General features: G+C 39.2%; 3 protein-coding genes and 4 non-coding genes across 7 annotated transcripts; 1 reads left to right on the top strand and 6 right to left on the bottom strand.

Moving 5' to 3' along the window:
* Positions 1-375: 375 nt before the first annotated feature.
* On the bottom strand, positions 376-22,893 carry NOP58 (NOP58 ribonucleoprotein). The gene is made up of 15 exons (XM_045847641.1): positions 22,635-22,893; positions 20,019-20,095; positions 17,389-17,441; positions 13,059-13,180; positions 11,516-11,652; positions 9,988-10,052; positions 8,741-8,875; positions 7,848-7,993; positions 7,114-7,240; positions 5,721-5,884; positions 4,784-4,918; positions 4,485-4,546; positions 3,107-3,240; positions 963-1,126; positions 376-664 (listed from the first exon to the last, which is right to left on the bottom strand). Exons 1-15 carry the CDS (start codon positions 22,677-22,679, stop codon positions 614-616), a joined length of 1,617 nt encoding a protein of 538 aa, XP_045703597.1. The 5' UTR covers positions 22,680-22,893; the 3' UTR covers positions 376-613.
* On the bottom strand, positions 6,884-6,967 carry LOC123824506. The gene has a single exon (XR_006786711.1). It is a non-coding gene; the product is annotated as a small nucleolar RNA SNORD11 (small nucleolar RNA).
* On the bottom strand, positions 7,706-7,790 carry LOC123824507. Its single transcript, XR_006786712.1, has one exon. It is a non-coding gene; the product is annotated as a small nucleolar RNA SNORD11B (small nucleolar RNA).
* LOC123824504 lies at positions 17,197-17,282 on the bottom strand. Its single transcript, XR_006786709.1, has one exon. It is a non-coding gene; the product is annotated as a small nucleolar RNA SNORD70 (small nucleolar RNA).
* LOC123824503 lies at positions 17,985-18,073 on the bottom strand. Its single transcript, XR_006786708.1, has one exon. It is a non-coding gene; the product is annotated as a small nucleolar RNA SNORD70 (small nucleolar RNA).
* A 9,603-nt stretch (positions 22,894-32,496) lies between the features above and the next one.
* On the bottom strand, positions 32,497-33,789 carry LOC123824452 (60S ribosomal protein L4-like). Its single transcript, XM_045847593.1, is given in 1 exon segment — positions 32,497-33,789. A coding segment is annotated over 1 exon segment (1,260 nt). The 5' UTR covers positions 33,757-33,789.
* An 11,845-nt stretch (positions 33,790-45,634) lies between these two features.
* On the top strand, positions 45,635-72,237 carry SUMO1 (small ubiquitin like modifier 1). Its single transcript, XM_045847612.1, has 5 exons — positions 45,635-45,772; positions 61,123-61,197; positions 63,733-63,810; positions 67,304-67,375; positions 71,390-72,237. Exons 1-5 carry the CDS (start codon positions 45,761-45,763, stop codon positions 71,456-71,458), a joined length of 306 nt encoding a protein of 101 aa, XP_045703568.1. The 5' UTR covers positions 45,635-45,760; the 3' UTR covers positions 71,459-72,237.
* Positions 72,238-121,896: the final 49,659 nt, after the last annotated feature.

Here is a 121,896-nt window from a genome sequence, read left to right as displayed (position 1 = left end):
AGAAACAAATCAGGGTCTAGATTAGTAATAACTTTTTTGTTGTACTTTTTGAAACTGCAAACCAAGTGAATAAAACTAGGGACACAATTTTTATTCTTTCTAAAGAGATGCCCAAAATGTCTGCTCACTTAATTTTAAAATTTTGAACACAAAACACAGCTTTATTTAAATAAAGAGGGAGAAAGAGAGGAGAAAAGGGAAAAAAAAAGTCTAGAGGGACAACAGAAACATATTAGATTCTTAAATTGGTCCGTCTAATCCCTGCCTCACCAAAGGGTAAGTTTCAAATTAATGATTCACAATTCTCTTTTCAGATACAATAATCGAAACAGTAATTCAGATACAATTAAATAAAATAGAGATCACAGAACTGCCTTAAAATACAAAGAAAATATTTTTATTTATATAACAAAGACTAAGAAATAATGACATTAATAAAGTTAACAGCTGATGTCAGGACACAAACAGGCTTGAAAAGCTATAGATGAATAATCCCTGTTTCATCCATCCAATCTTTGTTCATCCTTGCTTATTTTAGAAAGCATCTGTGGTATATTCCTGACTGAATCGTAAGCACGATGTATCCAGGTTATTCAATTATGATTCCTTTCCATTAGTCCTCATTATTTTTCTTTTTTTTCTTTTTCTTCTTTTTCTCTGGACTCTGAAAATAACCAAGAATGCTTTTGAGAGAGTTGTTAATGTATGGGTAATAACTTTACCTCAAAAAAGGAAAGTAGATTTATTTCTTAGATTTTATTCTCTTCCTTATTGATAGCAAGCCCATTTTATAATAAAAGAAATAGCCTTTCATAATAAATACAATAATGCCATTTTATTTTTACCTCGCCATGAAGAAAATTATTTTTTAACTGCTTGGTCATTTCTGATATACAGAGTAGAATAAAATATGGAAACACTGCCCATGCCAATAAAGTAGTGGACATTAAAAACAAACATACAGGAATTGCTGTGCTGGTGCATGGTTCTTCCTCAGAAAGTGGTTCTTCCTTAATGTGTTTCTTCTTGTCCTTTTTCTTCTTCTTCTTCACAGATATCTCCTGCTCTTCCACCACTAGCACTGCTTCTGCTTGTTCTTCTTCTTCTTCTTCTACTACTTCTTCAACTGAATAGGGTAAATGTAAAGGTAAAACAATTAATATGGTGAAATAATTAACAATTAACAGACCTCAGTCCCCCCCAAATGATTTGAATCTTAGTTTTTTCCTGTCACTCTGGTCAATCATCCAGTGTTTTATATAATTTTTAACTGAAAAGGTCCTTTCAACACTTACTTACTGTAGTACCACTAACTTTACAAATGATATAAAGCTCAGAGAGAAGTACATTTCTCATAATCATGTAGTTATGCATAGGTATTAGAATTAAAACAGATCATCTCATCCACACACCCAGTTTTTTGGAAGATAGTCAATTATATTAGAAATTTAAGAGTTTGTGCTATAGAGTCAAGACATGCATTAATTCAACCTAAGCAATGGCCCTGAGTAAGTCATTTAACCTCCATAAAGTCAATTTCCTGAGTAAGCAATGGCCCTGAGTAAGCCATTTAACCTCCATAAAGTCAATTTTAACATAAAGTTAAAATTTAGTAATGTGTATCTCATTGGATTACTAAGATTTAGTGAGATAACACATACAAAATACTTTGCACCATGCCTGGCACATTAGAACAAAGAGTAATAGGTAGCTATCATCAGAAATTCATTCACCATAGCATCTACTATATACTAGGCTCTATTCTTATCACTCGAAGATAGAGCAAGGCACAAAACAGACCAAAAATCTCTGTCCTTATGAATCTTTTATTTTAGTAGAAGGGGAGCGACACGGCACACTCACTATACAGTCTTTTACACAGAATCAGTGCCATGGATAAAAATAAAGCAGGAAAAGGAACTCCTCTGTGTAAAATGTCCAAATTTTACACAGAAGTGACATTTTACACAGAAGTCAGGCAAACACCTAGAAGATGTAAGTGAATAATGCAAAAATCTTGAGGAAAACATTCTAGGCAGAGATAACAAATGCTAAGGACAATCTGGAAGAAAAGGATGGATAGCAGGTTCAATGAATACTAAGAAGAGCAGTGTGGCTGTTACATTAGGAAGTGGTAGGTATTACAGGTGGTTAGGTTCTGGATACTTTCAAAGTAGAATTAAAGAGGACTTTCTGCAAGAACAGATTTGGGTTATAGGAGAAATGATCCAAGAATTAAAGGTCAAAGTAATGAGAACTGCCATTTGTTAAGATGGGGGAAACTGTGGAGCAACAGCCTGGGAGTGGCAAGGATCCATGAATGTTAAGTTTGAAAAGCTTATTGGATTTATAAGTGAACATATAAATCTGGAGTTTGATGTTTTCAAATATTACCAATGGGTTTAGAGAGCTCCTTACTGTTCAATAAGAAAATAAAAGCACAGTAGTTGAAGAAATGTTTGCTTCATCTAGGGCAGGAGTCCACATTTGCTGATAACACATTTTTGACCACTGAGCTATTTAGAAACCAAAAATTAAGTCAGTCATTGCTTTAATGCCTGTCTCACAAGACTATCTGGTAGCCACTCAACATAGGTCCAGCTAATAAATGGATGGGGTTACTTGCTTACCAATTCTGTAAGACAGCCTAGTTTACTGGAGAGCACCTTTTAAATACTACTATAATGGCAGGCTACCTAATATGTTATCACTCTCTCTAGTCCACTCTATAGAACAGGAACACCGAAGAAAACCACTGCTGCATCAATTCTATACTTAACTGTGTAACAAAAATATCTCAATAACTTATTTAGAAAACACGTATTTTTTTCTTCTAATTAAAGCTGATTCTGAAAATAGCTCATTAGTATACTTAGTAAAATATGCAATTCCAATATTCATAGAAATGCTTCTCACATTCTTCTATGAAATCTGATAAATTTAACAATATCCTATCTATTCTGAGAGAACACAATGCTTATCAAAATACTACTAGCTTTCAACATGAGTGATTTCATAATCAAGTCCAATGACATACACTTTCAGACTCATCAAGCCTGAACTCAAGGAGTAAGAGAATAAATGACATTTAAAAATTCAAACTAACCTTTAACTTTAACCTTAGATTTTTTGGCCTTCTTTTCAATTACTTCATCCTCTTGATCCACCTGTTCTATCTTGCGTTTTTTAGAAAAGGTTGGCAGTGTGGAGTCACCAGAAGGATCATAAGTCTTCACCTCACTGAAAGAGCAAAAGAGTTTTAAAAAATCTCTACAAATATTTGCAACTGCAATAACTCCAAAGAGATTTAAACAAAATGCCATTAGATTAATACTTACATGAGCTTTATAAACTGCTGTTTCATTTTAGTGGCTTTGGGGCACTTTATAAAAACTAAGTTTCCAAAAGGAAAAGACGTATTAATATATTCCAGGTAGGTCAATTACACTTTGAGAGAAGTGCTGAGCTAAATGAATTCTGAGTAACCAATGTGACTCTGGTGTAGAAAAATAGTCAATCGCCAAAGAGGAAAAATGGGAGAAAATCGCTTTACACCATATGATTACATACCAGAAAAGCAAAAACTGAACCAATTTAAGTTTTTAAGTTAAATTGGTGATTTACCTTACCAATTTAAGGTAAACTCAGTGAAAACCAACCAAACCAAAAGACCTCAATCAGGTTTACTCTCATAACTGGTGTTTTAAATACACGTGTTTGAAGTTACAAGCATAATGACAAGAAAGTATTAAAAATTATACAAAACAAGCTAAGGAGCATTCTATTTCTTAAGCTGACTTATAGGCTCATGACTTTCACTTTTACAGATTAAAACCACCTATAATTTAAAAAACAAAGACCGACATTTGTCAGCTAAGGACTACAAATCAGACTTGGAAAATACACGAACTATAAAAGAAAACATTTTTTTCTGAATGTTTGCATTTAAACATATTTTTAAGGCTTTTGATGCATAGTCTGTTCCCAGAAAAGCTGTCCCACATTCCACCTCCACCATAACAACCTCATCAGTATTAAGCATCACCTCAAATAATAACCAAAACACCTCTTCCCACAAATATCTTCTTGTTAATTTTATGGTGAGGTCTAAAAACTTTACCATGCCTCTTAGTTATTTTTAGACTTTTCTTTTTGCCTTTTGTCTCTTAAAAAACTAGGCTAGATTAATTCTGAATGAATATTCTTTTTGATACATGGCATACTATACAGGAACTATGAATGACAAATATTTACTATCAACACTTGGAAATGAGTAAGGTAAATATTAAGAAAAAAGCCAAAACAAATATATGCGCTGATTACAGTGTAAATATGTGTTTTTGATTAAAAACCAGAACTAAATAGGAAAAACGGTAAATGGCAAAAAGGGGGAAGGAACAGAAGGAATTGCTTCTGTTTACAATACAAAACATTTAACACTTAAATAAGCAGGAACTGTCCATCCATCCTCCCCATGTACTCACCTTTTATGTTCATACTTTTCTGCTTTTGCTAATGCTTTTCCTGTTCCACTTATTTTCCTTATCTAAGAAAAGAAAAATCATTAATATTCTAAGGCATAATCCCTTTACAGTATATACTCTAATATATATATCAATTATTGGTAAATATAAGGAAAACTGTTAACACTGGGCACAAAAATATATTAGACACATTAAAATATATTATAAAACTGTTTAGCAGGTAGAGTAAGTACATAAACTACTTATAGTTGATTAATTTTCGACAGGTAACACTTCAATAGGCATGGTGCATTTCTTACCCCTCTATCTTCCAAGGCCCTCAACCTGGCCTCTAATTTGGCTCTGTTCTCAACTCCCATTGCAGAACTGGAATCTTCACCAAAAGCATCATACCGGATAGCCAAAACAGTTTTGGCTGCCAACATTCGAGAAATCTAATAGAGAACTTGAAGTCAGAAACATTCACACTAGGATTTTATTCAAACCAGGAATTACAAAAGTATTCTGAATCATACAACTCAAGCCATCTATCTTATATCTGAAATCTTTGCCGCAATATAATGGCTAACATGTTATATATTACCACCGTCATTTTAGTAAATGAAAAGATCTTTTAGTGGTTCACATCTAAAATGAGCACAAACTATTTTTCCAAAGCCCCCTTTTAGTTTCTATCCAGGGACATTAGTTCTACACCATGAGATCAACAAGAAAAAGTGTAGTCCCCTTTTCAAGCTAATTAAGATTTTATTGTATTAAACCCTTTTTTTCTCCTCTCTGCTCTGAATTTCATAGAGAGAGAAAGGGACAGATGAAGAGACGGAAAGAAACACCCATCGGTTGCCTCTCATATGCGCCCAGAGGGGGACCCTACCCTGTAACCCAGGCCTGTGCTGTGACCAACAACTGAAATAGTGACCTTTCAGTTTGTGGGATGACACCCAACCCACTGAGCCACACCAGTCAGGACTTTTGATGTGCCACCCACTCCTTCCTTACCAACAGGTAAACTCTAGGAAAACACTAACACAGTGAACGAAAATAGCTTTAACAGGTCCAATATACTTTCTTTAAACTTTTTCTTTCCGTATACAAAGTGCTTTTTACTTAAAGAATTCACCGTTCTCTAGTCAATGAGAAAAAAATAGATTTATTGCATACTATAGAGTAAGAGGAAAATGGGTTATTTGGAGGGGAAAAAAGAGAAAAAGGCCTACCTCAGAACAACTAACTTACCTTTCCTTTGTGTTTGGGACTTGTCTGGCCTACAAGTGAAGCATGATAAATGAGACCATACTTAGGGGTATCTCGTCTAGACTTCAGAGCTCTGAAAAGGGCCTTTTCCGCTCCAAGAATCTGAACTGTAGAAGCTGCATGTTTGGCCAAATTCAAGAGAGAACCTTCAAAATAAAAGAAGTAGTTACAAGAAATCAATTTTTAATTATTTCAAAGTTCCATACACCAAACACAAGACCTACAGCCTAAGTGATACCATTCTTGCAGCTGAGGATATCTGAATGACGTATGTGATCAACGAAGGGTCTATTCTAATTTAAATACTTTGCTATGGGTGACACATTAAGATCTTCTGTGATGGCCAGTAATATAAAATAATGAACTAGTATCTCACTGTATCACGAGTATTCAATTATACCATTTGTGTAGCATCCATCTTTATAATATCACCATACACATGCATTAAAGTTTTATTATATATAACTCCCTCATTTAAAATATATTTTATGCCAAATACATTAAAATATAAAACAGCATATTCAATTGTGAAACATTCTCAATGATGTTTCAGTTAATGATGGACTCCATATATGACAATGGTATGCCATATAGCCTAGGTTTGTAGTAGGCTATACTATCTAAATAGATTTGTGCATTTCATGATGACCACACAATGATGAAATGGCCTAACAATGATACATTCCTCAGAACATATCCCTGTCACATAGCAGTGCATAGCTGTATCATCACCACCTATTGTGAATTCTTAAAACTATTCAAATTTTAATCCAGTGAGTTTTTTTAATTTAATTTTTCAATGAAAGTTGACCTTCAACCATTATTTTATATTAGTTTCAGGTGTACAGCATTATGGTTAGCCAGTCATGCATTTGATACCCCGACATTTCAGGTACTCACCTGGCACCTTAGCAGTTATTACAATAGTATTGACTATATTCTGTGTTGTACTTTTACATCCTTGTGACTATTCTTTAATTACCAATTTGTACTTCTTAATTCCTTTAACTTTTTCACCCAACCCCCTAAACCCCTGGCAAATATCAGTTGATGACGCTGTAATATTATGAAGTATTAACTAATTTATCTTCTTGCGTTCATATGACTATTCTACTTAACCACAACAAACTTCTGACAATGGACAAGTGTCTCAGAAGAGGTAGTGACTAAAGATGCCTTCATTATCCAAAAAGAATTCAGGCATACAAATAAAAATCATCATTGAACACTGGTCCTTAGTCCTCGCCCATATACTACCTACTACTTCTATTATTTAAAATTTCTTTAACAACTGTAATTTAAAGATTAAAAACAAATCCTTGTTAGAACACTAAATTCTAAATACCCATGTTTACAAATTAATTAAAATCATCACCTGCATGAGCAATAAGTCGTGCTCCAACCAATTCCCCAACCATGACGGTAACATTGGGTGCAATGGCCATCATTCGGTTTTGTAGGTATTCATAGAGCTGGGTTCTATATTCTGAGATTTCAATCACCTAATATAAGGAACAAAAATGAGTAACTAATAAATGATTAAGAGCAAAAACAGGATAAAATTCACATGTCTAAAGCACTGGAGTTCTACACCTATCATTAGGGCAGCTGTGCAATCCTGGGAAAACTAAGCTCTCCTTACCTCAGTTTCCTTTAAAATGGCTGCTGTGAAGATTTTTTTGGTAGATAATGTATTTAAACAACTTAGTATACTACTAAAAATGTTAGCCAATATTACTATTACTTTAAAAACCTCCAAGGACATTTGTGTCACCCTCTGATTCTTATACAGCTATCTCCAAAGGAGAAAGAAAAAGTCACTACAGGCTATAAACATAAAAGTTAGAATTAAATAACTCAAGTTATCTTCTGCCTTCTTAATGAATTTATTCTGACAATGTAACAATACAAATATATTAGTACTCTTAAATTTATTTTAGTATACATTTCTCTAAGTATATAAATCAAGATGGCATCAGATGAGGTAGTGACTGAACACCCTCACATTTTTCATCAGGTGAACAATAAGTTTAAAAATCATCATTGCCATCAGAAAATTATTATTACAGTGCTGGTATCACAACTAGTTTCTCTATGTGCATAGTTTACCTGAGTGCAGAGATGCAGAATGTTGCAAATATCTTCTTCTGAAACCTCTGTTCCCATAGATATCTCTGCAGCTGCTTTCACTTCTGCTTCAACTTCCTCTGGCAGTAATTCAGCAAGTTGAGCCGAGGCATAATTCTTCCTATCGCCTATGAAATGTTTGCAGAGGATGAAGGAGAATCACTCTTCAACAAATTATACAAAATCCACCAAAGTCAAAAGAAAAAGTAGAGATAAACCAATGAAAAGGGTGCCTAAACAAAACAAAAAGCGAACAAGTTTGACCTAGTAATTTTCCCGGTGTAAAGGCTTGATTTTAGAGATTGTAATCTCTCCCCATCATCTCCCTCAAAAGAGAAAGCAACCAACCACCACCATCAAAAACCCCCCAAAATACCCCATTCAATAGGACTAATGACATTGTGACAATTTGTAGTTAAGATTATACTGAAGCTAGGACCATGAATTCTTGGAGTAATATTGTAAAATGTAGTATAACTCGTTTATTAATACCCCGCATCCTCTAATATTACTATTTTATTAGTACAGAACATATTGCTACAGATAGCAATATTACCATTAATGTTAATTATTAATATGCTTCAGGATACCCCCCCACCTACAATTGTCCCTATTAATGGCAAATTATGAGACACATTCACCAGAAAAACCCATTTTAAGAAAAACCGAATTAGAGACCAACATTCTGTAGTACAGGCTCTCAAAATCAAAGTTAAAGTTAATTTTGTTTTTAAAATCTAAGAGATATTAATATGGCTACACTCCTAAAACATAAGTTATTAAAAACTCTGGGAAGTTTGTTAAGGAAAAAGATTGTAACTCATGTTTTCGGATGCAAATAATTTTCAATGTCTTAAGACATAAAGTTAACTCACCAACTTTCTGCAAACACTTGCAGTATGTTAAGTTATCTGAAATAATTTTTCCTAATTCGGGAAAATGCCAGCCATACCATTCTCTACACCGCATAATGTAGTTGTTTAGTTCTTTATCTAAGTCATCCAACAAGGCTGCAGGAGATTAAAATGAAAAAACAAACAAACAAAAAAACACACAAAAAACCCATGAAGTTAAATGGTTTAATTGTAGCAAAACATCTATAAAATCTACCACTTTAATGATTTTCAAGTATAAATTTCAGTGGCATCAAGTACATTCACAATGTTATACAACCATTACCACCACTATCCATTGCCAGAACTGTCTTCATCCCAAACTGAAACTTTGTACTCATTAACCCTCCACCCACACTTTCCCCTAGGCCCTAGTAATCTCTTCTACCGTCTCTATGAATTTCCTATTCTAGGTACCACACAGCCCTTGTCTGTGTGTGTAACTTATGTCACTTAGCATAATGTTCTCAAAATTCATCCATGTTGTATGTAGCATGTATTAGAATGTCATTCCTTTTAAAGAATATTTTATTATACATATATACCATATTTTGTTTATCCATTCATCTCTCAGTGGGTTACTTCTACCTTGTGGCTATTGTAAATAATGCTGCTATAAACAGGGGTATCTTGTAATTTGTTTGAGTACCTGCTTTCAATTCTTTTGGGTATATACCCAGAAATGCAATCACTGTTTAAATGGATTTTTTAAATTGAGAATTAAGACTCTGACATTTCAAAAATTCATTTAATGATACGGGAGAATAAACTAATAAAGCCAGGCCAAAAAAACCAAAACACAACACAATACAGATCCCACTATGGTTTTAGAATTTTTCATGGAAAAAGACAAATGAATTGGTTTACATTAACGGTGTAATTCACAATTATCTCCTAGTAGCCAAATTATGGGTAGTTCTTCCTTTTTCTAATGTGGATCAATTTCTTATTAAGAATTCTGGTTATTCCCCTTGACAGGTATGGCTCTATTGGTTGGGCGCTGTCCCACCAAGCTAGTGGTTTATATTCCCGGTCAGGGAATATGCCTGGGTTGCAGGTTTGGTCCCTTTTCTCCTTCCCTCCCCCTCTCTTTAAAAATAAATTTTAAAAGTCTGGAAAAATTCTAGTTAACCTGGCTTTCTCTAGAGAATTATAAAAGATCCAGTTTTAATAGTAGGAAAAACACCATGCAGAACAGACAGAATAGATCTCATATGCACTATACTTACAAATTGCCTGGACAATCATTGTGTCCACTTTGTCAGCACTAAATTTCAATCTGTAACGGGACAAGCTGGGGAGAAGGAAGAAAATAACAAATTGCTAAATAGCATTGATGAAAAGCATTTAACTAACATCTTAAAAGTTTTTAAAATCCCTCCCTCCCTCAGAGCTATACCATTTTTTAATTTTTCAACATGGGAAAATCAGCTGCAGCATCAGAAAGTACACATTTAATAAAAAAATAATACATCTGTCCTGCTGTAACCTATAGTTCTGAAATACTAACTTATGAATGACATCTCGGATAATGCTGTGTAGTGCCGGTCATAGTGATTAATAAATTACTTTTGCAGCATATTAATGCTCTAATCAGCAGATAGGGAAAAAATGCAGCACTCCAACACCTAAAAACAGAAAGCCATGGAGGAATAATACTGTACATAAGGCTTTCTTAATCTTGGCACTATTAACATCATAAGCCCCATAGTCTTTGTTGGGGGACAGGGGTGGCATTCTGTGCATTGTAGGATGTTTAGCAATATACCTGGCCTCTACCCATTCATTATGTTAATGACAAATCCCACTTGAAGTTCTAACCACCAAACATGTCTCTACACATTGCCAAATGTCTTCTAAGGAATATGTTCACACTGGTGTAATCAATGCCAATTTAATCCCAAACTTGAATCGGCCCAGTTTAGTTTTTTGTGCTCTTAGAAATGCTTATTACAAAGTTCTTCCTGCCTATCTCTGTAACTAAGCAGAGCTTTAACCCTCCATCAATCTATGTTCAGTATTTTCTATTCGAAGGTACAGACCTTTGTTTACTATATTATGCCTTTTTTCTCTGTGTTAATGTTTTTCAGAGCCATTGCTTCTGATAGTGCTCTGCTCACAGAGTTGCTAAGTTTTGAGTAGTCTACCCTTAATCTCACTGTTTCTTCACAAACCCTGTCATTTCAATGCAACTTCACAGAATGTCAAGCTTTTCAGGAACACATATATTACAGTACAGCACTAATGGACTTCTGGTTAAATGATAGGTTAATGTACTTTTCTTAGCCTTATTATAATAATAAAACTCAGAGTAAAACAAGCAACACAGACAGACACATACACAAAAAGGAGATCACAGCAGATGAGAAAATTAAGTGGACAACAGAGTAGGAAATGATGTAGCAGACATAAGGGGGGGAGAGAGGGGGGGAGAGAGGGAGAGGAGAGAGAGGGAGAGCGAGAGAGAGCGTGCGCACGAACGAGCCCCCTGAAAGTTGTGGGATCCAACACCAGAGGGGGTGGAGAATGCCTACAGTGAGGTTTAGAGTCCAAGCAATGAAGCCAGAATGCTTGGGTTCAAATCCTGGCCTCCTCACGTACCAGCTGCATTGATCTCGGGCATCCATTTCATCTGTTAAATGAGGGTACTACTACTGATTGTTATGAGAATTAAATTAGTATGTGTAACATGCTTGTAACACTACTACACAATTGTTTATTAAATGAAAGCCAACTTTATTTTCCAGTAAATCTCACCTGTGGGCCAATCCAAGACACATAGCTGTCATTTCACGTGGTTCTACCCCAGGGATTAATCCATCCATCTGTGAACGAATTCCTCTCATGAGTTCATTGACAACAGGACTATGGATGCAACTGAGATTCAGCTTTTCCTATGAAAACAAGAACATTTGTATTAAATAAATATAAGCTGTAAAACAATAAATACAGTTTAACTTAGTTTTGTTCTTTTTGTTGGTTTGAGAAATCTTTTACTTACATTATTTAACTTCTTTTAAAAATTAAAGGTAAAACACACAGAAGAGTTTAATAAACAGTATTATAGAGAAGAGCACTGAATAGAAAGCAAAATTCTGAGTCTTAGGCCTTTCCCCTACAGATAAGTAACTGTAAGCATCCCTTAAGTACTTCCAAATATGTGCAAATGTTAATCGACACCAGCATTTTAGGCCATACCACCCTGAACTTGCCTGATCTCCAAACATACATGTGTTAATATGTATGTGTACACACATATACACATTTTCATAATACAGTTTAAGGTTTTACACACCCCACATGGACAGGATAAATTTTTTCTCCATACCTTCATTTTGTCACATTATAGTGTATTTGCTTCTCCTTCATACAAATCTACAGTTCTAGCCCATCAAATACAAATATACAAAATTTCATATATTACATCATGTTTAAGAAACAAAATATTTAGAACGTATGAGTAATAGTTTGTATTTTTAAATGGATAAACTGAAAATATTAAAGATGCCCACAATCCCTTTATTCAACGATCTATCATTTTGCATGCCTTTGTGGGTATATATTTATTATTCTGAAAGTTAACATTTAACAGTAAATATAAACTAAGACTTAGGGGCACTTCAAAGGATGAAAATGAAAATACCATCACAGAAAACTTTATGACTTGACTGTATTAGAAATAATGTTAACACAAACCTCTTAAATTCAGAATCCTAGCTTAAAAAACCCTCAAACCTCTTTAGTGCTTTTCTACAAACACATATACTAAGAAAGAAATGTCATGACTCCATTAATGTTGCGGGGGTGGGAAATAGCTAAATCAAAGTATGGCAGGATATACACAAAGTATTAACAGACTATCTCTGGGTGGTAGGGTTAAAACTATTTTTTTAGAATCAATTTTTGGTATATTTGTACTTTCTTTTACTTTTTAAAAAAATGTATTAATGAGAGAGAGGGAGAGAGAGAAACACTGATTTGTTTTTACACTGATTTATGTGTTCACTGGTCAATTCTTGTATGTGCCCTGACCAGGGATTGAAGCAACAACCTTGGAATATTGGAATGATGCTGTAACCAACTGAGCTACCCAGGTAGGGCGGTGTATTTGTATTTTCTACAATGAATGTATATGTTTAGTCTTGATAATCATATTGAAAATAATTATTATGTAGCCCAGGGAAAAAAGGTAAAGTATGAGAACTCATGACAAACAACTCACTGCAAAGACTGGGCTTTGTAGTCACTATGCTTATGGTGAGTTCTGATCAGCAAGCATGAAAGAAAATCATAACTTTACCTTTATGACCCCTCCTAGTTTGGCATCAGCTACAGCCAAGGGTTCATGGGCTTCTTTAACTATTTTCTTCAGAACTTTCTTCAGTTGCTTGTTGATTTTGCCCTCCATCAGGGCTGTGAATGCTTTTCAGGAAAAAGAAAAACAAGAGCTCTCTCTCAATTTTTTAATTTTAAGAGCTTAATATCTTATTCAAGTTAAAAAAAAAGGCAAAATAAATACTCCCGTTCAAAAGGGCTAAATTTAACATTACTTTTAAAATGAAATGATAGACATAAAAATATTTACAAGTTACACATTTCACAATATCATCTGATCTTGCCTCTCTCATTTCTACTCCAGGACCAGGAGTTACACCAGATCCAGCCTTCCTTTGCCTATACCACATGAATCTTCTTTTGAACTCAGACTCAGAATCATGTCAGAAACATTGTACTTTGGAATGACAAATAGATTCTCTATTCTATATTATGACAGATTGGCCTGATGCTCTGGATTGTGAAATACCCTAAAATGTTGTCAAGACACTCTGGTTTAAAAAAAAAAAAAAAAAAAAAAAAAAAGTATTCATTTTGAAGGTTCTGTTGCTATTAAGTATATTTGAGTGGGATCTAACCTTTTCTAATACCCAATCCATAGGTGTCATCAGGCCAATGCTTATAAACCTTCAATGATGGAGAACTTACTACGAAGGCAGCCTGTTCAATTTTAGGACAGCTTTCATTTTAGGTTAACCTCTAAACCTGCAACTTCTATAACTCTCACCCTTCCTTACACCTATGCTTTCTTCTTCTGGACCCACATGAACACCTCTCCTGTTATTTGTCTGGATTGTAGCTGGATTTCAAGTAAGCCTGTCAGAAAGGAAGTGTGTCATAATGTCTAAGGCCAAGTATTCAGTCAGCCAGGTACCTGGCTCTTCCCCTCCTGACCATCTCTCTTGTAGAAATTGAATTACAAGTCAATTTCATCTGTTATCTGGGAAAACTAAAGATGAAGATAACATCTGGCTACCACACAGCTCTTTCAGAGTTCTCTACATTCTAAGAAAATAAGATTCCATTTATTTTTGTCGAGATCTAGCCTTTTACATTTTGTACAACATTGACTCCTCAATTACCTTCCTTTCTAATTGAGTTGTATTCTTTCCTTAAAAATTTATCTTTCATAACTAAGAACTTTTACTGAAATTCCTGCTCCTAGTTCTCAATTTTCCATATCTACATTTGCACTTTACAATTTCTTTCAAGTAAAACTTTTGCCATGACCAGTGTGGTAAGTTGGCTGAGCATCATCTGTTGTCCCATTCCATCCCGTCAGGGCTCATGCCTGGGTAGTGGTTTGGTCTCTGATGGGGTGTGAAGGAGAAGCAACTGATCAATTTCTCTCCCTCTCTTCCCCCATCTAAAAATACAATTTTTAAAAAGTAAACTTTCTACTCTAGATCTACTGTAACATTTACATTTATCTTCCCTTTATCAAAAAGTGTGTTCACTACTGTCTATAACATGTACTTTTAAAAAGTGATATATAGATGGTGACAGAGAAGGGAAGCTGAGTCTTTCTTCTACTTCTCTTTCCTACTGGCCACTGTTCCTCATCCCGTAGCAGTTTTCTCACTTCATGGGAACGTGCACTGGCCCAAAGTTTACTGTGACTATTCAGAAGACTTGCATCTTGAAAATTTGACCAATAGTAAAAGTGAACTTCTTCATGCAGGTGGAGTATCTGAACTTCTAGGACCAATATAAAATCAACATTGCACCCCATCAGATTCTTTCTTAGGCTACAGGTTTTTTTTTAGTCCATATTGACATCTACAACCACTGAATTCTGGTCTGTCACACAAAACTGTCTTGTAATAGGCAGTTGGAAGTTGAATTCTCAGGAAGGACTCTGTTCTCTTAGTAAGAAGCCAATTTTCAAATTTCTGATAAAAATAGATGGGAAAAGGCATTGACTGTAGAAGTTTCTACAACCAGATTCCTGACAGAGCTCTACTTTCATTCATCCACCCCAAAATATTTATGTGCCAAAATCTAGGGGGTTGACAGTAAACAACATAGTCTACACTCATGGAACTTAGATTAGGAAGGGTCAGAGGGTTCTCACCTAGTATGGCATTTCCCCTACCTATTTTATAACATTATACACTTAGTAGGGCAATGTGATACCTTTTCTCGTCTCAGTTTTATATGTAAAATAGTAATATTACCTACCTCACAGGATTGTTTTAAGATTTTGAAACAATAAACACAAATTTTGACAATCGCTATATAATCATCTTATTAGCTATAGCAAAAACTTGCTTCATGTTTAGGGAGAGGTTAGACTTCTCCACTTAATAGTTTAATAAGGACTGGTCAGAAATATCCTGAAAAGATTAAAGAAGTTTATACACAAAAAGAAATGCTGAACAGGCTACTTGGGATCAGGACTAGAATACTTTACAAACTGTAGAAGGTGCTGTACATATCAGTCAATGTGAATAATGCACTCCCGCCAAACTGGGAATAGCTAACACAACCTTGCTTGGGATTTTACCAAAATTCTACCCATATTTAATTTTAAAGCTGTGATAACAGAAGTATCTTTAAAGAAACTCTCCAGGCAAAAATTACCACAGGTATGCTTTACATTGCTATGAAACTTTTATTACCAAAACAGCAGCCCTAGAACTATTTTTAAAAATTTAAAAATTGACTGCTGGGTAGGGGAGGGGGACAAGACAGATGGAGTTATAAGGGAACTAAGTGGTACCGGGAAAATGAACAATAAAATCGGCCCCATTGTTGGGTCTTCCTTTGGCATACCCTACTGCCAAGATTGGGATGGCCCATTAATATCCAGCATATTTAGTTGGATTCCTAATTTTCACAAGAGAACTACACCCTTCTCTTGTGGCTAATGAACAAAATTATTTGGGTCTATCAAATAATGCCTAATTTTAAGCCATATTCTTCCTTATGGCTCTTCATTTTCAAATTCTATCACCGAGTAGTTGGCTGACTTGAGAATTTAAGCAACTGAAAAATTTATGACTAGGGTTTTATAACTGGTCTTCTTTTCCTAATATTAAAAAATCTTTAAAAAAAGCCCTGGCTGGTATAGCTCAGTGGATTCAGTTCTGGCTTGTGAACCAAAGGGTCGCCAGTTCGATTCCCAGTTAGGGCACATGCCTGGGTTGGACCAGGTCCCCAGTAGGGGGCATGCGGGAGGCAACCACACACTGATGCTTCCCTCTCTCAAAGTACATTTAACACACACGCAGACACCAAAATCCCTCAAAAGCTCTGGCCAGGTGGTTCAGTTGGTTGGAGCAGTGTCCCATAAGCCAAAAAGCTGTGGGTTTGATTCCTGGTCAGGGCACATACAGAAAACAACCAATCGATATTTTTCTCTCATCTCTCTCATTCCCCACCCTCCCTCCCTCCCTCTGCACTGTCTAAAAATCAATAAACACATCCTTCAATAAAGATTAAAAAAACAAACAAAAAAAACTATTGAAGCCAAGCCAAATTAATAAACCCTATTACTGTATGTCTGCTGTCCTATCATGAGGGCTAATTGAAGGATTAGTCATCCATTCTTCTAAATCATGTGAAACCGCACCCTTCTTAGATAACTCTCATGCCTTAGTTTTCATATTAAAATGCACACAAACCTAGAAGTACTAGTTTTCCTAAAACTTTCATTTTTTAAGTTTATTTATTTATGCTAGAGAGATGAGAAGGGAGGGAGAGAAATATTGATCAGTTGCCTGCCACACACCTGCACCCAGGGATATAGCCCACAACTGGGGACATTTCTGTTTGCAGGATGATGCCCATCCCACTGAGCCACACCAGTCATGGCCCTAAAACTTTTAATAATGTGCTTTTTCAAACTAAAAATGTATATCCCTAGAGAACTGTTTTATTATTTCTTCAACAGTGATCCCTGGCTATTCTCAACTTTTTCCTTGTATTAAAATGATCTGAGCTCTGTGCTTGATCACATTACCTGGGTCCCTTGTAGAACAGCTTTTACTGAATTGTGCTTTAGCATTATGCTGTTGGTTTCCACAGGGAGATCAATTTAACCACTTCTCAGCTCTCTTCACATGGGGGGGGGGAACCAGCCCTATGGTGAAAAAAGCTAACTCAATGTTGTCTCAGTGGTAGTGATGAATTTGTTAGATCACTTAAATTCAATTCCAAAAAACAATGCATCATTGACAACATTGAGTAAGGTTAACTTAGGCAAGTGAAGCAAACAACTTTTTAAATAAGGACGACAAACTGTCAAGATTAAAAACAAAAACAAAAACAAAAAAGCTACTCTTTGACTTTACCTGCCAATGCTTCTGCTGTATCCTGAAATTTCTCAAAATGTTTTAGCTTAACTCTAGAATTAAGAAAGAAAAAAATGTTATGGAGGCACACTGATTTCTGCAAAAGCCATATACTTAGAAAATGAGTGTCAGATTGTTTCCAAAGCATACACTAATAGAAGAAATTTTCCTATCAATGGATATCAGGGTACAAAGTTAGATATTCTTCACAAAAGGACCAGTTCTCTAAATGTACACTAGCAATGTTTGGGCTATTATAGAGAAAGCTGTAGGCTTTGGAGGTAACATAGAACAGCCAAAAGGTTTGTTCTATGAATCTAAACCACAGGAAATATGCAGAAGCTTCAATATAATCTCTGCTACTTAAAGCTAGACACAGATGCCTTTTACTATAAAGCATACAAGTGGCCTAAGAAAAGGTCTAAGTGTCTGTCTTAGGTCAGCAATCTCATGGCACTGATTTGTCCATCCAGTAAAAATGCCATGAAGCAAGTTTATTCTCAGGTTAGATTCCTATTACTCTTATTTTACCCTCTTCTTCCCCATACACTTATGTGCAGAGTAACATAATTTTATATGGAAATACATACATTTAATTCATTGTTGTCTCAGTGGTAGTGACGAATACTTGAGTGAGATCACTTAGATTCAGTCCAAACAAGAATACATCATTGACAACAATGAATCAAGTTAACCCAGTCAATTAAAGCATACATCCCTTTAAAAAGAGAAAACTAGCCTGCCATCGTGTCTAAAACAGTATGATCTTAATCAAGGTTTTCTTACCTGGTCAGAGAATATCCTGGTGGTCCCTTACACACTCAACAACACAAAGATTTAAGGAAAAAAAAATAATAATTTCCTCTCTTCTGCCTCCCCACACCCCCTACTTGCACCCTTCTGAAGTGTCATTTGTCCATATCTCTTTGTATGCGCATAACTGCAGGATGCACAAGAACATGGCGAAAATGGGAAGACATTATACAAAATCTGAAGCACGATTTTCTCAGTATATCACGAACCTCCTTCCAGATCTGTAAGAGATCTAGACATACTAAAATTTGTTTAACAATTACACTACTGATGGACATTTATTCCAAATTTTGGGTTTTTACCATGAATGTTCAAACTATGTATTTTGTTTCTCTAACTATTTAGTATGACATTTCTTGGAGTTCATTACTCTTCAGCAAGCTTTAATAGTTTCCTTCTATTCTTGTAAGTTTTTCTTAGCACTAGCAGAAGAATTATTAAATGCCCCATAGCACCCAAGGACATACATAATTCAAATCCACATATGTCAAGAGATCAGTTAAGTCCTTGCTAGGATCACATTCACCAAACGGGCTATTTCGAAAGGTGATCCACAGCTGGTGAAATAGCTGCCCAGACTACTCTGAAAAGCCAGCTCACTCTCCTACCACTCATTTCTTAAGCTGGGCATCAACGTTATACTCTATTTTCTACTTCAGAGAACTTGGGAAACTGAGGTATTCCTTTTTCCAGGATTTACTAGCTACTTATTATTCCAGAGGGAGCTAGGAAGTAGAAGTCATAAAGAATAAATAAAACTATAAATTACATTAAAAAACATTTGAATACCACTAACTTAAGAGAAACTAAAAGTTAAATCAATCAGTAGTCTATACTTTTGACAAGTATTACTTTTAATAGAAATTTATACTTACAATCAATTTTTCTTTTTTTAATTTTTGTTAAGTTTATTTTTTATACTTACATTTTACTGATCATGACATTACAGCTATCCTCATTTTTTTCCCTTTGCCCCCCTCCACCCAGCAATCCCCCACCATTGTTCATATCCATGGGTCATGCATATAAGTTTTTTGGCTACTCCATCTCCTATACTGTACTTTACATACCCCTGGCTATTCTGTACCTACCTATTTGAGTTTCTAAATCCCCTTACCTCTTTACCCATTCCCCACACATCCCCATCTGGCAACCATCACTCTTCATATTCACAATTCTATCTGTTCTTGCTTGGTTTGTTTTTTAAATTCAGTTGTTGATAAATATGTACTTATTGCCATTTCATTGTTCATAGTTTTGATCTTTTTCTTTTAAATAAATCCCTTTAATATTTCATATAATAACTGTTTGTTATTTGTTACCCTTTAGGGTTCTTTTTTTGTCTGGGAAGCTCTTTATCTACCTGTTTTCAAATTATCTTACGAAACAGTAATTTTGTGTTGCTGCTCAATCTAGTCTGCAACTAATACCAATTAATACTGATGACCTATGCTCCAAATAAGGAAATCTAATGATTAGACTAATTCTAACATTATTACAGAAATACATTTTCAAACAAAAGTTATAAATATAGCCCTGGCCAGGTGGCTCAGTTAGCTGGAACATCATCCTATACACCAAAAGACTGCAGGTTTGATTCCCAATCAGGGCACACACCTAGATTGTGGACTCAATCCCTCAGTTAGGGCACAACAGGAGGCAACAAATTGATGTTTCTCTCTCTAAATCAGTAAACATTTCCTTGGATGAGGATTAAAAAAAGTGTTATGAATGTAACACATATGAAGGGGAGTGGGAAGAAATGTAAGAACACCTAAATGTGAACTGCTAAATTCTTAGTTTTAAAGATGACTTACATTTTATTTGCTTTTTCTGGAGTTTCAAATTCTTTCCACAAACTATCAACCTCTTGAAGTTTCTTCTCATTCAAAACCTGTAATAAATAGTAATAGTTGAATAATTTTCTTTAAACAGCACAGCCTAGACAAGCATATATGGTTTACACTCTTCAAGGACAACTGTACATGTAAAATGAGGGTAGTGGAAGCTATTTTTCTCTCTGAAACAATGAACCAGTTGTTTCACAAGCATAAATTTTAAGTCAAATTAGTAGCTCAAATAGCACATTTAATAACTAGATGGAATTCAGATCTTATTATTTTCTGTGTATGTGGGGGGTATCATTACTGAAAACTTTCTATTTTAAGGACCCCTTAACCCCTCCAAAAGGCATTATATTCAGACTTTCTTTAGAATACATTATATATGCCATTATTTTATACTGTCAATTAAAGTAATCTACCATCAATTTGTAAGACATCCCAATTTCAGGGATGCTAAACATGGGGAAAAATGCATATTAGGATTGATCCTTTCCTATCTTGTACTTGAGCAGTTGACTTATCACAGAGTATTGGTGAAGGTATACAGAAATAACTTTTATTCACTCTTGATTTAATTAAGATTAAGAGACTCTCTTGAAGGCAATTTGGTAGCATCTGTCAACATGAAGTATGCATATCCTGTATGATCAATTAACTACTTTCTATAGAATAAATTGTTATTTACTGCTATAATCAACCTAACAAGAAAGTACTGATTTCTCTAAAACTAAGACACCATCAATTCCAAGTCACATCCTGACGTAAGGTAATTTAAAATGCAAAGGAAAAAAGGGGTACTTTAAATCTACAAAAGTCATTAACATTTAGCGATATATTCTTCAAGACTTTTTAATTGTGACATTTTATTTGGTATAATTTTAGTAATCCTACTGCATACTTAGCATATTATGGATGTACCATAATTCCAGGTTTTGACAACCTAGAATTTTGGTGTATCAATACATCATCATTTATGTTTTTCTTGATAAATAGGTTATTTCCAAATTTTCCTTATCCTTCAGAAAACACTTTTTTGTATGCACACGTGTTGCACTTCTATATAACAAACTACTGGAAGTGGACTTAATTGATCACATAGGATATGCATATTTTATGTTGACAGATGTTACCAATTTGCCTTCAAAACATTGTTAAAGTTTCACTTAAATCAAAAGTGAGTAATGCTGCAATTACAGACAACTCCAATGAGAAAAAATGAGCAAAGGCAGCTTTTGGTTTTTAATTGCTGTTTTATTGATTTTCTTAAAAATAACATGTATTTAATGTAGTAAGTGCAAACAGAAGTATACTTTCAAATATCAGAAGAGAAATTTGGGCCCTGGCTGGTGTAGCTCAGTGGACCGAGAGCCCGGACTGGGAACGAAAGGGTCGCAGGTTCAATTCCCAGGCAGGGCACATGCTTGGGTTGCGGGCCAGGTCCCCAGTTGTGGGTGCGTGAAAGGCAACCACACACTGATGTTTCTCTCCCTCTCTTTCCCTCTCTCTAAAAATAAATAAATAAAACCTTTAAAAATTATGAAAAGCATAAAAAAAAAGAGAGAAACTTGGACAGTGAAGATCTCTCCCAAATCAATACTTCGGTATGTGTCCTTTCAGACTTTCTACACCCATATCACATACAGTTTTTTGACTTACAACTAGAATCACACTATACATCTTACCTAACTTTTGGGGGGGCCTTATATCAGCATGTGCGAAAATTTGCTTTTTATTGCTGTATTCCTAGAACTCAGAACAGTGCCTGGCATGCCGGCGGCACTCAATTTACCTCCTTCTTCCTAACATCTCAGAAGCATCCCACTATATGAATGTCACACTGTTCAATCATTTCTGTAAGTCTTAACTTCAAACTTTCCCTATTAAACCAACCTGATCTCAACTCGATTACCACTAGCCCAGATTTCTCCCCTAGGCTTCAAATTTTAAATGACTACTGCATTTCCACGTGTAATAGATACTGCAAGGTTCACAGGGCCAACCTGTTAACTCTTTAGTTTCCCCCGTTCAAAAACCCAACAACCTGTTTCTCTTCTCTTCCTTATCATCACTCACCCACTTATGAAACCAAAACCCCACATTCAACCCATCAGCCAATCCTGTCAGTTCCACCTTTAAAACTTTACCGATGTTTTACCTTCACATCAACCTTAAAGTATATTCATCTTGTCTAGATTAACGCAAAAAGAAAAAATCCTTGCTTCTTTTCCTGTCCCTTGTAATCATTAAAACACAAAGTACATCATTCCTCTCCTTAAAACCTTGAAGTCATCCTTCAAAATACTCAGAATAAAATCCCTTCATAACTTGTAAAATCCCAATACGGCTTCTGTCCACCTCTAATTGCGCCAAATCCTCCAACCCAGAACCCAGCATCCCAAAAGGCAAGGCCACGTGTTCGCCGACACGTGCGCCTCCGAGGCCCAAAGCCTTCCTCTTCCTTTTGGAACAAGGGAACATGAAAAGGTACCCGTGCTACCCCCAACAGTGCCACCCTCTCTTCAAGTCTCTCCGTTTCTTCGCCTGCCCAACACCCGCCTTCCCCCTCCAACGGCTCAATATTCCACCTACCTTAAAGATGGCGTAGCCCACGGACGTTTCAAACAGCACCAACATGGTTAAGCAGGGTAGGAGCGCTGCGCAGCCCGCCTTGAGCTCTTTCCCCAATAGAAAAAGACCAGGTTTGCGGCGCGAGGCCGCGGCTGGCCAAGCACAAACGCGCACGCTTCCCTGCAAAGAACACGACCAAGTTGCGTAAATGTTCCACACTAAACTACGAGCACACCGCGAGAACGCACTCCTCCTCCAAGGATTCTGGGATGCGACACACTTGCGACGAGTGACGTGACGCACAGAGGGCCGTCACTTCCGCAATATTCCCGCCACGGAGGACGACGAAAATATCGCGAGATTTGTTAAGACAACGCGTCTTTGTGATCTTGAGTGCACAGAAACCTGAAGAAAATTTTGCTTGTTATGTTTAACTCCGTTTTATGGTATATTTTCCTTTGCGACACATGCAGAATTATCTCGATGACTGCTTCAGGCATACGTAATTAGGGAAATGCCAGCCGCTAGACTTTCTCCTACCTTGAAATAAAATCCTCAGAATGAAACTACGGTTGTGACTGTTCTATCCAGCCAAACTTATTTTTTTGCACAGATGTCTTTCAAATATGTGTGGGCCTCTCCCATTTTTTTTTCTGCAATGACTTACAATATGAATTTAGAGTTTCTGTTCTTAGTGTAATTTGCTTTTCTGGTAACTTTCAGTCTCAGGACTGGTTTAAATACCCCAATTCTTTCACAAATCTGGTAGTAAAATAGCAGTAAAATTTACTGCTATTCACAATAGCGGTAAAATTTCTTTCCTCACTTCCCAGGCCCTATACCCGGAATGCCTGCAAATATTAAGTTGCAACCTCCTGGAAGTTCTAGAACACTAAGTAACTTGATTTTCACAAGCAGCTCTGCAACCTGGCATCAAGAGAAGTGAAAATCCTGAACTAAGTAACAGAAAAGGTGCAAATGGGGGAAAATCAAGGGGTAGAGGAACCTAGGGTACAGACAAGAGCACGATTGATTATGCCATAGGATCCAATGTGGTCAGGGAAGCAAGAGAAACCAAAACAGCTTGAGAGTGGGGGGTGGGAAGTGGGGAGAGGGGACTCAGATGAAGTAGAAACACTTTTCTTTATGGTTTTATAAAACTTACTTTTTTCCCCCTTTGGCCTGGTCTCCTTAATGGAAGTGCCATCAGCTAGAGAATAGAATCTATATCTTTCATTTACTTGTATCTTTATAGGGCATCATGTGCTGGTCATGAAGAAGTCGTTTGTAAATATTTAATGAATGAGTATCTACAAAAAGTAAAGTTCTTTTCCTTATGTCTAAAGCTTGCACCCTTCAAACAAAGAGAAGTGAAACTATTCAGTGAGAAACTTCTTTCCTGTACCATTTCCTAGAAGTTGTCTGCACAATGCCAATACATATCATCAGCTCAGGGGTTCAGAGCTGATTTTTTTTGTATTTGCATCTTGACCAAATGTGGTAATTGATGATTCCCTGTAGCAAGTAAAAAGTAAGAGTTTCAATACTTCGAGTACTAGATCCAGGGGAGACAACACCAGGGAGTGTAAGGATAAGAAAATGAAAGAGGATAGATAACCCAGAAGGGCAGATAAATTTAGTAATTCTTAATATGGTACAACGACAAGGAAAAGAAACAGTTCTTTTGTTCTCTCTCCACCCCCAACCCCATCCCTGTCCCAACTATTGTAGACTGTAAGCTCCATGAAAGTTCATTGCCAGAGCCCCAGTACTAGGCTAATATCTGGCACATAATAGGGGCTTCATAAATATGAATAATGAATTAGTAAATGAACAACTGTAACGAATGAATTGTTAGGAACCGCCCTGCCTGTTTTCAGAAGCTGTAACCCGCCCCCCCGCGCCCCCCCCCCCCCCCCGCGGCTAAGGCTGAGTGAGTGATTCTTGGACCATAAGCCAGTAAGCAGACAAAGCTTATCTCCCTGGCAGGAGTGCAGCTTCTGCTCCTTTTACGTCACCCTGCTTGGCCCCCAGTGCTTGATTGGTTAGCCAATGACGATGAGATTCCCCAAGGGAGGGATGACCCAAGACAGGCAAGATCACATGGCCCCAGGGAAGGACTTGGGGGGCTACAGCAAAAGGGGGTGATGGACCCTCGCCCTTGGCTTTGACATAGCCTGAGTCCTCATTCTGTCTGCAAGAAATCTCCTAATTTCTTGTCTGCCTAACTTCCTCTGCCTGACTTAAGCCTGAAACAACGACAGATGGCAGTGCAGTCCTGTGCTGGAAAGGGCAGGTTCCCTAGGTCGATCAAGCCTAAGAAAGAATACATAAAATCCTGTGAAACCTACTTTGCTAAGAATGCTCTCAACTAAATGATAAGGGTCAAAGCAGGAAGTGAGTTTTATGGCCTTTTAGCTAACAGACCCTGACTCAGAATAAGCCCTCATAGTTCTTTGTATGCTATCCATTGTTTGATCCTTACTGCCTAACAATGATTAATGAGCTTTAACTGTATTCCTGTGAAAATTGAAAACCAATAAAAACCTTTCAAGGGAAGGGTTGGGGCTTTCTTCCATTGAGAGAGTAGCCGTACTGTCCCTTTTCCTCCACAGGACTCGGTAGTCTGTGTGAATGTATCTTGTCTCATTGAAAACTCCACGGAAACTGCGGGCCGGTGTTCGAGACAATGAATGAAGGGATTAAATTATTTCAAGGTGCTAGCAGAGGCTCCAGGTGATGCATGGGTCACCGGCCAGCAGTGATCACGGAACGCTGCGGATGGCTCATCAAAACTCGAGGAAAAAATATGCACAGAGACAGAGCAGTTTCTGTGAAGAAGTAGGGACGGAATGGCCACCCCCTCTAGTGGGGAGCTTGCCGATTTACCGTCCAAACCGGCTTTTGTTGGGTTCATTTTGCATAAGAATTCAGGTAAAGCACATAACTCATTGCGAGGAAGTAAGGATCAAATGATAGGTAACAAGGAACTCTGAGGGTCTATTTTGAGTCAGGGTCAAAGAGCTGTAAGACTTTAAGGAACAAACTAACTTCCTCCTTGGACCCTTCTCATTCAACTGAGAGCATTCTAAACAAAGAAGGTTTCACAGGAATTTACATGTTCTTTCTTAGGCCTGATCACCTGGGGAATCTGCCCTTTCCAGCACAGGGCAGCACCACCCTGTCATTGTTTCAGGCTTAGGTGGAGCAAGAGAAGTAAGGCAGCCAAGAGATTAAGAGATTTTCTTGCAGAGCAGGAGGACTCGGGCTCTGTCAAAGCCAAAGGGCGAGAGTCCATCACCCCCTTTTGCCGTACCCTCCAAAGTCCTTCTTTTGGGGGCCTCCCAAGTGATCGTGCCTGTCTTAAGTCGTTCCCCCCCTGGGGAATCTTACCCGTCATTGGCTAACCAACCAAACATTGGGGTCCAGGCAGGGTGAGGTATGAAAGAGCAGAAGCGGCGCTCCTGTCAGGGAGATAAGCTTGTCTCCTTGCTGGCTTACGGTTCCAAGGGCATTCCCTTAGCCTTAGCCTAGGTGGGGGTTACAGCTTCTGCCACCAGGCAGGGCAGTTCCCAACATCCAGGTACTTTTTGAAACCTACTGATAGTAGCAAAAGATATCTTTTTGCTCAGAGACTTCCTACGTGCCTTGTGACTGAAATGAGATGTTCTGGATGGTGAACATCTTTCATGTATTTGACAAATATTTGAGTATCTACTCTGTGCCAGACATTCTTACAGGCACTTAGGATGTAGTGAATGAAACACAGAAAAATCTTTATACTATAGAACTTATATTCTAATGAAGAGAAGCAGAAAATAAATATCTAGTGTATTAGATAATACTAAGTGCTACAAAGAAAAACTAAACAGGATAGGGGAGTAAGATGTTCCAGGATGGCCAGGAGAGTCCTTATTGAGGTGATATTTGAGTAAATGACTGTATGGAGCTGTCTACAGAAAGATCATTCCAGGCCAAGAGAACAGCATGTTCAAAGATAAAAAGGCACGAGTGTACCTGGTACATTCTCAGAACAATAAGACTGGTATTGGAGTGGCTTGTAAATGATTTACTTTAAAATGAATGAATTAACATTTTTATCTATGTAATGACTAATATATTTGTTTATCTTCAGTGCTCATCATATGATGCAATCCTCACAACAAACCTAAACAGCAGTTACTCTTATTATCACCCTCATTTTCCTTGTCAGAGAAGTTAAATAACCCAAGATAATACAACCTCCCTCCCTGTTTCCATTAGGAGTTGCCAGAGGATGGAGATGGGGATTGTTCTATTGTACAATCACAGTGCTGCCTACCATTCTGTATTCCCTTGCTCTGGTTCCAGCTAGTATTGCCGTCCTTCTGCTCTGTTGACTGCTGCCACTTTATTGAATACGAGTGCTGCTCACACCGTTTCCCATCTTCTGTAGATCACCACTTTTAAGTTCACATTCCTCTTCAGGTAGCAGGGAATCAGCTTTTGTGTCTCCTAACCTGTTTTCTTAAAGGTGTCAGGGTTTTTTTTTTTTCAATTTTTATTTATTTATTTATTTTTTATTTTATTTTAATCATCGTTCAAACACAGTTTTCTCCTTTTTACTCCCAATCCAGCAGGTGTCAGGTTTTTGTGACATGTTTTTCTTTCTGCTAAAGACATTTCTTTCCAGGAGACCATGGGTGCTTGGAAGAAACAGGCATATTTGGACATATGTTGGGAGATGGACAGAAACAGGCTCAAACCTCAGACCATCTGTTCTAATAGCCATGCTTTCTTGCTTGGTCTGGCTCATGGAAATATATATACAATGATTTTCTCTCATGACCCTATTATCTCTCTCTGTCCACTTCAGCACTTTCTGAGGATGTCCTGCCATCAAATCAGTACTGTTTGGTAACCAAGGTGGCTAAGAAAAGACTGGGAGCCAAAAAGGTCCGATTAAGGGCTTTTATTTGAGGGGGGAAACTGCCATCAGGTGGGCTGAATCTGAGCAGACTACAACAGCAAGGGAAAGGGTAGGAGGGTTTTTAAGGGTGTATAGCAGACCCCAGGGAGGTGAGTCACCCTGATGATCTGTCCCAAGGTATAGGTGTTTGCAAGACAATGTCCTCTGGTGAGGGATGGCTGATTCGGTGACAGAGTCCAGGAGATTAATGGGCCTTGTTTCTGGGAAAAGTTCAAGGGAGAGGGGAGAGGCAGTGAGGATTCAACAGCTTTCCAGCAAGAGGCCTGAGGCTATGCCTGAGTAGCTTCTGATAATAGGGAACCTGGAAGTCAGGTATTCAGCCAGTGACACATACCTTCTTTGTTCCAGCATAGGTGGTGGCTTAGGTCCTCCATGCCCCATACATTCTAACAAGTTCCTGTAAGAACTTTGAAGTCTTTCCTTCACTTTACCCTGTGGTCTCTATAAATCAAGAGCATCTGTTTAATTGAGGTCCTCACTATTTCAGTTAAAAGGTTTCCTGAACATTGAGACATAAATGTTTGAAAGCTAGTCTACCCAGGGAACAAATAACTAATTGTGATTCTGGTAAACCGTGTCACCTAACTGTACAGTGCAGCCCAAGAAAGTCTCATCTCTGACCAGCTAAAATACAGTTACACCCACTCATCACTTTCTTCTGTGCTTGGACAAAATGAGTCATTTCCTCTGAACTAATCAACTCTGGATGCATTGTCAAAATTGTGCTTCTCACTTGTAAAGCAATGGTCCACACCCTGACCTATATTGTGATTTGGCCCTGAACAAATGATTAGCTGGCCTCTATCTTTGACATTCATATCTTTGCTCTAACTTCAACATTCCTTGTCCACCGGGACCTTACATTATCTTTTATAAAAAAAATAGTATCTATGCATGTTAACAGTTGTAAGATACCAAAGGACAGCTCATTAGTTTATATTCCTACTACATGCTAGACCCTATAACTTGTTCTCATCATTTAAGGACATGCAAGGCATAATCCCTGCCCTCAAGGAGCTGACAATTGGCAGAGAAAGCAGATGAATGCAAAAGAGTTACAATACAAAAGAAGTAAGTAATGAACAAAACGAGTTCAAATCTCCGCTTCGCCTCTTACTATTTATGGGTCCTTGAGTCAATGATTTAACTTCTCTGGCACTTTCCTTGTAAGTAAAATAAGAATAATATCTACCTCACAGAGTTATTGTGACTATTAAACAAGATCATATTTTTATTTGACATAAATTAAGTGCTCACTAAATGGTAACCTTTTCCAAGCAATTAAATGCATACAATAATTTAAATAGACCAGAGGAGGGAGATATCAAGAAGTAAGCTAAAGGAATGTGGAACAAAATCGACACTACCTACTTCCACTAAGGGTAAACATGCCTATAACATCCCACAGAAAGGAAACATACACACCAGTTTGTACTCTGAGAAACAAAAACAAGACACAACAAAACCAAGGTCTAGTTCTAGATCCTAAATTAAATGAAACCGTGAGCCTTTCTGTAAATTATTGACTCCTAAAGAAAATTAACTCTACCCCTGACTTCTGCAATGTTGATATCTGAAGATGAAAGACAGTTTTACAGGTAAGATAAGTGTGTGAAAAAATTACTATTTTTCTTTTATTAACAAACCAATTGTAAACTTGGCAACCTTGGTAACTTTGTGAGTATTTTTCTTTTATTTATTTGTTCTATTTTGGTTTTTGATGAGCAAACCATTTAGAAACTGGCCTTAGTAACTTTCTTTTTAAAAATTTTTTTTAGAATTTTATTTTAATCATTGTTCAAGTACAGTTTTCTCCCTTTTACTCCCACTCCAGCCCACCCAGTAACTTTCTTTGGAAGTAAATTTTCTGTCTAAATGATTTACCTATTGGCCCTGAGTAGTCTGTGCTGCCAGAGAAGAGTGCTAGAAGGACTCTTTTCACCTAGACATAATCTTTCTGGCTCTTGAGTTGACTCTCATGTGGCAATAGAACTTTACTGAATAAATCTCTTTCTCTGTGTCTGGTTCTGTTATGAGTTATAGCCAAGTCTGAATTTGTTCTGGTTTTGATTTGTGTTTACCTGCTGGTGGTAGCAACATGAAATCTGGTATTTTGTTTGTTTATGATATGGTCATTTGATGTATGTTAGATGGCAGTCAGACGGACACAGGGAATCTTGTTACAGTAGGGTAGCAGAAGGCAGAGGATCTAACTATCTCCTTATGTTTTTTTTTTGATTGTTTGTTCTCGCACTCTGTTTTATTTATCTTGCCTGTAGGTCATTATGAATTAAATAACTGAAAATGTATTGATTTATTGGTCATAAAAGCCTGTCATTTATATGTAATCAGAAGTATCACCATCAAGAGGGAGAAAATCTATACAATGAAAGAAAAAAATTAAATAAAAAGAAAAAAATGGAAATTCTTTTCAGTGTATGGTAAATAATTTGGCCTTGCCCAAAGAGAGGTCTGGCCTTTGCCCTTGACTTCTGGGAGCTAATCTATATCATACCTGATAGGACTGTCTTTGTTTAGGGTAGGGATTGGCCATTAGAGAAAGACCAACTATGTGATCAACCAGGAGATGAATTGAGCCATGTGGGCAATCAATCAATCAGTCAGTCGGTCAGTCAGTGAGTCAGTTATGCCTAGGTGATGAAGTCCCAATAAAATCCCTGGACCTGGTTGGTGATAATCTACGAATATTGTCACATCTTGATGCTGGGACGGAAACAACATCCTTACTGATGGGAGAAGACAATGGAAGCTTTGTGTTTGGAACTCTGCCAGATTTTGCTTTATGTGTTTCTTCCATTGGCTAATTTCGACCTGTAAGCTTTCCCCGTAATAAACTGTAACTGAATATAACAGTTTTCTATGAAATCTGTGAGTCTTTCTAGCAAACTTTTGAAACAGGGTGGTTTTGGGAACCCCAAATTCACAGTTAGTATCAGAGTTGAGAGCAGTGTTATGGAGGACTGCATACCCTCTAAACATGACAGTTGGCTCTCAACTTTGCAGTTTGGCTAACTCCAGGCAAATGCATTTAAAACAAAGAATAGAGGACTTTAATATGGCTTAATTTGGTTTATATAACAACTATATAAATGAGACTGAATGTGTGCTAGAATGAAAATCCAAATACAGTAGGACTTATTCTCCGTGACTTGAATGGAGTTTAGTAATCTCCTGAGAAATCTAAGGTGTTCTGGAAGCATGACTTTTTCTTTCTCCTTTCTCAAAGGAAAATAGAAAAGTCCACAAAAATATGCAAATGAACAAAGTCAAGATGTGAGAGAACACTCCATGTGATCTACGTATGAACAAGGTGTTAATAAATCCTAAAGTTGTGTCCCCAGATTGATCCATAATCTACCTGAACAAGTATTTAAAAACACAGTCTATGCCCTGGCTGGTGTGGCTCAGTGGATTGAATGCCAGCCTGTGAACCAAAGGGTTGCTGGTTCAGTTCCTAGTCAGGGCACATGCCTGGGTTCATGCCTGGGTTTCAGGCCAGGTCAGACCCCCAGTAGCGGGTGTGTGAGAGGCAACCACACAGTGATGTTTCTCTCCCTATCATTCCCTTCCCCTCTTTCTAAATAAATAAATAAATAAGTGAATGAATAAAAATATAAAAAAAAAATTAAAACACTGTCCATAATGGCACAGGGACAGGTCCAGTTATAAAGTTCTTCAGAAATCCCTAGTTTGCCCAAGATTTAGGTAATATTCTTCTATTGTGTGAGTGTGAAATATTTTCTGAGCAAATATAATAAATAAAGAGTAATAAATTAGACTATAAATTATCTTAAGTTTAACAGAGCTCCTGTTTTAATTGGCTTACAAAGTTTAACAATTACCTATATGACAAGTTCATATCTTGTCCTCTCTGAAAAAAATCTTAAATATTGTCCTTTTCAAATTTCAAGCTCAAATTAAAAATAATAAAGACAAGCCCTGGCTGGCATAGCTCAGTGGATTGAGCGCGAGCTGCGAACCAAAGCATTGCAGGTTCGATTCCCAGTCAGGGCACATGCCTGGGTTGCAGGCCACAGCCCCCAGCAAGCGCACATTGATGCTTCTCTTTCTCTCTCTTTCTCCCTCCCTTCCCTCTCTAAAAATAAATAAAATTTTAAAAATTTTTAAAAAGACAAAAAAACTGTTATAAAGTAATATGTCCGTTCAAGTGACTTTTTTAAGTTTTTTAAAAAATATATTCATTCTTAGAGAGAGGGGAAGGGAGGGAGAAAGAAAGGGAGAGACATCAATGTGTAATTCACTCTCACACAATCCCTGATGGGGGACCAGCCCACAACCCAGGCATGTGCCCTAACTGGGAATTGAAACCATAATTGAAAATAGCAAACTTTCACTTTGCTGGATGATGCCCAGCCAGCTGAGCTGCACAGGTCAGTGATGTTCAGACGTCTTTTATACCTACACTTTATTTTTGAGTTCTAGACAGCAGTGGACAACAACAAAGTTCTCTTTCACCTGATAAAAGGAGATAATGCTAGTTATAATTAAATGTTTGACATTCTTCAGAAATTTAATTATTTCAATATTACTTGAAAGTTCTCTTGTATCTAAAGCTCAAAATTTGAGAAGCAATGCTAAATAAAAAAGGAAAGCTCAACTTCTATAAGTTAATTATATACAATCAAAACGATATAAATTATTGATATGAATATGTTTTAATAATTATGTACTTTTTAGGTTGGCTAGAAATATTCTCTTGTTCATTTACAAAGACAGTGTATTAGTTTCCTATTGTTGCTGTGACATATAGCCACAAATTTAGTGGCTTAAAACAACATAAATTTATTATCTTTTTTTCACTGCCTTTGACATGTTTATTCAAAACTAGGCGTCCATAGTGACTTGACCATTATAGAATAAACAAATATAAGTTTATGCCACAGGCTTCTTTTCTTCTGCAGGCTTCTTCTCAGCTGCTAGTTTCTTGGTAGCTGCAGCCTTTTTTCCCACCACAGGCTTCTCCTGCTTCTTAATGCCAACAACCTTCTTTCCTTTCTTTCCTACCACAGGCTTCTTGCCTGGAACCCCCTTCTCATCTGATTTGGCTTTTAGTGCCACTGCTGCTCTATCCACCTGGAGCTTGCGATTCCTGGCCTGGTGAAGAATAGTGTTCTGGCACATGGTCTTTGCATATGGATTTAACTTCAACATGATTCTCAGGTTTTTCAGTGGATTCTTCTTCAGGACTCTGCAATGAATCTTCTTGCATGGTGCTCGGAGGGCTCTTTGGATCTCTGGACTTTTTAAAATTCTGCTAAGGTCTGTATTGAGCATCTTGTGCATGGGAAGGTTGTAGTTACTCTTGAGGGAGGCTGCTTTATGCCAAGTGCCATACGGATCATCTAACTTGCGGAAAGCACTTTCAGTCCAAATGCAGAAATTGCCCACATGCCCACCAGGAGCAAGTTTCAAAACGTTCAGTTTGCTTACATTAAACAGAGTAATTCCAGGAATGTTTCTGAAGGCTTTGTTGATACCATTGTCCTCATTGCAAATGATGCAGAGTCCCCTGCGCTTGATATGATGACGGTTTCTCCTTTTGCCCTTGCCAGCTCTCATTCCCTGAGAGGCATAGACCTTTTTGATATCATTCCAGGCCTTAAGCTTCTTAAGAAGCAGAACAGCCTCTTTGGTTTTCTTGTAGCTTTCAACTTTATCTTCAACCACCAAAGGAAGTTCAGGAACTTCCTCAATACGATGACCTTTAGACATGACCAGTGCCGGTAAGGCCGAGGCAGCTAGGGCAGAGCAGATGGCGTATTGGTTCTGTGGTTTCTGTGTTGTGTTCACTCTGCGGTGCCAACAGCACCAGGTTTTGGTTGGTGCAAACATGCGGCCCCCACGACACATATTTCCAAAAGCACCCTGGCCAGAACGGTGAGTTCCACCACCTTGAACTCTGGGAATTCAAGCCACAGCTCTACCAGTACCCCAAGACTCAGCACTGGTTTGATGTCCTGCTAATTCACTGACAGTATGGGGCTGTCTATTGTTTTTGCGCAAGTTGGTGTGAACAAAGTTCACGATATCTGGTCGAATGGGAGCCTTGAACACAGCAGGCAAAGTGACATTTTTGCCAGATGATTTCCCCTTTTCGGAGTACACTGATATCAGTGGACGAGCACACGCCATGGTGTGGAGAGGAGAGAGCACACTCCTATCAGCCCGGCGGCTCGCACAGGAAAAGGCATAAATTTATTATCTTATAGTTCTAGATATCAGAAGTCCAAAATGGGCCTCCAGTTTCCAGGGATCTGTGAGTGTAAAAACTTTCTCCTTCATGACAGTCATTTCCGTGTGTGCATGTCTTACCATAACTCATTAAAACAAATCCTGAGTACATTTTAAAACAAGCACATCCTTCCTAAAATAAAACAATATGAAGTTAGAAGAATCCTATAGAATGTAAGCTGGATGAGAGCAGAGGCTTTATTTGTTTGTTCACTGCTTGAGGTAGGATGCTTCTGAAACAAACAAACAAACAAACAAACAAACCTATGTGACATTTACACATCAGGTGGGTGGTAGACTGAATAAACCTCATATCAATGTCTGAAAAGATGGTAAGCCATGACGTGCAGTGGCAAAACATTTCGAAAAGCTGTTGCCCATGATTACTTGAGAAGCAGACCATGTGTCCACTGAGCCCTGGGGGAAGAGAGTAGAAAATAGAAACTTAATAGATGTTATTTTTAGCAGTGTGTGGCAAGATATTATAAGAAAGAGAGGAGATCAGGAAAGAATTCCCTTATGGGTTTGTAAGAAGCAACAGGAAAGAAAATAGAACCTAAAATTCGGGGTCTTGTAGATAAAAAATTTTGACTGCTTCTAAATCTCAATTGTAAGAAATTAGCTAAGAAAGGCTTTGAGCTTTTCATTTTCCTCTTTCTTTTTCCCCTTCCCTTTTCCTTTCTCTTCTTTTTTTCTTTATCTCCCTTCCTGATTTATTCCATCTCAAAGTCATTGGGTAGAGATGAGAAACTAAGTGTCAACATAGTGTTACCTGGAGAGGGGCCCAGTGAGAACTGTGTCTTCAATTCTTTCTTGTTCTGAATGAGAATGTATTTCACAGTTTTCTTGCTTTTGTTTCATTTCTATATGAAACAAAATATATCTGGCACATTATTTGTTTTTTTAGTTCATAGGTCACTAGATCCTAAAGAGCCACATCCGAATGTGGTGAACAAAACTGGGCAGCGCCTAGAGAGCTTGGACTTTGAGGTGGATGTATTTACTGGGCGGAAGTTTGGGTGGTCCTGTTTGGAGATTGGATGAGTAATATCTATATAAAAGAAAAATAGTAAACGCAATGTTTGGTAACTAAAAGAGCTTACTGTGCCACAGGCTTGCTAAATAGTCACCAATCTCTTTTTTCTTTCATTGAATCACGAGAAAATCACATATCCCAGTTTTATTTGGTTGGAACCACTTGTCTGGATTCTGGCCAATTGTAAATGGGTAGAAGTTGCATCCTGTTTCTGAAACTTTCTCCTTCTTTCTCTTGACCTCTTGAATGCAGGCAGGATCCAGTCCAGGACTCTGAGAAGACCCTGGAACAAGGACTGGTAAACTATGACCCATGGGTGCAGTCTAGCCCACCATATGTTTTTGTAAAAAAGTGAATGGGAACACAACCACACTCATTCATTTACGTATTATCTATGGCTCTTTTCATACCACAATGGTAGCATTGAGTAGTTGTGACAATATGTTCCACAAAGCCTAAAATATTTGCTATCTGTGTCTTTACAGAAAATGTTTTCAGATCTCTCCCCAAGAAGGTAGTGCCACCACAAGTTAATAGGAGACAGAATCCTTGAATTGAAGTATGAAAGGCTGACTACTTAACACCCAATTCAATCTGTGATATGAATGGAAGTTAAAACTTAATCTTGTTAAGACATTCAGATATTTGAGTTATTTGTTTGTAGCTAGTTATCTTATTATTAAAACACTGCTCTTTCCAGTATTTGGAACAATGTCTAGTTCATGGCAGGAACTAAACAATTATTTGTCTATAAAACTAGTATATTCATAGTATATAATCATTGTTAAGAGTTTGATGTATATATTTGTAAACTTTGTATGTATATGCTTACATACATATATCAGGCAACTTGGCATAGTAGGTTAAGAAGATGGATTCTATAGCCAGATGGCCAGGGTTCAAATTCCAGCTTTTTGTCTATGAGATCTTTGGCAAGTTAATCTCCTTGTTCTCCATTTTGCTCATCTGCAAATACTGGTAGTGTTATTATAGACTTACCTCATAGGGTCATTGTGAAGATTAAATAGAATAATTTATGTACACAGCTCAAGGCAGTGTCTTACCAATGGTAGGTGTTTGCTATTACTGTATTAGTAATAATAATAGTACTACTTAATATCATTTTTCTTTTCCCACTGAAATGGAAATCCTAATAAATATGCAATATATTTTTCCCACTAAATATAGCTTAGACATTTTCCCACGTCAGCACCTGTAATCTCATTTCTTTTTTTATTGTATTTTTTCTATTACCGTTTATCTAAATTAATCTCATTTTAAAAAATAATGGCATAGGCCCTGGCCAGGTACTCAGTTGGTTAGAATGCAGTCCTGATATGCTAAGGTTGTGGTTTCGATCCCTGGTCAGAGCACATAGAAGAATCAACCAATGAATGCATCAATAAGTGGAACAATAAATAGATATTTCTTCCTTTCTCTTTCTCTCCTTTCCTCTCTCTCTCTCTCTAAAATAAATAAATAATTAAAAAGCAATCTCCATTGACAGACATAGAATTGTATATTGTGTTTAGCTATCAACAACAACTATACAAGGAACATCCTTGCATATTTGTTATAAATATTGTGTCAGTATTACTAAAGAATAAATTCCTAGAATAGGAATTGCCATGTCAAAATTATGTATGTTTAAAATTTTGATAGATATTCTAAACTTGTCCTCCAATAAAATGGTATCATTTATACTCTCACCATCCATTATTGAGAGTATTCGATTTACAACTCTTGAAAATAGTAAACATTATCTATCATTAAACTTTGCAAAACAGGTAGATGAAAGATTGTATCTTATTTTAACGTGCATTTCTTGTATTATTGGAGATGCTGACCTTTTCATAGGTATGAGGATTAGAATAAAAGGAATCACCCCTGGCTTGTGTGGCTCAGTAGACTGAGTGCCAGTCTTTGAACCAAAGGGTTGCTAGTTTGATTCCCAGTCTAGGGCACATGGCTGGGTTGTAGGCCAGGTCCCCAGCAGGAGATGCATGAGAGGCAACCACACATTGATGTTTCTCTCTCTCTCTTTCTCCTTCCCTTCCCTTCTCTCTAAAAATAAATAAGTATTTTTAAAAAAATCATCTCTCAGCCCTGGCTGGCGTAGCTCAGTGGATTGAGCGCAGGCTGCAAACCAAAGTGTTGCAAGTTCGATTCCCAGTCAGGGTACATGCCTGGGTTGTGGGCCATGACCCCCAGCAACCCCACATTGATGTTTCTCTCTCTCTCTTTCTCCCTCCCTTCCCTCTCTAAAAATAAATAAAATAAAATCTTTTAAAAAAATGCCTTTATAAAAAAATCATCTCTCTTTTCATCTATTTTGGTTAGACTCATTGAGAACATAGGAAGCCACAATTCCTTCAGTTTTTGAGCAAACGAACCAAGGGAGACTCAGCTGATACTTAGGAAAGATTGTTAACCCTTCTACCATAGCAAAGCTAACATTCATTCCTGTGATACAATGTTTTTTAGATGATAGTTTTGCATTATCTCAAGGTATTTCCATAAAAAAATATCATATCAAATCAATGACACTGAAATCACTATAATAAATAACATATAGTGAGCTTGGAAAATCACACCTAATTCGGCATTCATACTACATTCATTTGTTGATGGACATTTCACTTATTTCCACTTTTTAGCTATTATGAATAATGTTACTGTAAACATTTGTGTACAAGTTTCTGTGTAGACATATGTTTTCATTTCTTTTGAATATATATACCTAGGAGTAGAATTGCTGAGCCACAAATTAATTCTATGTTGAACTTTTTGAGGAACTGTTGAATGGTTTAACAGCAGGTGCACAATTTTACATTCCCAACAACTGTGTATGAGGGTTCCATTATTTCCACATCTTCAACAATACTTGTTATTTTCCATTTTCTAAATTATAGCTATCTATATTATATGTAGTGGTATTTCATTGCAGTTTTTATTTGCTATTTTTTTAAATTTATTAAAACTAACTTTCTCCTGCAAAGAATCATATGTGTGGTACTTTTTATATAAATGTAGGGTAAATGGACAATCACCGCTATGGTTAAAATGTAGTAGAAAAACTTGTGATTTCATTAAGACTGTGTATTAGTCAGGATAGGCCAAATTATTCTGTAGTAACTGATAACTCCAAAATTTCGGTGGATTAAAACACTAATGACTTATTCCTTGCTCACAGTACATGCCTACTGTGTGTTTGCAAGGGAAGGAGCTCTACTTGTCATGGTCACTCAGGCTCTTGGGCTAATGGAGCAGCCACCATGTTCAAAGGTGCTGAACTGTGTACTAGAGGAAAACAGGACTTTGGGCTATTTCACACTGTTAATATATATATTCTGTTATATGTTCTCTTATAGATGACATTTGTCACTTCCAATCACAACTCACTGGCTGATACTAGTCACATGACCTTATTCAACCACAGGGAACACTATTATGTGTCCAGAAGGTTGTGAGTTCAAAATATTTTGTGAATAGCACTCACAAATACCAGAGTCTGACCTTTGGTCATAAAATACTTGACACACTGTCCTTTCTGCAGTTAAAGCACACTCACAGTTCTAGGGAGGCAAAACAAAAGTGTCATGTAGTCATAGTATCAAGTTCAAAACCCAGGATTTCTGGATGTTACACAGTAGTCTCTACACATCAGGGAAGCTATAGGGACAACTTTACAGCGTGTTAATTTTTTTTATTTTAATTTTTAAAATACATTTTATTGATTATGCTATTACAGTTGTCCCATTTTCCCTTCTTCATTCCCCTCCACCCTGCACACCCTCTCCCACGCACATTCCCCTCCTTTACTTCATGTCCATGTGTCATACTTATAAGTTCTTTAGCTACTACATTTCCCATACTATTCTTACCCTCCCCCTGTCTATTTTCTACCTACCATCTATGCTACTTATTCTCTGTACTTTTTCCAATCTCTCCTCCTCCCACTCCCCTGTTCCTATCCCTCCATGTGTTCTCCATTTCTGTGGTTCTGTTTCTGTTCTAGTTGTTTGCTTACTTTGTTTTTGTTTTTGTTTTAGGTGTGGTTGTTAATAACTGTAAGTTTGCTGTCATTTTACTGTACAGATTTTTTAATCTTCTTTTTCTTAGATAAGTCCCTTTAACATTTCATAAAATAAGGGCTTGGTGATGATGAACTCCTTTAACTTGATCTTATCTGAAAAGCACTTTATCTGCCCTTCCTTTTTAAATGATAGCTTTGCTGGATAGAGTAATCTTGGATGTAGGTCCTTGCCTTTCATGGCCTGGAGTACTTCTTTCCAGCCCCTTCTTGCCTGTAAGGTCTCTTTTGAGAAATCAGCTGACAGTCTGATGGGAACTCCTTTGTAGGTGACTGTCCCCTTATCTCTGGCTGCTTGTAGGATTCTCTCCTTATCTTTAACCTTGGGTAATGTAATTATGGTGTGTCTTGGTGTGTTCCTCCTTGGGTCCAGCTTCTTTGGGACTCTCTTCCTCGAAGTCTATTTCCTTTGCCAGATTGGCAAAGCTCTCCTTCATTATTTTTTCAAATAACTTTTCCACTTGTTGCTCTTCCTCTTCTTTTTCTGGTGCCCCTATAATTCAGATGTTGGAACCTTCAAAGGTGTCCTGGAGGTTCCTAAGTCTCTCCTCATTTTTTTGAATTCTTGTTGCTTCATTCTTTTCTGTTTTGTTGTTTCTTTCTTCCTTCTGGTCCACTCCATTGATTCGAGTCCCAGTTTCCTTCCCATCACTATTGGTTCCCTGTGCATTTTCCTTTATTTCACTTAGTGTAGCCTTCATTTGTTCATCTAATTTCCAACCAAATTCAACCAATTCTGTGAGTATCCTGATCACCAGTGCTTTGAACTGTGCATCTGGTAGGCTGGCTATCTCTTGGTTGCTTAGTTGTGTTTTTTCTGGAGCTTTGATCTGTCCTTTTGTATGGGCCATTTTTTTGGTCTTGACATGCCTGTTATGTAGTAAGGAGCAGAGCCTTAGGTGTTCAACTGGGCGGGGCAACCCAGTTGCTGGGTTGTGACACTGTATGTGGGGGAGGGGTCGGAGAGGGAACAATTGGGCTTGCTCTGCTCTATGATGGATTTCAGTCACTTCTGCTGCTTACCCCAAGCAAACTGGGCCCTTCTGGTGCTGGTTCCCGGGTGGGTGGGTTTGTGTATGTTTTGGGACCCTGTGGGTCTCTCCAACAAACTCTCCTATGAGGCTGGGAGTCTCTCCTGGCACCTCAACCCCCACAGGTGTTTTCAATCCGTGTTTTAAGGCTTTATTTCCCCACACTGGAGCCCTGGGTCGCTAGGTATGTCTTGCTCCCCATTTTCACCTGGTTTATCTGCGTGTGAATGTGGGACCACCAGGTTCGTCAGCCAGCTTGCGTGCCAGTACCCCTGTACAATCCACCACCTCGCTGGGTCCACCCACTGCCGCCTTGTGTGCTTGGGTCTGTCAGCTGCTGCCTGTGTGCCCGAGGTCTGCCAGCCACCGCTTTTTTTGCTGAGACCCCTCTCCACCTGACCACCAGACTCTGCCCCTCCTACTGATCTGAATGAATATGCCCACTTTAACTCCTTGATTGTCGGACTTTCATATAGTTCAATTTTCTGTCAGTATTGGTTGTTTTTTTCTTCTAAATTTTTGTTCTTATTTTGGTTGTGCAAGGAGGCACAGTGTGTCTACCTATGTCTCCATCTTGACCGGAAGTCTAGTTGGATTCAGCGTGTTTAGATATGGGGCTTTTTTTATTTAGAGATGTATGAACTAAAGAGACCAATGAACTAAAAAAAGGTAAGTCCTACTTTGGTGCCATTTTTCACTTTGTGAAATTTACTGACCCAAAGGTTATGCCTAAGAGGATGAGAAACTGAACAGAAAGCAGTGACAAAGATAGATGCTAAACAAAGACAAAAGCTGGAATTCAACTGAAAAGTATCATTTTTTTCAAGCACATGTACATCACTTAGCAAGATTTACCACATGAGAGGCTGTAATGAATTCTCAACAAATTACAAAGCACTGAAATCATATGGAATATCTTCTCTGGCCACAGTGAAATTAAACTAGACATTAATAACAAAAAGACAGAAAATTTCCATACATTTTGGAATTAAGGGATAAACTTATAAATAATCCATGATAAAGAAGCAATTACAGTAAATATTAGAAAATATTTTGAATTAAATAAGAATGAAAACATCAACACAGAATGTAAAATTTTGTAGGATGAAGCTGAAGCTGTTTCAAGTGAAATACTTAATTTTAAAAATATGTTAATTAGAAAAAAGGAAAGTTAAAAATCCATTATCTCAACATTAATCTCAAGAAGCTAGGGAAAACAGAGCAAACTAAACCCAAAGGAAGCAGAAGGAAGGGAATAGAACAAAAGCAGAAATAAAATACAATTAAACCTACAATAGAGAGAATCAGGAAATCCAAAAGTTGATTTTTGAAATGATGAATAAAATTAATACACCTTTGATGAGACCATTCAATAAAATAGAGAAGGTACAAACAAGTAGTATTAGAAATAAAAAGGGGGCCTGTCATTGATTCTACTACAGACAGTAAGAGATAAAATTCAGGGTGTGGCAAAAGTAGTTTTACAGTTGTTTGTATGGAAAATAATACAATAATTAATCAATAATAATACAAGAAGCTCTGGGGGGATGGAAGGATTGAGCAAATAAGGAAAAACGCAAAAAAAAAAGAAACTGAAAAAAAGGAATAAACTCTGTGCTTAGAGTACTCACGACTGTAAAAAGTACTCACGATCTTTGCCCACCCTTTATTTGTGTGCTTTACTCTATACTTGATATGTAATAGTTTCAGAATAACAATACTAACATTATTATTAATATTAAACTCATTTAAGATTGTGTTTTTTGTCCTGAGAATATATTTCTAATGGGTAGAGAAGGCAGGAGAAATGCTAATTATTATAATCTGTAACACTGTCCTTGAAATAACTCTTCACTAATGGATAAACCATTGATTTCATATACACTTTGCATTGAACTGTTTTTTTTTTTAAGCTGAAAAATAAGATGTATTACTCTCACTATGTTCCAACTTTGTAGAGCAATTTTATGAGATCTAGAGACTTAGATTAAATATTTTGTTTGATAATTTCTACTTAATAAATACTCTGATAAATTCACTTATTCTTTTCCACTGAATAGGATATTTTCCTTTCGATTTTCAGAAAAATTTACTTTGACTTCAGTCAGTATTTTAACAAAGTTTTATTTATTTATTTATCTGTCGGTTTGTTGTAGAGAGAGAAAGAGAGGGGAAGGGAGACAGCAAGAGAGAGAAACATTGATTTGTTGGTTCACTTACTTGCATTCATTGGCTGATTTTTGTATGTGCCTTGACCAGTGATCGAACCTACAACCTTAGTTTTTCAGGATGACATTCTACCAACTGAGCTACCTGTCCAGGACTGGAACATCATTTTTTTATGTGACAGAACAAATGACAGGTGAATAATGATTATTCAGACTTGAAATATAGTGGACAGTTTCTCAAAAAATGAGTAAGAGAAACTAACACTTAAAGAAAACAACTGATAACATTTGTTGTCGATGATCAAATTCAAGCTTTCACACTAAATTTAGCATTTTGAAAAATTTGTATTTATCACTGTGCATTTGACAGTTTTCAAATACTTAAAGACGTCTTCTGATGAATCTATGAAAATAATGAATAAGATTTTTATATATTGTATAATGAAATGTGTCAACATTTAGTTCTGTATAACTCCGTGAATCAATGTTTTCTAAATGAATAAGCCATGATGTTACAGAATTATGCATGGGTAAAATGTCTATCTAAAGTACAAGATAGATCAATGGATTTTTAATGTAATACAGCACAAAAAGTTCATTGAAATGATTTCAAGTTCCACATTTCCATTAAGAAACTACCACTTGTCGAGTTTGGTTGGCTATCAAAGAAAATATTCACAATTATCTGAAAAAAAAAAAGCACTATTAAAACAGTCCTTCCCCCTTCCCAATTATATCTCTGTATGAGGCTGGATTTTCTTTACATAAACAAATTATAACAAATACGGCAGCAATTGAATGATGTAGATACAACTGTCCTGCTGTCTTTTATCAAGCCAGGCATTAAAAAAATTAAGACATTTGCAAAAACAAAAAACACTGCTATTCTTCTAAGTTTTTTTTTTTGTATTTGGAAAACATTGTCATTTTTCATACAAATATGTTATTTATGCACATCAAGGGCTTATTATTTTTTTAACAAATAATACATGTTTAAAATTTTTTTCTCAGTTTTGCCCTGGCTGGGTGGTTCAGTTGGTTGGAAGAACCCTTATACCACAGGGTTGTGGATTCCATCCTGGTTGTAAGGGAGACAACCAATCCCTTCCTCTCTCTCTAAACTCAGTAAACGTATTTTTGGGTGAGGACTAAAACTATTTTTTTTTCAGTTTTAATTTCTAATATGTTAAATATCAACAGAAATAACACAAAACAAAAGCTCTTTGGGGTCTTCAGTAATTTTTAAAAGTTTAAAGGAGTCTTGGGACCAAAATGTTTAGGCAATGCTGTTCCAGCTGATTCCAACTTACCCTTTGGATTTCAGTTTAGAGTTTATTTTGGGGGGAGCTTTTCATGGCCATCCTGTTTGGATGTGAGTGTCCTACATGCTACATTAATAATACCTTACTTATTATCAGCATCTCTTCTCAAGACTATTATATTTTATTTTTATGTAACAATTTTATTGAGATACAATGAACACATCATACATTTCAGCTATATAAAATACACAATTTGTAGTTTTTTTTGTTATATTCACAGAGTTGTGCAACCATCATCACAATCTATTTTACAGCATTTCATCACCATAAGAAAACCTGTGCCTCTTAGTAGTCGCTCCAATTTTCTCCTAAACCCCCCAGCCCTAGCAGAAAGCTGGAGCAGTAGCCTACTCATCCATTTTCTGTCTCTATAATAGATTTGCCTGTTCTGGACATATCATATGAATGGAAGGATACTTTATGACTGGCTCTTTTCACTTAGCATGTTATCTAGTTTTATCCACATTGTATGGATAAATAAAATTCTTTTCTTTTCATAAAAAGAAAATTCTTTTCTTTTTATGGCCTAATGATATTCCATTGTTTGGATCTACCAGTTTTATTTTTCCATTAGTCAGTTGATGGACATTTGGGGTTTTTTTCCCACCCTTTTTCTACTGTAAATAATGCTGTTGTGAATATTTTAGTACATTTTTGAGTGGACATACATTGTTAATTCTCTCAGGTGTGTATCTAGGAGTAGAATTGTTAGGTCATACTAATTTTATGTTTAATGGTTTGAGGAACTGCCACACTAATTACTAAAGCATTTTATATTGTCACTAAGTAGTGTATGAGGTTTCTAATTTCTCCATACCTTTGTCAACACTTATTGTTATCAATTGTCCTTTCAATTATATATATCCTACCTAGTGGGATGTGAAGTGGTATCTCATTGTTGTTCTTATTTACATTTCCCTGATCGCTAATGATTTTGAGTATTTAAATGTCCATTTGTCATTTGTATCTCTTCTTTGAAGAAATAGTTATTTAGATTTTCTGTCAATTTTAAAATTGGATTTATCTTTTAATTATTAAATTGTAGTGGCTCTTTATGTATTCTGAATATTAGACCCTTATAGATATAGTTGCAAATATTTTCTCCATTTCTTTAGGTTGTCTATTCAATACAAAATACAAGGTTTTTAATTTTAATGATGTTCAATTTATTTTCATTTGGTTGCTTGTATCACATCTAAAAGCCATTCCCTAATCTAAGGTCAGAAAGAATTATGCCTTTGTTTTCTCCTAAGAGTTTATTGTTTTAGCTCTTACATTTACGCCTTTGATTCATTTTAAGCTCATGGCTCGTAAATTCCACGGGAGTGATCCAAATTCATTATTTTGCATGTAAATATACAGTTGTCCAGCAGCATATGTTAAAAGATTTCTTTCACCATTTAATTATGTTGGCATTCTTGTCGAAAATTGATGTTTACGGGCCTATTAATTTCTTTCTAATCTCTATTCTATTTCACTAGCCTGTATTTTTATCCTCTATGCTTACGCCAGTAGGGACGTTGTATGTTAAAGAAATATAAGGATCATTCTTTAATTCAAAGCAATGAATTCAAGGATCGGAATTAACTTCTCTCCCTGATCAGTTCAGAACTTTTCAGCAGCGTGTTTTTCTACCATAGCCACCAACACTGTGTCCAATGGGATCGTTGTTTTCTTTTGCTTCCCTCTCCCCCATCAAAGTCATGAGTTCGGAGGGGGTCCACTGGTTAACCAAAAACGTTAGCTCTAGGGTAAGAAACGCTGGTATCCAACTCAATTTATTTCCGCAGGTTGACGAGTAAGGCAAGGAGACAAAAGAGGTATCTCAGCTCAGCCTTCACAAATGCGCAAGGTGTTGCGCGGGGAGGAGTCCGGGCTGTCAGAACGGTGCCAAAAACTGAGTCTGGGGACCGGGAACTTTTCCCGGATGGGCTCGAAATCCAGGTGCACGGCCTAGTTTTCGGTGTAGCACACAGGACTGTAGTTAATTCACCCACAGGACCACCGCAAACGAGCAACCAAACTTCAGTCCCCGGTACGGTCCACGCCCCGCCCCGTTTTCCTACATCGCCTCTCCTCTTCCCCCGCCCCCATCCCCGCTCCCAGTGCGTAGCGGAAGTGACGCAAGACATAGCGGAAGTCCCTGCATAGTGTTGTGCTGTGGGGAAGGGAGACGGATTTGTAAACCCCGGAGCGAGGTTCTACCTACCCGAGGCCGCTGCTGTGCGGAGACCCGGGGTGAAGCCACCATCACCATGTCTGACCAGGTATTGGACTGGGAGCCGTCTGATGGCGGTGGTCGAAGCCTTTCTTGGCAGGTCCGCTTTGCCGCTAGGCTGGGGCTGGTGGGGATGGAGACGCGGGGGAGGGGAGCGACGGCTGGTGGGGGGGGGAGGGGGTCGGCTGGTGGGGACTGGTCTGGCCAGGGATGGGGGTGGACCAGAACCAGAGGCAGTAGGGCCTTCCGCCAGGTCTCCGAGATCCGTCCAGCCCCTCTCAGGGCTCGCTCATCACTCTCAGTGTTCCAGCTTCTCTGATCGCGGCCTCCCTTAAGTCACCCCCCTTGCAGAACTCAGCTGCTACCTCGCTGGGAGGGTGAGTCTCTGGGGAACTCATCTCCCTCCCTCTTTGAAGGACCTATTGCAGAAGTATAGCCCTAGGCCCCAGTTATGTAACGGGAGAGAACCTCTGCAGACCTGGGAGGCTCTGTAGCTCTTAGAAGCGGGTAGACTCCACTTTCTTGGTTCTTGATCTTCGGCTAGTCCCGAAGTGGGGACGTGGGGGCGGGGGGAGGGAGACGTTGTTGTCGGGTACTGCTGGAAACCTAGAAAGCTGTGCTTTCGGTTCAGATTGCAGCTGGGGCCGGGCCGCTGCCGCTGTTTTCCGAGTCTTTTTCCATGTGGGGGTTCAGAGCTGTCTGCTTTTCGTGTGCTTTTCCATTTCTTACTCGGGATTGGTTTAGCAACCCTCCAGTTGTGAGAGAGCACTCGGAATAATCAAGAAACAAAGTAGAGCAAACTGCTTGAACAACACAAAACATTTCCTCTGGGCCTTAACCTGAAAATGTCTGATTCCTTTGAGGAAAAGATAGGAAAGCTTTGTGTATATAATGCAGTTGCAGAATGTGCGGAAAGCTGCCTATTATGGCAGAGTGCTCCATCTCAGTGTTAATATCAAGAATATTCTTCGGATTTGCACTCAGTCAGGAGAATCTGATTGTCTGTGGTAAGTTTTTCTTCATCCTTTTCTAGTTAACCGGGCTTACGGCTAATTTTGAATTAAGGGTTTTTTTGGGAGGCGGGTGTCTAACCTTCTGTTTTTGTTTCCTAAGGCAACTTTGATTCTTTAAAATATTTTTGGACCTTTTGTTTGTTTAGTGATAGTTATCTAGAAAGCTTTTTCATTCAACTCCATAATGTACTTGAACTTTTAATACACTTCCTTGGCTTGTAACCCAGTTCAGTTTTTTATTTCTTGACTATATAGCAAGTGAGGCTTTTGTGGATTTGTCCTGTTGTGCAAAATGTATATTTACATTTTTAATAACGAACTATGGAAATGATCCCTGAAAGTATAGCCGTATGTATTTACATTTTTAAAGCCTAACTGTAATCTAGATTTGTTTTGGGTGGATCTTATTACTAACAGTCTAGATTAATTCCCAAGTTGGTATGGGAATGGCATTGTAAGTATCTCCCTAGATAGTTGTTTACTCGGTTGCCAGGGACGAAAGAACAGGTGTAAATGTTTCGTTTCATCACCCTTTAATTTTGATGCTCAGAAGTGACTAGGAAGCATGTTGAAATTTACTAGTTGGGTAAAAGCAATGTACAGAAGGAACTATAAAGTAAATTGTAGAATTTATTACTGCATTTTTACCTCTGGTCATTTAAAAAACACATAAAGGAAGAAATAAAGGACCTAAGACACTTAAAAAGGTGGCCTTATGCCCGAGGGCCTTTAGATTCTTAGGGGGGTAACTCAAGGCCAAAACTTTTTTCATGATAATACTAAGACATTATTTGTCTTTTTTCACTTTGATTCTTTCATGAGTGTTCAGTGGAGTTTCTAAAGACTAACATGACCTGTGTTACCACAACAGGTTGAAATGTAGAAGCAGATATGAAAATTCAGCTCCTTTCCATTAAGCCAGACATTGAAGAAATTTGAAAAAATGAAAAATAGTGTCAACTCTTCTCACTAGTTTTGTTTTGAAAACAATTGTTTCTTTCTTTATTTATTTTAAAGATTTTAGTTACTTATTTTTAGAGAGGGAAGGGAGGGAGAGAGAGAGAGACAGACAGACATCAATGTGCAGTTGCTGGGGGCCATGGCCTGCAACCCAGGCATGTGCTCTGACTGGGAATCGAACCTGTGATGTCTGGTTCGCAGCCCACACTCAGTCCACTGAACTACGCCAGCTAGGGCTGAAAACAATTTTTTTAAAAACTGATTTTAGAGAGAGAGAGGAAGGGAGGGAGGAAGAGAGAGGAACATTGATTTGTTGTTCCACTTATTTAAGCATTTATCAGTTGTTTCTTGTAAGTGCCCTTAAGGATTGAACCACAACCTTGCCTTAGGGCGGCAGTGCTCTGATCAACTGAGCTACCTGTCCAGGGCCTTGAAAACTATTTTTAATAAAAACCAAAACCATTTGCTGCCCTGGCTGGTGTGACTCAGTGGATTAAGCACCGACCTGTGAACCCAAGGGTTGCTGGTTTGATTCCCAGTCAGGGCACATGGCTGGGTTGCAGGCCAGGTCCCCAATTGCAAAAGTGGGAGCCTGCAAGAGGCAACCGATCAATGTAGCTCTTGCACGTTGATGTTTCTCTCCCTCTCTTTCTCCCTCCCTTCCCCTCTCTCTAAAAATAAATAAAATCTGTAAAAAAATGAAAAAAAAAAACAAACCCTACTTGCTAATATATGACGGATTTACTGTTACTTTAAAATGACTTTTTACCTGTAAAACACTTTTCAGTTTCAATGTTTAATATTGTAAACCTCAATAGGTATAACTAACCTGACAAAAATTTTATGGGATTCTAAGTAATTTTTAAGGTCATATAAGTCCTGAGACCAAAAAGTTTAAGAATGTGTTCTAGTCTGATAGACCAGTATCATTGTTGATAATTGGGACTCAGTACAATGACATGTTGAATACTAAGGATTTAAGGAGGTAGGAAGCTGACCTCTTATCCTTAAAAGCCTTTTGAAAAGGGAATAAGAATCGCAAGCTACTACTGTACAATATCATCCATTGTCTCTAAAAGACAATTTTTATTTAAAGAAAGTTTTATTAGAACAATATATTTTCTTTAAAAAAAGATTTTATTTACTTATTTTTAGATAGAGGGGAAAGGAGGGAGAAGAGAGAGAGGGATATCCATGTGTGGTTGCTTCTTGCATGCCTCCCACTGGGGAGCTGGCCTGCAATCCAGGCATGTGCCCTGACTAAGAATTGAACCAGCAACCGTTTGATTTGCAGGCTGGCACTCAGTCCACTGAGTCACTCCTGCCAGGACACAATGTATTTTCTGAGGTACCCTAAGGAGGCTATTGTCTGGTGCTAAGATACTGAAATTGAGTAATGACTTCAGGTTAAATCCACAGGTGTCCAACACATGGCCCATGGGCCACATGCAGCCCAGGATGACTATGAATGTGGCCCAACACAAAATTATAAATATACTTAAAACATTATGAGGTTTTTTGTGTGTGTGTGATTACTTGTCTCATTGTATTTAATGTGTGGCCCAAGACAACTCTTCTTCCAGTGTGGCCCAGAGACGCCAAAAAGTTGGATGCCCCGATAGACAGTAAATTCACACAGGACTTAAATTCTGGGTTTTCCATTTATTAGTGAAATATTATTTTTGGAATTTGAGTAAAACACTTTGTTATAATTGTATCAATTCCAGCATTATCCAATAGATTTTTGGGGCCATTACTGAATAATACTCTAAAATAGGTTCTTAACCCAAGGTTCATGGACCCTAAAAGGCTGAAAATCCAATGAAATTGTATGGAGTGTTTTGTGAGTATTTGTGCATGTGTGTTTTTTAGGGAGAAAAGGCCTATAGCTTTCATTAAGAGTATGTGCTCCTTCACAAAGTTTAAGGACTAGCTGTAATAAATAACAGATCTGTTTGGGTACTCTCCATTAGCGTAATCTCATCTTGCAGCAACACTAATAAGCGTGTATATAGAACCAGAGCTTATTATCAAACCAGTAAGGGTAATTTGTACAAATGTTTTCCCCTTCTACTTCCCTCTGTTCAAGTTTATAGTGTTTCTTTTCCTTACCAAAATCATCAATGGCAGCATGGACTGCACAGCTCTCAGTTCAGGTCTGTTAATTTGTAATAATTAGATGACTGATTTGCTTCACATCCTAATTGAAGCTGTTCTAACAGGGTTTACTCTCCCCATCCCCACCTCAGACAGACTCATTGGATAATTTCCTTTTATTGTTAGTCAGGGATTTGGAAGCATTATGTAATAGCAGTTACCTGTTGGTACCTAACGAACTACCTTAAAACTTAGTGGCTTAAAACAGCAGCCTTCTGTTTTGCTCATAAATATGCAATTTGGGCACGACTCTGTGAGTTGGACTCATCATTGCTCTGTGTGTGGGGCCTCTGCTAGGATTACTTGGTTGGCTGGGTGCTGTCATGGATGGGCTCTTCATGGAGTCTCAAGGTCTGAGTGGTCTCATCATGTGTTCTTTTCAGTATGGAGACCCCGGGATATTCAGACTCATACCATTTTATGACCCACAGAGAGAATGTGTACTCCCAGAGAACCCTGGGTGGAAAAAATCTCAAGCCTGCTAGGACCTATCCTTGGAAGTTACTGCTGCCATTTGTTGGTCAGGCATATCACTAAGGCTAGCCTGATTTCAGGGGAAAGGCATTTATTTATTTACTTTCTGACTTTATTTTTTATTGGGATACAATTGACATGTATTAGTTTTATTTGTATAATGTGATGATTCGATAGTGTATATTGTGAAATGATCACACTAAGTCTAGTTAACATCTGTCACCACACAGTTACAATTTTTTTCTTGTGACAACTTTTAAGATCTTTCGTAGCAGCTTTTAAATATATATACAGTTCAGCATTATTAACTGTAGCCACCAAGGGAAAAACATTGAGATTCCGTTTCTCAGTGGGAAGAGTAACAAAGAATTTGAAGTTATCTCTAAATCTACCACATTATTGTGTTAATTCTGTCAGAATAGCATTGTTCCTTGCGGTATTCCTTACATTTCTCTGTTGATGTTTATTGGTCGTAGTGTAAGTTTGAGATAACAGGAGAATATGATGAGCTGGGTATATATTAAGATTCATAGTTAATATACTATTTGTCATAGACTAAATATGTTAAACTATAGTTATGGCTTGTGCATGTAGTGATAATGAAGCATTTCATGCTTTTGGAAGGACGATATATTCTATCTTCTCTCTGATAGATCCATGAGGTTGCTGCTAGTGGGTATTGCAAATATATAGGTTATAATAAAACATTTTAAAGAAAATGTGACCTAAACAACATCTCCTAGTATTTTGAAACTGAATATGTTACAGTTAGAGTTACTCATGAAGGTTGTTTGAATAGGTCAAATTTCAAAACTATAAAGCAGTCCATAAACTATGGTTTGACACCCATAGCAGTTAGAATGTTTCTTTTATAGCTTTTATACATAGTATTAAAAATTATTTATTTAAGTACCTTTTTCCACTGAACTGTTCAGTTTTGAGGGTCAAAAATCAGACTTTATTCATCCTTTATTTCATAAGTGTCCAGTACAGTGGCTGGATACTTAGTAAAAGTTGTTGAAGTGGTTGGATTCATTCATTTAATAACTCTATTGAGTGCCACAATATGGCCAAAGCACTATTCTAGAACTGGAATTGGAACATTGCCTCAAAAACATGAAGCAGCAGGTATCTTCTTCCTCTGCTTTCAGTTCCCATTGTTATTAAGGTTTGGTTGTTATGGCGTAGTTTTTATTTTCTGATATTTTTGTATACCTTCCTGATGTTTAAATCTGTTAGCAATAGTTACCTGGTAACTTTATCTCCAAGATGAAATCATTTACTTCTTCCAGGTCATTGGGCTTGTTATGGGTAATTTTCTCTAAGACTGGTTTAGTATCTCATTTTGGAATTTACTAAAATTGTGATTTTTTGGTAGATAATTTTCTGATATTCTACTTATTTGTTAATCCTTACCTGAGGACATTTTTTCCTGAGGACATTTTTTCATTGCTTCTAGAGAGAGGAAGTGAAAGAGAAACATCGATGTGAGAGAGAAGCATCTATTGGTTGCCTTCCATATGCACTGAGGCCAAGGATAGATCCCACAACCTAGGCATGTGCCCTGACTGGGAATGGAACCCGCAACCTTTTGGTTATGGGCTGACACTTCAACCGAGCCACACCGGCCTGGGTTGATACTCTATTTATTTAAAAAAGTCATCTGGGTCCTGGCCAGGTAGCTCAGTTGGTTATAGAGTGTCATTCTGTTATGCCACGGTTGGGGGTTTTGTCCCAAGTGAATGCATAAATAGGTGGAACAACAAATCGAGATTTTTAAAAAAGATTTTATTTATTCATTTTTAGAGAAAGGGGAAGGGTGGGAGAAAGAGAGGGAGAGAAACATCAATGTGTGAGAAATACATTGGTTGGATGCCTCTTGCACACCCCCAACTGGGGACTCAGCCCAAAACCTAGGCATATGCCCTGACTGGGAATCTGGGGAGCCAGCCAGCAACCTTTGGATTTTCAGGCACTCAATACACTGAGCTACACCAACCAGGGCAGTCTATTTAGATATGTTGTATTTGTTATACTTTTTTATTTTGACCATTGTTTTTGCATTCATTTGCCTTTTCTGAGCTAATGATAATCTGAAGGAAAGACTTAAAGGAAGGAAGGGTGGAGTTGTTTGTTGGATTTGTTCTGAATATCTAGGGCCAGTTGTTTTTAAGGGTTTTACTTAAGATTAATGTGTATGAAAAACACATAAATGTACCGTTTGCTGAATTTTCACAAACTGATCACATCCATGCCACCAGCACTCAGGTTAAGAACCACTGTCCTAACTACTGATACACAGATTAGTTTTGCCTGGTTGTATACATTTTAATTTGTAAGTGGAATCATACAGTATGTATTGTACATCTGTGTCTGGCTTCTTTTGCTCAGGATTGTTTGAAGATTTGTATGTTGTTAAATCTCACTGCTATATTGCATTCCATTGTGTGACTGTACCACAATTTATTAGCATTCTGCTTTTGATGTGCATTTGAGGCAGTTTTCTAGAGACCTGTTTTTAACATATGCCAAATGATACCTATTTATAGCACCTTCTATGTCAGTTCCAATTGCTTTTGGACTGAATAACAGAAAGTATCATATATTAGGTTAAGCAAATATGTAATTTATTTTTCTCATGAAACAGGAAGTCTAAACATTAGTAGTTCAGAGCTGATAAGGCAGTTCCACAATGCCCTCATATTCTTTCTTCTTTATCCATAACAGATGTGTTCACGCTCATGCTTGTCTCCTTGCAGTCACGAAAAAAAAAGTTTACTTTGTGTCTTTGTATCAGGCAAGAGAAGGGGATGGATAAAGGGTAGAAGCAAAGGAAAAAAGTGTGTCAGAAAGTATGTACCAGCAAAAAGTATGTCATCTAGATTTCTGGCCAAGATGGAGGCGTAGGTAGACACACTGTGCCTCCTTGCACAACCAAAATAAGGACAACAACTTAAAAACAAAAACAACCAGTACTGACATAAAATTGAACTGTATGGAAGTCTGACAACCAAGGAGTTAAAGAAGACACATTAATCCAGGTTGGAAGGAGGGGCGGAGACTGGCAGCCAGGCAGAGAGTGCTCGAGGCAAAACAGTGGCTGGTGGACCCCAGGCTTGTAGGTGGCGGCTGGCAGACCCTGGGTGCAGGGTGGCAGCAGACGGACCCAGCAAGCTGGGAGACAGCGCACAAGGAAGCTGGCGGACCGGGCGGTCCCACATTCGCATGCAGATAAACCAGGCAAAACTGGGGAGCAAGATAGACCACACAGGCCAGGGTTCCAGCGAGGGGAAATAAAACTGCAAATCACTGATTAAAAACACCTGTGGGGGTTGAGGTGCCAGGAGAGACTCCCAGCCTCATAGGAGAGTTTGTTGGAGAGACCCACAGGGTCCTAAAACATACACAAACCCACCCACCCGGGAACCAGCACCAGAAGGGCCCAGTTTGCTTGGGGGTAAGCAGCAGAAGTGACTGAAATCCATCATAGAGCAGAGCAAGCCCAATTGTTCCCTCTCCGACCCCCTCCCCCACATACAGTGTCACAACCCAGCAACTGGGTTGCCCCGCCCAGTTGAACACCTAAGGCTCTGCTCCTTACTACATAACAGGCATATCAAGACCAAAAAAATGGCCCATACAAAAGAACAGATCAAAGCTCCAAAAAAACCACAACTAAGCAACCAAGAGATAGCCAACTTACCAGATGCACAGTTCAAAGGACTGGTGATCAGGATACTCACAGAATTGGTTGAATTTGGCTGGAAATTAGATGAATAAATGAAGGCTACACTAAGTGAAATAAAGGAAAATGCACAGGGAACCAATAGTGATGGGAAGGAAACTGGGACTCGAATCAATGGAGTGGACCAGAAGGAAGAAAGAAACAACAAAACAGAAAAGAATGAAGCAACAAGAATTCAAAAAAATGAGAAACTTAGGAACCTCCAGGACACCTTTGAAGGTTCCAACATCTGAATTATAGGGGCACCAGAAAAAGAAGAGGAAGAGCAACAAGTGGAAAAGTTATTTGAAAAAATAATGAAGGAGAGCTTTGCCAATCTGGCAAAGGAAATAGACTTCGAGGAAGAGAGTCCCAAAGAAGCTGGACCCAAGGAGGAACACACCAAGGCACATCATAATTACATTACCCAAGGTTAAAGATAAGGAAAGAATCCTACAAGCAGCCAGAGATAAGGAGAAAGAAACCTACAAAGGAGTTCCCATCAGACTGTCAGCTGATTTCTCAAAAGAGACCTTACAGGCAAGAAGGGGCTGGAAAGAAGTAGTCCAAGTCCTGAAAGGCAAGGACCTACATCCAAGATTACTCTATCCAGCAAAGCTTTCATTTAGAAAGGAAGGGCAGATAAAGTGCTTTTCAGATAAGGTCAAGTTAAAGGAGTTCATCACCAAGCCCTTATTTTATGAAATGTTAAAGGGACTTACCTAAGAAAGAGAAGATTTTCACAACCACACCTAAAGCAAAAACAAACTAAGCAAACAAGTAGAACAGGAACAGAACCACAGAAATGGAGAACACATGGAGGGATAGCAACAGGGGAGTGGGAAGAGGAGAGAGGGGGGAAGGTATGGAGAATAAGTAGCATAGATGGAGGTAGAAAATATGGGAAATGTAGAAGCTAAAGTACTTATAAGTATGACATCTGGACATGAACTAAAGCGGGGGGATGTAGGTAGGAGAGAGAGTGCAGGTTGGAGGGGAATGAAGGGGGAAAATGGGACAACTGTAATAGCATAATCAATAAACTACATATAAAAAAGTAGTCATCTCCTGTCTCATTGGTCAGCATAGTATCACATGGCCATAAAAAAGCTGAGAAATATGTTTTTTAGCTGGCCATATTTAGGTTTCCTTTTGTAAGGAAGAGGGAGAAAATGCAAGAAAATGCATATTGGGTAGGTAATTAACAAAATCTGCTATACCTCTAAATCTGTTTGCTGGTACTTTTGGGTACATCATACCAATTTTTTCCAGGTTTTGCATAGTCGAGGCTCAAAGAGGATGTTTTACAAAACCAGTACAATTTTCAGTTATAATTTTTAGTTCCTGTGATGTTGTCTGTGAATAGCTAGCATTTAAACAGAATTCTAGGGTTGCATGTAAATTTCCAGCAGACCCAGTATCTGGACAGCTTTACTTAAACCTTGAAGTTATGGAGCTAAATCTGGTCAGTTGCATTTCAAATCTCCAGTACTCTCATTAAGTTTAAACATATGCAGCATAAAAATGAAGGTGTATATGTATTTTCGTGTTTTTAGAATAGTGGTATATCTACTGAACTGTGAGATGACTTTATTGTAGTTTTGGGGTTTGTATCTTTTAATAGTGGATATAAATATTAGAATTATTCAATTTAACTCTTGTTGAGTTTTCTTCATTAGGAAATAAAATGAAATAAGCTGATGTATTATAATAAGACCTATGGTTAACAGAATTTTTGGAAACCTTGCATTTTTTATGAAATGTTTTATTGTGGAACATTTTAAAGTATGTATAATTGTACCCATATACTCATCTCTTGGCCTATCTTACTTTGTCTATACTGCCCCATTCCACTCCCTCATTATTTTGAAGCCAATCCCAGATATCACATTATTTTATCTTTATTATTAAATACTTTAATATATATCTAAAAGTGGACTTTTTATAAAACCAGGATACTGTTATCACATCTTGAATAATGAACAAAATGGTAATAGAAAAAACACAATAATAAAAAAACTTAAAAATTTAAAGAAAAATGAACAGATTTATCATTGTCATCAAAGAGAATAAATGTATTCTTTGTTTGGGCCCCCTCAGGGCTGCCCCCTTTTATAGGAGAATGAACAATGCTCATACAACTGGAAGGGTTAGTGACAGATTGGGGTAGTTAAATGTGATGCTCTCTCCAGTTGATTGAATTGTCAACATACTGATTGCCAGAGTGCCTTTGAGCAGACTTTTTATTCTTTGACTTTGATCTTGCGCAATGAAGTACTTCTCATGAATTTTGAACATTTGTGAATGAGGACCCTGTGTCTTCTCTCCTTTCCAGTTAAGGTCTCTTTTCAGATCCCCGACCATCTTGTATTTTCAATCTGTTCCTTCTATGTCTTCGAAAAAAAAGTTGATAGTGCTTGGTGCTTGATAAATTCCTTTGTCATTCCATTTAACATGACTTTTCTGTGGGTGACAGGTTCCTGAAAATGTGGAGGTTTCTGGTTCTTCTCTTTGATCTTGCACATACATTTACTTTTCTTTCCATTGCCAGTTTCTTCTGCTTTGGAGCTGTGTATCCTTTACAGCTAAACCAATCAGCCCTCTCTGGGATTCTGTTTTCTCTGATGACCTGGTGTCCCAGACCCAGTGCTGAATGCTTTCACTGTTTTGTAGCTAGTGTGCCATACCATTCTGTATTGGCTGCTTTTTTACAGGGGAGAGAAGGAAAGGCAGCATACAAAAGACACTGAGATCACTGGAGACAAACTTTGGCCTTTTTTGTCCAAGATCATCTCATTTTCCAGACTAGTTTATCAAAAGGAAGAAAAGAGCATATGAAAAGTTGGATGGCTGCATTAGGCAAACATGGGTCTATTAAACAAGTGGTACAGATGACACTGCTATAGTGCTGCCGAGTTGGGAAGAGTTCTTCAAAATGGAACAGAGAAAGGGGCAGCTTATTTTTGGAAATTTCAAATCCTAATCTTTCTATGTTCTTAGGAAATTGAAGTGAATTATCTCTTGCCCAACTGTGAATATAAAAAACTGAAAGGAGAAGGGTGGGCTGGGATGGGGGTAATAGGCAGAAAACTGTACTTGAACAACAATTAAAATAAAAAAAAATCCTAAAAAAACCCCCCAAAAACTGAAAGGATTTTTGTTTTGACTATTGTATGTAGTAGAAGTATGAAGCATTAGTAAGATTTTGTGGTACAATACAGAAAATAGTGCTGTCAGCTTAATTCAACAACATTAAACAATTGCCTAGTATTTGCCTGACACTATAGAGGTTATAAAGATGAAAACTTGGATTTCTCCTTGTAAACTTATAGGGAAGACAAGACATACAGAATAGTCACAGAAAACATTAATTTACTTAACAAGCATATTGAATATCTTCAAAGTTTTAGGCACTATACTTGACTAGAAATGCAAAGAAGAATAAGGCATACCAATAGGAACTTGGTCTGCTGGGAGATACAGATACGTATATAAACTTGTGGTTATAAAAGATAAAAGTATGGGAACAGTTAGAGTTTTCAGGAAAATAATTTTGTAGGCAGTGTGCCTCAGTTGTCTTGAAAGGGGAGTGGCACAGATAAGAGTATTTCAAGCAGAAGGAATTTGTATGTAGAGAGATAGTGGAGATAGGGTGGAGAGTGCCTTGCTCAAGGAATTGTAGATAGTACAGTTTGGGTAGAGCAAAGAATAGTATTAGCAAGAGAGAGGGGGGAGAGTAAGGCTGGATTGCCAGACAGGGACCAGCTCTCATGAAGGACCAGTGTCTGTCAGCTAAGGAGTTTGAACTTAACCCTGAGGTTTCTGGGCTGATTGGATTGCATTTTAGAGCAGTGACTTGGTGGTAGTTTGGAGAATTAATTGAAGGGACCAAGATTGTTCTCTGTTATGCTATTGCAGTAATGTTAATGGGCAAGAATGAGTGCCTGAGCTAAGGCAGTGTCTAGTAGAGAATGGGCTAGACTTGAGAGCCTTGAAGACAATTGTTAGGATGATGAATGATTAAGTGTGAGATTTAAGAGAGGAAGAATAGGCAGTTATGACTTTCCTCCAAGTTTTTTTGTGGGCATTTGAATGCATGGCAGTTGTTTATTGTAATTGGGAATCCAGGAGGAGTTGTAGGCTTTTTAATTTGATTTTGGTTTGTAGGACCAGGAGTTAAAGCTAACAGAAAAGTTAGAAAGAAAGCATTTGGTTTTGGACACTTACATTGAGGGTACCCATGGCACATCCAGAGTGGAAATATTCAAGTAGTTGGATAAGTGAGTGTGAAACTCAGAAAATTGTCAGGTTGGAGAGACTGATTTAACAGTTATTAGTACAGGCAGAGGTATTGCCAGTTTTGTTCCATACCACTGCAGTAAAATGACTTGTAATCTTTTTGCTGGTGGAAGGTCTTACCTTCAATTCATAAAATGGCAACATCTGTGAAGTGCAATAGAGTGAGGTATGCTGTATCTTAGAAATAGTTGTAATCATGGGTCACCTCGAGAGACAAAGAAGAAGCAGGGAATTGAAGGCAGAATCCAGACGTGCCACGAGTATTTAAGGAAATGGACAAAATGAAGAGAGAATGGAATCCTGGAGGTCAAAGGTGGAGGCTTAAGGAAGGAAGTCATCAAGGAAGAAGTGTTTGTTGTGTTAGAGAGTTGAAGAGGAGATCTGAAATTGTCCATTGATTAGTAGTAAGGAGTTGAACTAGTAATCTTGGTGAGAGCAATGTCAATTGGAATGGTGAGGGATAAATCAGATTACAGTGGGTTGAGAGTGAAAGTGGAGATAGCAAATGCTGAGTACTCTTGTAAGAAGTCTGATGAAAAAGAGGACAACAATTAGAGAAGCCAGTTGAGATGGAGTGTTTTTAAATTGGGAATAAATGCTATAAAAGGTATGAATAAATGGCAGTAGCATTAAAGGAAAATATTACGGTAATCTCATTTGGAAGGCTGAGGAGTGCTGTGGTTCCTAGAAGAGTTTTTTCAATACTGGTCTTTAGATGATGCCTGGAGTGGATTTCTGAGAGGATTTCAGGAGAGCCTGAGGGAGGATGTATAATCCTGGTAAAGGAAACAGAGACCACAAAGGGCCTAAGGTAGAAAAATGCTAATGGGCGTATTTGGGGAACAGTCAATAGTCCAATTTAACAGAATCCTTAGATTTGTAAAGAAAGTGGTAAGAAGAAAAAGGAAAAGAAACAAAAAAAACTGGTAAGAGAAAAATGAGAGTTGAGCTTGATAATGGAGGGACTCAGTGGAGTGCTTTGGGATTTGCTTCTAGACCTTGAAGTACTGGCAGCTATTAATACTTTTTGATCAGGGTAGTTATACGGTAAGAGAAGCTGTGCTTTTAAAAGAGTTTTCTGAACCAGTGTGGGCAATGGAAGGGAAAGAGTTCTTGTCCTGAGCAGCCTCTGTAGCTATCCTATCAAGGAAATACTGGAGCAGAATCACCCTATTGTGCTGATGTATTGCTGGTAGGCTTGGCGGGGGGGTGGATGGATGATTCTTTGTGCTAACTCAAACAAAGCTTCTTTACTAACACTCCTCCCAGTTAGAGGGAACTCAGGGCTTTGTTGCTTTTTTTGCCCTTCACTGCATAGAATAAGCTATCCTCACCCTCACTAGAAAACTTAAAGGAAGAAGCAACTGTTTTACTATGAATACAAATTCATGGAAATGTGGTGAGGCTGTTTTTTGAAGACAGTCTTCTGGTTTTCATGTGAAATACTGTTTCACTAAAGAAGGTTAATTTTGCCTGCTGCTGTAATATGCAGTAGTCAGCAAATGTTGAAAGTTCTGCAGAATGAAAAGCAGGCAAAAATCTACACTAACAAAGTCAATTCTGTTAATCTAAGCATTTCCCTAGACTCTAACCTGTATGTTCATGTTAAAAGGTACTTCTAATTTAAGAGGTTCTGTTAAATGTTGAGTGTTAAATAGCTTGTTTACTAGTTTTAAGTTATTGGCATGAGATACACAGGTAGTGGCCCTGTGATTTTACTTGTAAAATACAACATCATCGGTTATATTCTTACCAAGTTTGGATTAGCAATTTGAAATTGTTGTGAATAATAGAGTATATATTTAAATAAGTGGATAATTTGATGGCCAAGTGAAAATTTCCAGCCTACCTCCTTTACTAAAAATGACTTACTTTTACTTCATGACGAAGTGGTTTGAAATAATTTATTCTGTTAATTTCATTTTCTGTTCAGTATCCCTTCATTTGAAAGTATTTTATGACCCTCTTTTCTTCTCTTTTCCAGTTTTGTTTCTTCTTTCCTTTTCCTACTTAGCCTGTTTGTACTTTTTCCTTATTTCAGTTCACATTCCTCTGATTTTTTTTTAGCCAAGCCTAATCTAAAATTGGATATATTGCTTCAGATGTCTAAAATAATAGATAATATAAAACTGGTTTGTTTTGATTCAGGGATGCATTAGGCAGTACTTTGCTATTTGATTTTTCTTCCTAAATCCTTGCTAAATAGACTGCTTATGTTGATATGACTATTTTACATTTCTTAGTAGAGTTTTGTAATTGGAGAAGTTAACTTCTCCCAGAAGGCTGTGAGAAGATAATTTTGTAGTAGCGTTTGGTTAGGAATTCATGGAGTGCTGAGTTTCCTTTGACTAATAGGACTTGACTGTTGGCTAATGGTCTCCAGGTTGTCCCTCTGCCGGGCAGCATGAGCAGCGGGAACACCACCTGGTAACTTGTTAGAAATGCAAATTACAGGCCAACCCCAGACCCACAGAATAAACTGGGAGTCTTAACAGGTCTTTGAGGTGATTCTGATGGACAGTGAAATTTTACCACCATTACTGTAGGATAGTATAATAAAAGAGACCTCTCTCTTGATTTCTAGTGAACTGGTGTTTGGGCCAATTGACTTAGGACCTTTTTTGCTTAATTGACTGGCCGAGAAAATAAATGATCTTTGTGTTCTCAGGTGCAGATTTTGTACTCTGTGCTGAAGTAATAACTACTCATAAGAGAGTAATAAAAATAGCATATAGGAACTTTTATCTCTAAAATTACTTTTTTTTTTTTCAGGAGGCAAAACCTTCAACTGAGGACTTGGGCGATAAGAAGGAAGGAGAATACATTAAACTCAAAGTTATTGGACAGGTGAGTTTCATTATTTTTGACTCTTGAATATGGGAATAATTTCTGACACACAGGAGAAGCGATTTAAGTAAGGCAAATTATTTTAAAGTGGTGTTTTAAAATTTGCTGTGAACTGTTGGGGGTAGAAGAGGCTGATTGTATTTTAATTGTTCTTCAGGGCAGATTTAAGTCACCTTAATTTCTTCAAATAAAACCTTTTTCTTAATATGCTTCAGTGGCAAATACATTAAATAGTATTGAATGATAAGGCTAGGGCCCACCTTAAACAAAGGGCCGTCTCAGCTCTTTTTGAGACCCACTTCCCTTTTCTTGCACCTCATTTTGCTGGCTTATATCTTATTGACTGTTTTTGAGATGTTGATTGATAATTAAGGTTAGCTGAAAATTGTTGGAAGAATGCATTATCATAGTTGCTCTTTTAAAGGGCAAAATAATTGGTGGACTCTCACCATCAAAATATTAGAGTTCCATTTCCCTACATTCTACCAAACATGCAGTATTACTAGTCCTTCAATGTCATGCTAGTATAATAGGTAAAATTTTGTTTATTTTACATTTCTCTGATTAGTGAGGTATAATTTTTGGTCTACTATGTTTATATTCTTCCATTGATTATGTGTTCATATTCTTTTCTTATTTTCTGGGGTTATCTTATATAATTCACATATCATAAAATCCATTTTAAAGTGTATAAAATCCATTTTATAATTTAGTGACTTCAGTATTTTTACAAGGCTGTTCACCCATTACCACTGTTTAATTCCAGAACATATTCATCACCCCAAAAGACATTCTGTACTCAGCAGTAACTCCCCATCCTCCTTTCCACCTAGCCTCTAGCAACCACTAATCCACTTTGTCTTTATGTTTTTGAGTCAGATTTATCAATCTCCTTTTTCAAAAATGGTTTCTAGGGTTAAATCTTGCTTTAGAATGAGGATTTGTCAATGTAAAGATAGGGGAAAATCTCTGTTTAAGAAGAGAAAATACTAAAAAAAACTAAGTGTTACCTCTAATTCATCTGGATGTGATCTTAGTGTATGGTGTGAAGTTATGGTATAGATATTTTGTCTGTTAATGATATCCATAGAAAGAGAATTTGTTTTTCTTTACAATTACAGACGCAAAAATATTGTAAATGTTCAACTTCTAGTATAATTTGTGAGTATGATATGCAGGCATAGGAATTAGCTTTGAAACTTTACAATATGCACATGTTAATATTTATTCTTGATATTTGCCTGATAGCTTGCTTGACAGTCTGGGTAGAAGAAAAGAATTGAAAAAAAAAAAGAAAAAAAATTTGTGGTCCCACAAATCTATTTAACTGACTCACGTTCTTAATCATTTTATCATGTGAGAGAAACCAGATTCTGGGGTGACTTTCTATGGCAGGATTAAATTTTTCCGTCTGTTATTTTATGGTATACAAGGTCTGTGCAGAAAAATTCCAGACATTGTTAACGTAATGAGAACGGTTTGCTTGACATTGGTGTAACTTGGCAGTCAAGGAGAGTAGACTGGAATGCGCATGTGTGAACAATGATGACTTCACTGTACTAGTCAGTGGGGGTGGTAGATGCCATTGAGTGAGCATGTGTACTGTGTGGCTGTCTCATTCAAAATGACTGAGCTAGTACAGCAATGAATCTGCATCAAATTTGGCATTAAGCTGGAACATTCCTCTTTGGAAACTATTGGGATGATGCAGAAGGCTGTAGCTATGGGCAACTTGGTCATGGATCACATCTTGTGCAGAGTTTTTTGGCAAAACATCGAAGGCCCCAGGTGACTCAGCCCCTGTGCAGCCTAGATTTGGTGCCCTGTGACTTCTGACTTTTCCCAAAACTAAAATCACCTTTGAAAGGGAAGACATTTCAGACTGTCGGTGAGAATTGAGGAAAATATATATGATGGGGTAGCTGATGGCGATTCCAACAAAGGATTTTACAGAGTGTTTTAAGCAGTGGAAGAGATTCTGGGAGAACTCAGAGGTCTCAAGGTGCCACCTTCTAAAGCGGCTGGCTGAGGTATGATTGTCCTATGTAAATGTTCCTTGTATCTTCAATAAATGTGTCTATTTTTCATAGCACATGGCTGGATACTTTCTGGACAGGCCTTGCATGTCTCTTGTAGTTTGACCACCTTCAATAACATGTCAGTTGTTGGGGAGGTACTTTTTTGTTTTGAGTTGCTTTGGGGGGTTTGTGATAATTCACCTTTTATTTTAAATATAGAATGAACATACAATTATGAAGCAATGCATTCTCTTGACATACATGCTTTTACTTATGCTGCTAATTAAAAAATTCAAGACAGATTGTCTTTATGTTTGTTTTATTAAATTTCTTTTAAAATGGGTATAAAGCTGTGATTAAAGTGTTTTAATAATACCTGTTATGAATACAAAAAAATATTTTGGTGGGAAAATACAGGTGACAAGGTTTGTTTCTATTTGTGTAATTAAATAATTTGTTTCAAGCAAAGCAAATAATTTACACAAAGAGGGATAATTGTTTTCTTGTATCTCCTTAGGATAGCAGTGAGATTCACTTCAAAGTGAAAATGACAACACATCTCAAGAAACTCAAAGAATCATACTGTCAAAGACAGGTTTGTATATTATTGTATTAAATACAGTGCTTTCTTTGTCACTAATTTTCTTTATCTTTATGGCTTACCAGTATGTATAATTAAGGCAAGTACATTTTATCGATCAGTATGAAATTTTCTTGTTTGTAACGAAAAGTATAGCCATATGTTAAATTTAAGTACTAACATTATTATCTTTAAGTACTGTTTATTATTTTTATATATAATAGTAAAGATTACTGCTAATTGCATTCTATGCTTTTAATATCAAGCATTTCTCTTTTAAAAATCATATAGAAATCTAATTTATTAATACCAAATTCTCACAAATTTTGGCCTTCGTGAACTAGATTATTAAGTCCTTTAACCTGTCTAGATTCAAATATGGGCTCTACCACTGTTTGAGTAAGAATAAGTTATGTGCCTTGTCTCCCCCTTAGTAAAATGGGAACTTAGCCCTGGCTGGCTAGTGTGGCTTAGTTGGTTGAGTGCTGGCCTGTGAACCAAAAGGTTGCTGGTTCGATTCCTAGTCAGGGCACATGCCTGGGTTGTGGACTAGGCACCCCAGTGGAGAACACACGAGAGGTAACCACACATTGATGTTTCTCTCCCTCTCTTTCTCCCTCCCTTCCCCTCTCTCTAAAAATAAATAAATAAAATCTTTTTTTTTTTTTAAGGAACTTGGTAAAATGGGAATATTACAGAGCCTACCCCATGAAGATATAAGATGACCTGCATAAAGCTCTTAACATGATGCATAAAAACTGCTTAATTGCCCTGGCTGGTGTAGCTCAGTGGATTGAATGCGGGCCTGCCAAGCAAGGGGTTGCTGGTTTGATTCCCAGTAAGGGCACATGCCTGGGTTGCAGGCCAGGTCCCTGGTAGTGGGTGAGTGAGAGGCAAGCACACATTGAAAAAAAAAAGAGAGAGAGAAAAAATGCTTAATAAATGCTACCCATTATCATTAGTAATAAAATATAATTTTAAATAAATGTAATTGGAATTAGTGTACTGATGCTCCTGGACTTATGATGGGGTTGTGTCCCAGTAAACTCATCATAAATTGAAATATCGTAAGTCAAAAATGCATTTAATACACCTGATCTTTTGAAAGTCACAGCTTATCCTAGGCTACCTTAAATGTGCTTAGAACTCAATATTAAAAAATGCTGGCAACACAGTGCTCTGTGGAATGTTGGTTGTCTGTCCCTGTGATCACATTGCTAACTGGGACCTGCAGCTTGTTGCTGCTGCCCAGCATCATGAAAGAGTATCTTATTGTATACCACTAGCCTGGGAAAAGATAAAAATTCAAAATCTGAAGTACAGTTGATCTTGAACATCGTAGGGGTTATTTTATATGTTATATGTATTACATACTGTATTCTTACAACAAAATAAGCTGGAGAAAAAAGTTATGAAAAACATAAGGAAAATACATCTATAATACTGTATACACTTACTGAAAAAAATCTGCATGTAAGTGGCCTCATGCAGCTCAGACCCATGTTCAAGGTTTAACTATACAGTTTCTACAGCACACACATCACTTATGGATCATTATAAAGTCAAAAAGTTTCAAGTTACGGACCATCCAGATATAGGAGATAACCAAAATATATTTTAGTCATCGAATTGTGTCACATGATATTAACACAAGTATTGGAGGTTTTTTAGATGGTTTCTTTTTACAGTTAAAATTTACAACTTATATAAAAGTCGCTTTGGCTAGAAGAAAAAGAGATTACCTAGGAGTTATAGGATATGTAAAACAGTAAACATTTTTGTCTTTTCCGTTTTTGATATTTTTAAACTTGGTAAAATCTTATTAATTGGGGCTCAACTAGTTCACATTTGTAATAATACTGATGAGCACTAAAATTGAGTGTTCACCAAGGGAAAGAAACAAATATTAAGTGTGCTATGCTAGGTACTAAGACACATTGTATTTAGCCCTCACAACAATTCTGAAGAAAATTATATAGTGTTCTCTCTCCATCTATATACCAAGGAGTTGATTATTGAGGAAAAACAGCAAAGTAAAGAAGTAAATCACAAAGCAAAAGTTTATGGAAGGTGCTAAATTTGGGGAGATAATTAAAATATAATATCAACTTAGAATCATTTCCAACTTTTTATCTCCTTAGTCAAGGACATGTGTATTGATTTTAGAGAGAAGGGAAGGGAGAGAGGGAGGGAGAGAAATGTTAATGTGAGAAAGAAACATTGATCGGTTGCCTCTCATAAACACCCTGATGGAGACTGAACCTGAAACCTAGGCATACGCCCTGACTGGGAATTGAATCTATCACTTTTCGGCTTACTGTATGATGCTCCAACCAACTGAGCCACACCGGACAGGGTGGCTCAGAGTATTCAGTCTTTAGAAAAGATGTTTATACTTAGTTCACAGAGGCTTGATAATATTTTTCTTTTACTTAATAACATGCAAGGAATAGGAAGCTTAATTTGTTGGAGCTATGTAATACCCAGTAGAGATTGAAAAGTACAAAAAGTAAATATTTATTGAGTCATTTTTCCATTTTGTGTTTATTGATTGGTTTCTATAGAAACATTTTTGACCTATAATTCAGTGTGTCCTATAATTAAATTAAACTCAAAGAATATTCTACCTTAGTCAATTATATTTATTTAATATATGCCCTGGAAAGAATTTAAGTGTGAAATTGAATGAATTTAGTGAAATGAAGGGTAAGTGTGTGTGGCCTTATGTACTTCTGTGTAGTACATATTGAAAGATAGTTTTAATTTTGGATGTTACTTTTGGGACCATGTTTAAGCACTGAAAATCTTAATATGTTAAGTATTGAGCAAAATTTTCATAATACTTTTGGACTAAATTAATGATTCTTGATTTGTACTTAGTGAAGTTACTTCTCATTGCATGAGTCATATCTTAGCTATTTTGTTGAATAAGTGATTTAAAAATTATTTTAATATCTTTTGTGATACAGTGCTATCTATGCCGTCTGGCAGGTTTATTGTAGCTTATCTGATCAGCTGTGATGCTCTTATCATATTTCTATGATTTAATCTTTTTAAAACCAGTTTTGCTTGTACAGTTGGACGTGAGTGAGGGTGCTCATCCAGTTTCTGATTTTATCTTTTATGTTACCTTACAAATTTCAGAGGAAACTGTAAAATAGTTGTCAAGAGCACTGGCTTAGAACAGATTTGGCCTTAAAATCTTGGCTTGATGTGTGCCCTCTCCTTACCTTTGATTCCCTAGCTGTAAAATGAAGATAAGGTGATGGACAATTATGATTATGTATGTAAAATGCTTGGGACAGGGATGGCCTTGCAAATAATTTGTACTCAATAAATTGTAATTATGATGAAACAATTAGCTAATTTTATGTTCTATGTATTCTGTTGAAGCTTTCATGTTTGCTTTTTTGTGCATCAAAGTTTTTATTATCTCTTCTAAGATTTGTGTGTGTGTGTGTGTGTGTGTATATATATATATATATATATATGTTTTTTGCCTTTTTAGGGAGTTCCAATGAATTCACTCAGGTTTCTCTTTGAAGGTCAGAGAATTGCTGATAATCACACTCCAAAAGAAGTGAGTACAATTTCTTCTTTAAGTCAAGAAAAATTTTAAATTCCGCATTGAATGATTTGGTTCATGGTAAACTGCCCATTTCTTGAATATTCTGTGATTTAAGTGATATATCATTTGTCAGAGAAAAAAAATAATCATTTGAGTTGAACTTCCCATATATTGCCTTCAAAAGTACCAATATAAAGAGAAGTTGAAAGTGGAATGGGGTACAGAGATTGTCATAAGGCACATACTGTGTCTTTTTGAAGAAGGACAGATATTCCTCAAATTTGGCAGATTTTCTGGTACACTTTCATGGTGATGGTGACCTTTATGGTTTGATTTTGACTTTGACCCATCTTGAGAATTTCATATAGAAGCTTAGTGTATATTAATATATTTGGCTCTGTCATCTTGATTTATCATGATTTTTAATGCTCTGTTTTAATTTGTTTTATTGTATTATGTGGACTGTTTTCTATGTTTATATATTTCTTCAATTTGGGTTTGTCTGATGTTTCCTCGTGATTACATAGATTCAGTTTTGCATTTTTGGTACAAGTGGCACAGAGCGAAGCCGTGTACTTCTGAGTGCATCGCATCAGGAGGTACTGATGGCTCTTTGTCTTGTTATGGGTGTAGTTACTTAATGTGGTAACTGCCAGATTTCTCCATTGCGAAGTTATTGTTTCTCTTTGTAATTAATCATTTGTGGGGAGATGCTTTGAAACTGTGAATATTCTTCTTAAGATACTGGCCAGTGAGGGACCTCTTCAGGCTGGTGTCTGTGTTCTTTTTGACATGTCTCCATCTTTTTTTCCCCATCTTTTAAAAAGTTTTTATCTTAAACTAATTTTCAACTTATAGACTAATTTTCAACTTACAGAAAAGTTGCAAGAGTAGTACAAAAAATTGTACTCTCTTCTACCCAGATTCACCTATTTTTAACATTTTGCTACCTTTACTTATTATACTTCCCTAACCCCCATGTATATATTTAGGTATGTATACCCTATGAACTATTTGGAAGTAGGTTGCATGTACCATGGCCATTTACTACTTAATATTTTAGTGTGTATTTCTTAAGAACAGATATATTTTATGTAACCACAGTGCTGTTAATCAAATTTAGGACACTTCATATTATTAGAATACTTTAAGCTACAACCTAATTTTGTCATTTGTCCCAGTTGTGTCTTTTATAATACATTTTCTCTCCTGTCACAGGATCCAGCTCAGTATCAACATATTTTATTCAATTGCCTCCTTAATCATCTTTAATGTGGAATGTTTCCTCAGCTATTCTTGTCTTCTATGACATTTACATCTTTGAAGAATACAGATTAGTTATTTTCTAGGAAGTCCTGGATCTGGGTTATGTATTATGTTTTTGGCTGAATACTACATAAATGGTGATGTGTCTTTCTCAGGGTGTAATGATAGGTAATGTTAATTTTTTTTCACTCAATTTAACTTTTTTCTTTACTGTGTAATTGTTGTTTTTCCTCTTTCATTATTTGTTGGGACATACTTTTGATTGTCTTTCTCATCAAACTTTCCCCCCAAGGTTTAGTTTCTACCCACCATCTTGAGCATTTCTTTACTTTTTGGCACAGTAAGATGTTCCACACTCATCTTTTTTCCCTGTTTTAGCTTAAAATAATCTCTTAATACAGAACAGATACTAAATGCATTTTGGTGACAACTTCCTTATCATCACTAAGAGCTTATATTTTCAGAAAAGTAATGGAGCAGTGAGAAAGAGTAGATATTTAGGGAGTGGCTTCCTTGCCCCATTGTTCATTCATCTCTGCTAATGTACATAGTTTGAAGACACAGGCTGCCTTCCTGATTTCAAGGTTCCCTTGTAATGTTTGGAATTTCATTCCTTGCAGTATTTAACAGGCTATATGTGTAATTAAAATGAAGTTTTATAGCATCTTTAATAATTGAATATTTATATGTGTACCACAGCCAAGATAACCATAACACAAATGCCAATTTAACCACTTAAAAATTCTAAATCCATAGAAGCCTGTGTTTTATTTTTAGTTTTCTTTGCATACTTTAATTTTTTTATATTTTGAAATTCTGCATAAAAACATCACCTATAAAATATGAAACTTATCCCTGGCTGGCGTAGCTCAGTGGATTGAGTGCAGGCTGTGAACCAAAGTGTCACAGGTTCGATTCCTAGCCAGGGTACATGCCTGGGTTACAGGCCATAACCCCCAGCAGCCGTACATTGATGTTTCTCTCTCTCTCTTTCTCCCTCCCTTCCCTCTCTAAAAATAAATAAATAAAATCTTAAAAAAAAAACAAAGTACTCACGTTTTTAAAAAAATATATATGAAACTTTTCTTATTAGAGGTTATTGATCTTAGACTTTAAAATTTTTATTTTTCATTTGTTTTTTGTGGTTCATTATAGTTCAGTGAACACAATGCTAGTTTTTTATTTCAGTCTACCTATTGTTTCTCAATCTTGGCTGCACACAGGAATGAACAGATTCAGAGTCCTTTATCCTCAATAAGGGTGTACCTGGGTTACACCCTGTGTGACACCGTGCCCCTTTGTGTATTCTCCTTTTTTGTATAAAGACTCATAGTTAAAAATAAAAGTAATAAGACCAAACTATTAAACTATATAAAATGGAAAATATACTCTGAATATATCTGCATTCCCATTTAGCAGGCAACCATTAATTATTTTTTTTTAAGATTTATTTTTAGAGAGAGGGGAAGGGAGGGAGAAAGAGAGATAAACATTGATTGGTCAGAGGCAACCATTATTAATATAATAGTCCTCCTTAGCAGTATTGTTTTCTGTGGTCTCAGTTACCTGCAAGCAACTGTGGTCCTAAAATAGTAAATGGAAAACTCCAGAAATAAACAATTCATCGGTTGGAAATTGTGCGCCATTCTGAGTAGTGTGATGAAATCTTGTGCTGTCCCATGCTGTCCTGCTCCGTCCTGCCTGGGATGCGAATCTTCTCTCTGTCCAGTGTATTCGTGCTTTGTGTACTGCCCACTTGTTAGTCACTTAGTGGTTGTCTTGGTTTTCAGATCGACTGTTTTAGTATCTCAGTGCTTGTGTTCAAGTAACCCTATTTTACTCAATAATGGCCCCAAAGCACAAGAATAGTGATACTGGCAATTTGGATATACCAAAGAAGAAAAAACATAGTATATATGTAGGAAAAAGCGATATATATAGGGTTTGGTACTGTGGCTTCAGGCCTCTACTAGGCGGTCTGGAACATATCTCCACAGGTAAGTGTAATGTCTGTAAGAAAAAAAATTCTGTGATATTTCAATGCATGTGAAATTTGTAAAGATAATTGCCTATATACTTTGCTTAATTTCTATAAAAGGCATTTTAAAGGATCCCCCTTTTTTCCTGTAAGAATTGACAAGGGATGGAGTGAAAGATAATCTAGCTTATAAAACTGGAGGAATTGAATAAGAGTAGATATATAGATAATTTTTCTGCATTGAGAGTGGTCACTGTCAAAAAAATAATAATTATATGCCAGAAGGAATTCTAGATGACAAGCAAACCACTTGGAAATGAATCCTTAGGCATCTCTTTTTTAACTAAAATCACATGTATTTCAAAGTGATCAGGTTTTTTGAAAAAGAAAAGAGATTTTTATCAGGTAGTTACATACATCTAGAAATAAAATGCTTTTTAGAAATATGCCATCAAACTATTGTTTAAACTATGAAATACATGTTGCATTAGATTTAGTACTCTTTTAAGGTCCTTTCCGATACAACACTTAAGTTTTATATAGCGAATAAGCTGGAAAGTGAAATTGACTTAGCAAAGTAATAAATGACTTCATTGACATAGAATCTGAGGGAAAGACATATCTCCATGTGTCTTTAAAGGAACTGCATTCTTAATCTTGGAATAGTACAACTGTGGATCCCTTTGTATCTTTCTGTACCTTAAAACAGTGGCTGCATAATTGCAGTCAATTAAAAATCATGCTTTTATATTCTGTTAAAATGTTTTTATTTTCTCTTACAGCTGGGAATGGAGGAAGAAGATGTGATTGAAGTTTATCAGGAACAAACAGGGGGTCATTCAACGGTTTAGATATTCTTTTTATTTTATTTACTTTTCCCTCAGTCCTTTTTTATTTTTAAAAATAGTTCTTTTGTAATGTGGTGTTCAGAATTTAATTGAAAACTGACCCCTACCCCCTGTGTCTTTAAAACATCTGGTAATTTGAATTCTAGTGCCCATTCATTATTGTTTTGTTTTCATTGTGCTGACTTTTGGTGATCAAACCTTAGACCCCTTCATACTGCCCTCTCCTTTTTAAACATTACATGTGTGCACAGAGAGGCCACCTTTTTCAGGACTGTGCATTTTCAGGCTTGTGATACATGAGGTCGACCAATTCAAGTGTTCGTAATGACATTTCTAATTGGCCCGGAAGTTCTAGCTTGTGATTGCTTCACTCCTGGACTATGACTTTCAGTGGGAGATGGAGGTTTTTCGGAGAACTGAACCGTGGAAAATGACCTTTCCGTAACTTGAAGCTACTTTTAAAATCTGAAGGTCTGGACCAAAAGAAGAGAAATACCAGGTTGGAGTCAAGACGACAGATAAAGCAAGAGTAAAGACTAACTCCAAAGATGGCTTCACTGAAGAAAAAGCATTTTAAGAGTAAAGAAAAATCTTGTCAGAAGATCCCAGAAAAGTTCTAATTTTCATTAGCAGTTAATAAAGTTATTCATGCAGAAGTGTGTACAACAGAACACTGCTCTTTTTTATTTTAATTTGTACTTTTTGGCCTGGGATATGGGTTTTAAATGGACATTGTCTGTACCAGCTTCATTAAAATAAACAAAATATTTGTAAAAATCACACTAATGTTCCATTTTATTTTTAATTGTACAGAAAGAAAAAGAAAATGGCTGAAACAAGATTTTCTTGCATAATACTGGAAATTATTGTTTGTACGTGGTACAAATACATATTTTTTCAGTACTGTACAGTGACGATCATCATGGCTTTGAAGCACTGAAAGTTACTGAAGTGCCTTCTGAATTAAGGATTTAATTAAGGCCACAATACCTTCTTAAATATTCAGTGTTCTGTTTTTTAAAAATACTTGATATTTCTGTATGGTGCATATATATGATACAGTTACCTAATCATGTTGAATAAATGGGCACACCAAAAATTCTTAATTGGTTTATATTGATAATTTCAGTTATTCCTTTAACAAAATGTTTCTCTGCTTACTTAAGGTTTGATATATTTTGTTTATATTTTCCCTTTATTTCTTTATATCTTATATACTTAAATTGTGTAAGATTAAAGTACCAAATAAGTTTCTATTAGAGGTCTTAACCTTTTAACTTTTTAATGAATCACACAATTTAGTATATCTATGCATACACATAATCCAGTTTGATGTTATCCCAAATAGAATGTCATCTGGGCATTTGAGAAAAGCAGGTAAAACCTGTCTCTAATGCATTTTATAAACTGTTATAAATCCAGGTCACCTCCTAAAAATAATTGGTTTGCCTTATAAATTCCTATATCTGACCCTATCTGAAAAATTATTTGTATTATACATATATAGTCTAGGTAAATTACTGTATTTAGACCATCACCTGGCATTTATTACATTATATTAAACAGTGACTAGAAATTAGGCCAGTTTGTAGGAAATCCTCATTGAATTGTGTATTTCTATCAGGCCTGAGTAACAAAGCTGATAGACTATTTGAGCAATCCAGAATACGTGAATAGGTGGTTTGGTATCTTATTTTTGTTTGCATCTCTGAAGGCTCTCAGCATTTAGGTGATAAAGCTTAGCTACTGGGGAAATAAATTTTATATTTTCAATTAATTGGGTTCTTCCAAATGCATTGAATTTTGCTGTGGTTAACTTTCAAATGTGATTATCTATCTGGTGTAGTAGTGCTGGTAAAATAGGCCTTTCACAGCAACAGTTTAATAGATTATCAGAATTGGAAGGGACCTTGAATAACATTTAGTGTAGCCACTCTATATAGTGCTTGATTGCAACATCCTAAATTTGTAAAAGAAGGAAGAAAATAAAGTCAATAATGGTAATTTGCCCCACAGGGATGTTTTCCTTGAGTGTTCTTTCTTTTGTTCTTGGTTGAATTATTTGATAATGCTCCTTTCTCATCTGATAAAGTAATTGAAAGAATGAATGAATGTGTAAGTAGGGCCATCTAGTTTGAGAAAAAGACATTAAATTCACTATTACTGATAGCCAGTGTTTGGGTCATTTTATTTTTACATAAAACAAGGAATTAAAAATAAGCATCAAATCTAAGGTCAATAACAGCAATACAGAATCAAAATTAAGCTTGATTTCTGGATTGTAGAAGTACAATTTCTGTAGAATACAAATACCTTATAAGCATTAGTGGGAAATTGGAGGAAATCTGCAAATATCAAGGTTTTCAGCTGTGGACAGTGAAGTGGAGCAAAGGAGATTTGTGGGAAAATTCAGGTTTAGATAATGCTTGCTTCAATATCCTTTTATAGATCTTTGCTGAAGGTCTTTCATCCCCTTTAATAATTCTGTGATAAAACTAGATACTTATTAAATAGATGTTAAAGACAAATGATCCAATCAAGACTCCTCCTTGACAGAGTCAGTGTGATTTTTAAAATGGGGCAGTTATGCGAGTTGTTAGTTCTTCAAATCACAGTTGGAAGGCAAACCTTAAGATTTGCTACATTTTCTGGGCTCTAGAGCAGTTTGCTATCCAGGAGAATTTTTGTGATAATAAAAATGTTTTATATCTGTGCTGTACAAAATGGTAGCCAGTAGCTACACGTGGTTATTGAGCACTTGAATTGTGGCTAGTGTGGCCAGAGAATGGAATATTTAATTTACATTTAATTAGCTACACATGACTTCTTACTCGACAGTGTAGTTCTAGAAACTACTTTGGCTCATACTGTGAAATGAACATTTATCAAGTGATTATCTTGTTTTAAATAGACATTAAGTTTTAGATTCTTAGGATGAAATGGATGTAGATTTGCTTTATAAAAACAATAATTCTTAATATATATGTAAATTAGCTTCTCCTTGCTAATTCAGAATTATTTGCATTGAAGAATTTCCATTTACCTGCAACTCCTTCAGACACTGACGAAAATGAAATATTTGAACTATCCTAGGACTATGATAGCGTCTTACTGAAATCAGGCACCAAAGCTGTTGGATTTATGTGGTGCTAGAGAACATAAAGGATTTATGTGAGTGAAGAGTGTAAGTGGGTTGAGGAAAGTCTTAGTGGTGGGGAGGGGTAGTGAGTGGAGTGAACTTCCCAGAGTGAAGTTAGGTGTGGGTTGACATGAACAAGATGGGGTGGAACTTCATTATAGAAGGAGTTTCTCTTTTTTTGTCATCACCGCCCAACTTACTTTCCAGTTTTCTTGTAGCGTTAAGGTCTGGGTGTTTGTAGGAACTGGAAGTAAGAGTAGACCCATGGTCTGGAGATCTTGTGTGCCCACTGCAGGCCACTGGCTTCCTTGTGGAGTTCTTGATGGAAATGAAGACGTTTCTTCAGAGCAGACTTTTGCCTAAGGAAACAACCCCACCCCCAATCCTGGTTAAGCATCCTAGAAATGGTCCTTAGAGTTAGTAGAACTTTGGACTTGAGTAATCATCAGCTGGGCTTGGGGCTCCTGATCACACATTTTAGTGTGCATCTTGCATCATGTTCGGTTCATCTAGCTAGTTACATATGAAGTTTAGAGCGTCATGAGCTTCCTACTGGGGAAGTAAAGGAGGCATAACTCACAGGTTTTAAACTTGCATTGCTCCCTTATTTATTTTTTTAAAAGACTTTATTTTTAGAGAGAGGGGAAGGGAGGGAGCAAGAGGGAGAGGAACATCCACGTGAGACAAACACCAATTCCATGCCTCTCCCAAGTCCAGACCTGGGGACTTGGCCTGTGACCCAGGTATGCACCCTGAGTGGGGACCAAACTGATAACCTTTTAGTTCTAAGGCTGGCACTTAATCCCCTGAGCCACACAAGACAGGGCAGGACTCCCTTATTTCAGAGGAAAAAAACAGGCCAGAGAAGTTAAAGTACTTGGGCCAGTGTCACACAGTGGAGAGGAAATACAGCCAGTTGGCATTAAGTTCTACCCTTGGTGGAGTGAGGCTCTACCTCTTAACACATCCCTTTATTACGTGGTTTTCTGCTCTCAGCTACTTGCTCTAAGCCTTAGAAAATTGCTCAACTTTCCCTCATATGACTTGTCAGTTTTATTTTTGTGAAAAATTGTAACTCCAGTAGCTTTCTTTTGGTCTCAATACTTATGAATCTGGCCCTACTGCTGTGATGCATGGAGTACATAATTTTGAAATTGAGTTAAGAGTTTACTGATGATCTGTTTGTTACTTCACATAACAAATCCAGGAGAGGAACAACTCAAGGTTAGGTGGAAAGCCTTGAAATAAGAGTTCTGGCTGCCTTCTCTTTCCAGTCCTCTGTAGAGTATTAGCTTAGATGAAGCTTAAAGAGTTGATTAAAACCATATTACTCGAGTGTCCTGGCTGGTGTGGCTCAGTGGATCAAGTGCTGGTCTGTGAACCACAGGGTCGTCAAGGCATATGCCTGGGTTGTGGGCCAGGTCCCCAGTATGGGGCATGCAAGAGGCAACAACACACTGATGTTTCCCTCTCATTCTCCTTTCCTCCCTCTCTAAAAATAAATAAAATCTTTAAAACAAAAAAACCCTTATTACTCAAGAGCTTCTGTTATCAGAAAGATGTGATGATCATTACTATTTGGTGAGAATAAAGTGGGGAAATGCCGTTGGTTCCTGATGACTGATTCTGTGTCTTTTCTCCTAACAAGGCCCTCACAAGGTCTGGTTTTAGTCTACCTCTCTGACCTCCTCCGGAAGTACTTGTGCCTTATTCTCTTTGTTCCAGCCATGCCAACTTTTCTTTTATTCTTCCAGCATGCCAGTCTCATTCCTTTCTTTGGGTCTTTGCACTTACTGTTTACCTGCTGGAATATTTTCCTCCCAGATGTTTATGTGACTAACTCCTTGTCATTCACATTTCACCTTACGAATCACCTCCTCTGAGAGGCCTTGCCCTTGCCAACCAATTTAAACTAACCCTCCTGCGCCCTGGCCATGTAGCTCAGTTGGAGCATCCTAATATACCAAGGTTGCAGATTTGATCCCTGATCAGGGCACATACAAGAATCAACCAATGAATGCATAAATAAGTGGGAAACATTCCCTGTTTCTCTCTGTCCCCTTCTCTCCACCACCTCTCTGTAAAATCAATCAATCAATATAAAATTAATAAGATACTTAAGCCTGCAATCCTGTTACAGGTTTAAAATTTTTCTGTATAGCATTTATTGCCAGCTAAATATAAATATATTTGTTTAGAGTCTCTTGCCACCACCCCCCCATCCCTAGAATATAAAAGGCACAGTAGAAGAGACATCCCTCTTGCTTACTCCTGAATTCTGAGGAAGTGTCCAGAACAGTGTTTGGCACATAATGGGTACCCAATAAACATTGAGAAAGGAGTGGTTTAGAATCAGGGAGTCTTTGGCCTGGGCACTGCCCCTAACTCACTGTCTGGCCCTGATCAAGATCCTTCCTAAAGGACTCATTTTTCTCATCTAAACCAGAGGGCTGAAATAATCTCTAAACTGCCAGCTTCAACCCCAGTTCTATGAACCATGAAGAAGTTCTGTGACATTTGCAGCAAAAGCACCTCTGTTCTTTAGTTTTTCCAAACTATGCTGAAGAAAGTGGGAGCGTAATTTGGACTTCGCTTGTTCAAAGGCAGTGCAAGTACTAGCACCAGGCAGTGGAGCCCTTGAACAATTCCCCTGTGGTAACCGTTGCCCAAATACCCAGTACCTGGCTAGTTCCTCGCTTTGTTTCATGGCTTTCTCCAGAGCCAGCCTGGCTGCTTCCTCGTCCTTTTGCCTTCTCTGCTCTGCTTCCAGCCGCGCCTTCTCTTCTGCCTCCTGTTTCCGCCGTTGGTATGCTAGCCGTTCTTCTTCAGCCATTTCCATCAGGAGCCTGTGTTCTTCTGCTAACTTCGTTTCCAATTCCATCTGCCTTTGCTTCTCTGCCTCTGCAGAATAGAAAAGGGGGTGGTCTCATCAGGGGTCTCTACTGGAGAAAATCCTCTGGTCCACCTCTCAAGTCTGTGATTCCCGGGGATTCCCCAGGAGAAATGCTGCCCTGCCAGCAGGCTGTCAGATCCTGTGGGGATTACGTTGGGGTTAACTGACTAAGAGTCCATTGTCAAGCACCTACTATGTGCAGTATACTACAATTAACACAAAACCTTGGGGGAAAATTTTCCAGAGCCCACTGTGCTTATGGGGTGGTATGCAGATGAGTTGAGGAAGGAGAGCAGATGAGGTTCTGGAGAAACTTGGTGCTTACTCAGCTGGACCATTCAGTCTAAAAAGTGTCATCTGCTGAAATTTCGTTCTCTTCCTCAAAAGTGAGGCTGCGGAGATTCCCCACATCAGCACCTGCCCTGAAGCTATCCAGATGTTTGATTGTTTCCATCTGCTAGGGAAGGAGGCTAGGAACAGGGCTCTGACTCTAATTTAAGCAGCTCCTCCTGAACAATGTGGAAAGGGCAATGGGGGCTGGGGGGGGGGGGTCTCTTGTTCAGGGGATTGCTGAATTTCAAGCAGGAGCCAAGAGTTGTTTCACAAGGGAGTCTTATTCTGGTGAATCTGAACTCACTATGGTCACATATATCAATTACCTTGAAAAAAGTAGCTCATGCATCTAGAGTGCTTCACACAGTAAGGGCTGGAATAGGACCAGCTCCTGGGAGATTCAAATGAACACCCACAGTGGGAGAAAGATATTTCTGCCCCGGATAGGAGAGGCAGAGGGAGCTCCAGAATCCCCCCTCACCAGCTCTCTCAGCTTCCTCCTGCTGCTTTTTTCTCTGCAATTCTTGCAGTTTCCTCCGGAACTCCTCCTGTTGCTGCCTGGCCCTCTCCTGGGCTGCTTGCAATTGGAGCCACTGCCTTCTCTCCTCCTCCTCCTGCCACCGACGTTCTTCCTCTTGTCTTTGTTTCCTTAAGCTGAGAAAACACAAGATAGTTGGGAAAATGGCAGAAGAAGATGCGGCATCCTTGTGAGACAAGCCAACAGGCAGTGCCCCTGGTGGAGACTTTGCGGGATAAGGGCCGTGGAGAGCATCCTGCTTGAGGAGGCTTGGTTTTCCAAGGGAAACCCAATTGAAGGGCAGAGGCAAGAACACATAGGGCCTGGAACTATGAGTTGGCCAAAAGGTCCGTAAGTTTTTTTTCTGTAAAATAAGATACATGTAATTTTCACTGGTAACTTGATTGATTTGTATATTTTGAGTATGTCAGCTGTCTCCCATGTGGTATAAATATTGATCTCAATTAATGTCTGTTTGATTGCTGTCAACTTCAACTGGTTTACCCAACTATGGAACATCATCCAGCAAGAAATCTCCAGTACAAAACTTCTCAAACCACTTTGACACCTTCGATTAGTCACAGCATCTTCTCCATACACTGCACTAATCTTTTTTTTTTTCTTTTGGTGTTTCAGTTGGGTTTTTACCTTTCCTGAAATAATAAAGCATAATATGCCAAAAATATTGTGTATTTCCTTCCATCTTCAATATCAAAATGGCTATACAAAAATTCACCAATTTTGATATTTTTTCTTAAATGCATGCTGATATGACAGCTGTCACAATACAATCTAACAAAATTGTTTTGAATGAAGTTAAAGACAACTAAGCACTACTAGAGCCACCTTATGGAAAAAAACAATTGGACTTTTTGGCCAACCCAATAGAAGATTACCTGTTTCAATACACAGTTCTGTGCTCTGAAATAAGGGCCTTAAGATCCCAGAGCTTCCTTTTCCACTTTCATAAAATGGATTTTGAAACTCCCATCTCACAAGGTTGTTATGAAGGTGAAATGAAATGAGTCAAGGCCTATGAAAGGGCCTACTGTAAACCAGACGGTGTGGTAGGGACTCAACAAATGTTTTCTGGACTGAAATGCACGGCCCTGCCAGGAAGCTCCCATGAACAGCTATCCAGTAAGCATAGTGGTCAAGACACAATCTTTTCTTTGGTTCAGGTTTTTCCTAGTATAGCTGAGGATAGACAAAAATGAGACACGCTGCTTTGCTTCAGGGCAGGAGCCTGAGAACCAAACTTTGTCCCTAGTGGAGGTCAACCCCTGTCTTTTTCTCCCACTTCCTAACATGGTCATAGCCTATGAGGCTGCTCTCTCCAACCCACCGCATCTCCTCTGTGTGTCTTCGCTCTTCCAGCTCCAGTTCCTCCTTCATCTTCTCCGTCCTCTCCAGCTGCTCCAGTTGAAGCCGCCTCTGCTCTTCCTCCTCCTTTCTCTTCCTCTCCACCTCCAACAGTCTCATCTTAGCTCTCTCTGCTCGCAGCCTGTCCCGAAAAGCTTTCTCCTGCTCCCTCTTGGCGAAGAGGTCCTAAGAAACCAGTAAGTTCTTGGTGCATCACACAGTACGGTGACCAGGGGTGAGCTTGTCTCAGCAGTGAGCCCCTCCTCCACCCCAGATGAGATTGTCTCCAATCTGAGATGGAACCACTGAGTGGTTGCTGCACTCTGACCACAGCTGCACAAACTCTGCAGCCACCAGCTTGGGCTCTGGGGTCTGACTGATCTGGATCCAAGTCTCTTACTTGCTTCAGGATTTGGAGATCACAGCTTAATGTCTCCGATATCTTCTTTCTCTTGGGGCTATTACCAGGATTAACTGGAACAGCGCAAGTGCCAACATAGTGTTTGGTACATTGTGTGTCTAGAGTTCTCACCCCTAGCTGCACTGTAGAATTTCCCAAGGAGTTTTTAAACATTACTTGAGGCCAGGGCCTCACCCAGACCAATTAAATGAGAATATTTAGGTGGCAGGTATCCGTGATTTTAAAAGCTTCTCCCATGAAGTCAGCTAGGCACCACAGGTTCTCGATAAAGGCTATTTTACCAGGGGCAGGCTTAGGTATAGATGTGTCAGACTCACATTTAAGTCCAAACAAACCCACTTTTTCCATGAAAGGATCTATCAGGTTATGTGAAGGGTGTCTTACCTTTCTTTGTCTCTCTGGTGCCCCCTCGTCAGTCAGAAATATGCCTATAAGGGGAGACTTGAAAGGCAACTCTTCCCTGTGTACCCAACTTGGGGTGACACTTCCTTGCTTTTTAGCCTTTGCAGGGGCAGTGTGGTACTATGGGTTGACAATAAATCTAAGAAGTTCTAATAACCTAGCAGGCTCAGAAAACTTCTGTGCACAGTTTGAAACTGTTGTGTGCTGTGGAGAGCAGAATTTCATAATCTAGGCAGCTGGGAGGATTGAGACATCTTTCTGAAATCCTTTCTGGAAGACCATGGACTATAACATACATAATAACTTAAAATAGTGACAAGAGTTCTGATTTTAGAGTCAAAAGATCTGTGTTTAAGTCTTGGCTCCACCATTTGATGGTTGTATAACTGTGGCAACAGAGCTTTTAGCTTCTTCAAGCCTCAGTTTCTAGGTCTGTAAAGTGGGACTAATCATACCTAAGAGTTTGGCTGTAAAGATTAAATGAGATTCAGTACAGTTGTACCATATACATGTAACTTATGTAAGTTTAACCATAGTATCTTAACTGTGGGTATTTTAATGCAGTGTTTAAAGATACTCTTTTTTTTGGTACAAGATCTCTAAATGTAGTTCAATACCATCTCAGTGGAAGAAATAGTGATCTATTCCAACAGCAGAGGAAAAATTGGCTGTGTTGGTCTCTTTGATGAACTCATAGGATATTATTTTTGGTTAACAGCAGGAATTTTCAAAGGTAATTTTCTTTACACTCACTCAGTTTTTCTCTTAAATACTTGACATTGGAATCAAGGCCTCTGGAACAAAGTAACTCTTACATGCAGAAGCACCCTGTAAAGGCAGATGTGAGTGTGTTTGTGTGAGCTGCCTGTGGGCCAGCTGTGGGCCACAAAATGGTGGATTAGGAAAGGAGGTATCCACAGCCTTTGGAGGCAAGCAAGGCATGAGCTTCAGGCCAAGTCAAGGATATGCACTCGGCTCTGATGGCCCGAATCCACCTTTCCCGATAATTATGGGGCCTGTACCCCTCACAAATGGCTGCTGCACCAGCTTCCTGCTCTTTAAGGGGTGGGTACATGCCCTGGAAGTTTGGGAGCCTCAGAATGCATCATTTCAGAGGGTCTTTGCCACCTTATGACTTTGATCAGGTCTGGCTTCTTCAAAAAGTTGGTGGGTACCAAAGTAGAATATATACAACCACTGTGTATCAGAATTGTTTCTATACAGCGGTATAATTTGGGGCAGTTTCTCCCACTTCTGCATTCTCACCAGTGAGGTCAGAGGGATTTCTGTGAGGACACTGCATCCTACCTTGGGAGGATCCTCATGGCTTCTCTCGTCTTCAGATTCCATGTGTCCTGTGACAGTTACAGTCTGGGTGGGTGATGACTTTCTGTCTACTGAAACTTGGCTCTCCTGAGCATCATGTCTGGGAGAGAGCCGAGGGTCCTCTACAACAGAGGCTGAAGGAAAGAAACCTCTATCTGAGGTGTCTTCTGTTCCCTTAGAATTAATGGCATCATGCCTACTCAGCTCTGCTGCTGTTTCCAGATTCCTTTCCTTCTGCGTCCTTTTCCTTTCAGCTCCTGTTTGTTTTCCTTTGGGAATTAGCTCTGACTTCTTTTCAGTCTTTGATTCCTTTAACTTTCCTGGGTGACAATAATCAGGGGCAGAGGTATAGCTCAGCAAATGTGATCTCTATGCATCCTTTTCTTTTTTAAAAATTATTTACTTATTTTTAGAGAGAGGGAAAAGGAGGGAGACAGAGAGGGAGAGAAACATCAATGTGCAAGAGACACATTGATTGGTTGCCTCTCGCATTCTGCCCCTCCTAGGGACCTGGCCCACAACCCAGACATTGTGCTGATTGGGAATTGAACTGGTGACCCTTTGGTTCGCAGACTGTCACTCAGTGCACTGAGCTACACCAACCAGGGCATGCATCCTCTTTTTTTTTTTTTAAGATTTTTAAAATGTATCTTTAGAGAGAGGAGAAGTGACTCAGACACCAGCCCACAGTGTCTGAGGTGTTATGGATGAGACAAAATAAATTCACATGGACTACCGAGTCCCATGGCAGAAAAAAGACAGCTCGACTTCTCTCTCAAGGGGAGAGCAAGCCTTGGAGCGTCTCAGCCACCAGAGCGCCCCAACCCTTGCCTGGAGAGGCTTATTGGAATACAGAGTGTATAAGTAAAGCTCAATAATCATTATCAGGCAGTAAGGATCAAATAATAGATAACATACAAAGAACTCTGAGGGCCTATTTTGAGTCAGGGTCAAATAGCTAAAGAGCCATAAAACTTTGGGGAACAAACTCACTTCCTGCTTGGACCCTTATCAGTTAGTTGAGAGCATTTTAAACAAAGCAGGTTTCCTCAGGATTTTACATATTATTTCTTAGGTCTGATTGCCTTAGGGAACCTGCCTTTTCCAGCACAGGGCCACACCCACCACCTGCATTGTTTCAGGCTTAAGTCAGGTAGGGGAAGTAAGTCAGCCAAGAGATTAGGAGACTTCTTACAGACAGAATGAGGACTCAGGCTATGTCAAAGCTGAGGGGTGAGGGTCCATCATCCCTTTTCTGTAGCCCCCAAGTCCTTCCCTGGGGCCATGTGATCTTGCCTATCTTGAGTCATCCCTCCCTTGGGGAATCTTACCCGTCACTGGCTAACCGATCAAGCACTAGGGGCTAGGCTGGGTGAAGTAAAAGGAGCAGAAGCTGTGCTCCTGCCAGGGAGATAAGCTTTGTCTCCTTAGTGGTTTATAATCTGAAGGTCACTCATTCAGCCTTAGCCATGTAGGGGGCAGGGGTTACAGTTCCTGAAACCAGGCAGGGCAGTTCCCAACAGGGAAGGGAGGTAGAAAGAGAGGGAGAGAAACATTGATGTGAGACACACATCGATCCATTACCTCTTGCATGCACTCTGACCAGGGACTGAACCTGTAACCCAGGCATGAGCCTTGACTAGGAACCAAATCGGTGACCCTTTGCCTTGCGGGATAACGCCCAACCAACTGAGCCACACTGGCCAGAGCTCTATGAATCCTTTTCAGTAACTTTTTAACTCCAGTGTGCAATGGAGTCACATGGGATGCAGATTCCTGAGCCCCACTCAAAAAAGAAAAAAAATCTGAAAAAAAGAGTCTGATTTGGCAGAAAGTTTGCATTTTACTAACCACCCCAACTGTTTTAAGAAGGGTGGTCCACAGAATACGCTTTGAGAAATTGCCTTATTCTAGTTGGATCAACTGTAATTCAGTAATCTTGCTCCTAGAAATGTTTTGTTACACTCTGTGTGTGGTGAGGGCAAGACCCTCCAGAGGGGACACCTGTGGGCACAGCTGGATGCTCATGCCTCCAGAGTGAGGTCTGTAACCTGGAAAAGTTTAAGTCTTCCTTTCTCTCAGGACTCTTCCTCAGTTTATCTCTGGGGGTCACAAGTGTTTCCTTTTCCCAGTCCTGCCAGTGCTATCCAAGTCAAGGGTTACAACAACACGAAGTCAGCAAGACTTTGAAAAGCAAACCTTAAAAATAGATGTCGCCACGGAGAGTATTTAATGTCATCCTTTTTTACATATATTTTTATTTGTTTGGAGAATATTCTGAATCACGTGGCCAGGAAAAAACTGGTGTAGTTTTTAGGCTAAAAAAAAAACATCTTCAGAAGCACAGGAATGTGAATTTCTTGTGAGGTGTAACACAGGGAACCAAGAAGAAATATGGTGGCTGGGGTAACCTTCAGAGCTGGTGGCATCCTTTCCCCTCCCGAGTGCTCTCCCTGCCCATTTCTCAGATTGTGATGTAGTTACTAGCTCACGGAGGCAGTGGTAACAGCTTGTGTTTGGAATCAAGTTGGCGGGGTCAGGCCCTGGGTCCGCCAGTTTAGTGTTCAGTCTGTTTGATCTTATGCAAACCACCCAACCTCTCTCAGCTTCAACTAGTGCATGATATAACAGCACTTACTTTATGAAGATGTTGTGGGGGATTTTATGATGTCATATATACAGAGCTTCTAATACTGTGGGTATTCAGTAAATAGGTGCTAATATAATTATCATTGTCTTTTTTGGTGATCACAGGTCTCTAGACATGCCAGTTTCCTCTATATCTGTCTCCTAAGATAGTGACATGAAGTAAGGCTGCAACACCATCTTAGTTGGTTGAGGAGACCAAACTCTCAAAACAGAGAGTTTGTCCCATAGGATCTACACTGATTCTCAGTGACACCTCCCAGCTCCCACTAGGTGTGTCCTTGGCCATTCCTTGTGGGCATGCTCACTTACCAACAGGAGCCTTTGTTTCTGTGTGGACCTTTCCTTCTCTCTCCTCCTTTGGCACCTTAGACTTGTCTGTCTTGGTTCTTTTCTTTCTCTTGGAGTTGTCAATCAACTCCGTCTCCTCCTAAAGGTGAACATTTAAGGACAGGGACCAAGATACAGAGACAACGATACATGTAGGAACAGAAACAAACAAAGAAAAACATGAAAAGAAGGTTATGTTGAACAAGGCAGAGTGGCTCTGAATAGAGTTTGTGTGAGTTCCAGATGAAGCAGAGGAGCAAGTCTTAGGGAGCGTGGAGCTGGTGAGGAAAGCCTAAGGTTCAGCCTTTGATTTTTAAACTGCCAGGTATAATTTCATGGGACAATGGAGGAATAGAATACATTTTACGATCCACCGCTGCTTTTGATACTAAATCATGGTCTACAGACCTGGATCAAAGTGGGGCAGTTTTCACCTTTGATAGATTGCTGTTGCCACGATTAATGCTTAAGTAGTTTAAATCAAAGCCAGCTTTATCCACTGCTGCGTCATTTGCTAACTTTCAGGAAACTACAAGCAGATGACTGCAGCCATGTCAGTCCTCACCTTCCCTGTGGGCTGGGACAACACGCAGGTTCCCTCTGAAAGAGGATGGCAGAGCAGGGTCACGGCTACCCACTCCGTACCGGTGATATTGTGACATAGTAAGAAATACACATTTGGTCTTCCATCCTCAGTCCCTGGCACAAAGCTCCTAAAATCCTTGTAATTTCTGGAGCATAAAGACAGTGTGTTTTGTTATTCATAACAGGATCCTTTCAACAACATCTGAGATTATGTTAATGAGGTGACTTTTGGAAAGCTCTTGAGGAAGGGGGACTGGTTGCCAGGGAAACCAACTAGGTAATTAGAGGACTGAACCTTTCAACTCCACACCCGCAACCTCAGAGAGGGAGAGAAGGGCTGGAGTTTGAGCTAATCGCCATTCACCGATGATGCGATCAACCGTGCCTGCGTAAGGAAGCCTCCATAAAAACCCCACCCAAAGGGGTTCAGAGGACTTCTGGACTGGTTAGCATATGCACGTGCTGAGAGGGTGGCACACCCCAAACTCCGTGGAGACAGAAGATCCTGCGGTTGGGACCACTTTGGACTTTACCCTGTGTATTTCTTCATCTGGCTGTTCACTTGTGTCCTTTATCATAAACTTTGTAGTAAATCAGTAAATAAATGTTTCCCTGAGTTTTGTGAGCCATTCCAGCAAATTATCAAACCTGATGGGAAGTGGGGGGTGGGAATCCTCTGTAGGGCCTGGCCTAGCTTTGGGTAGTCAGTGTCAGAACTGAATTGTAGGACACTGGTTGGTGTCCAGAGAGAGTTGGAGGATTGGTTGTTGTGGGAAAAACGCCCGGACACTTGGTGTCGGAAGTGATGTAAGTATAGAAAAACTGAAGTTTCCTTTTAATACCTTTGTAAGAATTAGAAATGGGCACCTCGTCCTTCAGAAGGATGCAACCCCATACTGGGGTGCAGGACATGGTGAACAGGCCACAGACTGGATTTCAGCTCTGACGTGCCCACTTTGTCAGGTACCTCTGTATAGCAGGCAATCTACACAGCTGTGTATGGTAGCTCTGACGGGGGCATGATCCAGGTAGTGCCTTTTGACCAAGTGCCTAGGTGTTTGCACTTACATGACTGATGTTGGCTGGTGTTTCCTGCTTGGACACTCTTGATTCAGTCTTCCTTTCTCTTTCCTTTGGAAGAAGAGATGTGTCTACAGGACCCAACCTCTCTGGGGACTCAGGCCCAGGTTCTGGGAGTCCTCTGTGCCGATGGTGTACATCATAATCTTTCCCCCTTTGAAAAAAGCAATCCAACAAGACCATACTAAAGAGAAAACTCAGGTGGACAAGAAAGAGGGAAAGTGAACATTGACTGAGTGTCTGTTCTCTGCCATTTCACACACCCAGTCATTTCACACAATTGGTGGGCATTTCACATACTTGGTCGACCCTCTTTTTCTGAATAAGGAAGATGAGAAAGTTTGGTCTTCCCTTTTGAGGTTGTCTTGGGTTAAATTCTAAAACTTAGGTAGCAGAAAAAATGGGTTACCTCTTGGGATTGCATGTTTATGCTTTCAACTGAATGACATAGGATTATCTAACTGAAACTTCTTCTGTTAAAGGCATAGCTGAAAAATAAGGTGACCTTTAAGAAAGATTGTCTAAGAAGATGCAAATATCCATCCATTCCTTTATGCCCTCTGAATTGTATTCTTGATCAAATTCAGCCACCAAAAGGTCATGTGCTGTGTCGTGTCAGTTTGATTCCTTGTAGAATTGCTGTCACTGACAGTGTGCCTTCAGGATAACCGACTTATTTTCTCTAGGTAAAAAGGTCCCTAAGAAACAGTCATATGAGTTACAGTAACAGCAGCAGCTACAGCTACTGTGTGCCAGTCCTGGTTTTGGGCATTTTATGTTTTTTAGCTCCATCAGGATCATATTTACTATGCTGTGCTAGCACAGGGCCTTCTATAGAAACTTGAGAAATATTTGTCAAATGAGGTAAATGGAATTTCCTGTAAATATATGAGTCTTTAAATCATTCAATGTCACTCTATAAAAACCCAGAGAAGAACTATCCTTTGGAATTTAGTGCTAGCAAAACATTTATTTCCCCTGAGGAATAGGTATGCTGTAAATGAGAACCACAAACCTGATCATGCTGCTTTTTTTTCCCCTTTCACATTCAGGAATTTCTGTATCAAGTCTGAAAGTTATTTTTTCTTTTTAAAGATTTCATTTATTTACTTTTATAGAGAGAGGAAGGGAGGGAGAGAGGGAGAGAAACAAGTCTCCCTAGCTGGGACCTGGCCTGCAACCCAGGCATGTGCCCTGACTGGGAATTGAACCAGTAACCATTCAGTTCACAGGCCAGTGCTCAATCCACTGAACTACACCAGCCAGGGCTGGAAGTCTGTTCTTTAATTACAATGTCTGTAATGACTTTTGTGGAGTGTTGGTGTAGTTTTTTTTGTTTCCTTCCAATTAAAATTTTTTTTGATCTCTCTCTCTTTTTAAATTAATAAACTAACTTAGTTTTAGAGAGGGGGAAGGGAGGAAGAAAAAGAGGGAGAGAAACATCAATCGGTTGCCTTCGTCCATGCCCCAACCAGGGATGGAACCCATAACCTAGGCATGTGCCCCGACCAGGTATCAAGGCTTTGGCCTTGACCTTTTGCTTTGTGCAACGACACCCAACCAACTGAGTCACACTAGTCAGGGCTCTCTCTTTTTGGTGACAGCTTGTTGTAAGCGTTTAAATCTATTGTGGAAAAAGATGATGTATAAAAGTTAGAAAATGGAATTCTTTGGATAGTAGCCTCACCATTCAAGTGCCATTTTTCCTTAGTTGCTAGGGAATATAAAGCCTTTTTGAGGGATTCAGGAGGGAAACCCTATGCCACAAGGCAGGTGAGGGTAGGTTCTCAAGTCGCTGAGGCTCATGGGAGGTCACAGTAGGCTATAGTTCTACATGGAGGAGAAGAAAAAAGGAAGCACTTAATATGCGTTAGCAATTAGTGTGAGTACTATTAGTGTTATTTATTGTACTTCAGCTACAGCAGAGTGAATGCTGAGAGGAGAAACCTAGGATGAATTGACCGACCTCAGCTTTTAGGCATATCTGTAGATGTCAGTTAAATAGACAAATGGAGAAAGCTGCTTCCACACTGTTGGAGTTAAACTTCACTCATCACCCACCCACAAAGAGTATGCTTTAAATAGGAAACACATCACCATACAGTCCTCCCCAAGAATCTTTGTTTTTTAGACAGCAGTTTAATTCTAGCTGTCAGAGTATGCTATCAGCTGAGACTTTTCAGAAAACACAGAAACAAAATGAATTAAAAACAAGGATAAACAAAATAAAAAGGAAGTTCATATGTTACAACTTTGAATGCTTACGCCATTTGGACAGCATCTGCCTCAGGCCTCCGCATGTGCTCAGCCCAGGAAGTGCTGAGAGGGCGGAGGGTCACATTCCTTGGCTCTGGGTCTGTGAAAACAGAGAGCATCCTTCATCAGCAAAGGACAATAGTCAGTGATCTCAAACGATACCAGGGAAAATGTTTCCCTGGTGAGTCGTCAACAGCATGCCAATTAAAACAGTGAGATATGTTATACCTAGGAAATTAGCAAATCTGTAGATATCACTGCTGGCACATGGCAAATGACATTAAAATTAGTAAGACCCTTTGGGAAAGCGATTCGACAGTATGTATCAAGAACCAGAAAAATGTCTGGTCTTTGATTAGGATTCTCACTCCTGGATATTTATCATAAGGAAATAGTTCAAAGGAAGAAATAGCTTTTTGTACCGACTTATTTATTACAAAATTATTATTAATAGTAACAAATTAAAACAGCCCAACAATCGGAGATTAGAAAAGTAATTATGATGCATTTATTTGACACTTAAAATTATGGTTACAAGATAAGCAATATAGAAAATATGATATAATGACAAATAAAAATGTAAACTATAGAATCGTATGTTAGAATTCTGTAAAATATATATTTAGATGAATAAGATCTGGAGGAAAAAAATAGAAAAAATATGTTAGATGGGGAGGTTTGTGTGTGTTTATATTTTTCTTAAAGCCTCAGTGTGGTTATAACATTGAAAGAAAATTGATTAAAAAAAAATGTTGTCCTATGAGGAAGGCATACGCGGGTCACAGTCGGCGCTCTCTGCTGGGGCCTCCAAAGACCATGCTGGGCAGCTCTTTGAGAAGAATCTCCAGACTAAGACTTTACATTGGACTAGGCCCTTTTATCTTAGTTACTTTAAACAATTTTTAAAGTATAGAAGGTATATTTCATTGCAGAAAATTTGGAAAACACGCACAAAAAAACCATAAAGAAGATGCCCCCCCACCAACACATAATTATTAGAATGTCAAAAATTAAAAAGGCTGACTATGTGAGAGCTGACAAGGACATGAGGAACTGGAACTCTCATACACTGCTGGTTGGAATGTAAAATGGTACAAGTCCTTAGGAAAATAGTTTGACAGTTTTTTAAAAACTTAAATATTACATATACCATATCATCTACCCATTATACTCCTAGGTACTTTATGAAATGAAAGCACATGTTCATACAAAGACTTGCCACAAATGTCCATAGGAGCTTTCTTTTTAATAGCTGAAAACTTGCAACACACCTTATGTCCATCAACAGGTGAAGAGACAGACCGGCTGCTGTATACATACAATGTACTACCACTCAGCAGTGAGAAGAGTAAAGCATCAATACACTCAACAACATGGGTGAATCTCAAATAAACTATGTGGTGAAAGAATTAAGACAGAGAAGAGTGCATATGGTATGATTCCATTTACATAAAATTCTAGAAAATGTAAATGAATCAATAGTGACAGAAAGCAGATCAGTGATTGGGGATGAGAGAGGCAGGAGAGAGAGAGCATGAGGAAACATTTGGGAGTGGTGAGTGTTTCATTATTAATTGTGGTAATGGTTTCACGGGTGCATACATATATCAAAACTTACCTAGTAAATCCTAAAAGTTCTCCACAGAAGAAAAAAATTTTGTTAACTATGTGAGCTGATGTACATTAACTACACTTATTGTGGTAATCATTTTACAACATGTACATGTGTCAAATCATGTTATATACCTTAAACTAATACAATGGTACATGTCAATTATATCTTAATAAAACTGGAAAAAACTCAAAATCATATCAATATATGTTTCAATGAAAGACAATTGACGGCTGAATACTTTTAGATCCTACCAAGTAATCATACAAAAGTAAGATCTAAGAAGAGTGAAGTTGATTGCATTAAAATCTTTGCAGAAAAATGAAATTATAATATTTGCCACAAAAAACATATCTAATTGTACAGTTTAACTAGGTGCCATTTATGTATGTTAATCATCCCTTGATAAAGCTGTTAAAAGCCTAACAAAATATATATTAATACAAAAAGTGCCTAAAGCAGTCCTGGCACCTGGTAAAAACAAACAACAAAACATACCTCACCCGTGATCACTCTACCCTCATGAAACTACTGCAAATATTTTGACATATTTATGTTCATGCACATATACAAATTATACAGTGTATATATAATTTTAATGTACTTTTATGTTATTAGAATGTACTCTATCATAAATATTCTTAAAAATGATTTTAATAGCAGTATAGCATTTCATCATCTGGATGTACTATAATTGATTAAAACCAAACATGTAACTTTTGAAAGTCAGATTGTTTCAATTTTTTATAACTGTGAAGCACTCTGTATAGTATATCTCTGAAAGGAATGTTTTTAATTATTAAAAGACTTACTTTTTGTCCACATCTATGAATATTAAGGGATGTATACAGTCTTTAAGGAACAGTACCTACTGTTGAATTTTTCCCCAGAATACTTGTACCAATTTACAGTCCATGGAAATGGTCATTCCTTCCTTCATTTATCATGAAACACTTACTATGCTGGCATTGTGTTAGGTGCTGGGAAGGTGCTGGGTGTGCATCCAGTAGGCTGGATGCACACCCTGGGCTCGGGGAGCTTAAGGTCTCATGGATGTTAACACCAAACCAAACCAAACAAAAACTAAAACCAAAAAAAAAAGCTTTTTGAAAGTCATACTCTAATATTTAATCCCCATTTTCTCTCATTCTCTTTGAGCCACAGATTCTTGCACAAATTAATTTATTTCTCCTCAATTTTATTTAAAGTATTTTATACTTTAAAGAAAAATTTGAAAAGAAAAAGTTCTCATATCCTACTAGCATCATTCTCTTAACAATGCAGTTACTCCCTTCTTCTGTGTTCAATTATTGTCCAGTGCCCCCCTTTCCGCCCCGCCCACACCCCAGAGCCTCTTTTCATCCTGGGCTCTCTTTTGTTGTTCCTGAACTTTAAGGGTGACATGCACTGTCTCACACACCAACCTTTAGACTTTAGTGGGGACAAAACTGTTAAAGCACTAAGTAGTTGAGGAAATTGAGACGTTGATTGAGGTGGTATCTTGGAATTTATTTTGCCTTGAATAATACGTAGTATTAACAGAACGTGGGAGCTGATTATGGTATTTTCACGATCAGGGGGATTCTGTGAGAGTTTCTTTAAACATGGCTGGCTCAGAAAAAGCTGCCCCGTTGGACATTCACTGCCTTTCACCCCTTTTCGAACTTTGTGACAGGGCATGATTGGAACAGCAGAGGGCGCGTTTGTATTGACCAAAAGCTGAGGTTCTCCCTTAGTGTAATTTCACCATTTTTATTAGAATTGAAACTGTCAGTGTTGGGATGTGAACTATAGAAGGGTGATCTGTTTTTCTCTAGTAAAATAATCTGATATTTAGGAAGTACTGAAATAAACCAAGGCAGTATTTTGAATAATATTTGCAACTTTTAATTTTTTTTAAAGATTTTATTTATTTACTTTTAGAGAAAGAGGGAGGGAGGGAGAGAAACATCAATGTGTGGTTGCCTCTTGCATGCTCCCCTAGTAGGGACCTGGCCTGCAACCCAGGCATGTGCCCTAACTGGGGATCTAACTGTGAACCCTCTGGTTTGCAGGCAGGCACTTAATTCACTGAGGCACACCAGAGCCAGGTTAACTTTCTTTTCCTTTCCTTTCCCTTCTGTCTCCTTTCCTTCCTTCCTTCCTTCCTTCCTTCCTTCCTTCCTTCCTTCCTTCCTTCCTTCCTTTCTTCCTTCCTTCCTTCCTTCCTTCTTTAAAAATAAAAACTGTAAAATACGGGGTCTGGCACAAATAACGCCCCTTTTTTATGTGCTAGTAATCTATATCAAATTTTTATTACAAAATCATAAGTATGTAATTCTGTAATATAACAATGTCACACTCAAGTACACCATAAGATGTTTAAGGTGAAATGTTCAACTTGCTGTCCATCTCCTGCAAGACATTCACATACCCTCCAACCACACTCAATGGTGTTACTTCTGGTGGACCCTGTATTTTAAGAATGCAGAGTATAAAAAAAATATTGCATAATGATAACCCATGTACTTACCACTTAGTTTTCTGAAATCTTAACATTTTGCCATATTTGATTCACATTTTACCAACCCCCCCCCCAAAAAAATACTCCCAAACATTTCAGAGACTTCATTCGATCCCATACAATGCCATTTCCCTCACTATCCCCCAGAGAGAACCATTCTCCTAAACTTGGTATCTATCAGTTGACAGCATTCAGAACATGCTATTCCAAAATATGGCACACTGACTATTTTAAGCTGAAGGAACTTGAGAAATATCAGGTGCCGATAGGACTCTCTCACCTCCCTGTTCTCCCCGGAAGCAGGTCATAAAAACCCTCAGAGGCGGGGTACCCTCCCTTCAGCACAGGAGCATCCTTGTCTCTGAAGATAGCTCCTTCTTTCCCCACTGTTTGTATCTATTTATCCCCTCTCCTGTTTTATAACACCACTTTAGTCATATATGAGTGCATTTCCCCCTCTAGATTCTCATTCTCTTCTGTTTTATCCCTAAGCAGTATCATTTAGCTTTAAAGTAATTTTTGATATTTTCTTTGGAAAACTCTTCCACTTTTCTTTTCTTCAAAATTGTATTGGCATTTTTGACCCTTCTTTATGACTTTTGGAATCAACTTACCATGTTCCACCAAAAACCTTACCGGGGCATGTTAAAAATTGGAATTGCATTCAATTTATGGATTAATTTAGGGAGAATTGTCATCTTTATGGCAGTGAATCTTTCTATGTATGAACAATATATAAAGTATTGCTATGTATAATGTTATATTTATTCATTTATTTTTAAATATATTTTATTGACTATGCTATTACAGTTGTCCCATTTCCCCCCCTTTATTCCCCTCTGTCCTACATACCCCCTACCACCCTCATTCTCCTGCTTTAGTTCATGTCCATAGGTCATACATATTAAGTTCTTTGGCTTCTACATTTTCTATACTATTCTTAACTTCCCCCTGTCTATTTTCTACCCACCATTTATGCTACTTACTCCCTGTACCTTTTCCCCCTCTCTCCCTACCCACTCCCCCGCTGATAACCCTCCATGTGATCTCCATTTCTGTGGTTCTGTTCCTGTTCTAGTTGTTTGTTTTTGTTTTAGGTTCAGTTGTTAATAACTGTGAGTTTGTTGTCATTTTACTATTCATATTTTTTATCTTCTTTTTCTTAGATAAATCCCTTTAACATTTCATTTAATAAGGGCTTGGTGGTGATGAACTCCTTTAACTTGACCTTATCTGGGAAGTACTTTATCTGCCCTTCCGTTCCAAATGACAGCTTTGCTGGGTAGAGTAATCTTGGATGTAGGTCCTTGCCTTTCATGACTCAAAATACTTCTTTCTAGTCCCTTCTTGCCTATAAGGTTTCTTTTGAGAAATCAGCTGAAAGTCTTAAGGGAACTCCTTTGTAGGCAACTGTCTCCTTTTCTCTTGATGCTTTTAAGATTCTCTTCTTATCTTTAATCTTGGCTAATGTAATTATGATGTACCTTGGTGTGTTCCTCCTTGGGTCCAGCTTCTTTGAAACTCTCTGAGCTTCCTGAACTTCCTGGAAGTCTATTTCCTTCACCAGATTGGGGAAGTTCTCCTTCATTATTTTTTCAAATAGCTTTTCTACTTGTTGCTCTTCCTCTTCTCCTTCTGACATCCCTATGATTTGGATGTTGGTAATGTTTAAAGATGTCCTGGAGGTCCCTAAGTCTCACCACATTTGTTTGAATTCTTGTTTCTTCATTCTGTTCTGGTTGAATGTTTCTTTCTTCCTTTCTGGTCCACACCATTGATTTGAGTTCTAGTTTCCTTCCCATCACTGTTGGTTCTCTGTACATTTTCCTTTATTTCACGTAGCATAGCCTTCATTTTTTTCATCTAATTTGTGACCATATTCAACAAATTCTGTGAGCATCCTGATTACCAGTGTTTTGAACTGTGTATTTGATAGGTTGGTTATCTCTTTGTTGCTTATTTTTTCTGGAGCTTTGATTTGTTCTTTCATTAGGATTATTATTATTATTTTTTTGTCTCTGCAGGCCTGTTATATAGTAAGGGGCAGAGCTTTAGGTGGTCACCAGGGCAGGACAACCCAGGCCATTGCGTTGTGATGCTGTATGTGGAGGAGAGGTCAGAGAGGGAACAATGCCACTTGCTCTGCTCTCTGCTGGTTTTCAGCCACTTCCCCCACTACCCACAAGCAAATTGGACCCTCTGGTGCTGATTCTCGGGTGGGTGGGCTTTTGTACATTCTAGGGCCCTGTTGTCTCTCCAATGAACTCTCCTATGAGTCTGAGAGTTTCTCCCGCTGCCTCAACCCCCACAGGTGTTTTCAATCAGACGTTTGAGGTTTTATTTCCCCACACTGGAACTCTGGGTTGCTCAGTCTGTCTCACCCCAGTTGTTCCTCCAGGTTTATGTGCATGCGAATGTGGAACTGCCCCATTCACCAGCCGATGCCTCACTGGGTCCGCCAGCTGCCACCTTGCCTGCCAGCCACCACCTTGCTGTGAGTCCTCTCTGTCTGGCTGCCCATCTCTGCCCCTCCTACTGGTCTGGATGAACGTTTCTTCTTTAACTCCTTGGTTGTCGGACTTCTAAACAGTTCGATGTTCTGTCAGTTCTGGTTGTTTTTTGTTTTTAAATTTGTTGTTCTTTTTGTTATGCAAGGAGGCATAGTGTGTCTACCTACACCTCCATCTTGGCTGTAACTTCTATGTTATACTTAAAAACTACATTTATCTGCCTTCCTACATAAACTGTACCACTGGATAATTAAATAGTAGAAGGGGACAAGTTTCTTTTAGTAAGAGTTTCCCAAGTAATAAGTGAAGAAAGAATGATAGAATTTTCACCCTGGCTGGCATAGCTCAGTGGATTGAGCGTGGGCTGCGAATCAAAGTGTCGCAGGTTTGATTCCCAGTCAGGGCACATGCCTGGGTTGCAGGCCATGACCCCCAGCAACCACATATTGATGTTTCTCTCTCTCTCTCTCTCTCTCCCTCCCTTCCCTCTCTGAAAATAAATAAATAAAATATTAAAAAAAGATAGAATTTCAGTACCACTGTTTTGTAGCCTCTCATGAATTAATGGATTTGTAGCTGCTGTCATCATGCAGAGAGAAGCAGATACTATGTCTCCTGATGGAAGAACACAGTGACTTCCATGCCAAAAGGAAAAACCAAACCTGAGTCTGATCAAGTCTCTAGGCCTAAGCATTAACTCAATGGAAATACTGTAGAAGACAGAAATGTGAAACTACACCATAAGGATGCCATCAGCAAAATCTAGAATGTAGGAAACTCACAGGTCAAATGACCCGATTTCCTAAAAGTAAACTTACAGGTGGAGGGCAGAAGAAATGGAGGGGACCTTATAAACTAAATAAGACTTAAAGGTCATATCAACCCATTGCAAACAAATTATAAAACAATTGTAATAATTGTTAAACAATTAGAAGATTGAAAAAACTGATTGAATATTCAATGATATTAAAGAATACTTCCAAATCTTAGGTGCAATATTGATACTGCTATGGTTATGTCAAAAGAGGATTTTTTATCTTTTAGAGATATATACTCAAGTGTATGAGGGTAAAATGATATGATCCTGGAATTTGTTTCAAAATAATGTGGAAAGGAGGAAGGAGTTGGGAATGTAGGTGAATAACATCGGCCAGGAGATAGGGACATGAAATTCATTGTATGGTTCTGTCCACTTTTGTGTTGTTTGGGGCCTTCCCTAATAACAGTTATGGAAGCAGTTACATTATAAGTCATGCTTTATGTTTTAAAACACTATTTTTCACACAGTTGATTTTTATTTAGTGATCCATATTTAGCCATCTTGCTATTTTTTTGGTCTTCTAATGGTTTGCCTTTTAATAGCTTATCTGTAGAGGTCCTCAGATTTCCCATATTAAATGATACTATTGTCTGGGAATACTGACAGTGTTATTTCCTCCTTTCTATCCTTTTCCTTTTCCTTTCTTTTGCTTTCCCTACTGTGCTGCTACAATGTTGAAATAGAAACAATGAGAGAGGGCATCCTTATCCTAGTCCTGTCTCTAAAGAGAATGCATCTAAAGTTCTACCATTGAAATGTGATGTTTACTGCAGGTTTTTGGTAGATACTCTCTATCAAAACCAGGAAGTCCTCATTTAGTCCTGGTTTGATAAAAGGTGAATTTTATAAATTTATTTTTCTTCTTCCATCTACTGAGATGGCCTTAAGGTTTTTTCCCTTTAACCTCTTGATATGTATTAAACCGATTTTCAAATGTTAGAACATCTTTTTTGAATTCCTGGGATAAACTGAATTCATCATGATACACACACACCCATATATATGTTTAAGGATTTATATATAAGCTTAAGAATTTAATTGGCTAATATTTTATTAGAAGTTTTACATCTTTGATTAGAAATGATCTAAGACAGGCATGATCACAGGGAGGCCCCAGGGAAGGACTTGGGGGGCTATAGCAAATGGGGGTGATGGACCCTTGCCCCTCGGCTTTGACATAGCCTGAGTCCTCATTCTGTCTGTAAGAAATCTCCTAATCTCTTGTCTGACTTACTTCCCCTACCTGATTTAAGCCTGAAACAATGCTTTAAGCCTGAAACAGTGTGGGTGGTGGGTGCAGCCCTGTGCTGGAAAGGGCGGGTTCCCTAGGGCTATCAGGCCTAAGAAAGAATACATAAAATCCTGTGAAAACTGCTTTGTTTAGAGTGCTCTCAACTAAATGATAAGGGTCCAAGCAGGAAGTGAGTTTGTTCCCCAAAGTTTTATGGCTCTAGCTAGCAGATCCTGACTCAAAATAGGCCCTCAGAGTTCTTTGTATGTTATCTATTGTTTGATCCTTACTGCCTGATAATGATTAATGACCTTTCCCTGTATTCCTATGCAAAATGAACCCAATAAAAGCCCATTGAGTAAAAAGCTCTTGGCCCTTCTCCTTTGAGAGATCAGCTACCTTTCCTCCCCAAGCAGATCATGTCCTGGTAGACTTATTCTCATCAGTGGCAGCCAAATGGTGGGGGGTTCCCTGTGGGTAGAGCCCCCCACATTCTGGGATTCTGGGGACTTCCCTGGGGTTACCACCCTGAGCTGAGTGGGGTGAGCCAGAAACATTCTTAAGGAGGCACCACTTCCCACACTGGAGAACTCTGAAGTTCTTTCCCCAAGGAAAAATAAAGCAGCAATAGAGCGTGTAGATCATGTAGGTTGCTAAGAACTAGCAGAGTATTCTGAACCCCGTACCATGGCTCCAGATAGCAGAGGGTGACAGTGTTCAGTGACTGTGCAGGCCTCACATGGACAAATTTGTGAAGCAAGAATCTCTGACCAACATCATGTGGTGACAGTTTGCAGAGGTAGCACCTTCCAGTCTGTAGATTCTGGGGCAATAGCACTGCCTCAACTTCTGGACACACACTGCTTGTCTCCCTGTTTTCTCCACACCTTTAAGAGACACTTTTGTGACACTGGCTACCCCTCACCTTGTTACACAGGTTGGGCAGTCATTATACTTGTTTCTTCTGGAGCTATTTACTCCTGGAGCCAGGGACTGACCTGAGGAAAGGCCTTGAAAATGAAACTAAATTGAAGTAAACACACATACTGAGTAGAGACTTGGATTACCTTGATGTTAATAATTGGTTGTAATTTTGCATAATTGTCTTGGCTTCTAGACCTCAGCTTCCTTTATAATATAAAAGAATTTCTAAGAGTGGGGATGGGGGGAGAGGAGTGGATGAAAGAAAGTGGAGGGATTAGCCAAATAACATATATGTTTGACCCATGGATACAGACAATGATGTGGGATTGCCTGGGAGAGGGGAGGAGGGACTCGGGGGAGGGGACAAAGGGAGACAAAGTGGGGTCAACTGTAATAGCATAAACAATAAAAGACAATAAAAAAAAGAATTTCTAGAGATCTTAAATAATCTCCCAGATTCATGATGGCTTAAAAAATCGCTGCCATAACTTTGTGATGTTTCTGACTTTGTATCTATTTCCTAATCAGAACATGTGAATGGAGTTATAACTCTTTTGAAAAGCCAACAGTACCCTAGCTGGTGTGGCTCAGTGGATTGAGCACTGTCCTGCAAACCAAAAGGTCGCTGGTTTGATTCCAGTCAGGGCACATGCCTGGGTTGCAGGCCAAGCCCCCAGTTGGGGCATACAAAAGACAACCAGTCAATGTTTCTCTCACACATCAGTGTTTCTTTCCCTCTTTCTCTCCCTCCTGCCACGCCCCTCTGAAAATAAATAAATAAATAAATAAATAAATAAATAAATAAAAAGAAAACCCAATGGCATGGAGCCATAGAAACCTGGGTTCATACCTCAGCTTCTTCACCTACTGGCTGCACCTTGGGTAGGTTACCTAACCCCTCTGAGCCTCATTTTCCTCATGTGTGAAAGAGGGATAATATACTTTACCTCATAAGATTTTGGAGAGAATAAAATGAGAAACTAGTACCTAACCTTTCACAGAAGGCCAAGATTGGTAAGGCTGCTTTGTTAAGATTGGGTCTGCTGCACACACCTGGATGTCAATGAAAAAGGATTACACAGAGGATTTAATCATTCCCCCAAGAGCAAGCCCCACCCCACTGAGACTGATTTGGAAAGTAAAGAAATCATTGTCTTATCAAGTTAGAACAAGCCTCTCCTGACAAAGTGAAACTTATGGCTACTAAAATTAAAGTTTTTCACTTCTGGTCAAGATGGCAGTGTAGGAAGACATGGGTCACCTCTTCACACAACCACATCAAAATTACAACTAATTGAACATGGGACAACCATCACTCAGAACCATCAGAAATCGAGCTGAATAGGAGTCTGACAATTATGGAATTAAAGAAACCACATCCATCCAGACTGAGCCGGCAAGCTGGTGCTGTTTTTGAGACTCCACCAAACTGGCTAACACTGTTTGACCCACCTTGGAGATCCCCAGAGACCCTGCCCCACCCAAATTATAGGCCCACCCAAGTTGCTTTTCTATATGAATGGCTAGTCTTGGCTCATGATTCACAACTTCCTAAATCCTATCAATTAAGTAACAGTGGGCCTCAGAGAGCCCCAGGCCCAGCACTAGCAGCATTCAACCTAGATTCACAGCTTGGCTTCACCTGGAAATCTCCAAGCCCAGCACAAGTAGCTGCCACCTTAGATTGCTTTACAGCTCAGTCAGGGTGGCTCTGGGCAAAACATAGGTGGGGGCTGACCTTGGCCTGCACCACCTGGTAAACCACAGGGTCAGCACACCCAGTGGACAGCTACAGACCAAGTCAGATCATCACCACCCTGCCCCTACACAACTGATCCTCCAGTAGAGGGTGGAAGTTGGTGGTAAATTGTCAAGCTAATCCTTGTAGCTGATTGGCCTGGGTAAATCTCTCCCACTGATCTGCCAATGGCCACCAAGGCTCTACTACAAGAGGAGGATGTACTCAAATCACACGAAGGATGCACCTTGTACCCAGCTTGGGTGATAGGGAAGGCTGTGCCATTGGACCCTACAAGACACCTACTACATTAGGTCACACTCAGAAGGCAACTCTACTTAATACATAGAAATAAACAGGGAGGCTGCCAAAACGAGGAGACAAGCATGGCCCAAATGAAAGCACAGATCCAAACTCCAGAAAAAGAACTAAACAAAATGGAGATAAGCAATCTATCAGATGCAGAGTTCAAAACACTGTTTATAAGGATGCTCAAGGAATTTAGTGGGGACCTCAACAGCATAAAAAGATACAGTCAGAAATGAAGGATGCACTAATTGAAATAAAGAATAATTTACAGGGAATCAACAGTAGAGTGAATGAACCTGAAAATCAAACCAATGATGTGGACCATAAGGAAGCAAAAGACAACTAATCAGAACAACGAGAAGGAAAAGGAATCCAAAAAAATGAGGCTAGTATAAACAGCCTCTGGGACAACTTCCAGAGGTCCAACTCACATCATAGGGGTGCCAGAAGGAGAAGAGAAAGAGTAAGAAATTGGAAATCTATTTGAAAAAATAATGAAAAAAACAAAAAACTTCCCTAATTTGGTGAAGGAAATAGACATGCAAGTCCAGGAAGTACAGAGTCCCAAACAAGATGGATGCAAAGAGGCCCACTCCAACATACATCATAATTAAATACTGAAGGTTAAAGATAAAGAGAGAATTATAAAAGCTGCAAGAGAAAAGAAGTTAGTTACCTACAGGGGAGTTCCCAAAAGAATGTCAGCTGATTTCTAAAAAGAAATTTTGCAGGCTAGAAGGAACTGGCAAGAAATAGTCAAAGTCATGAAAAGCAGGGACCTACAGCCAAGATTGCTCTACCCAGCAAAGCTATCATTTAGAATCAAAGGGAGATAATGAGCTTCTCAGAGAGGGGAAAAAAATAAAGGAGTTCCTCATTACCAAACAAGTATTATATGAAATGTTAAAGGGACTTATTTAAAAATAAGAAGATCAAAATTATGAACAGCAAAATGGCAAAAAATACAAATCTGTCAACAATTGAATCTGAAAAACAAACTAAGCAAACAAGAACAGAGACAGAGTCATGGATACATAGAATGTTTTGATGGTTGCCAGATTGGAAGGGGGCGTGGGAAAATGAGTGAAGAGGTGAGGGGATGAAACAGTACAAATAGGTAGTTACAGAATAGCGATGGGGATGCAAAGTGCAGTATAGGAAATGGAGTAGCCAAAGAACTTATACACATGACCCATGGGCATGAACAATGGTGTGGGGATTGCTTGAGGGGGTGGGGAGTGCTGGCTGGAGGCGGAAAACAGGGGAAAAATCAGGACAACTGTAATAGCATAATCAATAAAAATAATTTTAGAATATTAATGTTTTTCAGAAATAGACTAATAGCTAACCTTTAATGCACACTTACTCTGCATCAGACACTCATAAGCATATTATACATATTAACAACTCTTATATGTCACAAAGTCACACAGTTAGTAATCCCTAACTATACAGATGGTGGAGCAAAGATTTGAACCCAGGGACTCAAGCTTGAGAATCAGTGCTCTTGATGCTGCCTACACAGTGCCCTCCAATCCCCTACACCCACTGTAATGCTGCCTACACAGTGCCCTCCAATCCCCTACACCCATTGTTTTTAAAAGCTTTGAAATCCTTTTTAAACATTAGCATTTATCATTCAGGACAGGCAAAAGGTTTATTTAATTTTCTGCAGTGATATTTTGCTGCATTGAAGACTGTGTGAATAACCTTTATGGAGCTGAGATGCAGCCTGACCCTCTGTTATCAGACAGGTAATCTGTTTTGACTGACTTCGTCATTGTTTAGGTTTGGGCATGTTCCGTGCAGCCTAAAACCCCTATTGCACTTGGCCAAGACCTTAGACGCAAGTCAGTGTTCACATTCTACACATTCATGACTGATGATATCAAAGATATGAGGACTGGAGCATGTTTCCCTGGCTGTTGTCACTCGGTTTGGAAGATGGAAGGTGTCAGAATACCTCTGTTAGCAGGAACCTTGCTTAACAGCTTGACCAGACCCAGGGATTGGGCTACCATGATATTTTATTGTCCGATGTCTAGAAGGACTGAAATCTTTTAAAATGAGTATAAAAGTTATTTTTGTCTAGAATGTCAAGTGAAAGTAAATGTAGGAGATGTAGATAGAAAAACACCAAGTTTAGGGTGAAATCCCAAATCCATGACTTTGCACATTTATCTCCAATGAGCTCCTGGGGTCTCTCTCCCTCATGAGGGTCCAGATGCCATGGGGAAAGTTGTGGTGTCATTTCAGATTGGTAATCATTGTGATATCCAACTCAAGATTAATATTCATTAGAGGACTATTGTATATGAATTACTTCATTTATTCCTCAGGCAACCTCAGGGTGGGGGGTAATGTTTTTAGCCTCAACTGAGGGCACTGAGGCACAGAGAAGTTAAGGTGGAGGTAGTCCAAATCCAGAGCCCATGTTCTCCTGTCCGCGGCTCAGATCGCTGCTGCCAGTCTAAACAGAGCATCTCATGTGAATTAGAGAAGGTGCCTCAGTAGGAGGACCAGGTGGGAAGAGGAGCCCCTTCTGGGTAGATGCACCCAGGGCTGGGAATATATATGGTTTAGGATTTCAGCTTGTATTAGCTCCCTCTGCTGGACGCCTTTGTACAGCACACTGCAAGCACAATTCTGGCTGGCCGGCCCTGCATCCCCTCCTTGAGAACTCAAAGAGTTTGTCACACAGGTTTTCCACTACTGAATGAAGCAATGAGGATACAGAACAGCTCTGCTTTCTGGGCCTAGCCAGTTGTAGCATCACACAGCAGCATGCCCAGGTACCCCCAAGGAAGAGCTTAGGGTCTGGGAATATTCCCAGACACTATGTAGGGTTTGGGAATAAGACCTATGCCAGTTCTGGGCCCAGTAGTTCCTGGAATCATCATCATTATCAAATGGAGCATCATTTTTGGAGGAAGCCATACTCAAGTAGCTCTGGCCACCTAGAGCTGTGGGCTGGGTCTCTAAAGATGCTGTTCCCCCATGTGTTGGAATACTATCCCACCAGGCAGGGAACCTCAGCTCCCTTACCTGCATATCCAAGGCCCTGTGAAAGCAGGAGAAACAGAAAGGTGGAAGTGCCTGTGGGGCCTTTTTGTAATGCCCCCAGAGTCCCCACTCTCTTCCATCCATTTGCAGTCACTAAGAACACGTCAGAGTCAGAACTCAGCACTTTGGTCTGTATTCTGACTTCCAACCCACAACCTGAGGGAAATGGAAGGGTCATTCCCCATTAACATCTATGAGAGGGGCAAACTTCATCTGCCAATTATCATGATAAGATTATAAAACCCAACCCAGCTGTCTCTACCTTGGGTGTCCTGATGGTTTTCTCTGAGGGGTCCTCCTTGTTCTTGATAGTAGTCCAATTCATCTTTGCTTTCCTGTTCAGTTAAAACACAACAAAAGTGCGTAAGACAGAATAAGTGCAAATACTCCTGTGGTCCACGCCTTTTGGGAAAAGGGAATACAATTTTCTTAGTTGTTTCTTTTTCCTTTGTCAACTTAGTTTAACTTAAGTGACCAAGAAGTCTGTTATAAGTGTGACTAGCCCTGAAAAGCTAGGTGGCTTGGCCACAGCATTGAGCACTGTTAGATTCTTAGTCATCCTCGTGTGGGAGGCTTGTCCCTTTTGTCTGTGCTGGGCTCAGTGCCTGGCATTCATAGGTGTTAACAGGGTTGGGGTGGGGGCAGAGGGTTTGGGTGTCAAGGAGAGTATCCCAGGCAAAGGCCAGCTGGTGGAAGGAAGCAGGGTACCTCCAAGGACTTGAAGGAGGACCAGTGTGTAATGAGAGCAGAGGCTGAGAGAAGTGGGAAGCCTGGGGAGGAATCAGACCTCCTAGGCCTTGCAGGTAGGGTAAGGACTTTGCTCTTTGTCTTGGGAACACATAGAGGGCACTGAGGGTTTAAAGTAGGGGGAGCAAAAGAGTGAGACTGGACTTTTGTGGAGTTTCCAGGGTTATCACAGATTGAGTATCTTATCACATTGAATGTCCTCTTCCTTCTTTCTCTGAGTCACACAAGCTGCTTGCAATCCCACTGTCCAGAAGTCTCCGTGACAGTGCTTCGCAATCCTGGCTGCATATTAAAATTCTTCACAGAGCATTAAAAAATATGATTCCCAGGACCTAACCCCAAACATTAAAATCAGACTTTCTGAAGATCAGACATTTTTAAGTCTTCTTGGGTGATTCCAGCATGCAGCCAGGATAGAGAATCACAAATTTTCTCAAATGTGTTGGAAGAGCATCTCTTTAGTAGCCAAAGAGATGTGGCAGGTGGAGTCAGTGACCCAAGTAAAGCCCTGTGTGTCTGATGAAGCCAGTTCTTGGCCTTTGTCACCTGGATGTCTGATTAATCCACAGCTTCTTTTCTGCTGTAGAGAAGGAATCTGATGTGGAAGGCCCTGGAAGTCTCTCCTGGAAGTTTCTTTAGTGACCATCAGTTTTTCACTTTATTATCAAATATCCAAGCTGCTTTGGGGAGAGACAATTAATTATCTGCTAATTTGTTTGACACTCTCTTCTCACTTAATGGCTTTTTACCCTGCATGTTTCTCACTTGTTAACTTCATGTTTGTAGTTGATGAGCTATTCTGACATAAAAAAAGCTAGAGCAAGCAGTTAAGTAATTTTCTTGGTTTTGCACTTCTTATTTTGGAGACAAAGCAGATTTGGCCTAATGCAGTAAAACAATTCATCCTTGAATAAATGGAAAGGTTTTAGAAAAATTATTGCAGGAAAAAACTGCCTCAATCATAGTAAACTGCTAAGTTAGAAAACTAGAAAGAAGGTAAAATTTTTAAAAAGCCTGTTTATAAATCCTTTGAATCTAACAGGAAATTGGATGAAAAGGGAGCAATGAATTTCCTCCTTTGAAAGAATACTGACGCCAAAAGGATAAACCTTGAGTCTTAACAACATGCAGCTATGAATCTTCAGGGGCAAGAAATATTCTCATTTCACAGAATATGGGACGATGGAGGAAGAGAGAGTCAGAGATTTGGAAAGAATCTTTTGGTGAGTCCCTGTTAGCAAAAGAAGTAGTCTTAATTTAAAATTTTGTCTGTTGATTAGAAAAGTGTGAAAAATCTATCATTTTTACATATATGAACACATATGTGAAATGACTGAGGTCATTCATTTCAACAGATGGGAAACAACCACGATATTTCATTGACTGGGGACTTGTCAGACCAATCACAGTGATTCATACAAGTACAACAGGACACTGTGCAGCTGTTAAAAAGCATCTCTTTGTGAATTGACACAGAAAGAACTCCAAGTACATTGAGTTAAAAAAATAAGACTGTGAACAATGTGTGTAATATGTTAAAATGTGTATACAGCATCTATCTATCTGTGTGTTTGTCTGTCTGCATTGGCTTATACATGCATATTACAACTCAGGAACTACTAACAGTGGTGTCCCTGGGGAAGGGAACTCAGCAGCTGAGAGACATACTCTTTTAAACTTAAAAAAAAAAATTAAAACTTCTGAGTATATTTTGGATTCAAAATTTGAATTAAAAACTAAAACTAAGCAAAATGCTGTCACTTTTAATATTAGTTACAAATGCCATGGCTAAACTGAGTGATTGACTATTTGGTGAGTGAGGGAAACAAACTAAAGGGCTGAAAATTCAAACCCCAGCTCTCTTGTTCTGGCCAAGCCATTTGCTCTTCACCTGCTCATTCAGCTCACGAACAATTGAGTGTCTCTTGTGTGCCATGCACCGTGCTAAGCATTGGGGCCACTAAGCAGAAAGATCTATTTATAAGAAGCTCACTGACTTGAGGACGAACAACAAGAAATCTCAATCGCTGCAATGCAGTGTGACAAATACTGTGACAGATTATGACAGGTTTCAGCAGGACCTCACCAGAGGTGAAGCTAAATTAGGCCTGGGAAGGTTTGTTTACCAGTGGACCCGGTGCTAAATCTTTCGGAGAAGGGGAGGCAGGGCAGTTCCCGGCAGAGGGAGCAGCGTGCGCTGGTTCGGGCGTAGTTTGCTGTGTCTGCAGTGCGTGGACTGTGTGCATCAGACACGGGCCAGAGCTTACATGGTGCAGTTTCGAGTTTTTTAAAAATTGCAGGTTATATTGTTCTGTTTATAAAAGAAATGCATTTTTGATGCTGGGATTTAATTGGAAGGCTCCTGGGGATGTGATAAGGAATTTCAGGCAAACCAGGGATCAGATGAAGCTGTATTTAGAATGAGCACTGGCAGCAGAGTGGCATTGTGGGGCTGGGGAGGGCAAAGGGTAGGCGACACTTTGTGAACACAAACTGCAGCCCCAAAACCAGAGAGACAGCTGGGGTGTGGGTCTGGGAGCCGACTGTGTGAGCTGAAGCCCTGATTCCTGCTCTTCTTGCCTTACAGATCATGCAGATTACTTAACCTCTGAGCCTGAGTTGCTCCTGTGGACAGGGGCTGAGCCAGGTGACCTTAGGTTCTCATTTGTCCTTGGAGAGCCTTACACTTGCCCTCTACCCTCACTCACAGCACCCCATCTGAGCATGGTCCTTCCTAGCCCCCCACAGACTTTTGTAAGGAACTGTGGGAAGGAAGGGGGAACACGGGGCGCAGAGTTGGACATGGGGATCCTGTCAGCTGTGAGCCAGCTGCACGACCTGTAGTTCAACAACAGGTTCTGAAGCCAGAAAAAAGATGTACAATCAGTCTTCCCAGAGCAGAATAGTTAGACCTCATCAATGTCAGGTATTGTATGTAGGTTTGGTAGCTTTGAGTCCTAGCTCCCCCTGCTGCCAGCCTTGTCACAAGTCACCATCTCACCTCGCCAGTCCTCAGTTTTCTCGTCTGCTCAGTGGCAATTTGCACACTTAGCCTGAGGGGCTTGAAACAATTAAATAAGGTTCAGTATGTGAGGGGCTTGGCTCTTACCGGGAACAATCAATGTTACTGTCTCCTTTATAAATAGAGTCCTTTGTAGATGTGAACATTCTTTGAAAATTATTGTTTCATGTAACTCTTGCCGCACTGTTGAGAGGCAGGTATGGAGATCCCAGTATTATCATCTCTATTTTCCTAAAGAGGAACTGGAGTCCCAGGAACGTTACAAGGTTACTCGAAGTCACTCCTGGTCTGATACTTGAATATAGATAATAATCTACTTAATCCTGGGCCTCTTTCTTTTGGAAGTATAATAGACCCGATACTCTGAATATTTTTCCTGGAAATATTATTATTCAAGTGTCCTGGAATCATCTCATCTTGAAACTAGCTTGTGATCCCCTTACAGCTGTCCTTCCAGCAGCCAAGGAAGCAGGCTGAAAGGACTCCAGGCCCTGGAACTTCTTTTCCGAGGGGGCTGTTCCATCCCTGGACAATGTCTGAAGCCAGACATCATTGTCCTCTTACTTCTACTCACTGAAGTCCAAGCTGCCCCTCCCCCACGTGACCGTAGGACTCAGTGGCGGTGACAGTCACCCTCTGCCTGGTGGGATGTGTCCACACCTGCCTGCATAAGTAAAACCTGGGGCTGGCCCTAAACTCGGGGTGTGAGGAGGGTTGGGGAGTGCTGCTTCAAGTCTTATCACTGATATCAGGCGGGTTCCTCTACCTCGGGTGAGAGGGCACACGGTGACGGCTGTCTGTGTGATGACTGTGAGGTGGAGCCCTTTTCCGTTCCTCACACCCTCTGGGCGCAGCGTGCCTGCCCTTGATATCAGTGTCCAGTAAGAGCATGTTCAACTCTGCATCTAGCATTCATTTTTATTATTGCCATTGTATCCCCCACTACCTAACCCTGACAGTTTATTAAAGTTCTTCGGGGGAGATCCCTATCCTAATTTACTTATCAATTGCCATTTCTTTTTTAAAAAATAGATTTTTAAAAGTCATGGTTCCATGTTTATGTGAACCCAGATGTACTCTGGATCAATTGCGTTTCCCTAAATCTGAGTCTGATGAGATTATTTTTCAAAATGGGCTAATAGTGTTGTCTTCAGTGTTATAAGGAGGTTCTTAAATCTGAGGAGGATTCCACATGCAGTGACTAAGAAACGAATGGGTCTCTCCCACAGCAACCTGGGCCTGGCTCTGCTACAGCGTTGCACTGATAACATTTGCTTCTCTGTTTATCTCTCTCTTAGGCTGTAGGCTCCTTGGGAGGCCAGGGGTGGAGATGATTCATCTCTGCACCCTCAGTGCCTAGCACAGTGTCTGTTACGCACAGGATGTTTGATATATGTTATCTAACCAAACAATCACAGGGAGAGAAGCTTTCCATTGGCCCAACAGAATGCAGGTGGGAGTTGGGGGAAGGCAGAGTGCTGTAGGGTCAGAAAATCTTCCTGCAGCAGACTGTTTGAGTACTCAGGGATGGAATTTTCTAGAAGGAGCTATGCTGGCTGTTTGGCTAACATGGTGGGTGGTGCATTTGATTGTATCGGGCTCAGTTGGGGTCTGCAGTGAAGCTTTGTAACAGATGGTTGAAAACATGGGCTTTGGATTGGGCTGCCTTCTTTCTGTCATTTACCAACTATCTGATATTTGCGAAGTTACTTAACTTTGCAATGCCTTCTGTTTTCTCATCTGCAAAATGAGGTGATGCTACTTACTTCTTAGATTGATTTTGTGAATTAAATGAGGTCTTGCATGTAAAGCAACAGAGCCCTGCACAGAATAAGTGTCAGTGATGTTGCAATTGTGATGATTTGCATCTCCTTCCATCCCCCTTTTCTGTCTCAATATTTTTATCTTCTACCCTCGTGTCTTAATAAGAATGTGCAATTCTTACACGCACCAGGCAAAAATGAATGAAGTGCCCCGTGGATGGGGAGGAAATGCAGGGATGAAATGTGTAGAATGAGTTGGTTTCTAAACAGCTTCAGATGCTGAGGACAGCCTGTGTCTTCCTCTGTATGAACTCACTATCCTTTTCTGTATAGTCTTGAGGTTTGTGTCTTTTTATAAGGCAATCCCTAAGAATCCAGGAGCTACCGTATCAACAAGAAGGTCTACTATGGAGAGCTATGAACACTGAACATTCCCAAGAAAAGTTGTGGTCTTTTGGGCAAGGACTGGTCTGGGAGTCAGAAAGCCTCACATATGCTTCGTGAGCCCCCTGCAGAAGCAGGCTGCGTTACAATTTCTGTGAGTTTTGAAAAGGGTGGTCTGGAAAGTGGGCCTTAGGGATGACAATGCCTTTCCCTCTATAATATGTTGTATAATATGTGTGTTATATGTATGTGATCCATGGTATATGATATAGTTTACGGTAATAATATGATGCCAAAATTGTGGGACAAAAAGTGCAACACAAAAGCCTTGTGGACACTAAGTATACCAAAAATTATTATAAAATTCCCCACTCTGAATTCTGCGGTTTCTAGATGCTCCATAAATATACTCTTATCTCACTTCTGTGGCATTATCATCTTTTAACATACTATGCACATTGCCGGGAGCAGGATAAGGACCTCAGTCTGTTTTGTTTGCTGATGCTGTATCCCAGAGGCCCAGGCACATAGTAGAGAGTAGATGCTCATTATGGGTTGGATGAATGAACAGTCACAATGTTGATGAGACCTCATCCCAGAAAGTACCAACCACAATTCTTCAAGTCCTAACGGAAGAACTAAACTGTTACAAAGAAAAAAAGGCGAGTTTCATTAATGTTTCATTTTGGGCTACACTGTGTTCCTCCAAAATTCATATGTTAAAGTCTGCGCTCAGCCCCTCAGAATGCCACTGTGTTTGGACATAGGGCTGTTAAAGAGGTAAAATCAGGTCATCAGAGTGGGCCCTAATTCATTATGACTGGGGTCCTGAGAAGCAGAGATTAGGACACAGACACACTCAAAGGGAAGATCATGTGAAGACACACGGGAGAAGATGGCCATCGACAAGCCAACGAGAAAGGCCTCAGAAGAAATCAAATCTGCCGACACCCTGATCTTGGACTTCTAGCCTCCAGAATTGTGAGAAAATAAATTTCTGTTGTTTAAGCCTCTCAGTCTATGGTGCTTTGTTATAATAACCCTACTAAACTCATATAACATGTAATAAATCAAGGCAATTATTTTGAATGCTTGTAGCAAATACCCTTTGTTACCTGGAATCATTCTCTCTTATTCAGGTTTTAAGATCCTGTTTTCCTTCTTGAGACACTTCTCTCCTCCCCACCCCTAGTCCCTGTGGCTCCAGGCTGGACCAGTCAGTGTGTTCTATTCCCCTGGCCATGGTGATTCATCTGGGCATGGGCATGTGACCCAAGTCAGGTCAATAAGAGTCAGTTCTGGAATGATCTAGAAAACAGAAGCTGGTGGTCACCTTGCCACATGAGGAGAGAGCCTGTCTAAGAAGAAACAGAGGAAAGCAGAGCCTAGCCATGTGGAGAAAAGGTTTGGGGCAAAAGATGACTCTAAAAGCCCCACCTTGCAGAGCTGAGTCTGGGGCTGCCCAGAGGGGATGTAACACGAGGACTCTGGATTAGCTGAGGTTAGGAGCGTGACACATGTGGCCTCCAAAGTCCCTGCCAGTCTACATACAGCACTGGCTAAAAGCCACAAAGCATTTGGTTTCTTCTCCTCTGTTTCTGTCTTTCCTAGTCACTTCTTATCAAAGGGCTGAGAGTTTGTCCCCTACGATAATATGAAGGATCTGAGATCCTTCCATGCCAAGTATTACTTTATTCCCGATCACTTCCTTTTACTCCGTGGTCATTTATTTCCAGTGCTTTCAGCTCTGAGGGGGGCACAAAGAATGGGTAGGAAGAGGACCCTAAGCCAGAGGGCTATGGGATGAAAAGGAGGATCAGTTTACGGGGCATTTACAGACCACCTCCCATGTGCCAGGTGCTGTCAGGTGGGGCAGGAAGGAGTGTTGCAAAGATGGACAAATGACATCGTCACTACAAGACCCCTCAGTACCCTTAACTAGATATGAAGCTTGGGAGGACAGAAAACAAGATCCGACATCTGGAAGAGGACTTGTAGTTGACTTCTAAATAGTTAACTCAAGAATCCTTTTCTACAGTAGAACTATCACAGTGGTGAAACAGTAACAGTGATCTGAGTTACTATCGAGATAAAATGAATTATATTTGCCTGTTTTATGAGGTGGTTCAGGTTCAAGGTTATCCTTTCTCCTCTCTGTTCCCTGTCCCCTACCATCCAAACCAGACACCCAACTGATTTGTCCCCAACAACTGGCTGTGATTACTGTCCTAATTTGTACTTTGTTCATCTGCTACAAACTGCCTATTTTCTGTCCCTTCTGATAAAGCAGGAACTCCGAGGGACTTCTGAAGCTGTTTTTGTACCATGCAGAAGTGTATTAACTGGACTGCCTGCGTATGTGCCTATAAAACCCTTCGTCTTCTCAGTGTGAGATCACCTTCAGGAACGGCGTCATGTCGATGTGCAGCTTGCGTGCGTAAAATTCTTTTCTGTTTGAACATATCGGCCCTTTATTTATACGACTTTGAGGCTCTCCTGTCTTCTGAGCTGCTGCCTCCAAGGACTGCTGGGCTGCCTGTGAAGAGAAGCAGAAAGCCCACCTTTCATAGGAATGATACATAGTGCGACCAGAGCTAGTCCAAATCCCCAAATATTTATAGAAAGTGGTTTTGCATTGTAGGAACTCTAATAGTAACAACTATTTTTACCTGGGAAGACACGGGAGGCCCATATGTACACAGGATAATCCGAGACTGGTTATTAATTCATACCTGGAGCTGGTGTAATGAGAAAAGTGGGGAAGGCATCTTACTGTGTTCTGGGATTGTAGTTACTTTATTTCATCCTCACAACAACCGTGAAGCAGGTATTGTTATTTCCATTTCACAGATGAGGAACTAGAGGCTCTAGGAGGTTAAGTAACTTATCCAAAGCCACACAGTTGGTAAAGAGCAGGGCTGAAATCACCATCTTCCCAAGACTCCCTTTTTAATGAGATCTTTTTGATATGTCTATAGCTTTCGTGAATAGTTATCAAATCTGCCTTGCAGCAAATAAAGTTATAGCAAGGCTCCAGTTTATTTCTGAACTTAAAATGTGTTTGCTATGTTAGGTAGAGTGAGCTGAACAAACCTAGCAGAGAGGGAAGGAAGAACGGGCTAATAGGGAAGTCTGGGAGGCCCCAGGGGCTCTGCCACCTTCTGGGCCACGCCTTCTCCTGTCACTGTGGCCAATGGTGTCCTGTTTCAGCACGCTACAAAGCTGGATCAGAAGTAGGTTTCCAGCCCTGCCCCCTACTGCAACATGGGTGATTGTTCCAAGATGCAACCCGGACAATACTCCTCTGCGCAAAACCTTCAAAGGCCCTTGCCCTCAGGATGCAGGCCAACCCACTTAAAAGGTTTTCAAGACTCTTCCTGCCTGGCCCTGGACTATCTCTCCTGCCTCATTTAGTCATTCAACAAATATTTATTGAGTGCCTTTTCTATGCCCGGCAGAGCAGATGCGGCTGTGCAAGGAGCAGACAGAAGTCTCCACCCTCATGAAAATTGCACATACATTCCACCGAGAGGGAGGAGATAATAAGCAAGTGGAACAGAAGTTATGTCTGAAGGTGATTTGTGACACAGAGGAAAATAAAACAGAGAGGGGAGTGAGGAGTGTCTGGGAATGGTAGTAGAGGTGCAATTTTAAGCAGGGTTGCCAGGGAAGGCCCCATAAGAAAGCAAAGTTTGAGCTCTACGGAAGGTGAAGGAAGGTTCTGTGGGGCTCTCTGAGGGAAGTGTTTACCTCACTGTGGGAACCGCAAGTTCAAAGGGCTACTATCAACATTGACCTTTTTGTTCCCGCACAAGGCTATCAAACATGCCCTTCCTTCTCCTGGGAACACACTCCTCCCTTCTAATTCCTCCTCACCCTTCAGGTCTGGCTCTTCTTCAGTGCTGCCCATGACATCCCAGAGCACTCAGCACTTCCGCCATTGTCCAAATGATGCCCATGCATGGGTAGCCACCTGCCCTCCCCAGTAGACTATAAGCTTCATGAGGGCAGGAACCAGACTCTCCTGTTCCCTTGTAACAGCAGTGTCTGGCACAGGGTCTGGGAATGCATCCACACGTGATACATATTTGATGAACAAAAGAATAACGACCGCCTTGTGGACAAGCTACAGGTCCTGGCCCCACTCGGTTCAAATGCGGAGGGCCAATGAAGACACCTTTACAGGAAGTACGTGCTCATCTCCAGAGTCCTGTCGTCTGAGTACCTCTGCCTCCTCATTCCCAAAGAGGGAAGTTATTTCTCAGGGCTGGCTTATTGGGGTCACATATATTAGTGCACCATGAGATCACCATGGGTGTGGAGCTGATCATTTCCATATTTTCTAGGAGACCAACTCTCAATGTCTGTCCCTCTGGGCTGTCATAAACACGCCCTCCCATAACATTTATATTACTTTTAAGTATTAATGATGAATTAACAGTTGATGGGTCCCTTTAAGCAGACATCATTCCAGTGAACATCCACACCCTTCTCCTTTGTTTTGAAATGTGGCTAGAGATAAAGAGTTTTCTGGACAAATACATATCCAATTTTTTTTTTTTCATCTCAGCCATATATCTAATTAGCTTCTCAGGGTGAGACAGCCCCTCCCCGTTTCCAGATCAAATGAAAGTGTTTCGTCCAAGCTGGAATCAGACAAAGCATTTCAAGCTTTCCAGCTTCCAAAATCATACCATGAATCATTGGGTGGAATAATAGAAATCAGACAATATTGATTTAAGGGAAATTTCTCCGTTACCTCCAGGAGACAATTCTGTGTTAGGCGAGAGGACAAAAGGCCTAGCCAAGACCAGTGATTCCAACGGCTGGAATCACTTTACCTCCTTATGTGGGGTTCAGAGGGAAGAGCAGGGAGTTGGGAGGCTTTGAGAAAAGTCTCTCTGAATCACTTGACTTATAAATCTTTTGATAAAACAATTCTCTTGACTGTATGGCTTATCTCTCTAACATTTAGGGGCCATCAATTCTAGCTTAATGGAATGTTTTCAGTGAAGGTTCTGTAGTTACTGGAATGTGAAGTGCTGTTTTCACTTATTATGTTCAGGAGTTCTAACAAATAAGTGATAGTGAAGGGGGTTTGGGGGATGTGAAGAAGGAAAAGATGAAATATATAAAGAGGATGGTGAGAGGCAGTGAGAAGAGGAGAGGAAGTCAGGAAGTTAAAGCTAGGAAAGAAAGTCATGCATTGGGGGTGCTTTTTCATTTATTCACTAAACTAATATTTATTGAGTTATATTGTATGTGTCAGACAAACAAACACATAAATATGCAAGATGATTTTAGGCAGTGCTACATCTATGAAGGCAATGAAATGGCAATGGAGGTTGATGGGGAGGGGGTGAGACTTGCCTTCTGGTGATCAGGGAAGACCTCTCTGCTGAGGTGACATTTGAGCAGAGAGCTGGGTGACTATAAGGAGTCAGTCCTAAAAGCATCTATCTTTAGCAGTCAGTGTATCTGATTATGCAGAGGTAAAACTAGGCAGGGATTCCTCAAAAAGGAAAGTAGAATCCCTGATAGCTACGCCTGTGCGGCCCCAGCCTGCTGGGCTCCATCCCTGACCCTGCGAGGTGCCCCTCTGTTTCCTGAGCCATCGTAATTGACACATGCAGCTCTTGGGCGATTTGGAGAGCAAAGACTGCAGAATAAGTAGTGAACAGGAGTGAAGGTGTCTGAAGGTGCAGAAGGGAGAAGAGAACACAAGGTTGGACAGAAGGGAATGAAGACTGGGGACGTGGAGGAAAGCACAGATGCCGGAAGCTTTTTTTTTCTTTTATGAGCACGCTTGACTGGGAATAATCACAAAACTGATGGAAGGGTGAAGTGTTTAGCAGAAAATCAAACCCATCCTTCACCTGTATTGTACTGTAAATACTTTAATATTTTTGTGTTCTACTAAAAACACCTGGAAGCCTTTCTCTTTGGTAAATGAAACAATAAAGATTAATGAGTTAATTTGGTAAAGCTGATTTGAATTGCACAGAAGGGGTTGTGTAAGTTCTTGGCATTTAAAATGGTATCTGACATTTAAAGGGAGATGACTGTTAATGAATTCAAGAGCTAATCTTATACTCTGACAGACTGAGCCATGGAAAATCCAGGATTATTATCGTGCCGTAAACATAATGTGATTCAGTTGAAAGCCAGAACAGAAGAGAGCTATCATCTGTATACAAATATCCATATGTACATATATACAATGTAGCCAAACTTACAGAGGACATCATTAAATTAAACAAATATCATTTCCTTTCTTACTCTTGGATTATAATAACTGAGCTACAAACTCAAGAAGAAAGGCTTCTCCCCAACACGTTTTCCTCCTCCTTTCAATTTGTGTATTTTGAAAGGTTACTACCATGGGTTGGCTCTCTAGTCAGGGGGATATATAACCATAAGAAGGAAAGGAGACCCTAAACCCAAGCAACTAGGTGTCCAACCACGGGTTCCACAGAGCCACCAAAGATATGGATCTGTCCTACAGGAGTCTCTCCGGCCCTCCTCTTTACTGCTCTCACTTCTTTCTAATTGGGGTTCCCCATCTCTGCAGCTATGGCGTAATGGCTCCAAGAAGAGCTATTGTCTCTCATTAAGGAGGCCGCAACACTCTCACTGTCTAACTGCCTCCCACGCAGCTCACAACTTCATTCTGCCTTAGAGCAAACTGCCAAGAGTCTCTGGGAACCTGTGGGCAAGCTGAGCTGGAGGAAGAAAACAGAAGGAAGGAGGGCCTTTGTAGCCAGGATCTGAAATGTGCTGGGGCACACACCCCACCATTATCTTAATGCATGGAGAGCAGGGGCGGGAGGCCTTTGCCGAAAGCCTTATGTGGTCCATCAAGTTGTCACATCAAACCTCTGTGCACACAGGGCATTTGTCCTCCTCCTGTGAGCAAACAAAAGGAAAAGAGTCAGTCTCTCCTTTGGACCACTAAGCCCCCTACTTGGATGAGAGTCTGTCCCTCTGCTTCCCTGGGTGGACGGCAGGGGTGGGGGGGTGCTTTGAATCCCAGGGGAGATGGATAGATCTGAGAGATTGAGTTTCTGGGAGGTGGGGGTAGGGGGGAAGAAGGCCTGAGATTCTGAGCTTTGCTCTGGCCATGTCTCCTGCTGGGTGGTGGGGACCAAACCCTGGAAAGGGCTCCTCCCTGCCAGAGGCTATGGGCTGAAGGGAGTGGTGATCTCCCCTGTGGCTGGCCTTCTCAGTCCATCATTTCTTGCCCATGGTAGCCTGTGGGACTAAGAGTGGGCAGTAGGAATGGGGACATAGGTGGGCCTGGGAGGGACATAGAACTCTGCCGGACTTCCTACCACTGGGCTGCCTGGAGGGATCTGAGTGGACCACAGGCTTCTTATATTCTATCAGGTTGGGGTGGGGGGACCCAGCTTGTGCAAGGCCAGCCACCCTGATCACCCCCAGGTTCCACTCTGAGACCTTGTCTCTGTCTAGGTTTCCCTGGCCCGGAGAAGCAGGAAACCTCTAGTCTTCAGGAGGCCAGATGAAACATCAGGCTCTCAATGAAAAAACCTGGCCTGTCTGCATGTCCTCTTCCTGAGGAACAAAAGGGACCCTCAGCCACAGTGTGGTTCCACCTAGCACAAGGCTGCCCAGTCACCTGGGTTCCTCATGCTCCTCTTAACCACCTGACATCCTGGCCTACTTTTTGTCTTCTGAAAGCAATTGGTGCTGGTGAAATTGGCTGACTGGGTAGTTTTAGGAGGGCTCCACAGGAGGCCTGGCGGAGATAGTTTGTTTGGAAGCCAGAGAAGAGCCTTCTTGTTCCTCCCTGTCACGAATGTAGGTCTCGATCCACTTTTACGCCTCAACTTTATGGAAGGAGATTTTATACCCTCCTGAATGCTAGTAAATTACCGTAATAGCTAGCAAACACTGGGCCAGCAAGAGGAACACTGCAATCCCAGTCTTAGCTTTTGGGAGAGACTCATTTGGCGACTTGTGCCAAGTCATTCAGCTTTCCTCGCCTCAGTTTCCCTACCTCACTGCTCTCCTCAGGGAATTATTGAAACCCAGGACACTTTAATGCCAGGGCTTCTACTATCTGGAAATAAGTCTTATCTGTGAATTCTAATTGATATTGTTCTAAGTTTAATTAGCTGCTTTGTTGATACAACAGAATCATTGTTTATCTGGCTTAGCAGGAGCCTGAGGAGAAAATTTTTAAGCCAAAATAGTGATCTATTCTGCCCCAGGGGAAGCAGAAACTAGCTTTTTCTGTGAGGGGGAGTCTGGCTCTGTCCAGGCTGGAATTTTGCCTGAGTTTGAGAGATGACGCACCCTATTTCAGACTGGGAGGTGGGAGGTGGGGGTGCAGGGAGGGAAATCTGAACAAGTCCCTAGTTCCTTCTAACCCCAAACTTTACTTCAGCCCCAAATTGTGGGACATCCTTGTTATGTTGGCTCTGACGTGACTTTTCCAATCTGACAACTGAGAGATAGGGGATCTCAACTTGCAAATTCATTCCACTATAAATAGGTCATTTAAAATCAGTTGATTTTCACTTAGAAAAGAAATGTTATTTTGATTCCCACACTGGCCCATAAAAGCTTATCTAACTCATGCTTTAGTTGGGCTAAAGAGTTGAACTAGCCCTGGTAATGTGGGTATCCCCATATTACCAGGGCTGGAAGAAGAGAAAGATGTCCTTCCCTTTTCTTTTCTGCCCCCTCCCTTCCACTGGGCCCTGCTGTCCTCTGACCCCTAAGTTTTCCTCAGCAGCAAAGGTTGGTGGGGGTTGGGGCCCTGCTGGACACAGTGCATCCAGTTCCAAAATTCGCTGCCTCCCCTCCCCACCCACTGGCCTTCAGCTGTGCTCCCTTAGGTGCAGGGCAGAAAAACAATAAAAAAACAACAACTTTACAATGAGATATGATAAACCCAAAGGTTTGTAAGCAGTGAAACAAAATTCCAGACAGCATGGAGATTACTGGGGGCTGGAGGATGGGGAACAGTTGACTCATATTCCTGCCTTTCAAACTTCTCTTTCTCCATATCTGAACTCTTAAATTGTATTTACAATGTCTTTCAAGGCAGAGGCCAGAGGAAGAGAATGATAATTACTATTATAATTTATTGGGATTGCTTAGTGACAGACATTGTGCTAATCCCTTTCCATATGTTGTTCATCTAATCCTTGTTGTGAACCCATGAGGGAAATAGTATTATCCCTTACAGATGAGGAAGTGGAGCCTCAGAGCCATTAGATAACCCGCCTGTAGCCACGGGGGCGGTTTGGAAGACGCTGGGATCTCAGTGCGGCTTTATGGGATTCCTAGCCTGGTCGGCCTCTTAGTCAGTGCAGGCCATGCGTAGAATGGGGCTCTGTCTGTGGTGACATGTGTTTCCTCATCCACAAAATGGGGACAATAACTATATCCACTTCATAGGGATGTGTAAAGGTTAAAGGAGATAATCCTACACCTTTCACAGAGTTAACCTCAAAAACACTGGCTGTTATAACCAGTTAAAAAGTCCTTCTCAAGACAATGGGAAGTAACTGTTGAAGCTCATGATAGACAGGTACGTGGAAGTTCATTATACTATTCTCTCTACTTTTACATGTGTTTGAAATTTTCCATAATAAAAATACAAAAGAAAAAAGAAAAAATTAATTAGACACATATCAGGTGTCAGGTTGGATCCAGCAGCCAAAATTCAATAAACACAGACTTACTAGAATAAATAATAGTCTAAGTAAAAATTCAACAAATAGAAACCTTGATTTTGTAATTAAAAAGAAATGCCTCTATGTAAATTATCCTTAAATTGTCAATGAAGTTTTTGGGCTGACAAAGTAATCGTGTGTGTAAGGTTGAAACGAAAGATGAAGTTTGCTTAGATTAAAAAAAAAAAACAAACCAAACTTTTACAATTGAAGCTATTTACACAAGAGGGAGGAAGGGGGAGGGAGAGAGAAGGAGCCAGCACCCAGGGAAATGCTGTGCCCGGCCTTTAGAAAGGAGAAACGCAGGGTGGGAAGTAAAAGCATGCTTCCCCAGATGGGGAAACGAAGACAGTTAATTCTTCTAAGGACCAGTGCTAGGCTCAATCTTACGCATCAGCCTCAAAAAGACCTCAAAAAAGGATGCCTAATGATATCTGCAGTCTGCATGCAACACAAAGCTTTTCCAGGAAGTGAAATACCAAATTGTGGCAACCAAGAGCAGGAAGTATCCGGAGATTGTGTGACTGTTAGAGAAACGTCAGCTGAACTTCCCTGTCATTATCACTGCAAATAAAATGAGCACAATCTCCAAATCCAGTTGAGAAGATTAGGGGTTTTTTCTATCCAGAACATGGACCTTAAGGTCAACAAAAGATTTATCATCTCCCCAACCCCCATGGCTACCACGTGCCAGGAACTGTGTGCTAAACGCTAACCATGTGGCATACAAAGGTGGATAGGCAGTTTAGGAAAAAAGTGTCTGTAAAGAGTGGTAGCTTGTTCTTTTAGATAACAGTCAAAAGTTCAACAGAAGGGAGGGAATAGCTCGGAAGGACACTGAAACAGAAGGCTATTTTTGTACCTTTGTCAAAAACTTAGCATGTCTACAGGTGTGTGTGTGGTTTTTCTTTGTCCTGAAGGAGGAGGCTGAAAGGCGATATGAACACCATCTGTGAAACCCTCAAGGAAACAGATGGGTAAACACAGGTTTATTCAACCCAAATCCCAGTGTGTTAGAATTACAGGCTACTCTTTGAAATCCAAAAGAGGCAAAATTCAGACACATACCATCAAATATGAATTTATACTGTTGTAAACTCATGAAACCTGAGGTCAAGACATAACCTGGGTTGAAATAGAAGTGGCTTTGTGAAATGAGAAAAAGCGACCTAAGTCCAGTTTAACAGGATTTTTAGGACACTACCAGAGTTCTAATCCCTACAAAGCAACAAAACAAAGCCCGAGATAAAGCATGTGGGAAAGGATGTTTGCTCTCTCTAACAGAGAGAAAACTGACAATGTGAACACTGGTGAGATGGTTTCTTTCTTAGTTTAAACAAAGATATGCAACAATTCTTGGGAAATCTAATTAGGGTTTGAGCTTGTTCTTTGATACTCTTTACCGACAACCTCTGCTCTGACAGCTCTATAAAAGCAGTGGGCTCAGGGCCCCTCTTGTCCCAGCATTACACAGATGGATCTGGATGGACAAGAGAATTTCAGACCTTGAGATCCAAACTTTTCAGAAAAAGAGGCAAGTCCATTGGTCCCCAAGGTCTAGGATCAGAGGGATAAAATGCTGAAAGGGACAAGATCCTTAAAAGGAAAATTCTGATAGCCCTATCCAACAATCTAATAAAAAACCCAACTAATGTTAAATGACTTCAACTAACTAACAATAGTTACAAAATAATGGCACTATAGTGGGACGCCTTGTTTAGCTTTCAGTGTACTTGTTTACTGTGACCCCTAGATCATTTTAAGTCTGGCTTAAAACCAGGTACCCTCATGATCTATTTTTCCTTCTTACAAGGAGAATTTTGAAAAGAATGAAAAACCAGGAAGACAGTTAATACAAACAAAAAAATCTCAACCCAACACATCCCTAATTTTAAATTAGCATGACTACACATTTTTGAATGCATTATTTGCAAGCCTTTTCTTTAAAGATAACTTTTAAAAAATTATTGCAGCAGTCATAATTGACATCACTTTGATTTTCACTTTTAAAATTAAATTGGTAGTTCTCATCTGATGGCGATTTCGCCCTCCAGGGAACATGTGGCAAGTTTTGGAGGCCTTTTCTGATTGTCGCAACTGGGGGTAGGTAGGGTGTGCTACTGGCAGGTAGTGGGCAGGGGCTAGGGATGCTGCTCAATAACCTGCGATGCACAGGAAAACCCCACACAACAATGAATTTCTGGCCCCAAGTCAGTGGTGTTGAGGTAGAGAAACCCTGTGTTCTATCATTAGTATTAAATCACAATTTCTAGTCTGAAGAGGCATGATTTTTTTAATGCCTGAATTAAACTTCTCACTATGATGAATATGTCACACTTAACTTATCATCTCTCTGATGTTGGACTATTATGCTGTTTCCAAGTTTTCTCTATTATAGATAATGCCGCCAAGAGACATCGTCACTCACTTTTTTTTTCCTTGCTGAATTATTTCCTTAGGATAAATTCTCAGAAGTCAGAAATACTGAATCAATGGGTATGAATACTTTTTTCATGTTTTACAAGTCATATTGGCATTTTGCTTTACAAATGGGTTGAAACAAATTACCATCCACCAGAAGTGTGCAAGTTTTACCAAAACCTTGGCAGGACTGAGTATTACCTTTTAAAAAAGTGAGAGGAGACACACATCTGAAAAATCCTGTCTCCAGTTTGCCTCAATTTGCATTTTAATTCTACTCAGGAGGACTATTTTTCCATACATGCTTTCTATTGCTATTATTTTTTTTTATCTGAATTGTTTGTCTTTTGCTTATTTCTCTAACTGGTTCTCAATATTTTTCTTTTAAAATTGAATATGA

Source organism: Phyllostomus hastatus, unplaced genomic scaffold (assembly GCF_019186645.2).
Source record: "Phyllostomus hastatus isolate PE091 unplaced genomic scaffold, TTU_PhHast_1.1 phas_contig_57, whole genome shotgun sequence".
NCBI lineage: Eukaryota > Metazoa > Chordata > Mammalia > Chiroptera > Phyllostomidae > Phyllostomus > Phyllostomus hastatus.
The sequence above is the reverse complement of the archived record's forward strand: the minus strand, read 5'-3'. Positions and strand labels throughout refer to the sequence as shown.

Bases quoted from the DNA above. Each gene is read 5' to 3' on its own strand.
- NOP58 (XM_045847641.1), bottom strand. From the start codon at position 22,679: ATGTTGGTGCTGTTTGAAACGTCCGTGGGCTACGCCATCTTTAAG. The intron at 7,994-8,740 runs GTGAGTTAACTT...AACATTTCATAG, and splicing joins CAAGTGTTTGCAGAAAGTTG to GCGATAGGAAGAATTATGCC. The intron at 4,547-4,783 runs GTAAGAAATGCA...TTCTTTTCTTAG, and splicing joins GGGCCTTGGAAGATAGAGGG to ATAAGGAAAATAAGTGGAAC.
- SUMO1 (XM_045847612.1), top strand. The intron at 63,811-67,303 runs GTTTGTATATTA...TTGCCTTTTTAG, and splicing joins AATCATACTGTCAAAGACAG to GGAGTTCCAATGAATTCACT. The intron at 67,376-71,389 runs GTGAGTACAATT...TTTCTCTTACAG, and splicing joins ATAATCACACTCCAAAAGAA to CTGGGAATGGAGGAAGAAGA.